Source organism: Drosophila virilis, chromosome X (genome assembly GCF_030788295.1).
Source record: "Drosophila virilis strain 15010-1051.87 chromosome X, Dvir_AGI_RSII-ME, whole genome shotgun sequence".
In the NCBI taxonomy this organism is placed as follows: Eukaryota; Metazoa; Arthropoda; class Insecta; order Diptera; family Drosophilidae; genus Drosophila; species Drosophila virilis.
In genome coordinates, this window is record NC_091543.1 from 26,454,994 (window position 1) to 26,599,172 (window position 144,179).

At 41.8% G+C, this 144,179-nt stretch overlaps 4 protein-coding genes across 8 annotated transcripts in view; 2 read left to right on the forward strand and 2 right to left on the reverse strand.

Moving 5' to 3' along the window:
- CHES-1-like (Checkpoint suppressor 1-like) overlaps positions 1-1,367 on the forward strand; it is an 18,284-nt gene extending 16,917 nt beyond the window's left edge. For both annotated transcript variants that reach the window (XM_002055115.4, XM_032439660.2), the window contains exon 6: positions 1-1,367. This exon is cut by the window's left edge and continues 572 nt beyond it. In XM_002055115.4, the coding sequence (XP_002055151.1) occupies positions 1-83 (83 nt within the window). In that variant the 3' untranslated portion in view covers positions 84-1,367.
- Positions 1,368-11,056: 9,689 nt separating this feature from the next.
- On the reverse strand, positions 11,057-97,857 carry ct (homeobox protein, cut). Of its 3 annotated transcripts, none has more exons than XM_070207283.1 (7): positions 96,372-97,857; positions 46,189-47,391; positions 27,641-28,188; positions 27,080-27,258; positions 24,560-26,083; positions 15,730-16,216; positions 11,057-15,507 (listed from the first exon to the last, which is right to left on the reverse strand). In XM_070207283.1, exons 1-7 carry the CDS (start codon positions 96,492-96,494, stop codon positions 12,345-12,347), a joined length of 7,227 nt encoding a protein of 2,408 aa, XP_070063384.1. In that variant the 5' UTR covers positions 96,495-97,857; the 3' UTR covers positions 11,057-12,344. The 3 variants fall into 3 exon arrangements, with proteins under 3 accessions (XP_070063384.1, XP_070063385.1, XP_070063389.1); XM_070207284.1 differs by having other exon boundaries at positions 11,058-15,507; positions 24,560-25,480; positions 96,372-97,856; XM_070207288.1 differs by lacking the exon at positions 24,560-26,083 and having other exon boundaries at positions 11,058-15,507; positions 96,372-97,856.
- LOC138911159 (RNA-directed DNA polymerase from mobile element jockey) lies at positions 96,578-106,533 on the reverse strand. The gene is made up of 4 exons (XM_070208692.1): positions 106,103-106,533; positions 104,862-105,937; positions 98,497-98,659; positions 96,578-96,656 (listed from the first exon to the last, which is right to left on the reverse strand). The coding sequence occupies exons 1-4, from the start codon at positions 106,531-106,533 to the stop codon at positions 96,578-96,580; spliced, it is 1,749 nt and encodes a 582-aa protein (XP_070064793.1).
- Positions 106,534-139,506: 32,973 nt separating this feature from the next.
- Positions 139,507-140,440, forward strand: LOC6631693 (uncharacterized). 2 transcript variants are annotated; one of them, XM_002055113.4, is made up of 2 exons: positions 139,507-140,254; positions 140,302-140,440. In XM_002055113.4, the coding sequence occupies exon 1, from the start codon at positions 139,676-139,678 to the stop codon at positions 140,234-140,236; it is 561 nt and encodes a 186-aa protein (XP_002055149.1). In that variant the 5' UTR covers positions 139,507-139,675; the 3' UTR covers positions 140,237-140,254; positions 140,302-140,440. The 2 variants fall into 2 exon arrangements, with proteins under 2 accessions (XP_002055149.1, XP_015026488.1); XM_015171002.3 differs by having other exon boundaries at positions 139,509-140,254; positions 140,315-140,440.
- The last annotated feature ends 3,739 nt before the right edge of the window (positions 140,441-144,179 follow it).

Here is a 144,179-nt window from a genome sequence, read left to right on the forward strand (position 1 = left end):
GCGCTGTGGCGACCAAGAGCAAAGTGAAGCCCTTGCGGGGATTGCGCACCAAGATCAAGAGGAAGGCCGCCTGGATGCGGTGAATATGGCGCAAAGCTGGCGGCAGACAGTAGACACTTGTAGGTCGGACTGTTTGTTGAACTGGCACACACACACACACACACACACTAGCACCCACAACCTCAGTCGCCATCCTGCTCGCACCACTTGTTGTCTCTTTCTAAAGCGAACTCTGTACAATGCGGCGCATTTAGTCAAATGTTTTGGTTTCCCTTCTTTTTCTTTTATATATATATATATATATATATATTTTATTTTTATTAATTCTCTGTGTTTTTGTTATCGAGCGACAATTTTCTTTATTATAATATACTATTTAATATTATTATTATTATTTTTTTTTATAACTATTTTTCATAGTTTAATTTTAGCTGTTAACTTTTTATTGGACTTGATTTAGTGGCAACCATACGTGCCTGTTAATTGTTGGCCATTATATATATAATTTTTTTTTAATAGTTGCAATTTTCTTTGTTAGCTTTTAATTTACAATTTGTGCATATATAATTTACAAAACATTTTAAAACATTTTTATCTCACTTAGAAAACAAAAGAAAAACAAAAACAAACAAACAACAACAACAACAAAAATCAACCAAAAACTAATAAACACAAAAATGTCCTAAGGTGCTAGCTGGGCACGATTTTTTAAAAAAATATAATTGTTTACATACGATTTATGAAGTAAGAAAAATGTACAAGAAACTTAAGAAGGAGAAGGCAAAAACTAAAAACAACAAAAAAAAAAAAAAAACAAAAAACAAATCAAAACAAATTGTGCTGACAAACAAAACAAAAGAAAACAAAAAAAAAATGGCAAAAATGTAGAAACAAGTGAAAGAGTAAAATGTTTAAAACAAAATAAGCAACAATTGCGTTATCAAAGCACTTTTATATGTTTGTTTGCTGTGAGTTGAAAACATATATAAGTCAAATGTGTAACACACACATAAATATATACACCTCTATACATATATGTATGTAAAGTACTAAAAAAAACAACATTTAGCGCCTTATTATTGAGTCCTTAGCAAAAAAGAGAAAAAAGAAAAACAAACAGATGCAGCAGATGCTGTTAAAAATTTGAATTGTTTAATTCGCTACATGTTATATACTATTTACTATATTATTATTACAATTATGATTACAACTATTATTACTATTACTATTATAATTATCATATGTTATATATTATTAACGTAAGTGCTAACAAAATCAACCAAAAGAAAAAAACAAACAACAAAACTAACACGGGCCAATAAAGCGTAGCATAGCAATCCGCATACCCTATACTAAAACAAACAAACCAACAAACAAACAAACAAACAAACCAACCAACAATAACACAACATGCGACACTCAAGTAAATGTTAAATCAAAGATACTTTTAGTAACATAAGCAAAAAAAAAAAAAAAAAAAAATTATAACAAACAACAACAACAATTAGTTTGTAGGCATTAAACTATTGTAGTTACAAATTTATGCAAAACTTGTTAACAGTTTCTTTGTTTCCTGGCTTCAGAAAGCACAACGCAATTTGTTTTTATTTTATTTTATATTATATGCAATTTTTTTTTTGTCAACTTACAAAACAAATAACAAATTTCGAAAAATTGTTAACAGTTGCTGACAGTTGACAGCAAAAGCAACAAAACGTAAAAATAATAAAACCTAAAAAAAAAAAGAGTAAAAAGAAGAAAACTTTAGTTAAATTAAAACTCAATTGTGTACATACAGAACGCTGTGCAAATTAAGCTGCAATTTATTTACACACACAAACACACACCCACACCCACATAGTTATATAGTTGCATTCATTAAAGATTCCCCTCCTCCCTAAGTGTATACACTTCAAGTACCTTTTTAGCAAAAAACATTAAAGTAATTTAATAACAAAAAAAAACAACAGATATATAATAGAAAAAAAATATGCAGAAATGTGCAGAACCTATTGCCAGTTGTTAAACTTTAATTTAAATGCAAATGTTGAACGTTTACTTTTTGTTTGTGTATATGTGCATTCTATATATGTCTATATATGTGTATGTACGTATATATACATATTCATACATATATATGTATGCATATGAGTTGTATGAAATAGTTTGGTAGCTTAACAATACGAACGCCTTTTTTTTTTTAAAGAAAAACAAATATGGTTAAGCAACAAATATGTAAAAAATATATATGTACATGAAATATTGTTGCATATATATTATAAACGTGTAAAATATATTATAATATATAGTATACACACACACATATATATATATATATATATATATATTGAAAAAGGAACGCACGACATTCTTTAACGCTGACAATCGCCGCCACGAGTTGTCGCTGCAAAGCTATTAACTAAATATTTCTATAAACAATACGACCACACATACACACACATCATATATACACAAATATATACGATATGTATATAATTTTAATATTGTTATAGTCAATGTACATCAAGTTATATAACTGAGCAAAGCTAAAATGCGCGACTTTCGCAGCCTGTCTTATTGTGAAAGGCCCCACTCCACTCTCTCACCATCCTTATACCTCTATTGCTTACATACATATTACGCATTAAGATACTAAAACATATGACGTACGATTTAATATGATATGATATATTATATCATCGCCTACTATGATCAGCAACCAGTTTGTTAATGTTTTTTTTTTTTTATTACTATTACAATTATCATATATATATATATGATTATGATTTCTTTGCGTACCAAATACACACAAAATGTGATTTCATTTCACTTGTATCTGTTTTTTTTATCTCTCTTCTATATATTTTATTTGGGTAACTGGGCATGTTGTTTCCGTTATATTAGAGCTATATGTACATTTAGATAGAATACCAAATGTTTTTTTTTTTTAAATATTGATACGATTCGATTCGTGAGATCTCCTTACAATGTTCTTGGTTGAAATACCTTAAAGTTTAACAATGCCAAATGAATTGTTATTTTTTGTTTTGTTATTTGAAGAAGATACTGGATTTAGGTTTATGATATAAGTTTACATGGATTTAAATCAGATATAAATTTATACATCTATCTTAAATCGATAAACACTACCAATTTTGTAGACGTATACTTGAAATGAATTCAGAAGATAAATATTAATCGGTTTAGCGTGCGGATTTCATATTAGTTTAACAAGAATGTTAGCCTCTATGTTAAGAGCAATGTATGCGAAATACTTGAAGTGCCTCTAAAATCAAATGTGTCCCTGTCTTTTCTATATTGTTTTGAATGTAAAATGTTAGCTTGAGATATGTCACGAGGTCATAGTTTGCTGAAGCTTTAGTCGGTACTTTAAGAGCCGCTATTTTGTTAAACTGTTAGCTTAAAGCTCACGTTAGTTGCTGTTATTTGCCTCGACTTGTGCTGGCTAACAAACCGATATCATTCGATTCGGTCCATAGAAACGTACACACAGTTACAGGGTATCCAAACATGTCTAACACGCCTGAAGTCTGAACCAGGGAAACACTTAAGACACACACACACACGCACACACACACACATTTATGCGTAAACGCGCCAGCCCGCCCTGTCCCGACCCAATTGACTTTGTAGATCGGAGGAATATAATATAATATCCACACAAATATATATGCAATGAAACTGATACACGAGTATATATTTATATACACCTACATACATGCACACATATGTACGTATGTATGTCATAACAATTGTAAATCTGTTGCCCTCCAAGGTTTCAACTAGCGCCTGTTTTTATGTCTAAGCCTGTACCAAAACAACAACAACAAAACAACAACACCAACAACAACAAGAAAAACAAGAACAAAAAACAAAAGTAAAGAAACACGCAAACACCTAAGAATTATAAGTATCTAAAATATATTTATATATATATACATATATGTATGCAATATATATGTATACATATATATAGCATATATTTAACGAACGAAAAGAGTTGCCCTGTATTTTTTAGAGCAATATTTTTCTACTTTTTCGAAAAGCAACAACAAATGCAGAAATTAAACATTTTACAGTAAGTTTTCGACTTCTGTTTGTCGCTGGTAGAACAAATATAATAAAAATAATAATAATACATATAAAAAATGAAAACGAAAAAGGAATTATTAACTGAATGTGCTAAAGTGCGCCGATTGTTTTCGACTGATTTCAGGTTTGATGAGCCGCAAACTGAGCGGACGCATTGACATGTGTGTCATATAAGAATGTGGATTGTATTTGAAACGCCTCTCGAATAGATAAATTGCATGTATTATACGATACATATACTTATACATATTCATATACATATACATATACATATACATATACACATGTATGTATATATATTAATAACTATTACATTAAAGCAAACTGAACAAATTTAAAACATGTTACGAGTAGAGTGCAAATAAAAGCAGAGAAAGTCAAATTTATCAATATTGTCAATATACAAATATTTCTTCAATTAAATGGGCAGCGTTAACAATCAAAAGAGTGTCTATAGGGTCAATCTTTAGACAGATTTATTGATTAATGTCATGCATTACACAGCTTACTTTTTGGTATATATATAAGTGTGAAAATACTGAAAAAATGTATGTGTGAAATTTTTTTGTATCATCTAATCTAACTCGTTTTCAAAGATTTTTGTTTTAAAAAAATGTAGAGGATTGTTGAGAAATCCACTCCTTCTTGGCGGAAATGGGCTTCAAAGATATGGTGGGTGAAGTGTTTGTGTGCTATTAATTTTCAAAGCTCTTTTAGACTTGCTTTAAATTTTTCGCAAAATCCACACCTCCTCAGTGGAAAATGCGAAGTTTTAAAGCCCTACAAAAGAATTTGATGAATCCCTTTGGTATATTGAGGGAAAACTGTTGTTTGAAAGAATTTTCCTTACCATCCAATTGGCATCAAAATAATTATCAAATTCTTCTGATGCGTTCTTAACATCTTTCGTCCAAATAGATTGGGTGAGGTTCTGGGCTTTAAAATATATTTGTAAAAATTTATTTTATACGCTTTGCAAAAATCCACGTTTCTTGGTTGCGGCTCACATATATGTATGTATGTAAATTAGTGTGCTTGTTTGTTTGTATGTATCTATGTATGTATGTATGTGTATATGTATGTATATATGTATGTATGTATGTATGTATGTATGTATTTATGTATTTATGTACGCTTGTATGTAAGAAGCTCTGCAAATTTAAAAAAAATCGCATTCATAACTAATGCCTTACTACGCGATTCTCATGAATTCATGTAGGCCTCATTTGCTTCGCTTCAATAGAGGAGACGGCGGCTTTCATATTGAAGGAAGCGGCTTCAACATTGAAGAAGACCGCGACTGCTTGAGCAAAGGAGGAGGCGGCGGCTTTAATATTTAAAGAGACGGCGGCTTGAGCAAAAGAGGAGGCGGGGTCCTCAACTAGGCGGAATTAACTATAAAGGAGTTAGTGGTTATAAAATATTGGTAAGTAATACTTATTTAATTTAAAATAAAGTAAGCAACTATTACAATCCCAGATCTTGGTATGTATTTGAATACATACATGTACATACATATGTATGTATTTAAGGATGTGTGTATGTTGATTCTCGCTAATTTCTGCTTTTTTGTTCTTTTAGTGATTTGTTTATATAAAATGATGGATGATGATAAAATAATCGTAGGAGTAAATTCACAGGTAAGTACGTTATTATATATATTTATATGAATATCTATCATATATGTCCAACAAAGTTATTATCATTTAGACTTAGTTGTGTATTTTTAAAGCCTAATATAAAGGTAAAGAGTCAACATAAAATATAGCATAGAAACAGACAGAAAGACATTGCTATATCGACTCGGCTGATGCTGATCTAGAATATATATTCTTTATCGAATCGGAATTATGTACATATCTATATTGATTGCAATTTCACTAGAGTTTTGGGAATATAGAAATAATATAATGAAAAATTAGATGGATGTGTTTATGGCAGACACATAAGTGAACATCTTGGGCTGTCAGGACCACAAGAGCGAGAAGATCGTAAGCAAATGGAGGCTGGTAAAATATAAGGCAAGGGTTATTACCAAGTGTGCAATGGTTAATGGCAATTTGGCTAAAAATTTTAGCTAGCTGACGCTAGATGGCGCTTGGCTAGTGAAGTGCATACATTTATGCCATAGATGGCGCCTGCTGGCCGAACGCCTGTAAGCTGGCAACACCCAATGTGAAATGTTTCAACTTTGGGGTTGTGGCCTTCAGTATTTACGCTTAATGCTCACTTGTATTGTGCTTGAAAAGCTTTTATGCTCAAGCTCTATTTTAGACTCTATGGGTAACTTTGCGAACCACGATGGTGTAAGCTCTTGCTGCAGTGTTGGAAAATTAAAGGGTATCATTATGTTGAGTGCAAAATGTGGAGAAAAGAGAGATACCCTAAGTTATATAAACATATATAGAGCAATGTTTTATGCGGCACTAAAGATGCATGTCTTAGACATTTTTTTCATTTATTTCATTCGAAAAATCGGTCAACAATCGTTTTTCAAAAATAATTGTTTTTTCTGGTATTCAATATAAAAATATATATCAAAATCAATGTATGGATATGTATAAATGGCTCTTGCTACGTCAATACCGAGAACAGAAGCAAGAAAACATTCACTATATTGATCCCAAGTTATTATTAGTATATTTACCCTTCCCAAAAAAATCAAGGTATGCAGCATTGTTTGGAATACAGTATATTCGTCTTTATTGAATTTGATTTCTCTGTTCAGTTTTACATGCTATATAAACTATTTATTATTTATATTATTTAAATATTTTATTTAAATATATTATTTTGAAGTATTTGCAATATTTTCTTGTTCTTGTTGTTGCTGTTGCTGTTGTTGGTTTTCTTTTCGATTTATTTAAATTTATTATTTATTTGTTTTTAATAAATGCCATTGCATTTTAGCGCAAACTCCTAAAAATCGCCTTTTGCATTGTTTTCTTTTCGCTTTTTCTGAATGAAAATGTTAATTTACAAATTAACATAATGTAGATATATTTATATATACATATATATATATATATATATATATATATATATATATATATATACATATATATATATATATATATAAAACAGGTTCTTAAGATAACAAAAAAAAATGGTTTATTATATAGGTGCAACAATTTTTACAAGAAATGCAAAAAAAATTGTTGCTTTTATCAATTACGTAATGAAATTGTTGTTGTTGTTTCTCGTTATGTATTTCTAGTTATTTATGTTTTTATTTTTATTTGTTTTTTTGAATTGCTTAAATTTAAAAAATTGTATCGAGTCGAATGTTTTCTCTTTTTGCCAAAGTGTCGAGTGCTTAAATTTAGGCCACTAAGTTAAGATGCCATTTCAATCAGTTATATATACACACATATATATACATCTATATATATGTATATGTATATGTATATGTATTTGTATATGTATATATGCATATATATATAGCTAAATTTTTGATATTTTTGCTGCATTATTAATGTATTCATTTAAATGGATTTTTCTTTTTATTTATCTGTTATTATTTTCTTTATTGGGCACATTTGCTGTGGTTAAGTTAGGTTCACCTAACCTAACATTTGCTTAATATTTTCTTTTTGTTTTTGGTTAATTGTTTTTTTGTATTTTTTTGTTTTTGTTTTTTTTTTTTTTTTTTTGCTGGGCGGATTTGAAACTGAAAACGGTGTTGGTTTCTTAGCTGCTATTGTATATCTGAAATATCTGAAAACTGAGGAGATTCGTTTTGTTACACTTACAAGTGCGCTTCTTGGTGTATGTGCGTGTGTGTGTGTGTGTGTGTGCGTGTGCGTGCGTGTTAACTGCGGCTTTTGGTTCAATTTGAATATTTCTGTTGGATTCAGACTCGTTTGTGTGTGCTACATATGCATGTATATATACTCTGCATGTGTGTGTGTGTGTAACTGCATTGTAAATCCATAATACTATATGTATGCGTGTGTCTGTATGTGTATAGCTAAAATAACTGTAAATAACTACACAATACCATTATATATATATGTATATAATGTTGATATGGTCTGTTTTAAGATGTGAACTTTTATGTATCTATATATATATATATATATATATATATATATATATATATATATATATATATATGTTAATTGTTTAATTTACTGTCATTTCCACTATTTTATGTACATTTTTATTTAATTTCTCTTCCTTAAAAAAAAAAATCTTGGCGGAATCTAAAAAACTTTTCTTTTGGTTTATTGTTAATAAATATGTGCGTCTGTGTGTGTGTGAGTGTGTGTGTGAGTGTGAGTGTGAGTGTGAATGTGTGCGTATGTGTATAAGACTGTATATCACCGTGGGCTTAAATTCATTTCTATTCATACAGCTATTCATATATGCATATTATATTATTAATTGATGCACATTCCGCAAAGTTGTCCAGTGACAACGAAAAAAAATTGTTTCTATGTATTTTTACTTAATTGTTTTTTGTTTTTTCATTTGTTTTTCTGTAATTGATATTGTTTAAGTACGTTGTATAAAAAAGCATATGTACTGACGTCTGCTTTTCGTCTTGAATTGGAAGGATAATTTGTTATGCAATTTGTATTTGATTTGGTTTTCGGTTTGCTTTGTTAAATACAAGTTCCTTATGTTTCATATTTACAGTTATCGATATAGATATATAGATATATTTTTGATTTTAAATTATATATATATATATATATATATATCGCTTGCAATTTTAAAATTAATTACGTATCATTTTTGTCTTTTCCATAATTTTTTTTTGTTCATGTATTTTATATTTCTTATTTTCATATCGATTACGTTTTGCATTGAAATTTTCGTATTATTTGCGTTATGTCTAGAAGTACTTCTATATGTCTCAATGCTACAGGATCTATGCAAAAAATTTCACTGCCTACTTAACTAGCTTTTTAACTAGTGTACTATAACTGTAACTGTATCCTTTAGCTTGTATCTGCATCTCGTGTCTCGTTTTCCGTTTTCCGTTTATTGTTTATGTAAACTTGGCTAGCACCGCATATTGTTATTATATACCGTTATGTAACTCTACAAATTACTTTTTCTTTGCGTCTGTGTGTGTGCGCTTGTGTATATACTACGTATAAAATTATAGATCATGCATGCATATATATATGTCCAATTCTCACAAATTCTAACGCTAGCTCATTTGCGTTATTGGATTCCTTTGGCCCATACACCGAACCTTTGGGTGTGCCCATGTGTGTGCGTGTGTGTGTGTGTGTGTGTGTGTGTGTGCCTGTGTGTGTGGGGGGGGGGGTGTGAGTTAAATTAGTTTGCGAGTACTTAGTTCCTCTGCAGCATTTCATTTGCATATCGCATGCTCCTCGTAGGGGGGGCATTGGGCACATCAGAACATGGAAATTATAAGGCCCTATATTATATATATATGTATATAATGTATATATATACATATTTGTATATATATACATATACGTGTGGAATGGTGCAAAATTAAAAAAGGAATTTCGATGGGGTGTTTTGTTTTTTTTTTTTTTGTTGTTTAAGAAAACATTTTTATTTGATAAAGTTTCATTTATGTTCATGTATTATTGGTATGTTTTTTGTTTGTTTTTTTATCGTTATTACAATAATAATCATAATATAATAATAATAATAAAAAAAAAAAATTGATCATAATTATTACAATACGAAAAAAAAAATAGTCGATCTAAAAAATAATTATAACTAAATGTTGCCATCATACGTTTTTCTTTTGTGAATTCCCCTCTTGCTCTTAACACTCTCAACTTAAACATAGCTCATTATTTCATATTTTGTATATATATTTATATATATATATATATATATATAATATATAATATAATATATATATATATATATATGTATGTAAATATTATGCATAAATATTCGTTTAATTATATATGTAATTATTATTTAGCTAAAGCGTATGAAAATGCAAAGTATTTAACACGTTAACTTTAAGAAACTAAATACATTTCAAATTAAAAAAAGTATATATATATATTTATGTTTATATTAAATTAAATTTAAATAATGTTTCAACAAACTGCTGACAGCGGCAAATATTCGTCTTGCATATTTTTCTTTTCTTTGAAAAAAATTTCTTTGTTTTCTCGTTACTATATTTTGTAAACTTTTTTTTTAAATTTTTTTTGTGTTTTTTATTTGAAGACGCAAATTGTATTTTTAAGGTATTGAAATTTGTTTGGTATATGTTTTTTTTTTATTTAAAATTTTGTTTAATATATTTTTTTTTTAATTTTATTATATATATAATAATAACGCGGCAAAGTTGGGGCCTATGCAAAAAAGTTTGATGTGTTATTTTTTTGTGGGTGTGTTGGGGATTTCTTCTTGTTCTTATTTTCGCGATTTTTTGTTTTTATTTTTTATAAAGATTTTGTTTAGCGTAAGCTTTAACCTAGCGAAAAAAAATGTGTATATTATTATTTAAATTTTAATTTTTTTTCATTTACTTTTTGTATATGTATAGGAAAACAGTTTATTTTTTTGAGTTTCTGTTACGATTTTAACTTATCTTTTAGGCAAAAAAATTGGCTCACTTAAATATAGTATTTTATTTTAATTTATTATTAGTTTTATGCTTTAATTTGTGAAATTTCTTTAGTACGATATGCGGTTGTCTACTTTTTATTTTCTTTTGTTTTCTTTTTTCTTTTTTCTTTCTGCTTTTTTGTTTTTGTATTTTCCAATATTTTAGTTCACAAAAAAATTATGCTATTTGTAATGCAAATTTAAATTACTTTTAGATTATGTTAATAAACGGCATAATGCTTACTGTATAATCTATATATTTATATATATATCTATATATATATATATATAAATATATAAATTGATGTATATATATATTTATATATGCATATATATATATTTTTTTTTAAATATATTTTTATTATTATTATAAATAATAATTTAGTGCATTTTGCATTTATTTTGCTATATTGTTTATAAAGTTTACATTGTGTTTTACATAATTTTTAATATGCATTATCATTTTTTTGTTTTACGTAAATTTAAAATTTACAAAATTTATTGTGTTTAGTTATTCATTGAATATTTGTTTTTTTTTTTTGTTTGTTTTTTTTTTTTGGAGGGTGGTTTGTTTCTTATGAAAAGGAAAACAAGAAAACAAAATTGATGCAAAAAAAACGCGCTTTTAGATTTTTTAAGGTTAATTTTTTAACTATCTTTTACTTTGGGTTCGCCTTGTTGTTGTTCGTTTCTTCAGTTTTCAGGTGTTTTGTTTAAAGTTATGTATTTTTGTTTTTACAGTTGTGTATGTGTGTGCGTGTGTGTATGTGTGAGTTGGTGCTGCTTGAGATCAAAAGATAGTTAAAACTTTTGTGTGCAACAAAAAAAAAAAAGAAGTAATATTATAATAATATAGTTTTCTTGCTATGTTTTTTTTTTTTTTTTTTTTTTTTTTTTTTTGGAAATTAAAAGAACTTTTGTCTTGCCGTCAACATCTACATTTTGCTATTTACAGAACGGCCACGAGCTTCTAGGTTTATATTGTATATTTATTGTTTATCTATTTACACTTAACAATGCGAAAAAAAATTGGTAATATTCATTATATCATAATAAGTTTAATAATAATCATAATAAAATTCTACCGCCATTTGCTTACAGTCTTCAAGTCGTAAAGAAATCAAAAAAATCTTTTCCAAATCTGCGCAACAACAGATTTAGCTTTTGGTAGAGTTTTTAGGTAGAGGTGTTGCTTGTGGCGAAGATTAAAGGGGGCGTGGATCGGGGGCATTATATTTTGTATGGGTCTCGAGGGAAATGTTGGGATCGTGGCTGGGGGAGGGGGGGGGGGGCAAGTTTAAAGCCAACAATTTAATACTTTTGCGCTGCTCTCAGTCGCACCTGCGCTTCGCATAGCGTCTCTAAACTTTTTTAGCTACAACTACGTAAAAAAAAAAAAAAAAATGTAGAGTTTTATCAACTAGTTATATATGATGTGTATATATATGTATGTTATGTGCTATGTATATATCGTTATATATAACGTTATATTTGTCTCTATATATATGTATATAAATATATATATATATGCATGGATATATATATATATATATATATCGAATTAGCCAGTGGCTAAACATTTTGTGGGGCCGCTGCCAAACTTAATCACAAGTAAACGTCGTCTGCATTGCACTCTCCGGAGCTGCTGGTTCCTCTGCCAGTTCGCTGGCTTAGTAGTTCCACGCGGCTGTTGCCGGCGCCGCTGCTGCTGCTGTTGCTGTCGCCTGCTGCACTGCGGCGCAGTGCTCGTCGGCGTCACCATTGCTGCTCAGCCGACGCACGCGCACCAGTCGCAGCTTTTCCTCGTTGATTACCTTCAGCTGCTTTTCCGCATCGCTGGCGAGGCGCAAGGCATCCTCGTCCGGCTGCTGCAGCTGCGCCAGCGACGACTGGTCGTCGTCGTCGTTCTCCTCCTGCTTGATGTGAACCTCGGGCTCCATAAAGCGCTGATCAATCTCCAGCTGCGCATGATCCTCGTGCTCCGCATCTGCATTGGAGTCGCCGCCCTTGACGCTGTCGGTCTCATCGCGACCGTAATCGGAGGCCTGCATGACGCAGACGCCGTTAATGATGCGCTCGCTGTTGCCGCTGCTGTCGCCGGCAGCGACGCCGCCAACAGCGGCGATAGCTGCGCCAGCTGCTGCGGGCGTGCCAGCGGCCGCCGGATTGACCCACTGTGGTGCCGCCGGCTTGCGACGCGAACTGCGCGCCGCATTGCTCATGTAGGCGGCAGCGGCGGCGGCTGAAGCGAGCGCGGACTTCTGCAGCGCCTTTTCATAGTCAGATATGGGCGTGCTCTCCGGCTCGTGGCTGCCCTCAATGGACTCGTTGTCGCTCATATTGTGAGCGCTGGCATCCAGCTCCAGTTCATCCTGATATTCATCGGTGCGCTCGCGCTTCAGCGTTGGCATCGACAAATCCAGTCCGCTCATCTGTTCCTTGAAGGCCTGATTCAGTGCCTGCAGCTCATCACCGCCGGCGGCGCCGACCGCAGCAGCCGCAGCTGCCGCCGCACCTGCAGCCGCTGCAGCGCCCGGTATGCCAGCCAGGCTGCGTCCAAGCAGCGCGGCGGCAGCAAAGTACGGTGGGTATGGTATGGGCGCACCACTCAGACCCATGCGCTCCTTGTGTAGCTCGACGAGACGCTGTTGCAGCAGTATGCGAAACTGGACGGGATCGAAGGGCGTGGCATTGGTGTTCTCGCGACTGGGTATGGGATTGTCCTGGCCAGGCTGGCCGTGGGGTACCTGCTGCTTGAGCCGCATGCGATGATTGTGGAACCAGTTGGTGATGGTGCGCGTGGCCAGGCTCAGCTCATTGGCCAGAAACTCGATGGTGCCCACATTTGGATACGGATCAAGGGCAAAGGCCAAGCGCAGCGCCTCCTTTTGCTCCTCGGAGAAGAGTACACGCTGCTTCTTGCTGGGCGGTGCACCGCCCACCGATGAACCCACCGAACCCGGACCCGGGCTGCTCGTATAGAAATCGTTCGTATCATTGCTCGACGTATCGCTGCTGTTGTCCTGTTGATTGGGCCCGGTGCTGCGTCGGCGCTTGCTCGCCTCCCGTCGCTCGTTCTTCAGCAGCTGCAGACGCTCCACATTGTTGGCATCGCTCAACCAAAGCTGCATGCGGATGAACGGCTCGCGACCCTTGATGGAAAGCATGTGCCAGGGTTTCGGTTTGCTAAGCAGCTCCGAAACGGAGCCCTGCGATAGCCCCAACACCGCTTCGCCAAAGATCTTCTGACCAATGTTGTTGGCGAGCAGCGCCTCCTTAATCTTGGTGGTTATATCGTGCGTATCCAGATCCTGTGTCAATGCGGCCATCTCATATACGGTTGGCGACATATGCTGATGCAGACTGCGCATGGCATTCGGCGCATGTGCCCCACCATGCACCGGCATCATCATCGGCTTCTTCTCACCGCTGACCGGCGTGGAGGCTGCAGCCGGATTACCAACGGTCTGGCCACCGGGCGTGCTGGCCGCTGGCAGACTGATTGCATGCTGTGGCGGCAAGCCCGGCGATGTCAGCAGCATATTCTGATGATGCAGTAACTGTGCCTGCTGCTGTGCCTGCTGCTGGGCTTGCTGCTGCTGCTGGCTCTGCTGTGCCTGGGCTTGGGCCTGAGCCTGCTGCACGGCGGCGGCTTGGGCAGCCGCTGCCTGTTGCTGCTGTTGCATGGCCGCTGACATCGCGGCCGCTGCGTGCATCTGTTGCATGATGTGCTGCGCTTGGGCTGGCTCCTGTAGCTTCAGTTCGTTCATCATCTTCTGCATGGGTAGCGTGGCTTGCATCTTATTGGCCAGTCCCTGTGGCATCTGAGGGCTGCCGCTGTAGCTGCCCGTGCGCATCAGCTTCTCGGGCGCTATCTTGTACTGACTGGCGACCAGTTTGTGCACCGCATTCTCATCCTCGAGAAACATTTTCATGCGTATGAATGGCTCGCGTCCCTTCTGGGTGAGCATGTGCCAGGGCTTGGGCCTGGCCAGCAGATCGGACACGGAACCCTGCGACAGACCCAACACGGATTCGCCGAATAGCCGCTGTGAAATGCTGTACTGAGACAGCGCCTCCTTGACGCGTCGCACAATGTCCTCTGTATTCAGATTGTTGAACATATCGAACTGCTGCTGGGTAATGGGTGGCAGCACCGCCTTTGTGGGCCGCTGTGGCTGTGCATGATGCGGCGTAACCGGCGGCTGTGTGATCAGCGAATTGGTTATGGATGCCATCCGTTGCAGGGGACTGGCTGTCGCCGCAAACTCCTCGCCCTGGCTACTCAGAGCCGGCGGCAGTATCGAGTTGCTCAATGGACTGGGAGCCGCCGAGTTGCTGCCATGGCCGCTGGCAACGACTGCGGCTGTCGCGGCATTCGGATTGCTGCTGCTGACTGCGGCGGGCGGTGCTGGTGGTGCTGGCGGTGCAGGCGTATTGCCACCTTCGGATTTGCGAACATGCGGCAGTGCTGGGAAACTGCGATCAGCATCGTCGCCGCGTTCGCCATCCTTGGAGCTGCTGCTGCCGCTGTGCTGCTCCAGAGACGAGCGCTGTCCGTTCAATTTAATATCCTTGCCGGCCAGCGACAAATCCTGCGCACCGTTCAGCACCTGCTGCTGCAGTGCTATCAAACTGGAAAAGTTGGGGAAACTGGCGGCCTGCGCCTGCTGTTGCTGCTGCTGCTGTTGCTGCTGCTGCTGTTGCAGCTTAACGATCTCACGCTCGAATGCATGACGCATATTCTCATCGGCGGCCATTGCCGCGGGGAATGGATTGCCGGCTGCTCCAGGCATAGCCGCGGCTCCGCCAAAGAACGGCGACAGCAAAAAGCTGCAACAAGCAACAAAAAAGATTAATACTTAAATCTGTAGATTCAAATTTTTATATGAGATGGACTCTGCACGTTCATGATGCGGACGCAGCAATTGAGTTTCCATACCAATTGTTCAATTTAAGCTCACATTGACTTTCGAACCAATTCATTATGTCTAGGCAACCGGTTCAGCTTGCCACTATGAACCGGTTCAGCCTTGAACTATAAGCGACACTCACCTAGGGAAGGCTGCTTCGCGTGGAGTACGCGCCATTAGCTCCTGATAGAGACGCGCCATTTTGTCCTGTGCCAGATCCTCGTGACGCAAACGCTGCTGCTGCTCACGCTGCGCGGCTTCACGCTGTTCGCGCTGCTCGCGTTGCTGCTGCTGCTGGTGCACGGCAACGGCGGCGGCGGCAGCGGCCGCTTCGCGCTGCTCACGCTGCGCATGCTCGGAGACATGCAGCTGCTGTTGCTGCTGCTGCTTGATCTGATGCTCCACTTTGAAGAAGGGCGAGCTGCAGCTCTGTGGCGGCGATTTGCTGTCCTCATTGCTGTGCGTATCGTCGCCGGCATGGCGACGCTGATGCTCCTGCTGCTGCTGGGCGGCAACCACGTTGCTCTTCATCAGGGACGAGGCCTCGCTGAGTATGTGTGCGAGTCGATCCTCAGACATGGAATCATCGCCGCCAGCGCCGCGACCAGCATACTGTGGCAGTCCGGAATCTGTGCGAAAAAAGCGACAGCAAGGTTAAGTTAGGAAATTGGAGTGAGTTAATGTTGTATGTGGTGTATTGATCGTAAAGTGGCATCGCCCATTAAACGTCATAAAGTTTATGCGCATTCGGTTTTTGCTCATTTATTGAAGCCCAATTGATAGCAGCTACGAGCCAAACCACACCAAACCGAAGTGGCCTGGCCAACGGGCCAATTAAGCCATAAAGCGTTCAAAAAGCCAGCGCAAATTTGTGGTCATAAAGCGGCGCAGCATTTGAAAAGCCACTCTGCTGCACTTTTGATTTCTGGCCACGCACTGAGCGAAAAAACCTTGACCAAAATATAAATACAAATGATATATTTTATAAGCCCAAAACTACAGAAGTATATAGAAAAAGTGATTGGTTTAGCTACAAATTATCAACCCAATTATATGCAAACCCGGCTCTGACTAGAATGCATTTTGGCCCAACTTTGTTGTGCAGTGTACATAAATTTGATAAACATTTTGTGCATTATAAATTCCAAGGCAGCCACAGCAAATCCATGCCACCAAGCCGCCACATGAGCTGCATGCAGCTATTCTCCAGCCACCCGTTGCACCCTAACCCCAAAGAGCTCAATTATAACACCATTTGATTTTCAATCAACAAAACCGCGACCACAGACAAAGCGAACCGTGAACCGGAGCAACAAAAACATCAATGGAACAAAAATATGAAATCTAGGAAAGAGTTCAGTCACAAAAACAGAACGAAAAACAGGAGCTGGATGGACCCTCAAATAGTTCAATGCAAGCGGCGCGCTAATTTGGCACGCGCCATGAAACCAAAAGGTGGACTGAGAAATGGCTGGCAGTTGGGGCTGGGGCGAACATGGAGCTGAGCAGGCTAAAGGCTCATCGAAGCGAGCGGGCAATGGTGTGTATGGACCAGGCTGAATAAACGAAACACGAGTCGAAATGAATAAATGAATGTGAATTCAATTGCAATTGAAAGAGTACATGGCGTACAACAACAACAACAACAACAACAACAAAAACCATAAAAAAAAAGAAGAAAATGCTTTGCACAAATTCAATTGAAATTAAGCTTTTTGGTTCCACTCGTTAAATGTCGCTGCAAGAGAACAAACGAAATAAAAATCGGGGAAAAAAAAAATCGGTAAAAAATCGAAAAAAGGAATCGGACAAAATAAAAACATCGACTGCTAAATTGTAAAATAATCGCACAAGTGGTTGAGCTATGTGCCGCGTGCTCTTTGTGTCCTGCGGTATTTTTGTGGCTGCGAGCCAACAAACATCAATCAGCGCAATTGGGCGCTGGGAGTTGGGGGGCGTGGCAGCGCAACGAAATAACTGAAAATCGCTTTACAATTGCCAAAAGCATAATCGATGCCCCAAAGGAGCAAACACTTGTCCAGCGCACACAGCTAGATCAGGATAGTGAGGTGGGCAAGGGGATGGGAAGACCAGCACAGGAAACGGAAATCAACACATGAATGACAAATGTTTGGTCGCCCGTTGTCAATTGAAGCGAACGATTTTGGGCGAATTGAAAAGTGTTTGCCATTGAAATACAATAAAGCTAGAAGAGCGACTGACTCGGAGATGGACAAAAGGCGATAAAAGGGCCAACTACAATAGATCGTAACGTTTCGCAGAGTGACGACACATGCCCCACCGCTTGCCGAATGCCACATGCCACATGCCACATGCCGCAGCCACAGCGTTTTGGATTTTACATTTCATCTATTTTTTTTTTTTTTTTTTTGGCAATTTTTTTCTTAATTTTTTTTCATTTTAGTGGGTTTTTTTTTTGTTACTTTAGCTCTTGGTCATCGTCATCGTCGTCGCTTCATTTGGGGATTACAAAGTGTTTTTGTGTTATAAAGTCGAAGATGACATTGATGACACCTGGCTGACCCCACGCCAGGACAGACACAGTGGCCACATAGGATATGGGATACAGACACAGACGGCTTAAGCGCTCTTTAGCCGGAGACGGAGATGGTCTATGGCAACTGGAACTGAAAATGAAACTGAAAAATGGAAATGGAAAACGGAAACGGATCTGGGCATGGAGTTGGAGTTGGAGTTGGAGATGGATACAGGGCAGGGCAATGCACTGTCAACTGCCACACATAACCTCAACAATCAATAAGCGGCTGGCTAGCACTTGGGCTTTAAGAAAGGTTTTAAAGAAGTATTCTTAAAGCACAAATTGAACTGACATTTTATTGGAATGAAATTCAACAATTAGACGAATAACAAGTTTGACAAATTCTGGCAGGGTCTTAGTGTTCGCATCATTTAAAATGTTTTCTTCTAGCTGAAACTCTATAACATTTCTTAGAAACTATTTAAAAATTTTTCAATTTTTTTTTATACCATTTAAAAGAGTCTTAAATTGTAGCTCAAATTTTAAACTCAATGAATGCCTATTGAAAGGTGAGTTTTTAAAATCTTTTAAGCAACTGACAAAAAAAAAAAACAACAACTTTTTAAGCAGCTCACGTGGGGTTTGCTGGATTTGCAGACAGACGCGACTTTTAAATAACGCAATGCCCCAACCTATAGATATATAAATATGTATATTTGAATATTTGTCGCTCATTTTTTTTTATGTGTTACCGTTGGCCATTTTTTTGTCTGGGTTTTTTATTTGTGTGTTTCCTCTATGTGTGTGTGTGTGTGTTGTTTGTAATTTATTAGAGAGGAACATGTTGACCAAATTGTCATTCAAAAGGATATGGATTTTACGCGAAAAAATATAGATATGAGCTATCATATGCCATATATATATTTATATATATATATATACATATATATATATATGTATATATATTTGTTGTAGCCCGCACCAGCATTAGCCACCACCTGTGCCACAATTTGCTTGATGAATATTTGCCTTTTATAACAAATCAGACGAATATTCTCGCCAGACACGATGAGTGCTCACAGCACTCCCCCCCCCAGCCCAGCTCAACACCCCGCAACGAGCTCTATCCCCGACCCTGCTCATTCGACTGTATATTTTGTCATTTTTTTCTTTTTAAATAATTTTTTTGTTTTGCTTTTGTTGAGTTTTTCCTGTGGAGTTTTTCCTAATACAATAAATATTTGCCAGCACACAAATATGTAATCATACTTCAGTCGCAAAAAAGGGTTTATAGTTGTCTGGTTGGGGGTGTGTGGGGGATAGGGGCGGGTTTGCTGCCACAATTGAACTGGCGCATTGAAATTGGCACACGCACGCAATTTGCATTAATTGCAAGAAAAATTTTCTAATTAAAATGCCAGTCAGCTGTGTGTGTGTGTGTTTGTTGTCCTGGCCGGATCAGGGGCAGGAGCAAGGCCGATGGCAGCTCTGTAGGGGGGGGGGGGGGGCGGTATTAGCAGAAGTGTCAATTAAAAACGAAGTCAGAATCGCAGACAGTGAGAGACACCTACTTGAGCGTGGATTGAGCTGCTTCAGCGGCTTTCTTCTAACTGAACTGTTGGCAAACGTAGCATACCAAATGAAGTGGCTGCTGTGGTAGGGGGCAGAAGCAAAGGGGTTGCCGCGGGGCCTTTAGAGCCTGGTAAGAGCTGCTTCATCAACAACAACGGCGAGCAACATCAAACGGCAAAGCGCCAATTTCTCAATTCCAATTGCTGGCAAATCAGTCAAGAGGGAGTTTAAATTGGATTTGGGACGCTTGGGTTGGGGCTTATGAGTATTTTTATTTGCAATTAAGCGCAGAAATATGACAAGAAATGTGCCCCTGCAATATGAGCTGGCTGGCTCAAGGTAATTTGCAAGTTTTATTTTCATTTTGATTTGCTTTGTTTTCATTATTATTTCATTTTTTTTTTTCATTGTATTATGTTGTCAAAGTTCATTACAAAGTAATTAGCCCAAGCAACACACGAAATTATAAATGAAAAACTGGCAAAATGGAAAGGGGAAATAAAAGTTCAGCAAGTGCAACACGAGCGCGCTAGACATGTGCAACATTTTGCGGCATAATGGCAAAATGTCGAAGACAAACTTTTGCCTTGTCTATCTACGCGGCGCAAAGGGCGTGGCATCAACTGGCTGCACATAACGTGTAGAAGCCACATTTGTGTACAAGCCTTTTTTTTGTTGATATCATATATATTTTATAAATTATTTAAATGTATATTTATCAATTTGTTGACTTGCTGCAGCTTATTCATTTGCCAATTGAATGATTAGTATGGGACGTTTATATTTATTCGTTATGCACCTTTGATTCACTTTATGAATACAACTAAGCACGCAGCCATTCAATGTCATTTTGATTTAATTCAAATGTATCACGAATTATTTATTTGCACTAACTGCTCTGACTCATTGACTGAGCTAACAACGAATTCGTATACCCTGCTTCTATATACTTTGGGCGAAATCAAAAAATTTGAATATTCATATAAATTTTTTGTACACATATTTAATAGCATTTATAAAAATTGTTGAACGAGCTTTATGCTAATTTATGTTTATTAGATTTTCTGTTGTCACCACCCCCAATCCGCCACCCCACGCATGTGAGCCACGCCCCATTGTTATGCTAAGCACATTCCGCGCAAAGCAGCCGCTACTGCTGCCCCGCCTCTCCCACCGAACAGTTCGCATAAAGCAATTTTCATAAAATCAAATAAAATAAATTACAATCAAAGCGAAAAATAGAAAATGTATAAAAGAAAAATACTTAAATTTGAGGCCAAAAAGCGCAGGAATTGATACGGCCCGTTGGCCACTTAGTCAGGCTGTGCATGTGTGTGCGAGTGTGTGTGAGGCACATATTTCGCTTTATGGCTGGTGACAAATAATTTGTGAAACGGCGGCAAATAAAAGTGCCAGGCAGCGTTTCGTCGTCTGTCTGTTTGGCACTTGGAATGCTTTTGTCTTTAGCTCCTCGATCCGTTAGAGGCCCACACTCGGGTCTGTCCCGTCCTCCTCCCCCCCGCACATACACAACAACTACTATTCATGCCCCCCTGCGCTTGCCACAATGCCGCTTGCTCTGTGCGCTAGCTGTTTTCTTTTGTCTTCTATGCCGCGTGCTTTTCTATTTTGGGCCACGCACTTTTCGCCCGACTTTTCGACTTTTCGGCTGCTGATGGTTGGCTAAAACAAATAGACGACGTCTGCTAAAATTATGTGTTAATATGCTAGTATTATTAGCTGCCATAACGAGTTGCCTCGGCCACATTTGCTGCTGCTGCTGCTGGCGACATATACAAATATTTGCCATTACGTATACGACTTGTCTGACGGGGTTAAAATGACGTCGGTCTTTTTTTTTGTTTTTTTTTATTAATTCCCTGCTCACTTTTAAATTGTTGCCACGCTTAATGCAGTTTGAATTAAGCACTCAAACGGCTCTATTGTAAACCCAACCTTTAGCGCTCTCTACCATCTCCTCTTAGTGCTACTTGTGTGCATAGCATTGTTTATTTTCCGGCAACTAGTGTACATTGCAACGCACTGAGTTGGCAAAGGATTGCCTATTGTGACTATTGATAACATACAATAGTTATGTTCCTTTAATCATAGATCAAGTTTATCGATAGTGCAATCATAAATCGATCACATCTATCGATATTATACACATAAATCGATCATATTTGTCAGTTATACGTTTTTTTTTCGCAACTAGCGTAAACTTTACTTGATTTTGCCTAATAAATGGCATTCCTAACTTTGTTTTATAACTTTTTCAATAGTTTTTTGCTCTTGAGCTTTTTTTGCTAAAATTTTCCACTCGCTTTGCCCGTGCGCCGTTTAATATGCAACAATTGTCGTCAAATGTTTAACAAAAACAAAACCAACAAAAAACAAGCAAAAAAACAAGAAAATATTTAACGGCAGAGCAAACCAAAAACGCGAAAACTTTTGCGTCAACCAGGCGGGCGGTGGTACCCCTGCCCTGGAGCTAACCCTACCACTACCCCAACCGCTAACCCTAGATGGGGCAACACTGGTTTACCAATCGTTAGGTAGCCGCCCTTGGCGTAACTCCGCATTGCAACTCGCAACTCGCAACTCGCAGCTCGCAACGCCCCCGCCACCCCTTTCCGGCCCCCGGCTGCCACTCAGCTGCTGCCGCACTTTGTCCAGCACAAAGACGACTTCAAACGCGCGGCACGTCAACGTTTTGCATGCCTCGTTGAAGGCAGCCGTTGCATTGCGTTTTTGTTGTTGTTGTTCTTGTTGTTGTTCTTGTTGTTGTTGTTTACATTTAATTCTACTTTTCGTTTGCTGTTGTTGTTGTTGTTGTTGTTGTTGTGTTTTTAATTGTTGTTTTTATTTTTATTTTTATTATTTTTTTTTTTTGAAATGTATTTTGTTTCAAGCCTTTCACAGACCAATTGTCACGGCAGTCGTCGCGTCGCCCCATTCCATTTCATTCCATTCCATTCCCACTCGTTCCACTGCACTCGCTGGCGCTTTAAACAATTACAATTCAAAAATCATTGACGCGCTGCGCTCGCTCAACTTTTCAGTCCACAAACTGACTTCAAAGTATTGCAGCTTGTTGATTCCAAGCATTATTATTATTATAAAAATAATAATTATTGTTATTTGATATTCTAACGATTTAACTCAAATTGTATGCAATTTGCGCCCTTATGCTAGGCAACAGTCTCATGCAACTGCAACTGCAACTGCAACTGCTTCAAGCCTCGACAGAGTATTGGCCTGTGGCATGCATCTAAATGTCTATTTGCTTATAATTAACTGACAGCAGTGGACTAGAGGGGCTTAGTATGGGGGGCTTCTAGGGGCACGGGGGTCACTAAACACATTCAATAGCTGAATGAAAAAAAAAAAGAGTATGCGGCTCCGGCATTCTATATGCATAAATATATAAACAGTTAGTTTAGCTGTCATGAGTAATCGTCATAAATTAATTGTCAACATTTGCATGCACTTAGACACACACACACTCACACACACGCACACACATGTGCATTGGGCAAATAGAGGGCCACAGGAAAAACTTTGATTAACTTTACCAAGCCGCAAGTCGCTTCGGTTAGAGAGGGGCTTGTGGCGGGCGGCTGTTTGGGGTAGGTGCGTGTTTGTGCCACACAGTTCGTACTTTAAAAATACTTTTGCATTGACATATTTGTAGCACCGCAACCCACGGCACTTCCCGCCCGCGGTTGCACGTCTGGCATAGTTTTGTTGTGCAGGCCCATAAAATTGATGACTAATCAATAAAACTTAACCAAGACAACTACAAACAAACAAATCGAAAGGAGAACGGACCCTAACAGCACACAGCCAGAGAGTTAGATATATGATTATACAGAAATTTATGGTACGTAATCGTTAAGCAAAGATCAGACTTCGCCATTCGATTGCTGGTTGCCCAGGTTCGCGGTTCGAGTTGTAAACAAAAAATGTTACGCCTAATGTGCAAATTTGCCAAAATTTATGGCGACAGGCGAAATGGTTGCATGAAATGCATCCAGTCGTCGCCATCGTTGTTGCCCGTTGGCACGTTGATTATACGCAAAAATCAAAAATAATTAAAATTTCACATTTTAATGTTTTGGCCGCAAGCCAAGAAAATTTAAATGAAAACAAAATAGCAAAAACACGCGCGAAATAAGCAAAAATGGCAGGAAAGGGGGGAATCAAATGCGCACTGTTTTAATTTAACTGCTTAAATTCCAAATTATTTACTTTAACTAAGCCAACCAAATTAAAAACATGAGCTTAGGGCAGTTGCTTAATTTCAATAAAGAAGAAACTCTATGGAAGAGCCAAGCAAAAGGTCATTCAAATGAAATGGAATAAAAGAATATCGAATTGTGTTTCAAGTCAATTGTTTCAAACTAATGGAACGAAGCGGAAATGAGTCATGGGAATTGGCCCAGCCGAATAGCTATTAAATGAAATAATGCAAAATAGTTAAGTGGAAAGTTGGAGGACAAAACCTTATATTAAGATTTGGTTTGATCTAATCCAGTTAAATATTCGAATTGAATATTTTATATATATTCAAAGAGGGAAGAATGGAGCTGACAATCAATCGTAAGAGATTGTCATGTATTCTTTCAATTTTCTCTGTCTCAACATGCAGTTTATATCAGCTCGCAACAAACGGAGCTCGTAGCAAGCAGCAACTGTCAGCTGTCAAAACTGTTTTGCAACAGTCTGGCCCCGCTGTGTGCGACAACCTGTCAACTAATTAAGTTGTGCTGTGTGTCCGCTGATAAAAGCTAAAAACTAACTAAATCTAGTAGCTGCGACTAATTAGCTAGGCAACACAAAAACAAAAAAAAAAAAAAAAAAAACAAAAAGAAAAAACTAAAAACGGTTTGACACTCACCTTTCTTGGGTATGAGGGATTTGAGCAGCATGACGGCATTATCATCACAGGCCCAGGCATGCATCTTGCGGTAGCTGTCACGACCCTTCTCGGTCAGCTTATCCCAGGGCTTTGGCTTGCTCAGCAGTTCGGAGACGGTGCCCTGGGACAGGCCCAATATGTATTTGGCAAACAGACGCTGCCCAATGTTGTGCACGGAGAGCAGCTCGCGTACGCGCCGCGATATGTGTAGCGTATCGAGCGCTTGGTTCGCATATTTGTCCATGTTGTAGCGCAGCATCTCCTGCAGCTTGGCCTCCATGGGATCACCTTTGGGTATCAGCGATTCACCCAGTCGACCGGCCATCGAGACGCCCGGCTGCAATTGCAGCTCAGCATCCGCAAACCGAAAATGCGCACGGGCATCCTGGCCAGCGGCTGCTGCGGCCGCAAACTGGAATGCCGGCAGGCTGGGCAGATTGGGCAGAAAATTGGGTGCACCCAGTGCGGCGGCGTGCTGTGCATGTGCAGCCATCGCCGCGGCGGCAACTGCCGCATTCGCGTTCGGCGTCAGACTGTTATTGTTGTCCTCGGCAACGGCAGCGGCGGCCACATTGGCAGCGGCCGCTGCCTGCAACAGCGACTTATTGCCGTTCAGCGTGCTAGCAATGCTGGCTGCCAGTTGGGCGGTGCTATTTGGCGTGCTGTTGGCGCTGGATGAGTTCGAGTCGGCGCCATGATGCAGATGGTGTCCCGCATGCAAAAGCTGTCCATGCGAATGGCCATGATGGTGGCCATGATGATGATGATTTAGTGGATCGCTGCCGGCTGCGCTGCTGTTGCTACTATTGCTGCTGTTGTGGAGATGTTGCTGTTGATGCAGTTGTGGCTGTTGCTGCTGCTGCTGCTGCTGCTGCTGGAGCTGGTGTTGTGATGCGGCATCTAGGCGTGCGGATTTGGAATTGGAACAAGAGGAGTGATTGGCATGTGAGAAAGTTGAGTTAACCAATTGACTGAGCAGCACAGTGGACGATGGTCCATGTTGTTGCTGTTGATAGTGTTGTTGTTGCTGTTGTTGTTGTTGTTGTTGTTGCTGTTGTTGTTGTTGCTGTTGTTGCTGCTGTGGTGGCGGAGGCGGCGGTGGCGGCGGCAACAGTTGCTGCTGCACCGCATTGGCATTTTGATAAATTGTTGGCGTTTTGCTCCCTGTTGCAGCTGCTGCTGTTGCTGAGTTCGTTTCAAAGCCACGCCTCCAATAGTTATTGACCAGCTGCTCTTCTAGCGTTCGGCCAGCTGCGGTCTCAGTAGCTCCCTCATCTGCGTCTAAGATTTCGATTTTGGGCTGTAAATTGGCCTCTGCCAATGTTTCATTCTGAGGCGTTTCCACAATGTTTTTGTTTGTTTCTGGATTGGCAGTAGCTGTAGCTGCTGCTCCTGTGGCTGCTGTTGCTGTTGTTGCTGCTGCTGCTGCTGCTGCTGCTTCTTCTTCTATTGCCACATGATCAGCTGTTGCTGCGTCTACGGCTTGTTGTTGTTGCGGCATTTCTGCGGGAAACAACAAAAAAGTTGTGCCTTTTGTTGTTGCTACTTATTTGCAATGATCTATCATAAAATACTTTTGTTTGTTTTTTTTTTGTTTTTTGGTTTTTTTGGTTTTTATTTTATTTTGTTTATTTTTTGTTTTTGATATTTAGTATTTGTTTGGTATACTGATTTCAACAACATCCATGGAACAAAACGCCAAAAATTAATCAAAAGTTTTTTTTTTTAGATTTTTTTTCAATATTTTTTTTGTTTGCCAACAACTTTTCGCTTGCCAATTCGTACAACAAAACAACAAAGAAACTGTATGCGTGTATGTGTAATTAGAGGCTCATAAATATATATTGATATATATGTGTGTATGTATGTAGTACAAGAGAGAGAGAGAAAGATATAGCACTGAAGCGTGTTGTTGTCGATAAACATAACAATAATAATAATAATAATAATAATAATTGTAATTATTATAATAATAATAACGCTGATTGTCAACTGTTGTGTCTGGCTTTCATATATGTCAATATGATCGATAAACATGCAGAGCAACTCAAAGTGTATAAAACAACGATTAACAACAACAAGAACGACAACAACGACAACAATGACAACATATGCAGACGTTTTGATGCAAATATTGTAAAAATTGTAAAAAAAATACAACAAAGAATATAAATGAAGTAAGAGGGAAAGGAAGAGACGAATGCGTCTGCCTCAACTGATCGTCGCTCAGTTTTGTTCGCTTGTTGACAGCCATAAAAATTGGCGCCGCACTCTGTTGGCGCCGATAAGAAAGTTACAAACGGTACGATGTCCCGTTAGTTAAATAACCAAGAGCAATAAAATGGCCCCCGCCTGGGCGCCGTTCGGCGGCAGAAATCAAAGTGAACGCTTGCAACAAGCGACAAAACGGCAGCGCGTATGTGAAACGCTGTGAAACGCGAACGAACGGAATGGAACTGTACCGTTTGCTGGTACAGTTATGGCGATTGTTATACTCACCATCGCTGGCTGGATCGCTGGTGCCATTCTTGAGCGCCTCGGCGGCCAGTGCCTTGGTGCGTTCCAGGAGCAGAGCTTGGAATTTGTTGGGATCGTTGGCGCAGGCAGCGGCTGCTGCGGCCGCCGCGGCTGTGGCAATGGCCGACTGTGGACTGAGTACATTCAGGTCCAGTGGACTGCTGCGAAAAAGAAATTCAAATGGAAATGAAACGTTAAATTGATTGCAAGCGTGCGCAGTTTGGGATTGGTTATCAAATGGATATGAAACAGTTATAGGTTAGTTATGCGTTGAAAATGAAATATCGTAGTTTGCTTTTTACGATTGTAATCGCAACTATACAAATTGAATTTTTTAGATTAGGTAAAGTTTTTAGGTTAGGAATGAGTTGGAAATAAAACGAGTTAGTTTGCTTTCATTCGCAGTTTGCTTAGAATGCGATTGTACTTGCTTAAGTTTGGGGTTAGGTATGAGTTGGAAATGAATCAGATTAGTTTAATTTTTAGGGTATGCTTGTCTTAGGGTATGCGCGACTTGAGTGTGTGCCTATGATGTTTACTTACTGCTGCTCTTTTTTGATTTTCAGCTCGTTGCTTTCCGCTGTGGCTGTGGCATTGGACATTTCAGCATCCTGCTCCTCGGCATCATCCTTATCGGTTGCATCGTCGAGCCGATTGTTTACCATGGCGGCATGTTGCTGCTCGCTGTTGTCCATATCCTCATCATCGTCCGCATCGCGCAGCTCATTATCATGATCATTGTCATCGTCATCGTCATCATCGTCGTTGTGCTGATGGGTCGATGTTAATTCTGTTTTGAATACGTTGTTATTGTCGCTGCTCTGGCTACTGTGATTGTTGTTATTGTTGCTGTTATTATTGTTGTTGCTGTTGCTATTGTTGTTATTATTTGTTGCGGCTGCATTAACAGCGGCAGCCAATGCAGTAGCCTCGGCGAGCGCCTCATTTATCTGTTGCTTATCCAAGCGCGCTTCCAAACGCATAATATGCTGTCGCTTCACCTCCAAATGCTCTTCGAGTCTCTGGATTTGTATCAGGTGAGTTTGTTCCAGAGCGCGCAGGCGTTGTAACTCATCCAAAAGTGCTTTAATCTGCAATAGATGAAAAGAAATTGAAACATTAGTCATTAGTCTGGGATCTTAAGTGGTGTGGGCATATCTAAAATTCATATTTCGCATCATTGTCTTTTTTTGCTCTACCGATCATAGCGCTGCCAGTGCATCGTTTAAGAATATCGCATAAAGCGGAATTAAAAAAGGGCATATATGGGGATAAATAATTGAGTAGGAAATTTTTATTCAGTTACGAGAGATTAAGACATTTGAACTTTGAGGCAAGGGAAAGATGCAAACTTTTTGCTTGCATATTTTGCGGCAACTCTGTCATTTTGGTTGCAAAGTTCTAATTGTATTTTTTTAAATGCATTTTTTTTTTGTTTTTTTTTTTTATTGCACACATCAATATTTATACAACAACAATGCGTGTGAGCTGCTAGAGGGCGGGGCGGGTCTGAAACAGAGGAAAGTCGCGTCGCGTCGCGTCGCATCGCATCGCAACGGAACGCAACGCAACGCGTCGTGTATGTGCAAAAGTTCGAGAGTTATAAAATAATTTTTAATAAAATTAACAACGAGTACGTCGACGGCGACGTCGCTGATTGCCTGTGACTCAAGTGAAGCTGCTGGCAACAGGCCACAGATACAGCCACAGGTGTACAGGTAAAGGGCGGCAGAGCGAGTTAAGGGGTAAAAGGGGGTGGTGGTGGCAAAGGTACACAAGTACATTGCAGACTGGGGGCTGGGTACGGGGGAATGCGCCTCCAGCGAGCGTTTGAGTTTTTGGAACTTTGTTTGTTTGATGAAAATATGATAATTGGCAAATTTGACAAGGGAATTTTTCTTAAGTGCGTCAACGACAGCAACGTGAGAGACGTGTGCGCGACGTGTGTTGTGCCAGGAGGGGCGTGTGTAACTGCAGGAGGCGTGGCGCCGCTACAAAGTTGACAAGATAAAGTTTTGCGCCGTGCGGTATGCAACAAAATTTTTTAATGACAGCCAGCTGGCTTGTGTGTATGCGTGCCTGTGTACACGCGCGTGTGTGTGTGTGTGTGTGTGTGTGTGTGTGTGTGTGTATTTCTTATTATGTGATTAAAATTAATTTAATGGCGCGGTTTTTAATTGACGCATATGCCAAAGGCAGCCCCAACACACAAACTTGTACAGCGACTTTTTGCGTTAACTGTACACCAGGAGTTCCGATACGAGAGAAGAAGAAGCCGCGGAAATAGCAGCAGACAGAACTCAAATCAACATAATGCCAATTGGTAATTTGCGTGTCATTGCGTTATTTGTGTGCCACATTAATTTATAGACATATGACAAAAAAGTTGATTGGCAAAACTTTTGCTTTATTTATGCATATATTTTATCAATAAAATAACGCAAATGTTCCACATTATGATTATTGACGGCAATTGAGGGCGGCCACCGAAACACATATGCAATAACACATAATTGGCATTAAAAACGCATCAGCATAAATATATATGTATATAGATATGCATGTTAATGCGCATCGAAACATGTGTCCTTTAGCTGGTTTTATAGAACATGACATGCCTAGAAATGCTAAGCAGTTAATTTCATTATCAATCAAAAGGCAGCTCTCTCTATCCCTCTATCCAACTAATTGCGGGGTCTGGGGTTGCGTGTTCGATTTTTCATTAGCATACAAGACATGTGAGAGCTGCTAAGGACAACAACCCCATTGTCAAAAGAGGAAGTAGCATATGACACAAGACGACAACGAGGACAACAACGGCAACGACGATGACAACGACGATGATGAAGACGACGGCGACGACGACAACTCAAATTAATTGCATAAAAATGTTGTATACCCCATATAGACCTATTCAAAAAATCCCTTCTGGCTGGCATCTAATTGCCAACTCAATTGAGTCGCCCCACCTTCAAAAACTGGGAAATGTAAAAAATTTGTTTTGTTAAATAAACGCAATTAGCATGCGACGCAAGTGTAGGGGTATGCCAAGGGTTGTGCGTGGGTGCGTGTGTGTGTCTCTGTCTTAGTGTGTCTTACACACACACACGAGTTCATTAATAATCAACTGCTATACACACACACTACAGTCTAAAAGATTTTAAAATTGAAATTTGGCAACAGCGCCTGCTGAAATGCGGCAACGCTGCACAGTACTTAGGTAAATATTAATAGATGAGTGCATCTACACATTTTTGTCATTTCGATTTGATTTTGTTTTATATTTTGAAGAGCAGCACGATACGGCGGCCAGCGGCAGGCGGCAGGCGGGCAAAGGCAGAAGCTGGAGTTTTCAGGCACTGTTGAAGAATTATTAAAACGATAAATCAACTTTTTGGGGATTTTCGACACAACTCAAAAATCATTTGCAACCCTTTGCGCCAAAAACTTTTGCCTGTCCAATTCGTTGGCTGCCTGTGGCTTTGGCTCTGCGGCTCACTGGATGCCCATATATACGAATCGAAAGTAGAAGTCGGTGGTGAAGAGGCGGTTGGGTGGGAGGGGTTGCAAAAACTACGTAGCAATCAAACAAAAACTATGAGATGAATGCTGTGAAGGGACGCAGCGCGGTGGGTTGCTATACACAAAGTATTGACTATAAAATTATGAAAATTTACATTTTTCCAACAATGGGAATAGTTGAATATTTTGGTAAGGGACTTTTGGACATTGACTGACAGTTCGGGCTGCTGCTGCCTGTATGCGTGTGCGTGTGCGTGCGTGTGCGTGCGTGTGTGTGAGTGCGAGAGTGTGTGGCCAGCTGTTAATTGGCGTTGGTTTGTTGCTAGCCCAAGAAGTGCATGTTGTGTGTAAAATAGACAGCGAAAAATTCAGCTGATAGTCTATAACTGTATACATATATGCATATATTTATGCATATATATATATATATATATTATATGTATAAAATATAATAGAACAACAACCCTTGTGTTGCTTTTTTTTTTTTTGCTGTGCAAAGGGTTGGGGCTTTTGCTGGCGGTGGGGGAGCTGTCAGAATTGTAAAAAGTTGCGTAAGTTATGCAAAAATAGACACAGACACACACACACACACACACACACATATGACAGTCAAGCGGGCCAAGTGGTTGGGGCGCGGGCTTGGGTTTGGGGCTGCGGATGGGACTGGGGGATTGGTGTCCCAGGCAGAGACATTAGCATAGAGCCAAAAGCAAACGATTTGTAATTAACAAAATTGCCAGGCAGCCAGCGCGACGACAAGCAGGCAGCCAGGCAGGCTGCCAGCAGCCCCAAACAATTGACAAAGCAGTCAATACACATACGCACACATACACGCACACGCACGCACATACACACAAATGCAGAAGACAACAGCAACAACAATAATAATAACAAACACTCGAAGGCAAAAGACGCTGATGGGCGAACACACACACATACTTGCACACAGTCATAGGCACAACAAAATGTGGCAGCAGGTGGGCGAATTGCTTGGGTCGATGCATAAAACGCCAAAAGGAATTAAGATGCTCTATGTATGTGCTGCGTGTCTGTGTGTGTGTGTGTGTGTGTGTGTTTGTATGTGTATGATTGCCACATTCATTCATATGGACTAGGGTAAAAAAGGGTTTAATCAGCGAACAGCAGCAGCAAAAACATCTCAGAGCTCACATATACAAGCGACCAATATACAAATACAAATTAACAATAAGCAATCAAAGACACAAGCACACACACATTCAGAGAAGAAGCTGCATGTGCGTGTATTATACATATATAAAAATTGTTGTAGCAGCCTTTTAGGCACGCCAGCTGCCAATGCCAAAAGCAACCGTCAAAGGAATTAAAACTCATTCGGGCATAAAAATTTAAAAATATATATGCATATATATATGTACATATATATATATACAATAATATGTATATATATGTATGTAAATAAAGCGAGGCATAGAGACAGCACACAACACAAAGAGCGTGCAAAAGAGAGAGAGAGAGAGAGAGAGAGAGAGAGAGAGAGAGACAGCGATGCGGAGCGAGTAAAGGAAGTTAGCTTGGGCGCTATAAAAAAGGGGTTACTTTTCAAGCAGTCAGCTAAAGAGGCTTCGACTGCTGCTGCGACAGACAGTGGGCGGAGGTGTATGTGTGTGTGTGTGTGTGAGGGTGGGGGGGCGGTGTGCTGTTAATTTCCAAAAAGCCAAAAGACAAATGAGTAAAGAGCAGCAGCAGCAGCCGCAGCGTCGTTTTTGCCATCTCAATGTCGTGTTTTTTCAGTGTTTTTTTTTTTCTGCTGTTCGTTTGTCATTGATTTTTGATTGTTTCAAGTGTTGCCAGCAAAAGGGGTAGGAAAGAGGCCGGTGGTTTTAGTGGGGGGTGGGGGGTGTGTTGGCTGGGTGCGAGCTGTTGCTGCGGCTTAAAGTCTGCCAAGTGCACCCCAGAGCTTTGACGCCAAAAGCTTTTGTCGTATTCTTTACGATTGTTGTTGCTGCTGGCAGCTGGCAATGCCCAAGTTGGCAATTTGCAACAAAAGACAACAATGCATCAAAAACAAAAAAAAAAAAAGAACGCGGAGTAAAAAGAAGAAGAGAGGCAAAGGCAGCTAGCATATGAATGTGTTTGAGTGTGTGTGTGTGACTGCATTCGTGCAATGTCTTGGCATTTGCATTTGGTTCGATTTGCGTTTGCGGTGTGCTAATCAGACAGCTTGAGATTCATGAGTGTATTCATGGGTGCATTCATGAATAAATGCAACGATTTTATATTATTAGCAGCGCTAACAAATGTATTTATAAGTACATTCACAGGTGCACTTATCAGTATTAATTGATGTCATTCACTGGCAGCTTTGTTAGATGTATTTGTGAGTATATTCAAGGGAATATGCATAGGTGTGTGCATTTATGAGTGTGTTTAATGTTTGCGCCTTAATTGCGTTATTATGTGTCACGAATCATTCACGACACTATTGAATAAATTTATATGTATATTCAATAGTGTATTTATGAGTATATGCCTACTTGTACTCATGAGTACATTGATCAATGTATGCATGCATGTTTTTTATGTTAACTATTAATATGTTAAACGCTCTGGAATGTATGTTTTCACGGGAGTACTCATGTGAGTATTCATAAATGTATTCATGAGTGTGTTTCTTTTAACAATTAGCATGTTTAACAATCAATCTGCATGGCTTCCACTTTACTCCACTTTATTCAAATGTAGCGGATATGCGTGCGATTGTTGGTATTCACACAACTTAAAGCCTCCTAAATGGCAGGTAATTTTGTATTTTTCATTATTTGTCAATTGCTCGCGGCATGAATATAGGGAGTCGCACAATGGGCCGGAGGGAAGCAAGTTACATTGCCATAGGAGGGGCGACAGCACCTTGCCAATTTATAACATTTCAAAGGTATAAATCAAACAATTTCGAACTGAACTTGGCACGAAACGACGCCAAAGCGCGTTTCATCAGTCAGTTAGACATTCAGATAGATAGACAGACAGACAGACTGGCAGGCTGGCAGCCTTTCAGGCAGACAGTTGTACAGTTTGTCATTCATTCAGTGATTCAGTGATTCAGTCAGTCAAACAGTCATTCATTTACGCACACACGCACATAACGGCACGGTTATTGAATTGATTTGGGAGCAAAACGACAGGAACAGTTGAACGATTCAATGGCAGGTGAGTGGGTGTTGCGAGCGGGGTGGCGGTAGTTAAGAAGGCGCCACCCACCCCCAAAAAACCTCCCACAGCGCAACGCACAGCGCGTTTGTGCGTCTTCAGCTTGTTGTTGTATTTTTTGGATTATAAAGTTTTGTAATTAAAATTTGACAGCTTTACAATTCCCAGGCGCAGGACGCAAACGAATACGTTCTTGCCGCAGAAAGCGCAGAGCGGCCGGCAGACAGTCGGTGTATTTGTGGCTAAACCCCTTTTTGGGGCAGCAAGTTCTTATACGAATTTTACAATTTTCGATTTATGTGTTTCGATTTTATTGTCAAAAATTTTGTGCGTGCTGCGTGCTGCCTGCGAACGGGGAGCGGGCAGTTTTAATTGAAGTATGGCTCTGGCCGAGACAGACTCACAGACGCACTCACACAAACGCACACACACACACGTTCTCACATTTATGTGTATGTAAGCCCAACATCAAGTTTTACATTTTAATCAAAGCTCTTCCTTTAACCCACTTCCGACTGATCCACTCACTCGACCGTTTTGTTTCTAATTCGTTAAACTTTTGCTTAATAATTGTCTGGCCAAGCCGAACCCAGTTCCTGTGTGTCCCCTTGCCCCACTTGCCCCACGCACACGCCCACATGCTCAAATACTCGCACCAGACCAACGCGAGCTTGACTTTTATTCATATTTCTGCCTCAATTTCATAAAAATATATATCACAAAAATAAAAAAACAAATGTGATTTTTTATTTTGCGACTACCCTCGATAAGCACTGAATGACGACTACAAAGTCGACCCAAAATTTAGCCCTTGAGTGGGCGGGTGCCTTATGAAGTGGGGGGGCGCAGCCAGGCAGCGACTGGTCCAGTCACATGTCTAATCCTTTTGCTTATTGATATGATATCTACACGCAGCAACCAGCAAACAAACCAAACCAACCTAAACAGAGGTGGGGGTGGGAGGGGAGAGGGAGGAGTCCAGCTAAAAAGGTTATGCCAGCGATTTTTATTTTATATATTGCGCTGTACAATAACCTTTTTTTTTGTGTGGCCCGTTAGAGACTGGGTCTCTACTTGTTTTTTGGCTTTCATAATCAAAAAACGTTAAAATCATAGTCTAGACAATAATTTATGAGTACAGCATTGCTCTTCTGCTGCTGCTGCTTGTTGTACTTGTTTTTGTTGTTGTTGCTGTTGTCTTTTTTGTCGGTTTTTGTCTCTTTGCCCGCATCATCAATATGAGAAAAGCAGACAACGGCCAGCAGACCGCACCCGTACACGGCCAACCCAACGGCCCCAGTGCCCTGCTCAAACGTAATGCCAATCAACATCTCTAGCAAACATTCGTAAGGCATCATATCCTCGTGCTCGTCCTTGTGCTTGTTGTCATTGTTGTTGTGCTGCCATTTTTGTTGTTCTTGTTGTCTTTTTTCGCCAATAGATATAAAAATATGAATATGCCGGCTTGTCGGTTGTGTTCATGGGGAGGGGATGGGTGGAGGGTGTGGGATAGAAAAAAAAAACCCAATGCCACAACACCTTAATATCAAGCTGGCTCACGTTAAGGACTTGCTGGCCGAGCTGTGGCAAGGGCGTGGGCAGGGGCGTGACGCGTGCTGCGGCAGGACGCGAACATCGTGCCACTTGCCTCATATGCTGGCTCGTTGTGGCTTTGTTTGTGCAATAGACGGGCCAGCTCGTTGGCATTTTCTAATGGTTTCAACTTCCTTCCTCTTGCAGTTGTCCTTTTCATATTTTTTTTACGACTCAACTGCTAGACCTGGCCCGGCAACAGACTGGCTTTTATGAAATGTTGCATTTGTTTTTTTTTTTTTTTTATAAATTTCTTTTTTTGGCACTTAAAGTCGTCACACGTGACGTATGCGCATTGATAATCGAGCTGAAGTATTTGCCTTGTCTCCCAGCGTATTGGCATGCACTTCCGGCATTCCCTTTATGCTCCCTTCCCCCGAGCACAGCTGCAGTTCATGGGCACAAACATTCACGAATCTTAAGCAAATAAAATATATGATTATAAAATATCAGTTTGTCATTTTTTTTATTGATTTGTGTCTCTGAAGATTGCCGACAAAGTGAAATGCCGACGAAATGAAATAGTTAAGGACAGATAGAGAGAGAGAGAGAGAGAGAGAGAGAGAGAGAGACCGACAGCTGAACAGATGTATTCTAATTTGATTTAAGCGTCAACTTCTAATTGGATTTGCTGCAGGCACTGCGTCTGCGGCTAAGCTCAATCTTCATTTGATGACAATTTCATTTTCTATTACCGAGAAATTGTAATGCCAATTGCTGGCCAAATGGGCAGGGATAGCGACTGGCAGCATGGGGCATGCATAAAAAACAGTTCTGTCACAAGCGCTGCTATTCGCAGCCAAAAATTTGGGGGCTGGGGGCTATCAACTATACCAAAAAATTATATATTCACATATATATATATATATATATATGTACATAAGTATGTACGTATATAGATTGCTAGCCGATTTTAATTGCCCGCCTGCTTGGCTTGCTGATTATGGACAGCCGCACAGTGGGCCGCAAATATTTTCTTGTAGTTGTAAGTGAAAGTAATTTGAATATATTATTTTTTAAGCATATTGATAAGTATATCGATAAGCCACTTATGCGGTTGTCATCAATATGTTTCTTCATTAGCATTTCGATAAGTATAACGATAAATGTCATATAAAGCTACTTTTGAAATATTGCCAGACCATCTGGCCCATAGTGCATCTGTGCGTAAGGACTGACCAACTGGCTGCATGGCTGCCTGCTTGGCTGGCTGGCTGGCCTAGGTTGATGGGGCTGACTGGTCGCATTTGAGCGACCCACGGCAATTATTTTGACGACGCGTAATTTGCGTTGACGATGCGGATGATGAAGAAGATGACGACGTGGACGAAGACGTCGCGGTTTTTTTCTGCGTCAAAATTGAAGCGACAGCGTAGCAAACTAATTAAAGCCAGCCAACCCAGCCCCCCACTTTTTACACACGCACACACACACATACACCACAAAATCGCAGACGCCCCAATTGCAGTTTGCGAGCCGAAAATGAACGATTTTAACGCTGAGCCTTTTTTAATTGTCCGAACGTTGGATTGAGAGACGCAGCCAGTGGGAGGGTTGGGAATGTGGGTGGCTAGAGGGAGAATGTACTGTAGCCTGATCTTGATGGTTACAGCCGCAACTTAAATGCATGGCGTCAATAATTATATCCATTTCCATTTCCTTTTTATTGGGCTTTTGTCTCTCAAAGCATTTCATCAAATTGCCCAGCAGTGGGTGGGGCGGTTGGGTTTTAATTAGAAATCAATTGTGTATGTAATTGCGTGAGGTTTTTTATTCAAATTTTATTATTCTTTAATGTGTGCCATATTCTTAGCTTGTGCTTTTCCCCCATTTCCCTGTTGGTTAACACACAAAGTTTGTGCATCACGTGATCACGATTATGTTGATAAAAACATTACGATAATCAGTCGGTTTGAGCTAATCGTGAGCTTGCATCGTTTTAAACGTGTCGCACGTAGAAGGTCGCCAAAGAGAGAAAAACGCTAATCAGACAAATGTGCAACTGCAACAACCAGCATGCTGCTGATTGCTGTTGCCAAGCTGGACCGCAGCAATAAATAAAAATGCATGTTTAATTAATTGTTTATGCATTTTCTTTAGGTTGTTAATAATGATGATTTGCCACATTCCGTGGGAGCCGCGCTTGCCGCATGCTGTTGCATGTGGCAACCACTGTGGCTGCCTACAGGCATTTTCTCAATTTAAAGCTAAATTAATTAATGCAATTTGATTTATTGACAGGCAAAAGTTGTCTTCGTTTTCTCAAATTAAAATCTTAAATTTCCGCTCGAGCTTGTAATTGACTTGAGTAGAAAAATGCAAAAATCAAGCTGCAAGTTGGCAGTGCTGGAAAACACCCTGTAATATGTTAAACAACTACTAAAGTATGAAAATTAGCAAAGTTTATTGCATTAAAGTTATGCAAAATAATTGTCACAGAAATTCGCAAATTAATTTTTAATTACATGGCACATAATACAGTTGCAAAAATTTTGGTAAATTTATGCTAATAAACTAGCCAGGTTGAGTTTTATTTATTTCAAAAACTAAACCATAAAATTATGTTTTTTAGCTCTGACTAAAACTTGTTGCTTAGCATTACACAGTTGATTATTATGTGCGCTTTTCAACTATGTGAATTGAGAACTCCCGACGAAACTCTGTTACAGGCAAATTTCTTGTGCAGGGTGCAAAAATCGAAATTGACAATTTTATATGTCTAACGACATCGCCTCATGTGCGTGTGTGTCTGTGTGTGTGTGTGTGTGTGCTTACTTGGCCAGCTGACAAGGCGTCCAAAATTGATGGTCACATGTTTTGGGACAGTGTTGTGTAATTATTCATATTCACCCACAACCCAGACAGGAGGTAAAAAGGGGCAAGCCGAAAAAAATGAGACAGAAAAATTGGTTGACAAGTTGGCTGCAAAGTTGCCAACTTATTTGTTAGCCATAAATCAGGCGTTGCCGTTTCGCTGGCAAAATCTTTGCCCGATTTGCAGTTGGGGGTTGCCACAAATTTAATGGCCTCCAATTAGACAAACGCAATTGCAGCCTACGGCAATTTATGAAGTGCCAAATGGATATTTAAGCAGCCAAATGAGATGCTGTGCTGCCAACTTGCGGCCAGTCATGGCAGCAAAAAAAAAAAAAAGAGTGTAGGGGCTATAAATAATGAAGGTTACTTAAGCTAGTCAGCAGAGGATATGGAATGCTTACCTGCAACTTAGACAGGGAATGGCAGAGGGCTAAAAACTGTTGGGCATATGAATTCTAGTTAATGCAAAGTGAAAGTCAATTGCAATTGCAGAGATCAACTAGCCGTAAACATGAGACCCATTATACACATATGTATGCATATATATGTGTGTATATAGACTGTTTTAGAGAATTGTATTAGCAAAGACAACAACCAATTGCTGATGACACAAATCAGCACACAAATTGCATGTAAATCACATGGTAAACAATCAAAACAAAGGCAAACCGAAACGAAACGAGCGAAGCAAACTAGCGCACGCCACAACAACAACTACAATAAGAACGACAGCAACTGCAACAACAGCAGCAGCAGCAGCAGCAGCAGCAATTGGTACACGAAAATAAGGAAATAATCAATTTAAAAAAATCAAAATCGCCATTTACCATACAAGCGAACAGCAGCTACTAAGCTATAGCTATATGCGCTGACAAATACTTAAAAAAAAAAAAAAGAACAGCACAAAAAAAAATAAATATTGTAAGCAATCAACAATCAGTCAATGTGTCCAGCGACAGCGCAGACAATAGACAAGAGCGTGCGCAAGTGAGATGGCTATGGCTAGCAGTGTGTGCGAGCGGGAGAGCCTGCGCCCACTATTGCCAGCCCGCTTGCGCTTGGCGTTGGTGTGCCTGGGTAGCGGGGTGTGCGGGAAGTGCTGCTGATCAAAATCCATATGCGATAAATAAATAGAATTTATCCGCAATTGGTCGAACAGCGAAGCGGCGACAACAGCAACAACTCAATGGACAGCACATGTGCATGTGTGTGTGTGTGTGTGTGTGCGTACTTGAGCATGATAATGACTGTTTTTTTTTTTACTTTAATCAGCAGCAAAACCAAAAGCAACAACAGCAGCAGCAGCTACGATAACGACTGCAAACAGCAGCAACTTAAATCATTGCAGGCAGTTTTAACTATGCTCAATGTGTGTGTGTGTGTGTGTGTGCGTGTTTGTGTGCTTGTGTGGTTGTGTGTGGGTGGGTGTGCGATTTGTTGCTGATTGATTTGAATTGAATAATTGCAATTGTGTGTGCTGCTGTCGCGATAGCGTATGCTATAACAACAACAGCAGCGTTAACAAAAAATTGTACATTTTGTGTTGAATTGAAATTCATAATAACTAAAGTTTGCCTGTTGCTTTGATTTGACGTGCAGCAGCCAGAGCTGGTTGCAGTGGCAGCCACAACAACAAGCAACAGCTTTAAGCTTTAAGCTTCTAGTGTGATTAAGGCTAGCTTTAAGTAGCTTTTAGCAAGCTGTAGTGTTGGCAAACAGTGTTGCGAAACAAACACAAAGTTGCAGTAGGAGGAGAAGAGATGAAGAAGCAAACTAGCAATAGGTCTGCATTGAAACAAACTTTAAGCAGCTTTCTGCCTGAAATGCGCCTATACTGTTGTAAAGCAGCATTCTAGTTAAGACTTAAAAAGTACACTAAAGAGCTTTCTATGCTTGTGCCCATTGAAAAGGATGTTGAGAATAGACGCTTACCCGCGATAACTGATACATTACTATACTATATAAACATATATATATATATATATATATATATTTTATTGTTATTTAACACACAAATGAATTGCTAGATTGTCGAATTGTCGAACTTTAGCTTAAATTGGAAAAAATCATACTAAATTATAATAATCGCCAATAATTTGAAAGAGCCCAAACACAAAAATTTGAAATCATTTAAGAGCTGGGGCAATCATTTCAAATTGTTTAGTACATAATTTGGTGTGCATGTGTGTGTGCGTATGGTGATTATGAATTATGAATTATGATGAATATTAATACAAATCAAATAGAAGAATATAACAACAATAAACAATTCGAATTGAGCTGCCTTGACACTGCCTAATCAAATTTATTTCGGCTGTCTCCTCCGTTGCTGCCACTTGTACTTATTATTAATATTGATGATTGCCACGCCTCTGCACGTGTATTAGTGCGTATTTGTGTGTGTGTGTGTGTGTGTGTGTGTGTGTGTGTGTGTGTGACCGAGTGCTGTATCTGGGCACAGATCAGTGACGTTACGGCCCCGACTTTGGCTTTGCTAGATTAGCGCCCAATTCTGACAAGTTTATTGATCAGTTGTTTGCACAGTTGCTGTCGATTTGGGGCTAATTTGGTTTAATTTTAGCCAACTGCCGTTGGCCTCGCTATGGGTTTTCCGCATGATCTTAAATTTGAATTTTTTAAAAATATACTCAATTGTCTCACAGCACACAGACAGACACACACAGACACACACGCACATATACACAACGCGTGCCCAAATATTTGCACTTTAAATAAGCTCTTACAGTGAATAGTCCAACCAACCGTTAATATCATATAATAGATTATAACAATGACGTTGGGTATTTCAAATTCGGCCCAAGTGCGTCAGAATTATTCACAAAAAAAAAAGAACTATTTATAAATGAAAAATGCAAACTCTACAAAAAAAAAATGTATCTGCGGGTCGCACAAGCGACATAGATATTCATATGCATACACATACGCCTCTGTGTGCTTAATTTCTAATTAGTTGAAAACCCATCCGTCAACTCGAGCAATATAATTTTGATAGCTCATCATTGAGCTCACCCCCAACAATCGCTGTTCGTTTCACAGTTCCTCAGCCCCCCAGTTCATCCGTTTCCAGAAGCTGTGCGGCACAACACAGTCGTTGCCTCGCCTGGCGTCGCGTCGCGTCACGCGATGATAAGCATAAATCGAATTTGTGCATGAAAATTATTGTTACGATTATCTATATACAATATATTCAGTACGCATTATGCTGGTCAGCTGGTGGTGGTAGGCGCAGGAGGAGGGGTTTGGTAGGGGTTTCGGTTAGTTCAAGTCCATGTCCGTGTCCGTGTTCAAGTCCGAGTCACAGTCAGAGTCAGTGTCAGTGGGCAGGCCAAATGCGGGAAGATTCGTTTGATTGATAGTGCAACAAACTTGAAATATTTGTATTGTATACAATTATCTTTTTGAGTATAAGCCGTTTTTGGAGCATAATGTGTTAATTTTTGGAATATGTCACACTCTTAGATAAGCAAAACTCTCATCTAGTAACGCTCACATACTAAACTCAAGACTCGATTAGGGTTCGAACCAAATCAAACAACAAATTGCCGTTGGTTCAAACCAACTTCTTGCCTTAAGGCTTGATTCGTGAAGTTGTTTTCAACATCCTTGTGCCCACATTTTTGGTTAAAGCCGACTTACTCAAAACGAACTTACAACATTTTATTGAAAATTGTAAGTTTTTGTCTAGAATTGGCCGAAGTATTGAAAATATTGAAAGTTGTAAATATTTGCATAAAGACGATGCGGGCTACATTTATGTTTTGCCCACAATTGGTATCTACCAAATATGTTTGGGTATCGTCCATGCGTGGGGCCAAAGTTATTTGTACTTTGGAGCTAGGCAAATCTTAAAAATGTTTCTAATTTAAACCAAGTTATATTTGCAATGAGTATAGTTCTTTTTGGGACCTTAGTTCTCACTTTTGAGGCTTCAATACACTTAGCTTAGCATCGAAGAGCTGTTCAGCTGCCACCTGCCATGTGGACAGATAAAACAGAACTTTTACCAGGCTGGGATCTGTGCGCATTCCACGCCATTTCCGATTTAATAACATGAATTTTCTCAGCTGATAGTCGAACACTGACGATATATATACATATATATATTTTTATGAATTTGTCTGTTGCTGTTTTGGTTGTTATTTTTAATACGCTTGTGCACGACAAGTGTTCGGATAAATATTACCAGCAATAACAACTGACCGACTAACCGCAGTAATAAAAAATTGATTTCGGTTTGTCGGCGACATAACAAATACAACATTCGTTGTTGTTTTTTGCTCGATAAACATTTTTTTCTGGCATTTTTATTTTTTATAATTTATCTATATAAATAAATATATATATATATATATATATATATTTTTTTTTTATTTATTTTTTTTTTGACCACCAGCGATAAAAAACGCGCGTTGCCGCGGAACAAACCAAATACACACATAATGTGGTTCCTTATATTTTGTGTGATTTTTTTATAGTTTCTGGGCCCTTGAAGAGGGTATTAAAGTTTTGTCAAGAAGAATTTTTTTTTTTTAAGATTAGCCATTAAATGAGAAGCTAAAATATATATATATGATTTAATAAATATATAGTATTAAATATATAAATATATATAATAGATAAAGATGCAGTTCGTAGTGTATTTAAATCTTCTGCGTGGCAAAAAAACACACAAAAGAGAATTCTTATTTTTTTGTGTTCTATATAAGTTATTATTATTATAATTTTTTTCGTTGCTTGGCTTAGCTATTTGTTTTTGTTGATAACAAAAAAAAAAAAAACGAACGTGTCATTTCTTTTTCTCTTTTATATATATCCATACGGCATATATAGATATAATATGAACTAAATCAAAACGGAAGTGTTTTAGATTTTATTATTTGTGGTTTGGCATATTTGTTTTTGTAGAGCTGCTAATTTGCTAGCAACTTTTATCGCATAAACATATATATCATTTTTTTTTCTTCTTCTTTTTTATAACATACATATTTTTGTTGTTGTTTGTGGCATGTTTAACCCATGGTTGGCCCGCTGCTATTTTTACACGCTCTTCTTGCACTTTGTCTATAAAAATGCACTTCTGCGAAAAAATAAACACGCGCTTCGCCAAGACAAACAAATGCGCTAAAGAAGAGCGAAGCCAAGTGCCTGGGCGGACGAAGTGCGCGTGGGGTGGTAGGGGGGCGGGGGGGGGGGGGGGGGGGGGCTGGAGGGTGGTTCTATTAGAAGTCCAGAGACCATAGACCAGATCAGAGCCAACAAGACACTCTCTAACAACAAACAACTGTTGCAATTCCATTTAACATAATTTTTGCACAACTGTCGATCACACTTGCTTGCTTTCTTCTATACGCTGTACAGAGGGTATTTTCAATTTGTTATGAGACTTGCAGATAAAAGAGCACATATCTTCGATACTAAGTATATACCAACATTTTGAATTCGGCTCCGACAGGTGGATCTTTATATAAACATATATATATATATATATATAAATACATTATAGAATCACATTATAGAACTGCTTGAAAATTGAGTTGCAATAGTAAAATTGTTGTTCGAACAATATCAGTAAGGGTATTCAATCTTCGACGTGTCTGAAATAACTATTCTTGCTGGTGTGTGTTTTTTTTTTCCTTTTTGTAGTTATTTTTTGTGTTGTTTTTTTGGGGCCTGTTGCCCGACGGCGTCTAAAAAATATTGTCGCATATTTATGAACATGTGTAACAGATAAATCTGAATCTTTGGGCGCACACGTAAGTGATTTAGTTGTCAGGCGAGTGCATTTATTACAGCTGTGCATGGGCTGTCTCCCTGGAGCTGCTCAGCATATGGCCGGTCGTCCATGAGTGTTAGCTGTGTGTGCCCGCCGCCAGGGGGCGCTAGTAATCAAACAAATGAGCTAAACAAAACTTCGGCGTAGAGAATTTGCGGGAAATCGCTTTTAGAGCTGCGTAGCATTTGGCGAAAATAGCATTTAATGGATTTCAAATAAAAAGAAAAAATGAAATGAAATGAAAATAAAAGAAAAGCAAATGTAAGCAAAAGCCTAGCTATAAGTGGCAGGTAAGCAAGCGAAAAACCAAGAGAGACCGAGACAGGGAAAAGGGCATGGGCTAAGAGATTGTGTCTGCTGTGTGCCAAGTGAAGTGATAACACATTAAAGAAATGCAACGAGGGGTGTGGTGCGGTGCGGTGCGGTGCGGTTCGCTTCAATTCTCTTTTTAATATTTGTGTTGCAGCGACACCTAGGGGTTGCTAATGGCAGTTACAAGCTGCGAAAGATGTCCCGAATCCCTGGCAAGATGGTGCGCTGCACTTAATGGCAAATGATAATGATTGATGCTTAAATGCAACCAGCCCCTAACCAACCAAACCCCTCCCAGTCAACGAATTCGCACCCAAAACTTGCAGCAGGTTTTTATGCTTGGGTTCCAGATTGGGGCTGCGGCTTTTGGGGGATTGGGGAATTGACGCTGGCAATAAGCAATCATTCAATGTGGGCACAATGGAGACGCGGTTAACGTGCGCGGCTTGCATTAAAGAAATTGGAAAAAAGGCAACGAAGGGGCAGAGGAGATGCATCGAGCGAAATGATGTGGAAGTGATCAAGAGTGTGAGGTAAAGAGAAATACAGAGATAAATGGCAACAGAGACAGAGAGAGAGAGAGAGAGAGTGAGGATAAAAAGAGAAAAAAAGAGCGCGATGGGGGGAGAGAGTGAGAAGGAGAGAGGGAAGAATAGAGAGCACACAAGGAAAGATAGACAGACACTATGATCACTTGAAATTAAGCACGAAAATCGCATTTTTTTGAGCTCCTCTTTGTATCGTATCCTTAAACGTTTGAGTAACAGCTCAGTAAATGTTGAATGAACGGCATTTATAGTTGGCGTAGATAAAAAGAACAAATAGAAAAATCACAAATACGATAGCAGCCACTTGAATAGCTAACAAATGCTGAAGCTTGTGTTTATGGAAGGGTCCTTTCCATTGGCAAGGCCTGCCTTTAAGGACAGCCAAAGACAAACGCAGATGATAGCAAATGTAAACAAAGGCAGACAACAAATTGTAGGCGTTAAAATTGTCATGTCAATATTTTAATGATATCACTTTACACCAAACCAACCGCTCGCCCGCCCGATGCCTCGCCTCAGCCAGTTAGTCTATAGTCTGCAGTTCAACTCCACCCAATCAAAGTGTCTTCCGCAAAGTTTCATTTTAACTTTTTCTACACAAAAAAAAAAAACATTTTTTTTCGAGCTCTTTTTATTTTGGGAACTTTCCTCGTGGCTTTCGAGTCAAATCCCTTGCATATTTTTTTTATCATATTTTTTTTTGTAGCTGCTGCGATGCCCTTTCTTGTAGCGCTCTGTAAAGAAGAAGTCAAAAGTCCTTTTATTTTTTCTGCCTTTTTTCGTTGTTGTTGTTTTGTGTGCCGGGACGCTCATTTGTTTGCCTTGTATTTCCTTCTGTTTTTTTTCTCTGTTATTTTTTTTGCACTTGTGTTTGGCTAGAAAATTACAAGAAAAGTGCGCTAAACTGGCTGCGAGGCTGGCCGGCTAGGCGGCTGGGGGCGTGGCGCTGTGGGTGTTTTGTTTACTTATGCAAGTGTTTTCTCAATTGTGCGTGCGGACAGTCAGGACATGCGCAAGGGGGCGTGTGGGGAAGGGCTGGTCAGTCGTGCGTCGACGTCGTCGCCATCGTCTGCGGTTGAAATTTTTTTCCTTTTTTGGAGGGGTTCAGGGTTGCAACTTAACTCCTTTATTTTATGCTTTGGGGTGGCAACATTTGTCTAATCTTAACGGTTTTACATTTCATTGCGCTGGGTAATTGTCTGGGGTCTGAGGGGCGGTACGTGGTGTGGTTTTCATAGACAGTTTATTAAATTAAGTGGAGGAATTTCTAAAAATAAGCAAACAAAACTCTAGGGCGGAGTATTCAAAAAACTTACCTCTTTGTCTTTGGCAGCTAATAGAACAGCGGGCTGGTTGTTGTTGTTGTTATTATTGTTGTTGCTGGTGTTGCGCTTTTTGCGCTTCTCATTGTTGTTGTTGTTGTTGTTTGTGTTAGTATTGTTATTGGTGCAATCGTCGTCCTCGGCGCTATGTGCCACATGTTGCTCATTTACATTATTATCACGCAGTGCAACATGTTGCGTTTCACTGTTGTTGTTGTTGTTGTTGTTCTTGTTCTTTCGACTGCAGCTATTGTTGCTATCAGTATTGGTGTTGTTGTTGTTGTTGTGATTTTTGCTAACATTTAAACTAGCTTCGACCTCATGCTCGTGCTCATCGGTAGCCACATCGTCATCATCACCAGCAGGATGATGCAGATGCGTTTCATTTGCATCGCCAATATTATCAGTTCGTACCAATGGGTCAGCGGCAGCAACACTGCTCGGATCAGCTACATGGTCCGGCTCCAGTTCCATATCATCGTCATCTAGATCACCATCGGCATGCGCCACATTCGATTGCATGGATGCATCCTCCTCGTCGTCGTCCTCGTCATCGTCGATGCAGTTGCTGCTGGCTGTTGCCTCGGCAACATCTCGTGCTGATTGCTGTTGTGTTGCTGCTACTGCTGCTGCTGCTGCTGCTGCTGATGCTGTTGTTGTGGTTGTTGCATTTGCTGCAATTGTGTTATTGGCTACAGCAACGGGTGAGTGCATGGGCGATTGTTGCTGTTGTTGCTGTTGGGCTGCCGCTGCCGCCGCTGCAGCAGCTGCTGCCGCTTCCATCATCATTTGCTTTGCGTGATTAAAGAAGAGCTTGGGATTTAAACAGGCGCCGCCGACGCCGTTCTGCAGGCTGCTCTGCAACTGTTGCTGCTGCTCAGCGCTCAGCAACGGCGGCGATGGCGACGGTGTGTTTGTGTTGGCCAGCAGATTGCCGCCGTTCTGTTGCAGCGTTATGGCCGCTGCAACAATCGAGCTATTCAGCAGCTTGTCGCTGTCGCTTTCGCTGTTGCCAGTGGCTTCCTCCTCGCCGCTGGCCAATGATGATGCTGCTGCTGCTGCTTCCGCTGCTGCTGATACTGCTGCTGATTCTGCTGTGTTGTTGTTGTCGCTATTGCTGTCGCTGTTGCTGCCGGGCGTGCCAGTCGAAAGTTGCTCCTTGAGGGTGTTCACTTCCTTTTCGGCTAGTGTAGCGCGCTGTAGAAAGAGATAGAGAAAGAGAGTCTGTGTGAGAGAGAGTGAAAGATCATAAACGCCTCAGCTTGCCCCATCACAATGTTTGGTTGCCCTTGTCAGGCGCATATGTTTTGGGCGCAAACTTTGCTGCCCCTACCCAAAGCCAAAAGGCAACTATCGACCCTCATTAATTTTACTTTTAAAGTCATTACGGGTTAAATTTAGCCAAATTAATACGTTGCAAAACTTTTGCTCCAGCCAACGCTCACACACACACACACACACACACACATACTCAGTCTCACAAAAAAGGCTTAAAAAACATAGGAATCGCTGGGGTTGGGCCTGCAGGGCCGTCTGCAATGCCCATTCGCATTAGCAACAGCAACAGCAAAAGCAACAGCAACCAACAGCAGCAACAAACAGCCGACAAATTTATAGTTTATCGTTGGTATCGATAAGCCAACTTGGAATTTTAGTGCTATTAGCGTTGACCTTCGCCAGGGGGTTGCCCGGGGGGTGGTGGGCCGCAGACAGACGACGACTTACTTGAAATCAAATGCCAAATGAGAAATTAAAACAACAACAGCAGCAGCAGCAGCGACAAAAAAGGTTACAAAAATATGCGGTGCAAACTTTTTTGGCAAATTAGTCTGGGCCCAGAACCGAGAGCCAGCCCCACAGCCAAAACCGAAGCCATCTAGAGCTCAGCCTGGCCTAAAACTCAAACCCAAACCCAAACCCAAACTCAAACCAACCAAACCCAAACCGTAACCCAACCCACATAGCTTAGTCCAGGTCCGGCGCAGTGCCGCAGTGTCCTCTCCTTAGTTCTAGTAAGCGATTCCTACGACTTCTCCTCGGCCTCGGATGGCAATGACTTTTGGGGCACTTTGGCTTCGATTTTCTGTTGATTTGTACTTGTTTTGGTTTTTGAGTTTTGTGCAATTTTATTTGTATAAATACCGGAAGCCAATGGTGCCGGCAGAGGGGTATTGGGCCAGAACAGCCGGGGCGTTGCAGGCAATAAAGAACTTTGGAAATTAGTCGATGGGCATATCGTTCTTTCTATTGCCAAAAGGACTTTCTGGTATGAGCTACAGTTTTCAGCCTTTGCAGCCTTCTTATACCAGTTTTTCCCTCAAATCGATGAGACGACGACGATGACGACGACGTCGGCGGCGGCCACCCCCTGCCTCAAAAAAAGTTAAGCAGGAAGTCGTTATAAGGGTCGGGTTAAGGCTGAATTGCAATGCAGTTGCCGTGGACTGGTGAAACGTAAACGATTAGGAAAAGTCCTTTAGGACTAAACTATTTTGGGCTGCGAAAACTTGGTAGGGTCATGAGAATAGTTTGGCTTTACCTAGTCAAGGCTTAGGTTCTCTCAGATAGCACAGCTCCAGAGGATGGAGAACCAACTAGATTGTTGAGAAAGTGACAAGAGTGCTCGATCAGGATCCCATGTGAAGCTTGCGAAGATTGGGCGATCTAGAGGCTCCAAGTGACATGGATGAGATGAGCCAAGGTGGTCAGAAATGAAGAGCTCTTATGACTAATAGCTCAAGTCTTAAAAACATGATACACTGAGGAATAAAGGGGTTGGTTCAGCTGGAGCATAGTTTTTTGTGACAATTGAAGAAAGTGAAGACCAAATAATCTAGATCACAGCCGCCAAGTGTTAAAGATTAGTCGAGTTTGTGTTATCCATTAAAGAAATCCACTAAATGAGTCAGACTTTATATTTTAAGTGAGCATGATATTGGCTGCAGCTCTAGCTAACTAGATAAAGGTGAAATTTAGCTTGATTCAGCCTTGAAGAGTTAGGCACCTAGTGTCTTGTGTATTGGTTTAAAATGCAGCTAAAAGACAAGAGACTGTTTAGTTGAGCCGCAGGAATTTACTGTATTTGTTGTTGTTGTTGTGTTTGTAGCTGCTGTTGTGTTTATCTTTTTTCTTGTAGATGAATGGCCCTCGAGGCATATTTGTCAACATCATCAGCAAACCAAGCGAGCCCAAACCCAAACCCAAAACCGAACCTGAACCCGCAGCCAAATGTAACGTAAGCAAAAGCCTGAGGCACGGGCGGAATTTGACGGGGACGCAGTCTCAGTCTCGGTCTCGGGCTCGACTCGTCGCATAGATATATATTTATGATATTTAAAAGCTCTTAAGTACAAACAACAGACAAGCGGCTGTTGTGCGCGGCAAGGGGGGCAAGGCAAGGGCTGGGGCATGAGCTCGGGTGGCAAAAGAAGCTGCAGTTTTGTCCTTGCCGCTTGCTGGGGACTTAAAATGCCAGACAGCCTTCAAAAGCGCGCTGGCTCTTAGAACTGGGCCCGGCTGCGGCTGGGGCTGGAGGCACTGTGATTTTCATGCTGACTGTTTGTGGCAATGTCTGTGGCACGTTGCTGTTGATGTTGCTGTTGTTGCTGCTCTGCTGAGCTGCTTAAGCCTGAAAATTGTTTTCATAATGCCAGGCAGTCGATACACAAAAAAAAAAACCCACACAACACAAAACAACGATGAATTTCTTGTTGACTTTTTGCTTGAAAATCAATCAGTGGCTGTCCAACTGTGCGCTGCTCAAACTGTGCGGGGGCGAGCAGCTACCAGGTTTTTGTTTCTTGGCGCGCTTGAAATGGAATCCCCGTGAGAATGGCGACACTTGCCAGCAAAACTAGTTTGGTCAGCAACAGAAACGAACTGCTCTGGCAACGTCAAAGCCTTCAGAGCAAATCAATTAATGTACCGAATGGCAACTGGGAATAGAATCAGAAGCTGGAGCTGGCAAGGACCTGTGTGTGTGTGTGCTCAGTACCCAGCCTTTTGTGGCCCAGTTCGAGCGGCTTAGCAGCAGTTGCCAACCAAATGAGTTAATTAACTAAAATGCGGGTGGCTTTGCTCGTATTTTACTTCTTTTTTATTTTTTTGGGTTCTTACTTACACACACATACACACATTAGTTGTAAAGTGTAGGTGTGGCAACGGGCAGTTCTATGGGCTCGTTCCACACTTCAAATGGTTCGGCGCCCGCTTTCCACTTCTCTGTGTGCGTGTGTGTGTGTGTGTGTGTGTGCCCCGTCTGTGTGTGTGGTCAGCTTATGGCAGAAAAGGCTTTAGTATTGAGCACCCTTTTAACGTTTTTTTTTTTTTTTAATTTTTTGGGTACTCTTTTTTTTGGTTTTATTTTTTGATGGGTTGCACAGCGAGTTTCATTTAATATTTTTGCATGTGCCGGCGCCACCACTTCAAAGGAGCTACCAAAAATAGCTAAAAAAAAAAGACAAAAATATAGAAAAAAAATGGTCAAAACAAAACGCAGTGCGCGCCAAAAATGTTAAGTGAAATGTTAACAGCTGGGCCAATGTGCGATGCTGTTAACATTTCTATTAGCCCAAAACGAGCGGGCGTCCAACTGTTTCAGGGAGATTTGGTGAGGAGGGGCTGCACATTTCACTTCTATTGAGCTGCATGGAAATAACAGAGTCAGCGTGCTAGGGGCGGGCCCCATCTTTTAAAGCGTCTACAAAAATTGAATTAAAAGCTCAAGCTAATGAAATATCTATTCAAGATTCAATTAATTAAAAATCAACGTTAAAAACTCTAATTGATTTATGCACTTAATTGGATGAAAAGCTCAAGCTCGTGTTATCCCTGTTCAAGATGCATAATATCTATGGCATTTTAAATAGTTTAATTGGGTTTACCAAGTGCAATCTCCTGAAAACACTAAACGTTCGCTATATTCTTGTCTAAGCTGTCTATATATTAAGCTAGCAGGAGGGATAAATTTTTGCTTCTGTTAGACTTAAGCTTACATGTTAACTGAAACAGCTTCAAAGCTATGAATTAAGCCAAGCTTTAGGCAGGCATTGGTTTTCCAAGGGCTTAAAAAGCTTCTGAAAGCTCACAATTTTCTTAATATATGATCAAGCTCGAATGAGGAGCTTGAAAGCCACGTTTTAAGCTAAGCTTAAAGCACGCAGTAGTTGGGTTAGCAAAGAGCTTGGCAAGCTCCTGAAAGCTTGCTTTATGTTAACGTCTATATCGAAAACTTTGTACGTAGCCAAGTCTGCAGCATTCCTTATTGGGTCTTAGCTATAGATTTCATATAAAATTTTAATTAATTTTAAATTTATTTTTCATTTTCAATGTGGGATCAGTTCTCAAAGGCTTTTTTCAAGGATCAGCCGTTGGCAATTGAACCCTTGTTTCTTTATTTTTATTTTATGCACGCTCTCTTCAGCAATTGTTGCAACTATCGCAGGTACATAAGCACTTCAGTGCTTTACAATGCACAACCAAGTCAAATACCACACTCCAGCTACCCCCAAGACCAGCTCCGCACCGCTCTAACCACACTGAGCAACGCTTTCCGTCGCTGTGTGTGCGAGTCGTGCGCGCGGCACATGTCAAAAAGCGCGCACTTTCGAACAGAAACAGATTCCAGCCCTGGGGCTGCAGGGTGTGTGTGTGTGTGTGTGTGTGTATTATAATGCATAAATACTCGTACTCCTTTGGTTGTCGTGAAGAATTTTTGCATGCGGCATTGTCTCAAGCTGTTTTCTGAAGTGAGTCGAACGGTCGACGCGTATTTTTTTGTCGCATGGCAGCTGTCTGCGAGAGAGAGAGAGAGAGAAAGAGAGAGCGTGAGGGGCAGCTGCTGAGCGGGGGGTCAGCAGTCAAAGCGGGGGGAAGGCAGCACTTTTTGTAATTAGTACGAAAGCAAAGTTATGAATTGTGCTTGAAGCTCAGCTCGAGTGCAAGTTATGTTGTTGTTGTTGCTGTTGTTGTAGGCAGCCGCAACCCCTCATCGGCAGCAGCAGCAACATCAGCTTGAGCCGGGTCTGGGGAACGTCGCTGCATTGTTTGGCGGTACAATAAATCAAAGCAAATCAATGCGACGTCCGCTGGCGCGTAAGTGGGAGTCGCAACAGGCACTGGGGGGGAGAAAATGTTGTTGGAGGGGGTTGCGAATTCGGTTGGGAACTTTGATTTAGGGGCGGCTGTCAGTTGTTGTCTTGACATTTTCTGTGGCACAGCTACGGGGCGAGGTGGAATGCAAAACCTCAGAGGCATCCGCTGCCGCCGTGCTGCCACTGCCACTTAAACGCCTACATGACATGACAAGCAGTGCGCGGGGGCAGGGGTAGCTGCTGCCGCTGGCGCTGCCGCTGCTGCTGTTGCTGCTTAGCTACACAAGAAAAATGTAGGCAAAGCGTTTTCACAATTACACACACATTAAACAGCAGGCAGCAGGCAAAATACTTGTAAAAAGTTAAAAAGTTCTGTGCGCAGGTGGGGGCACCAGGTGCAAGCAGCAAAGGGGTTGCCAGTGTGTGTGTGTGTGTGTGCTTATATCAATTGAAAGAAGCAGCAAAGCAGCATACAAAAAACTGTAGCGTGACATTAGGCGCAGACAAAGACGCAGCATCTTGACAGCTGTAAATGCAAGAGAAGGAAATGCCACACATGCACAGATGCTGCCTATCTATGTATATGTATATATATACTTATAACATGTGTGCGTATGTGTTTTGTACATAAGCCTGTCAATGTGCCAAGTGGTTTGTGGCCTGTGGCATTTGAATAAATGCATAGAATAAGCCAACAAAAAAGGCTGAGATTGAGGGAGAACAAGCTGGAAAGAGAATGAGCATTATATATAGAGCTATATAATAGAAGAATAAAGCACAAGCCTCTGTCTATTAAGCAACAATTATTAAACAAAAAATTATTCACTAGGTTCAAGCAAAATATAAGTGCAAATAAATAATAAATTACTTCAATTAGCTAAACTAAAGAATGATCGATTGTACGTTTATTATCTGAAATGCACCTGTGTTTCAATTGTTATTGTTTCCAGTGTGCCCGCAATTTTCACATATTGCGTTATTACAAACATTAAGTTAAGTAAGATAACAATTATCGATGTTAAAGTCTTCGAGTTGGCAATTTGAAACATTTTATGGTTACTTTTTCTACCTTACTTCTAGCTTTTAAGCTGCTTTTTAACCTTTACTTTACCATCCATTAACTTGGTATTGTACGATGCAGCTGCTTTTGTTTACATGCTACACTCCTTTTACAGTTATTTGAGTAACCCCGGCCCCCTACACCACAGCTCCATCCATTTGCTGCGTTTTTATTTTTGGGACATGCCTTTGCATTTGCTTTACAATTTCAAACATCATTAGCAACGCACACACACACACGTGCACACACACACACACACACACACACACGTGGGGAGAGAACAAACACAGAGCTTACAAACACAAATACATACTGACGCACATATCCCTTTTTGCTAATTATTTATTTAAATATTAAACAAAAAATACCCAAACACACACAAAAAGAAACACAGAAAGCACGCTCTAGAGTGAGGCAGTGAGAGGGAGAGAGAGACATAGAGCGATTGCTGGTGTGAGCGAGATGGCGCGCCTTAAAAACTGCAACAAAAAATTCCAAAAAAAAAAAAGCAAAAATAAACACATACAGGAACAAAAAACGAAGTGAAAAGAGTAGCATAAAATCAACACAAACACACACTGAGAGAAGACGAAAATGATGTATTGATGTTTTCGTGAGAGATTGAGGTAGGCTGGGGGGTTCGGGGGTACATACGTATGAATGTATGTGCTGTCTGTGCAGCAAAGACGCACGCAGCAAATGCGAAAAAAACAAAAACAAGAAGAGAGACAGAAAAAAAACATTAAACAAGCAACAAACATCGACGACGACGACGACGACGAAGAAAAAGTACAGTACGAGAGCAAGAGCAGGAGAGAAAAGGATGAACGGAAGCCAAAGAGATAGAGTGGGTTGACGTGGAGGAGGGGGCGGGGTGTATGCATTAGAGCAAGCGAGCAGGTGTGTATGTGTGAACGAGATGCACATATCCATATCAAATACCCGCACATAACTGTACACAGACTCTGCTCTGTCTGTTCAGTTATGTTCCGTCTGCCCAGCTAACTAATATTTTCTAATTTAAAATTCTGTTTCTTTTTTATTACTGACACACGCATGCACACACACGCACACACTCACACACACACACACACCATAAGCACACACAGACACACATGTGTATGTAAATTTATAAAATTTCTATTTACTTATCAAAAATCAGGCAGCGACGAGCCATTGAAAAAACAAAGAGTTGTATTTATTATTACCCCCCGTTCGAAATGGCATCCTCCGCCAGTCCCTGTGCAGTCCTCGCAATTGGCACAGCAGGCAATGAAAAACATGACGTTAAAACTGAAGAAGAAGCAAAAGATGATGAAGGAGCAGCTGCTGTAGAGACTTTGCGTTGGGGTGAGGCGAGTTGAACTGCTGCCGCTGCCTCTGCCGCTGTGCACGCCCAAATGTATGCTATACAAAATATAAATTAGCTTTGATATGCGAAGCCGCTGGGCGTTTGGGCGGGGATGGAGCTTGTCAGAGTGGGCTGGACTGTAAAAAAGGATTATATACACGCGTGCGTCATGTGTGTGTGTGTGTGTGTGTGTGTGCGTGTGTGAAAAGATGCTGAAAAAAGGATTAATGCGCGCGCCAAGCAAGAAGACAGCAACTGGGCAATGGGGCTGCGCGGGGAGTGGGCTGCGAGTGGAAGCCAGCTATATGCTTCGATTTTTAATGCGTCATATGACAAGGCAGCCAAAAGATATGTGTGCGTGTGTGTGCGAGCGGGTGTGGGTGTGGGTAATTGTCTGTCCCGGTCTGACAAGAGGCAAGCAAAATCCAAAGTTGCGAGTTCAGCGAACGAAAGGGGTATCGGGGGCTAGGGGTGTTTAGCTTTTGGGGGCTGTAAAGTGTCAAAGAAAAATGTGCGCCACTTTCTTTTCAATGGCTGCAGTTGTTTGTGTGTGTGCATGTGCGTGTGCGTGTGTGCGTGCATCAAATTAGACGATTTCTAATTGCTGTCTGTACAGAACGGAGCGACAGGGATTAAAAGTGACACATTTGAAGGCTCCAGGGGCTGGAGTAGGATATGAAATATGATAGATATGCGAGATCAAAGCGTAAATAAGGCTTTTAAAATCAAGTTGGTTTAAGCTTAGAGAGAGCAAAAACACACACGTCGGAAGAGAGCTTTAAAAATAAGAGTGGAAGTTAACAGAGGATGAATTGAGAGACACACACAATGAGAGAGAGAGAGAGAGAGAGAGAGAAAGAGAGTAAAAGAGAGGGAATTTTAAAAGCATAGCTGAAAATTGTATCTTGGTAGAATTGAGCACATGCTGATCACTCTCTTTGGTATTCTCGCCTGAGAGCGGCAACTGAGAGCGGGCACTTATCGCCGCAGCTAACTTCACGTCAGACTCTTTTTGTCAGTCAAATCGTAATGCTGCTTCCTTGCGGCTTATGCTCATTAACAATCAAAGCCCATGCGATTGCCAGTGTGTGCGTGTGTGGACAACCCTTTGGCAAATGCTGTATGGCCCTGAGCCTGTGTGTTACGGCAAATCCACACCTCCTGCACATGAAAAGTAATAATAATTTTTTGGCTTATCCTTATTATTACATAACGTATGCATACCTTTTTGTATCTTACTCACACACTGACCAATCGTACATCAAAAATTAACCCACACGCACACACATAAAGAGAAATGTGTGACCCTTTTTGTGTGTGTGTGTGTGTGTGTGTGTGTGTGTGTGTTCGAACCATTGTTATGGCCCCTACCCCACCACATCGTACGCTCCTTTGGTCACTTTGTTCGTAGGCCTTTTTTGGCAACATTTTTGAACACACAGCAACAACAAAAAAGTAAATAATTAAGCATTACACTGACCAAATAGCACACAAGCTTAAAAAAGGGCGGGTGTGGGTGTTGAGGGGTGGCGGGAGCTGGGAGCATGGGGCTGGGGGTGTCGGTCAGTTCAAGTCAAGGCACACACGGTCCAGACAAATACAAATAAATATATATAACTCATATATGTGGGAAGTGCGGGGCCGTACAAATAATGATTAGAAGTCCCTTCTCACACCCTCTACATAACCCCTCCCCATCCCGCCCCCTTGCGTAATTTGTGTGTGTGTTGGCTTTTACTTTGTTTTTTATGTTTATGTGTGTGTGTGTGTGTGTGTAATTTTTGACATTTTTATGCGGGCCTCAAACTAAAGGCAGGCCGCCCAAAAAATAAAAAGCTTCTCAAAGCTAATGTTCCTAAAAGGGTGACCGGGTATAAGGGCGGGGGTTGGACTGGCCTGCACTTGTGTGTGTTCGTGTGTTTGTTACATAAATTTGACACTGTAAAATTGTAAAATCTAACAGAAATTAATGATTTTTATTTAGCTGCAGGTACAGTTGTGCACAAAAATAGCAAATGCCATAATAACCAGTGTTAATAATGAGCCAAACCCCGAACGCCTCCCCCCACCCACTATAGTTCCGCCCGTAGATATGTGAATTCTTGTTGAGCCTTAACAAAAGGCACACAATGCATAAAATATACTTTATAGCTTAGCCCAAGGCGCCTTTTATTCTTTGGCCGTTTTAATTTTTGTGTGTTTTGCAGCACTGTAATGAGGCCTAATTAAATAAGCATGAAGAAATGCCAACATATTAGATGTCTGATTTTGGAAATGGCAAGATTAATGTTTAAGCAGTCACAATAACCAGAGGAAGGGGGCCAGCAAGGGGTAGGGCTAGGACCTGAAGAGGACGGTGGGGAACCTTGTGTTGTTGTACTATCTATCAAATCTTTAATTAAGCCGAAAATTAAGCAATTTATTTTGTTGCTTAGAAGCTGTAGACACACACAAGGACACGCACAGACACACAGAAGGAAGAAAGAGCCCTTTGGCGTTGCCATCCTTTAGCATTTTACAATTTCAATCAAAATTTCCAATCAATGTCAATTCATTATGCGCCCAGGCAGGCAGCAAGGAGCAGGGACAGCCGCAAAAGGTGGGCCCTACCCCCTAACCCCACCTACACCATCCCCAGAAGTACCACCACCTCCGCCGCAAAGGCACCAAGGCAACGGCGTCTGATGGAAACGCTTGAAAAGCAACCCTGAGCAAGCGATGGAAACACGGCGCTGGCATTTTTAATGAAAGCCACGCACAAAGTTCCCTGTCAAGTTTTGCCTAATCAAAATCGACAACATTTTATAGTTTGGCCGGAAAGACAGACAGGCAGAGCGACTGAGAGGCGGACGGCCCGACTGCCAGACAAACATTGAGACAGTCCGACTGTTCGAGAGATAGCTGCCTGTGGGCGTGGCAGCAAGTGTGTGACAAACAAATATTTGAAAACGTAAATCAGAAATCTTTCACTTTCATTTGGCAATCCTTTTATGCCCTTTTACTGATGTGGCTGTGGGTGGGGTGGAGGGTGGAGGATGGTGAATGGTGGGAGGCACTGTTTGGGGCGCAAGGGTTGGCAGATAGTAGCTTGTCTCGGGTCTGGGACAAAATCGAAAAACATTTCGTGTATTAAAACCGAAACGAATTAATTTAATTAATTACAATCATGTCTTATTAGAGACGTATGAAGATGACGACGACGTTGAAGACGATGCGGGGCCTGCCGGCTGAGGGCTGGGGGCTGAGGGGAAGCTTGTACAGCTGAAAGACAATTTTGTTGTTGCCAAAGAGTTGCGAGCTGTGAGCGACTTTGAGCGCAAAATGCTTTTGTTTCAAGTGCTGTTCTGGGCATAGCATTGGTTTTTGCCAGTGGGCCGGGCGGTTGCTGCCTTAGGGTTGGGCTCTCAGTAGTTGTGGGTGTTGGCAGGGGGGTTGGTGTGTGTTGCTGTCCTGGCTCGATGCGTAATAGCGTATATTTTATGCTCACATCATTTATAAATGCCTGATTTGTTATTTACAAAACGAGACAACTTGCGGCATTTTGGATTGTATGGGATTTCGCTTGGGGACTGAGCCAACTTTGTGTTGTCTAGCTGGGATCTGTGTGTGTGTGTGTGTGTGTGTGTGTGCGTGTGTATGTGTGTTGCCACTTAATTTGAATTTGAGTAATTGCCAAGATGCTGGCGTGTCTTGTGGTAAATAACATTGCTCTAACAGCCACGCGGCTTACATAGCTTGCCTGACAGTGGGCTAACATATGGCTAAGCATTTAGATTACAGCGAGATAACAGTGTCTTAAGCTGTTAAGTTGTAATCGTTATTTAGATTTAATTAACCACAATAGTTAAATATAACTGAATATATATTATCTAAAGAATTACTTGAGCATGAACAGCAACAGCAACAGCTTGTTAACATCATTTTAACTGCTCGTGAGCAGTGCTTAAAAGAGTGTTAAGCAGTTATTTGATTTGACAGTAAGCTAACTACTTCTTAACACTGTCTTAATAGTGTTGTTAGCTAGCATACGAAACTTTTATAGGCGCTTTCTATACTCGATTAAACAATCACAGTCCGCAGTGCGCAGCTCACATGACGCATACGCAATATTTATTGGCAACAGCAATAAATAGGGTATTTAAAAGAAGAGGCAAACAAAACTTCACATGAGTGCAGCGCCTGCAGTGTGCTTGTCTATATGTCAGACATGCTGCATACTTCTTATTACACTTTGTTGCCATTGTTTTTGCTGTAGTTGTTGTTGTTGTTGTTGTTGTTAATTAATTTCTGTAAAAATATTTATTATTATTAGTCGGCCAGCGACTGCAAAGCGGCAATGTACTCATCAGCACCCAGACAGACAAAGACAGAGCGAGAGAAAGAGAGCGAAAGAGAGACAGAGAGAGAAGTAGATTTTGCATGCCCGCGATCCATGCTCTTCGCCGCTCCTCATCACCCCCCTCAGCTCCATCACCTGCCGCGCTCCGCTCTCAACGACTTGACTGTCACTAAACGGCTCATCTAACTGCAATGCTTCATAGAAATTTCGTTTGTGTGGTGCTGCTCGGGAACGTGTATGGTAAGGGGATTGGGATTGGGAATGAGAATGGGATTGGGAATGGGGTCTGGCTGGCTGGCTGGCAGACTTATTTTTACAACAACAATGAGCGCTCAGACGGACGCAAATCACAAAATGAAAATCGAAAAGTGCATGGTTCTATATATTGTGCGATATATAGCTATATAAGTATGCAGATGCATATATATTTATATATACCACATATCTATATGAATATGCAGATATATATATATATACATATATATATATATATATATATAAATTTAAGCGTATATAGATTTGTATTTGGCTTATAGCAACAACAAATTTACACTCCAACAGACGTTGATGTCGTCGTTGTCGTTGTCGCTGTTGCTGTTGCTGTCGTTGTCGATGTTGTTGTCGTCGTCGTCGTCGTCGTCGTCGGCTTGCCCGTCAGTCAGTCAGCCGCGTCGGCCGCTGCCCCATGCCAGAGAGCAGCCCCCCGCCCCCCACACACACACGCCGTGTCACCCCTTTGTGCGACTATAAAAATAGGCAAATAATTATTTAAGAATTTCTTGATTAATTGGCAGCGTTGTTGTTCTTGTTGCTGTTGTTGTTGTTGCTGTTGTTGATGCATGCAAATTTTGCGTTGCCGTTGGCAGCAACAGAGCCATTTTAGCCAACACTTGATTGCATTTTCAATTGTTTGCCGTTATGCATTTTTGCCAATAATTTACATAAATGGCATCCTCGCATAGTTTTTGGCATACACAACATGGCCAGAAACAACAACAACAACAATTGCTACAAAAACAGCAACAACAATCGTAAGTGCAGCAGCAGCAACATTGTTGCCGTGAGTCATGGAAGCTGCAGCAATCAAAGTTGCAACAAATGAAGTGGAATTGAAAAATAGCTTTAAAAAATATAACCGAAATGCGACCCAAAATTCGGATGGAGTGACTTTAAGAAAACTATGCCTGTGAGAGCGAGAAAGAGAGATTTAGGGGCTTTGAATTAAATGTTAAGCTTCTAAGAAAGCAGAATCCAGCGCAATATCAAGCAAGAGCTTTAAGACAAAGCAAAGCTTTTGTTTTAATCACTTTGATGAGCATGAATGAAAGCTTAGCTGAAAGTCTGCCTAGAGTATAGCGATGGAGCTTTAAGTTTAATACAGGCAGTTTGAGCTGCGTTTCGAACGTTTTATTTAGAGCATTAAGTTCACGCAAACTTAAAGTGTGACTACTGATTCTCCACAAACAAATATTATCTTTAAGTAGAGCTTTTTAACTAAAAGAACTCGTGATTAAAAAATGTTTAAGGACAAACAAGTGTAGGCTTTCAGTTATGCTTTATTATTTTTGAGCAGAGACAATCTTAAACTTTCAGTTGTGACTAAGAGAGTTGTTGATTGCAGCTGAGCTTTTGTTCGAATTTCACTTTAGATGATCAGCAAGGGCTTGCGCACTTTCCAGCGCCTTGCAACACTGCTGAAGTAGAGTTGACTAACCTGTCGCATTCAGCAGCAGCACTCAACACTTCTCACTCCACACACACACACACACACACACACACACACATACCACACTACACTGCACTACACACACGCGGAGCAGTCCGCACTCCATAGTCTATGCACCAATTAGCATATTTTATATCAATTCCTGTCATACATTCCACACCTTGCCAACGCACGTTGTTGCCGCCCAAACAATTCGCAAGGCAACCGGCACAAAGGCTTCCACTCACATATTCTCCACCTCGTTTTCTCTCTCTCTCTCTCTCTGTGTCACTCTCTCTGTCGCTTTATGTATATGTACATATGTGCCTTGTTTATTTTTATCAACTTTAGTTTGGGTTTTTTGCGACACACACACACACACGCGCACACAATCAGCAATTGCCACAGTCACATCCACAGATTCATCTTGTCGTTCCGCATAAATAACTGTCGCAGTGTATTCCCCCAACTAACGCCCCTCCAATGTCTGGCAGTTTGTCTATATGTCTGCGTGCATGCATTATTTCATTAAAGTATTACAATATTAATTCGATTTTCACTAATTGACAAGAAGAAGCAGCAGCAACAGTCCCAGTATCCAGTTCTCAGTTCCAGTCTCTCCTCATCACATTGTCTGCCTGTCGCGTCTCTCTTTGTGTGTATGCATGTCTGTGTGTGTGTGTGTGTGTGTGTTGATCATCATCATGCTGCTCATCAACATTTGTCGCTGGCTTTTGCTTTTCTTTTTATTACTATTCCTTGCCTCATATTGAGCTTTGTTATCCGGAGCGTTTTGTTCTGGCCCGCGCCCAAGTAAGCTGTTGACCCGATTCCGGCCCTGTGCATGTGGCCCACTGAGTCGCCTTAACGGCTGCAAGCCTTTGCTGTAGGTGCATTGTGCCACCCAGTGGCTCAGCTGCCCTGCCCCGCCCATTCGCAGTGCTGCCCAGCCCCAGTCAGCCTACCCCTTTTTATTTTTGACGTAACAAAAACAAACACGCCCACACACAAAAAACTGGGCAACTGGCGAAAAACGCGCGCGCGAAAAATAATAATAACAATAAAAAAAAAAATAAAATAAAACAAAAACAAATATAACCAGCAACAACAATAAGAACAACAACGAAATTTTCGCGCGCCGCCAAATGGCGGGTCGCTGCTGCTGCTGCTGCATGGGCAGACAGTGGTGCGGCTTGGGGGCGTGCCGGGCGGTGGGTGAGCGCGTGAGAGTGTGTGAGTGTGTGAGCGTGTGTATGGGGGTTGGGGTTTGTGTCTGTTGCGGTTTTCATGTTGTGCGTAGCTGTCGTTCTCCCGGCAAACTGTTGCTGCGTTACCCAGTAGGACCCAAGTGCATGCCGGAAGTACATGCCACAAGATGTCTATACAACACTGGGTGCACGTTGTGTAAGTTTAACAGAATTAAACTTAGCTTAAACTATAATTTGCACTTGCAGAGAATTAAAGTAAAGATTCTGGCTGCCTGGCATGCCAGAAGCACTGCTCATGGATGTAAGAAACGCATGACATGTGCAGTCTTTGCTTACAATGTGGTGCTAGAGCCTGTGCAAAGCCCAAAGTACAATTGTGCTGCAATTGCCTCAAGCCCAAGTTGCCACAAAAGTCCAACTGGGTAGCTTTTGCTGCGACATGCCGAGGCATGTGCGTTGTTGGCATGTTTGGCATTCTGTTGCTGCTGCTGCTTGTTTTTGTTGTTGCTGGCTGACCCCAAAGTACAAATCAATTGCATATGTGTTTGTGTGTGGCCCGCGAGTGTATCATCATCATCATCATTATCATCATTATCATCATCATCATCTGCACATCACACACAGCGCCGGCCACGTGCGGCTTGGTCAATGCCAGCCGGCCGGCCTTGTCGTCTGTCTGAAAATTGTGTCAATTGCAGTGCCCAGTGGTCTGTCTGCGCCTGTATTTACCACCCCCAACAACAGCCAGCCATGCGAGTACCACCCCAAACGCCCCAGCCCCGCACCTGACAGTGTCAACAACATGCGCAGGCCGCGCAAAAATGTTGCACGCATTTTGATGGGCAACAAATGTAGCCAAACCTCAGGCCCCAAAAACTCTACCCCCCTCTGGACTTTGAGTTTTCAATATCATGTAGGAGTGACACACACTTATGCATCTTCGAGTACAGTTGCCCACAATAGCTGACAAGTTAAGTATAGGACTTATATAGTATATTATTATAGCTGCAAAAGGACTTGCCTTAGCTTCCTTCTGACAATTAAATCTACAGAACTTTGCAGCTCGACTTTTTCCTATACATGTATATAAAAATCTACTCTGAAGAAGTTACGATATGCGTTTCTCTATGCCTCTATACAGAAGTTTAATCTAAATAACTTAAGATCTGTTTCCATCTGTTTTAGATATTTTTTACCATACCTAATTCATAAGCTTTGTTAAACCTCTTATAATAGCACATATCCACATGTGTTGTTATATTTCCTCCCCTCCCCTCATTTGGACCTTGCCGCGTCGTTTTGTGCTTGTCATGCGCTGCCTTGTCATGGACGAACCACACGAAGCCCCTACCAAAAGTTTGTGTCAACAAAACTGTCATCAGTTGCAGCTAACCCACTGGGACACACACCTCAACCCCGGCCCCCTCAAGTCACTCAATTGTTGCTGTGAGGCGTTGCGATTGTTGCAATTTGTCAGCGTATGTGTGTGTGTGTGTGTGTGTGTGTGTGTGTATGCCAACTTCTAACAGCAAACTCTCTTTTGGAGGCACATGAGGCTTGCGGCTTCTGGTTCCGGCAGGCCAAGCAGCATTGCTGTTGCTGCCACTTTGCTGTCTGCAGCAGCGATTGCTGATGTATGCCTGTATATGTGTGTGTTTGTGTGTGTCTGTGTGTGTGTGTGTGTGTATTTGTATTTGTATGTGTGTGTGTGTCTTAGGCCACGCGTCGCCTCTGACCTTCAGCATAAATCAAATCAAAATCGATGCTCCCACGCATTCTGCCTGTTAATGCGGTTGATCAGCGAAACAATAAAAAAATACCACAGAAATAAAAGAGAAAGGAAAAAACAAAAAGCGAGACAAGCGCTTAATTTAATTTCCTCCCAACACACACACACACACACACAGAGCCAGAATCGGGGCCACAATTTTTGTGAAATTCGATCGAAAGAATTATGTCGAAAGCGAACAGCAATAACAACAACAACAACAACAACAACAAAGGCCACGAATCAGTCAAAGCTCTACGCTTTTTGCATATCGGCCGGCAACAGGAAATCCATGTTTATGTTTAAATTAATAATAAAAGAGCAAAAAAAAAAAGAACTAAAATTATATATGTATATACATATATATACATACACAAGCGACTTGTGTGTGTGTGTGTGTAAAAGTTTGAGTTGGTTTTCGGCTATTGGGATATCAATGAAATGAGAAATTGAAATGTAAGCAGCCGCTGCTGCTGCCGTTGCTGCTGATGCTGGCGTCGCTGTCGACGTCTTGACAACGCGTCGTGGCAATATTATGCGGGGCATGCGACGCATTAATACAATAAATTATATTATGGCTCTTCCTGTTTGCCCGATAAACGACGGCAGAGCCACAGAAAATTGAATTGAACGTTTGTCGTTTTGCCTGCTGATCGTCAATGGGGCAACTCGCGGGGCACGGGGCCAGGGGACAGGGGCACGGGCAATGCCATAATGAAGTCGATGATGATAATAATGCGTCGTTGTCGTCTTTGTCGTTGTCGTTGTCGTTGTTGTTGCCGTTGTTGGGTAGATCTTGTGCGTCTGATTTGTGCAAATAATTGAAATTTGCATATAATGAATGCAGGCTGGCAGCGCGGGGGCGTCTCAAAATGAGCGAGGAAGAAGAAGCAGCAGCAGCAGCAGCAGCAGCAGCAGCAGCGGCTGCGGCAGCATGTCCGCGTGTGCTGCACAGTAGCTGCAATCAGAGTTGCACGGAAAGGTAGCTGCTCGTCTATTGTCAACTGGCACATAAATTACATTTAAGGCGACGCTTGTGAGACGCCAAAAAAAAAGAGTTAAAGCGTTAAGTTCATTCACAAAAAAAAAAAAAAAAAAAAACCGAAAAAAAAAGAAGAAATCTTTTGCAGCAGCCTTGAAAATGCCTTAAACTTTAAGTCTGATGATCTTGATCATCAGCTTGGCATATTATCATAATCAAAATCATGATGATGTTGCGCCTACTTTGGCGTGGGCGTGCTGTCTGCCTGTTGTTGTCAAGGGCTGGCCGCAGTTGTTGTTGTCCTCGTTGCTGTTGTTGTTGTTGCTGCTAATGGCAGGCAGACGAGACAAGTTTTGACATATTTTTTGTGGTGCCTCTACGTGTGTGTGTGTGTGTGTGTGCCGCATTGATGAGGAGGACATGAATGAAACGCAAATGAATGAATGCACAGGCACAAGCATCACAGACAGAGACAGGTTCGGGGGCAGAGGCAGAGGCTGGCGCAGACAGTGCCTGGCTAACCGCTAACCAGGCACCGTGTAGTTATCATTATGTGCCACAAATAAAGCCCAAACAGACTCCAAGCTGACAAACATCTTTAGTAATATTTTGCCCGTGACTAAAAGCTACACACACAAATATAAGAAAAGCAACTTACGTGTCGCTAACCCAGTTGCCAAAAGCCCAAATTATGTGTTTGTTGTAATTACCTGCAAAGAGTCCAAAGAAGAAAAAACGCATTGCATTAATTTATAATATAATAATATAATATAATATGTCAGAAAAAAAACTGGCTACGAAAACAAAGCCTTGCAAAAATAGTTGCATAAAGACTAGTTTTAAGCTAAGGCGGCCCCAATTCAAGACCATATTAGTTCAATTCCCAGTCGAGCTTGAGCATCATTTAAGTCTTGGCGGTCTTAAATTAGGTTTATATTGTGCTTGTGCTTGGTTTAAATTGATAATGTAAGGTGCTCACATCCAGCACGAGCATGTGCTGGATTCGGCTGAAAAACATATCTAACAACAATTGATGAAAGTGTTTTCGTACTTAAAAAGCCTTACTTACAATAGGACTTACATAAATAATACTAGATTTGTGTAAGTAAATCTTATCTTAAGCATGAACTTTATTTAATTTGATGCGAACATTTCTCAATTGAACAAAAATTAAATGATACATAATAATGTATGGAATTTAAAGTATTATACAAATGGAATAATACTAGACTAAATTTAAAGCAAGAATTTCTTACTTGATTCAAGTTAAGTTTAAGTTTCTAGCTTATGTCTTGCTTAGCTACCCCGTCAGTACTTCAAAACAAGCTTATTTAAAGCTGCGAACTTACTACGACTAAAACACAGCAGAAAATACCTCGCATATACATTTATATATATACAAATATTTACATATATATATATATATTTACGTATATCTATATCGCATATAGCTGGCTTTGGCAATGGGATTTTCTGGCAAGGCTGTTGCTCTTTGTGAGTTTGCGGTAGCGCGCGTTTTGAATACCGAGCACGGGACACGTCGGTAGCCGATTAAAACGCGTCAAATAACAATTAACAACTGATGCAGATAATCAGTGTACAAAAAATTCTGAACGCAAAAACTTCTACACACACACACAGACAGAGGAAGAGAAATACATGCACACGCATGTCAGCAGCATTTGTGATAAACGACAAAATGGAATCAAATCTAAAGCTCCAAAAAAAAAAAAAAAAAAAAAGATTTATATACTTTATAAGTATATGTATAATATGTGTACATATAATAGCAGCAGCTACTGTCTCTAAGTGTGTGCGTCTGTGTGTGTGTGTGTGTCCGTGTGTGTGTGTAGATTTTAGTTAACACCATAGTGCTTTATACAATAACAAAAGAGAACAAATAACAAATACATCATCATCATCATAATTATAAAATTAAATGCTTCTTGCTCGAACATTTTTTTGCTCTTTTTATTTTTTATTTATTTTTTTCATTCTTGTTCTACACAAATTTTATCAATTTTATTTGTGGCAGCAGCCAAAGGGGCAATGGGCCAAGGGGGCCGGTTACCAGGGACTTAGCTGTGTCTTTGGTATGACTTGTCAGGTGTTATAAGCGCCATAAATTGTTTGGAGTCGACGTTTATACGTAGTATTACGCGTACTTAGTGCTGCATTTCGGCAGTGTGTGGCAACGCTTAAATATTGCTAAAGAGGGCGGGTGAGAGGAATAGAGAGGGAGAGCGGACAGAATACGGAATAATACAGAATACACAGTCGAATGTGTGCTTAAGATATCGCCCCAGAAAATAGCTGCCATATTTATATAGAGACGTAATCAAGTCAGTCAAGTCAAGTCAACCAACCAAACAAACCAAAGCCCAGTGATTACTGTCTATTGGTCGCCAAGAACGTCAGGCCGCGACGACATTTCAACAGATACAGCTACATATACAGCTACATATGCAGCTATAGATACAGATACAGATACAGATACAGCCACAGTTACAGATACAGTTGAGCATAGTATAGTATATATATAAAGATAAGATTCTGTTATCTCTATATGGAATGAGTGCTTAGTGTTCAAACAAATAGGTGTATAAATAAACGGACGATACAGATAAGGCGTTCCCCCCGAAAATACACCTCAGTATTTCAAGAAGTGGAAGTCATAGCATGCAGCTAGATATAGATACCCGGCTATAGACATATACACATAGATATATGGCCATAGGTATACCCAAAGCTATAGCTCGCTATAACAGTTAATCGCACACGCACACACACACACACACACATGATTGTCATAAATTGTTTAGTTGTTGTCTAAACATGTTGAAAGATTTATGTGCCATATAAAAGAGGCGCTGTGTGTATAATCATATAATGATTTGTAAGAAATCGGCCAGCTATATTAGTATATATATATATATATACTATACTATACTATATGTGTGTGTGTACACAGGCTATAGATACGGTTAGGCAATGGCGTCGGTTAGTTAGTTATTAAGTGCTGATGGGTGTGACAAACCTTGAGCTACTTTGCGGATATACTTACCAAAGTATCTGTATTTGTATCTGTCTACGCCATAGTGCGTAGTTTCTGTGTAGAGATTATTGTTTTATGGGGACGTGGGCAATTTGTGGATCAGTGCCATGATGCATTTATATGGTCAATGATTAAAGGTTATGTATGTGTGTGTGCGTGTGTGTGCGTATGTAGAAAACAAATGTAATTTTCTGGCATCCCAGGCGAGTGTAAAGTTTCTAGAAAGAAGACTCGCAGCTGAAGAGCTAGTACAAATACTTTTCCAGCAAAGCACAAACTGTACTCTTGATAGAGACGCGTGGAGACTAGTGGAGACTAGCAGAAAACTGATCGAATGTTATTTGCATATTCAAGCGTGCGTGCCTGCTGTGTAGAGAGGATCATTTTATTGAGACGAGAGTCACTTGTGTAGAATGGAGACAAGTCACACGCTCGACTATCAAAAGTGACAAGTGGAGACTGATGTAGACCTGTGGAGAGCAGCAGAAATGCAATGGCAATGCATATTAGCTGCAAATATAGACAGTTAGTTAGTGGAGAGTGCACTTGGTGCAGCATATAAAGTCGATTAAGCAATGGGAAACATTCCGTCACATTTGTAGTATGTAGCAGCTAACATAAGCTACACCAAAAAGCGCTCAATTTAGTAAAGCTCTAAACCAATACGAACTGACAGCTCTCGATACCACACACCCACACACACACTCACACACACACATACAGACACTTACTCACACAAGAAGGTAGCAGGGTTCGGGTTCGGGCACTGGCCAGCGCCCAATACCAAAAAACGAAGTGAAAAAAAAAAATGAAATGGAAGAAGAGAAGAAATACATATAATATATATATATATATATATATATGTGTATAAATGCGATAGGTACATATCTATACACACAATATATATTGAGCGCATGTTTATGTATAGCATGTGTATAGATACATATGTATTTATATACATATCTTTACATATATATATATATATATAAAGCAAAATCCCTACAATAAAACGGGGCGGAGCACAAGTGGCAGCAGCAGCAGCAGCAGTAAAAAAAAACATCAGTAAAATAAGCAGAAAGCACAAAAAAACGAAGCGAGAAATGAAAAGCAAAAGAAAAATCTGCCAAGTGAAAAGAAATTGGAGTCGCAGTCAGCAGCAGCAGCAGCAGCAGCAGAAGCAGAGGGGGTGGGCAACTGAATGGAAGGCAGCAGCAGCAGCAGCAGCAAATCCTGATGCTCCAAGCGTAGCTCTATCTCTCAATGTGTGTGTGTCTGTGTATGCGTGAGTATGTGTGTGTGTGTGTGTGTGTGTCTGTGAGTGTGCCAGCACTCGAATAAAATCGAATAAGCATAAAAACGCATGCCATAAGATATGTGTGTGTGTGTGTGTGGGTGTGTGTGATGCTCTCTGTCGCTTTAGCTGTAAGTATATAAGCTAAAGCTTTTGCTGCTGCCGGAACTCAACTGTGTGTGTGTGTGTGCACGTGTGAGTGTGTGTGTGTGTGTGTGTGTGTGTATCTTCGTATGGGATACACATGTCTAAGCTGTTGGCTTTGGCTCTGTTGGCATCTCTGGCTCTGGATTTGGGTTGGCTGCGCCTCGAACGCATATTCAATAATGACATAAATAACAGGAGACACACACACACACACACACACCCCCTTCCCGCTACCTCATACATAGTCCGACTGAGTTCAAGTCGCGAGTCCTTGCCCTGACGAGCAGCACCTAAAAGCAGACTACTATTTTGATACCCTACTCTTTTATTTGTAGTGTATATGCGTGCACTTGATAAGATTTTGTGCTATTTTTTTTTTTTGTTAGCTTTCTCGCATCCTTTTCCCCTCACTCATTTTTATTGTAATTTTATTCCCTCCACATGTACATAATATATATTGACGCCTGAACTACCACGCCGCTGCCCCGCTTTGCGCCCCCTGCTGTACGCCTGGTGCTACTCAACGCTGGTTGGGCGCAAAAAACTTGTCAACCTTTAGCCAAACCCGAATCGGGCCGCCGCTGCCGCTGCCGCAGCCGCCCTTCAATTCAAAGCCCCCCAAAAAACGCCAGAAAAAAAAGCAGCAGCAACAACAACAAAAAGGCAGTCAAAACTCGACGAAGGGCGCTGAGCGTATATATGTATGCATGTGAGCACAGGAGAGAGAGAGAGAGAGAGAGAGCGAGAGAGTGAGAGAAAGAGAGCGGCAGGCAACACGACGACATGACATGAAACGCACGAAGCGGCGCCTCAGTCCTAGAACTTTACTGTTGTTGTTGTTGTTGCTGTTGTTGTTGCTGCTGCTGCGGGGCGCTGTCGCTGTCACTGGCGCTGACGTTGGCGTTGGCGCTGCTGCCGTTGATGGCTTCCCAATCGAAATCGATGTTGGTATGTATTACGTCTCTGCTTCTTCTATTTTTTCGTAATTTCCTTTTGTTGTTGTTGTTTTTATTTATTTATTTTTTTTTTTGGCAACCACCCGTAGCAGAAAAAATTTGTTCGCTTTGGCGGTCGCGAGCACACTCTCACGCTCTCTTCTACTCACTCTCTCTTTAGTTGTGCTCAATAAGAACAACCGTAAAAAAATAACAGTTCCTTGACAGCTTTAAGACAACGCTTTAAGGCGCTGTCGACGCTGCTCTCAGCAACGACGACGGCGGCGGCGGCGGCGGCGGCGGCTGCTGCTGCCGTTGCTGCTGCATTGAGCCGAGTGAAAGTGGCGCTGGCGCTGGTTTTTATGGCAGTCTGGCTGCTGATTTTCTGTTCCCCACTCATTTTTATAAAAATTCAATACGTGTGCTCGCTCGGCTGCTGTCGCCGCTGAAGGGAGAAAAGGACGACAACTGCGCCCAGAGAGAGCGACGCGACGGCAAAAAAAAGTCAAGTAAAACGAAAAAAAAAAAAAAAAGAAATGTACACACATACATACATATATCAAATTGGATTGGATTGGTTTTGGGTTCGGTGGGGTAAAGTGGCGTCGATGATTATTGGGTGGTTCTTTCTTTTTTTGTTTTGCCGATTGGCTTGGCCGGGGGACAATGGGGGAGTGTGCTTCATTTAACATATTGGCAGCCATTGGGCGCAATTTTTCAGGTGACGGATGTTGTTGTTGTTGTTTTTCTTTTGCTTTTCCTCTTTGTTCTCAGCACATAAAAATTGAGCGTCAATTGAATTCGATTGGGCGAACGCATCGCACGAGTGAGCGTGCGTTTGTGAGCGTGTATGTGTGCCTGTGCCTGCGCCTGTGTCTCTATGTGTGTGTGTGTGCGTGTAGGGGGCCAATGCGAAAAAAAAGAAGCAGCAGCAGCAGTTGCTGTAGCTGTAGCTGTAGCTGTGACGGTGGGTAGAAAATGCTGTTAACCTTTAGCACATAGCCATACATAAGCACACACATACACATACACTTGCACGCACTTTGCTCGTATGTGCATGTATTTGCTATGTACTCAATGGAGTACATGTGTATGGATTGCTTTCAATATTATTGGCAACGCCTTTTCGCCTCGTTATGTACAGGCAGGCGAAAGGCAACAGGACGCACTTGTATTGGTATTATTGGAACGACTTGCGATTGGTTTTCGCTGCGTGTGCGTGTGTGCTCGTGTATGTGTGTGTGTGTGTGTGTGTGTGTGTGTGTGTGTGAGGTGTGGGTGTTCGGGCAATGAGTTGCCTTGTGACCATTGGCACGCATTCACCTGAAGTAACTCAGCTGCTGGTTAAGCTGCAACATTCAAAACAAATGTACGAGCTGCTTCAACTGTTCTAATCATAAATACAACAAATTTGCAATTAATATCTATTACATATTTTATATTTGATACGAGAAGCATCTGCAATGAGTTTCACAAACAATCTTGCATGACTCAACTGGCGCTATATGACATTCCGCTTATCTTAAGCAAGCGCAGAAATGATTCAGATATTTCCAAATGATTTATGCTTAGCTTGTGATTCATTGATTTCAGATTTTCCTAAGAGCCAAGCAATGCACAAAGCATAAAATATGATCAAAATATAATATAATATAAAGAATATATAGAATATGCATATATAATAAAAATATATAGAATACATATAGAAATATTGCCGGTAAGCAAGCGAGTCAATCAGAATTTATTTATGCTGCATTTCGACAACATTGAAGAAACTAGGAAAAGCACTTGAAAACTACTAAAAGTGTAGGTTTTTTTACAACGTTAATAATCGCAACATTACAATGAATATTACCATTTTAATCATTTATATGAACATGACCAATTGTGAACCTATAATTGATAACAAGGAACATCCCCAACCTCATCTTAAGCACACACAAATTATTACTTTTGACTTTGTATTCGTATTATATGAATGTAATTTAGTTAATTATTTCTGAAATTCATTTTATTAGCGAATAAGTTCTCAACGCTACTTAGCCCGAAATCCTGGCTAAAACTAAGAATATACAGACATGCACATATGTATACACATACATATTTGTATATATAAGCACGTGTTGTGTCCATTGGTGCCGCCCGAAACACTCCCCACAATCCCCTCCCCACACAATCTAACACACACACACACACACACACGCACACACCAAACGATCGACCACATTCCGTTCGGTCGTTTTGGTCGCGGGCTGCAAGTCAATATTTAACAGGCTAAGGCTGCCAATGTATGTTCCACACACACGCACACACACTCTGGTGCACGCAGCCACACAACTCTGACATACACATACAGACACGTACACACGTACACACTCACACACAAACGGGCACGCATGCATGTGTTTGGGCAGGCGAACGAATCAGCCAGTACAAGTGGTCGTGTGTGTGTGTGTGCGCCAGTCAATAACATCCAATCAGGTTTGTTAAAAATCTATCTATATATGATGTTCATGATGACGGCGACGCAGTCGATGTCCGCACACACACATACAGGCAAGCACTCAACACGCTCAGACACAAGAGAGAGCGTCGCTCATCGACATCGAGAACGGCAACGACGTCGACCCCTCGCCGAAGAACGGGCTCAGCGTGCTGAGCGCAGCTCAGAGTGCAGGGTACTGTCGAACCTGCAGCGCTGCTGGCAGCTATACTGTTAGCCACCCTGCCGCGCAACGCTCCGCCCCACCCCGCAACCAAGCGTCGAGTGTGCGTGTGTGTGTGTGTGCGCCTCTTTCATTCATTTGCTCTGGTTCTACGTATCGAACATACATTGAACGTACACACGCTTACACATGCACACACACACACATACACTCAGAGACGAATGTGTCTTATCAGCTGCAGCAACGCAGGGCCCGCTCTCTCACTCTCTTCGACACACACAGACTGTTGCCGCGAGAGCGCAACGCAATGCCTGCTCGCTCACTCACGTGCTTGCTGTGGCTCAACAGAGGCGCGCTCGTTTGCTCTCTCTCTCTCTCTTTCTCTCTCTCACTCTCACACACACACGCGCTCACCGCACATTCCACTCAATGGCCCGTTTTGTATTGAGCTTTATTTTCGAGTGCATTGCTCAGTAGCCACTAAAATTTTATTTTCTTTTATTTGGTGCTGTTTTTGTTGTTTTTGTTGTTGATGTTGTTTTTGTTTTTGTTTTTGTTGTCGGTTGCAGTTTCTTGGCCAAAACTTGCAAGCCAAGTGCAGTGCGAGCGAGAGACACAGTCAGAGCAGGCGCCTGAGAGCCGCAGCGTCGCAGCGTTGTCGCGGCAAGAGTTTGAGTTAGTTTTATTATTATTTTGTATTTTTACTTTTTTGCTTGTTGTTGTTGTTGTTGTTTTTATTGTTGCTGCTGATTGATTTTCCATAATGTGAGCGCGAGCGAGCGCCGAGAATGCTGCCAAGCCCCAAATGCAGCGCTCTCACGAGTGTATGTGCGCGTGTGTGTGTGTGTGTGTGTGTGTGTGTGTGTGAGTTGGCCGTGTGCATGGGTGTGAGCGTATCGAACGCACAGCCAATAGCAAAAATTTCCAATTGCGTGCGATTTTCCAATCAAAATGGCACAGGAAAAAAAAAGCAAACGACAGCTGCGACGTCGCTGTCAGCGTTGGCAGCGGCAGCAGCGCAAAGGGGCGTATAAGACAACGTACATGTGTGTTTGTGTGTGTGTGTGTGTGTGTGCGAGGGATGCAAGCTCACTCAAACACATGTGCGAATATAAAAATAAAATGTATAAAAAAGAAAATAGCAGAAACTCCAAGTTGCGTCCCAACACTCAAAAACGAATCGATGCGCACCGACCGTCGAACGAGCGGCCGACCAACGACCATGCCCTACCCTGTTAACCACCCAGCTGGCTCCTCCCGTCCCGCCAATGAGGCATAGACCCTGGAGCCGAGCTGTGGCACTGTGGCCATAGCTGTCAGGGCTACGGCTAGGGCGACGTTGGGTTAAGGGTTGGTGGAGGGGGCGCCGGTTAGAGCGGGGTCCGAGCGCAGCGACTGCCGGCGCCTTGTGCGCATCTCTGACATATTTCCAATATCATTGGTCGATAAATACCGAAGCAAACGAATCGAAACGAAACGAAACGTACGAAATGACAGCAGCAGGAGCATATAGACCCCTACACACATACGCTCGCACACATACACACATACAGACAAGGACATTGGGGCGCGTCAGTAAAGCAAAAAAAAAGATATAAAATAAAGGAAAAAGTCACATTGAGGTCTCCTACTGCTGCTGCTGCTTCTTCCCGCCCGTTCCACTTTATATGTGTATGTGTAAGTGTGTGTGTGTGTGTGGGGGGGGGGGGTTCTGGTTTTCTGGGCGTGTATGCGGAGGCTTGTGATCATGATTTTTCTTTTTGACGACCTCTCTATGCGATTCTCAATTGATTTTTATATTATGCAGCTGCTTAAATTAGGCTGCAACTCACGCAGTAGCTTGTGCAAAGTAAAGCAACTGAAGTTTAAAGGCATTTAAATTTTATATATAATTTAGAATATTGTTATGAATACCTCTTTATAAAACTATATTAAGCTATATTTTCGACTAAAATGGGTTCTCTAAGCACGGAAGTAAACGTATTTTCAGTTCTTTCGAAACCAAATTTAGCTGAAATATAACTATTAACTGATATTTAAACTAATTGATATTGTTCGACTTTTGACCTATGGCGTTCATTGAAAACCTTATCGATAAACGTAAGAGATATCGATAACTGTAAAAAATCGATTGACTGCAGCGTGCTGCACAAATGCTTTAAAAGTGCAGCCTGGCAAAGCTGCCTGACCTGAGGAGCTATGGAAAGGCAAGGGCAGGGCAGTGCAGGGCAGGGCAGTGCAGGACAGGACAGGGTTGGCCTGGGTAGGGCTTGGGTTCGGCTGCCAACAAGTTAGGAGCCGGTGTCGACGCACTCAGAGCGTCGAATGCGGTGGCAGCGCCAGCTAGCTGAGGTTTATACCTAGCATGAATGTAACTTCGTCGTCGTCGTCGTCGTCGTCGTCATAACGAGCAAAAGTCTGTAGCAGGACGAAGGATGACGATGACGACGACAATGTCCTTTCACATTTGTCGTTTTAGCCGAGACGATGGCGGCAGTAGCAACAGCAGCAGCAGCAGCAGCCACAGCCACAGCAGCAGCAGCTATCAGCCAACCCCTCCAGCGTGCGTCCCTCCATGCGCCTTAAGCCCCCCTTGCTGTCTGCTGTGTCTGTGTGTGTGTGTATGTGTGTGTGCGCCTCGGAGAGCGCCGAACGCTGGGCGGTACAGCAGGGCATGCTGGTCGTTTGTGGGCCTTGGGCGGGGGCTTTAGGGGCTGGGGACTGGGGGCTGGGGACGAGGGGTTTCGCTTGTCTGCTACGCTGTCTACCCAGGCCCGGGTACCCAAACTGCTGCCAATTTTTATGCGCTCCCTATTTTTATCCGAGTTTCGTTTCGTTCGGGTTTCCTTTTTGTTTGTGCCTCCACTTCGCTTCTTTATTTTCTTCTTTTTTTTTTTTTTTTTTTGTATGTCTTTGCTCCCTAGTGAAGGCCCCCATCTTCCCTCCCGGCCTGGCAGGGCCGCGCTGCTGGTCCTATCTGTGTGATTCCCATTCAGCTGCTGCTTTATTTTATTTCATCTTCACTTTCGGGTTTCGTCTCCTGTTTTTCTTTTATTTTTTATGACCGGCTGCTGTTTCTTTCTGACGCTCGTCGAATGTGTATAGATTTTCTGTGTGCTGGCGGAAAGGTTAGGCTGGCGGGTTGGTTGGTTGGCTGGTTGGCTGGTTGGGTGGTTGGGTGGTTGGGTGGTTGGGCAGTGGGAGGAGCCGTATATTTCGATTCAAGGATATTTCTCGATATGTGTAAAAAGAAACGGCAAAAAGATATATATATATATGAATATATATATATATATTTATATGTGTATATGTATGTGCATGTATAAAAATACCCAAGCGAAATGAAGAAGTGAAAGAAAAGACAGGAAAAATGGCGAAAAGCTCTCAAGAGCTGCTGGCCGGGTAGTTGGGTGGTTGGGTGGCATGCTTTAGGGGCACTGTTAGGGAGCTTCGAGCTGCTCTCCGTGTCTGTCTGTGTGTGAGTGTGTGTGTGTGTGTGTGTGTGGTTGGGCGGGCTGGGGGGCTGCTGCCTGTACTTGATTGCGCGCGTTAGCAAAAATGAAAATCGAGCAGCAGCAGCAACAGAAAAAGAAGAAAATCGCGGCATATAAGAAAAATTTATTTCTTTTTCGAGCGCGCAGGATTTCTACCATTTGTATATATAGAGAGGAGGCGGTCACACACACATACACACACATACACACACACACACACACATACACGATTGGGTGGGGGTTTCTATATGGATTGCTATGTGTATAGAATACCACTAGCAATAAATTGCCTTTGCTTCTTGCTGCTGCTTCTTCCTTTTCCATTTAATAAATGTTATCTGCTCTCCTTTACTATCCATACTATATTCGTCTCGCTTTAGACGCTTTTCCTTTTTGTCCGCAACGACATTCCCTTTTTCTACTCAATAGACCAGCTAGCATTTCCCATAAGCATATACGATTGACTTGCAATGCATTTGAAGTGTATCAAGTACACTGCGCGAAAAAGTGCACTGAAGGTAGTTGAAAATTCTTAAATGAATGCTTGGAAATGTGATTAAAAATATTGATTGAATTCAATTTAATTGCAATGCTTAAGTTTTCCTATGCTGCGCTGGGGCACTTTTGTTTTTGTCAGTGTCGTCTAGAGCTCAAAGAGAACACAATATGGGATAAATATTTCAATTGAAATGTAAATATTCTTTTTTGGCTTCATTTGTGGCATTTTCCACGGGCTAAGTTAGTTACATAACTGAAAGATCAGTTGTGTAGAGTGCCAACAAGGGGGGACGTGGTACTGGGGTATTTGATTTTTTAACTTTTGCCTTTGTGTGCTCATCTGTGATCTTAGCTAAACATCCGGTGTTTAACAATCGCACAATGAGAAGCTCACGAGCTAAGTTGACTTAAATCATCAAGATGCTCTCTCTCGCTCTCGCTCTGCCTTAGTCGTTAGTCAGCGTCGTTTCGGTCAGATAATAATCATTAGTATGATCAATTGCCTAGCCAAAAACAAGAAGAGTCACAGTCTGTGTCTGTGGCATGGTTGCTACGGAAGGGAGTGCGGCAGGGGAAGAGGCAGAAAAAGTGTTGCGTTTAACTGGTAAATCAGTTTGGGTAGTTAGCCGCAGCGGACGTGGCAGCGGAAAGCCACTTAATTGAATTCGATTTGTAGCCGCGATGAACGCGACTTTGGCATGTCAATGTAGAACAAACGGAAGTCCAAAATAAATTGAAAGCAATCCACAAGTCCGAGCCGAAGCCAGTGTCGAGAGTCGAGAGTCGCGAGTCGGAGACAGAGCCGGAGTCAAAGTCAGAGCCAAATCAAAGCAATCAACGCGATGGAAACAAAGGCAACAAACAGTCAGCTACAGCTATAGATACAGATACTTGCGTCTACAGATACAGATTTTTATAGTTGTTGTGTGTGGGTAGCCCCCGACGCCGACGACGACTACGACGACGACGACGTCGTCATCATCTCGTCTCGCTTCCTGTCTTCATCATAAAAAATCAAAGTAATAATGCGTGTACTTGCGTTTGCCACTTTATAGATTTATTAGGCACACACACACACACACACACTCGTTCACACACACACACACACACACACACACACAATGCCCGCCACATGAGATTTTTATGCTCAACGGAAATTCAAATTAAAAATGCTCCGTAGGGGGATCCTCCTCTATGTGGCATGGAGGCGGAAGGCAGAAGGCGACCGAGGCCAGGCCCAGTTCCAGGCCCAGGCCCAGGCCCAGGCCAGAACAGGCAGGGGGCTGGGATTTCACTTTATAAGGGCTGCCCCTGGCTGACAATGAAGCTGAGCATTGCAAATGATGCATTGACTTCTTTTTAATTTGATTTCTCAGTTCAGCTCAGTTTGAGAATTTGCATAAAGCACGCCGAGTTTTTAGGAAAAAACAACAAAAATAATAATAAAAATAAGAGAAACTGTACCAAATCGAAGACTTGAACAAAAAAGATGCGCGGGCGTGCATATAAATCAAAATGTGGACTTACTGCACAGCATTATGATACATGCCAGCCTGTGTGTGTGTGTGTGTGTGTGTGTGTATGTGTGTGTGTGTGTGTATCTGTGTTCGTTCTGCTCTCAGTCGATCGCGTTTCCCGATCGACTTCCTTTTCAGGGGTTGCACATTGCGCAGACGCGGCCGTTGCCTAATTAAATGCAGCATTTTGTGCTTCTTGTTGTTGTTGTTGCTGCTGTTGTTGTTGTTGTTGTTGTGACACGATCATCATCATCAACACAAACATGCAACTTCACAGCCAGCGACTTCTATTTTTGGTGGCAGCATCAGAAGTATTCGAATTTGTTTCATTTCTTTTCTTTATTTCGGTTTCGGTTTAGGTTTCGGTGATGTCAAAGGTGTGCGGAAATTGTATCTGTCAATAGACCCATGAGAACTCATGCGCAGGACGCATCTGTGGCCTATCGATAACCAGCAACTGGGAATCGATTAATTGCTTATAATTGACCGATATGCTTCTCAATGCTATGTTGGTTAACATTCGAATGTGAGTGATACACATTTTCATCGATCGATAATTATCGAAGCATTGTTAATCGAGAGCTCATCGAACTAATGTTAAAATTACAAAAATATAACGCTTTATCAGATAATCGTTAGACATATACTGGTCTAATCGATACATTTTCGATATCATAAAGGAAATATGTATATAAACTTTTACGGCTTCTACTTACGATTAAACGTGTCACATACGGAGTTAGTTAACATACCTGCAAAAATGAAAGGAAAGAGCGCATTAGATTTTGTTTAAACGCAGATTAATCGATTGTTAAATAAGCATATCAACGGATTTTTAAAGCGAAAGCAAGCCCGATCCGCGGCTGCACTTGAATTCCAACGCTTTTTCGCATATTTTGTGGCACATTTTTTTGGTCGGGTGCCGGACGCGCGCCTGACTTCAGCCCGTGTGTGCGTGTGTGTGTGTGTGCTGGCATTTTTGGTTTGGCTTGTGAAATTTAAGTCAACACAAGCACGGCGCGAAATTAACCCTCTAAGCCCCATGCAGCGCGATGCTCGAGCCTTAAACACAGGGGTTAGTCCTAAAAAGGCAGATGCCGCTAGACTTCCAATGCGATTATAAAAGCAGCAAGAGGGACGGGTTGGGGGAAGTTGTCGGGCCTTGAAGTTGTTTTATTTGGGTTAAAGCTGCCCAACTGTTGCCCCAAAAACAAGCAGCAGCAGCAGCAACAACAGCACAGACTGGCGCACAGACTGTCAGCAGTCAGTGTGCAAAATGTTCTAATTAAAGCCGGCAGTAAAAAGGCGGCGCACAGCCGAAGAATTGTGCCAAAAGGCGACGTTGGCGTCGGCGTCGGCGTCGGCGTCGGCGTTTGCGTCGGCATCGGCAGTAAAAAACTAACCTCAGACAACAAACAATAATGAAAATTCTAAGCAGCCGAGACAGCAAAGTGCGGGGAGTGAAAAGGAAAACTAGCAAAAAGAAATTAAATTTAAAGAAAAGCGACGTCAAGTTTTGTGTAGCAGAGCGTCAGGAGCGCGCGCACACACACACACACACACACACACACACACACACACACACAAACCAACACTCAGACACACATACTGAGAAGTAAATTAAGCACACAGCTGTGGGCGGCCAAAAACCCTTACAGCGCCCCGCCCAGCTGGCTACCCTCGCCTGTGCTGGCAGCAAAAGTAGCAAAATTAGTAGCAAAAACTGCCTGCCACAGAGTGGAGCAGCGAGCGTTGCAGGCTGCTTAGCTGCCAAGCTGGCAAAAAGTGCTGTTCACATACACACACACACACACACACACACACACACAAGCACACACATAGACAGTTGTGCTGTTTGTGCCACATTTAAACATATTTTTAAGGCATTTTGCGGCGTTGGCTTAAACTTAGCCAATGGCAGGCAGTTGGCCAAAAGACTGCCAACAAACGTGACCCACGTCCTTGAGCTTCAAAAATGGCGACAGACTCGAGTCGCTCTCGCTCACTAGCTCTGTCTCTCTCTCTCTCTCTCTCCCGCTCACTACGCCTACGCTGTTGGCCTGGCTGGCGGCTTTAAGACAACAAGCAACAGTTTAAAACGCGCCAGCTACAAATATTCATAGCATACATTTGGCCCAAGTATGTGTGTGTGGTCGTATGTGTGTGTGTGTGCATAGTTTAAAGACTTAAACAGCAGCTGTTGTCTAACACTAAAACACACACACACACACACACACACACATACGCACTTTTAATTACGCACGTTTTGCGGCGGCGACAAAACAAAAATCACAGCAGCAACTTAGGCGCAATGCGTCTCTCCCTTTCTCTCTCTCGCTCCGACTCTCACACTGTTGCTGTCTTGCTCTCGCTCTGTTTGTGCGTCTCAAAAAAGCCGCAAAACGCATGTGTTGGCTGTTGCGTGTGTGCTGCACATGTCCTTGAAAGTTTTTGGCATAGTTTTTGGCCAACAAAGCGGCAGCGGCAACAGCAGCAGCAGCCACAATGTTAATGTGCCTATAACTGTAACTGCCTGTGTATTAGTCTGTCTGTCTGCTCGCATGTGTGCGCGTGTGTGTGTCAGTGTGTGTGTGTGTGTGTGTGTGTGTGTGTGAGGGTTAATGACTTGTGCATAGTGTGGCTGCTGCAGCTGACAGTCTGGCAACGCTGTATCAAATTAAACACTTGAACTATGCGCCTTGACAGCCACTTAAGTGCCACTCGCTCCTTGCCTCTCTATTTGTATTTGTTGTTGTTTCTGTTGTTCTATGTTGTTGCTGTTTGATTCCTGTTAAAAACCAGGCCCGGCTTATCAACAGCCACCGATCGGCAGCGGGACGCGTCCGCAATGATATGACAGAAATTATGACTTCATAATGGTTGCGAGTTGCCCATCAGTTCGTTAAATGAGCCGAGCCCCCGCCTCCCTCGACAGACCTCCCCTCTACCACACAGCAGCGACCCTTGGCAAAGCGAAAATTCTATAGAAATCAGCTGCGATAACTAGCCAGAACAGGCCAAAAACTAACACACACACACACACACACACACGCACACACACACATGCCAAAAATTGTAGGCAATTAAAAGTGCGCAAAGTTTTGCTTTGACTGAGCGCAAAGTGTGGGTGCGGCAAGGGGGAAAGAAGGGTGGGGGGAGGTGGAGATGTGCTTAGGCGTTTAGACAACGTTTTTGACATTATTTCATAATTAAAGGGGAGTGCGCGGTGCCGTTGGCGGAGGGTTGCATTATCAGTGCTTGCAAATTATGATTGGGGCACATTAAGCACCCAGTCAAGAGGTGTTGCTGAGGCCTATAAATCTGTGTGTGTGCGTGCGTGTGTATGTGTGGGTACTGATAAAAGCCATTAATGTATTTGATGGCCTATTAAACGTTTAATGGAACTCAAATGACAATAGTAAGCAGTAAATATAAGTAGTTATGGCAAAAAAGAAGAAGCAAAATGCTTGGGCAGCTAATTGTGAGGCCATGTGGCAACCCTAGATAAATAAATGTATAAACTGAAATATACGCAGAATATATACAGCATATATGAATCTAAGATCTAATTATGATCTATCAATTATGAAAATGTTCACATTTGATTCACAAAGTGGCAACTCTAGCAGATAAAAACTATAAAATATATAGCTATATATGTAAGATATATATTCGACAATAGTAAAGATATTATCTACTTTGCATTTTTCCAATTATTCCAATTACAAATACATGCCCAACATCTTGAATATAACAATGTGGCAACGCTTGCCAACTAGTTCAGCACAAGAACAAAGCTTACAGCAATACGTGGCTGAGTTATAAATTTGACAAGATGTGGCAATATCTATATCTATATACGCGCGGGGATTACCGATTCAAAGACAATGAACGTCCACACATAAAATACAATCAAAGTTGCGGTGGGTGGTGAGGGATGGGCTGCACATTTGCCAATAGGCAATCGAAAGCAGCTGATAGCCAGCATCTATATATATATATATATATATATATATATATATATATATATATATATATATATATATATATATAGTCGGATTATTTATGTAGCACATAAACTGGGCAATTTGCTAGGGGCCAAAAGCAATACGAAATCGTGCATGCTTATAAAATTTTATGACAACGTTGCGTTCTTTTGTTTTGCGCCGCGTCTCATGGCAGATTTTCAATAAATTTTTATTTTCGGCCAAAAAAATAAATAAATAAATAAAAATTAAGAAAAAAGAATAAAATAAAACCAAATTTATGTGGTAAAATTTATTTTCTCGGTCGATCGAAATATTGTGAAATCAAAAAAACAAATAAATTAAAAGCCACACAATATAAGTATACATGAATATATTTATATTAGGCATGTCTCCCTCTGTGTGTGTGTGTGTGTCTTTTCACACACGCACACACACACACACACACAATGGCAGCAATGCGCTCTAGTTCCCAGCGCGACCGCAGCACAATACAATGGGGCCCTCCCCCCTACCAGGCCATCCGCCCGCAGTCCGCCGCCCGCCGCCCACCTAACCGAAACTATGCCAAATTGAACTGAGAACTTGGTTTCAAATTTATTTTCATTTTCAAATTCAAATTCTATCGATGTGTGTTGGATATTTTTGATCGAACTGTGGGATTGTCTTGCTTGCCTGTCGCACCAGTTCACTTTTTGTCAATCTATCTGTATCTCGCATTTTGTATCTCACTTGCCCGCGTCGAGACTGTTCCCTTTCCCTCTCCATCTTTCCCTCGCTCTCTCTCTCTCTCTCTCTCCTCCTTTCTCCGTTTATATATGTATATTTAGTACTATATAATACCTTTTAATTTAATATGCAGCTGACGTGCGCTCTATGATGTGGCAGTCGGCTATCGGGCGAGCTATCGAGCGATACACACACTCACACACACCTCACTCTCCCCCCCTCGCACCGCCCGTGATCCATAGTGCTTCTTTTGTCTCTGGCTCATTCGGGTTTTTGTGTGTGTCGTTGTTGTGTTCGAAAATAAAATAAAATAAATCGAAATGACAGATCATTAAAATTTACAACAACACCAAAAAGCAAAGCAAAACTCAGACAGACAGCAAGTTGTGGACATTATTTTGTGCCGCCCGGCAGCCCAAAAAAAAAAAAATAATAATAATAACACAAAAACAAAAATAATAAGAAAATAAGAGCCCCAAGCCCCCCGTCCCGCCCACTCTACCCCGTCGACGCTGTCGCCGAGTTATATTTGTCGTTGTCGATCAGTTTTTATGTCGTTCGATATGGCAGCAGCGAAAATTTTTATTAGCCTGCTGTTCCACAATGCCCCCAGTAGCAGTCGCAGTCGCAGTCGCAGTGGCTGTGGCAGTGGCAGTGGCAGTTGCAACAGTCCCAAGTGGACGCTGATGGCTGCCAAGCAAGTGCAATTTGTGGTTATGCATATTTACAGAGTATACACTTGTGTTGGAATTGTGCTTCAATGCACTTTGTTTTTCGCTAGTGTAGAGTTTATTGAAAGACTATGTAGAGTTTCCGACAGAAGTGCGTCTCTTCATTTACATAGTATTGTGTTACTTTGCAGTCCAAAACAACTGTAGAGTTTTGCGTAGACTTTGTAGACTTTGCAGAGTTGATAGAGATGATAGAAATGCCTTGCAGCGTTTAGCAGACTCAAAAATCGATTGTAACTGTTTTGAGGACTTTTGTAGAGTTTTGTGTAGAGTTTTGCAGACTTTGTAAAAGAAATGGTAAATACTCTTAAGCAAGTGCCTTGGAGCATGTAACAGACTAAGAAATCTACTGCAACTTCCTTGTGTAGAGTTTGTAGACTTTGTAAAATTATTATAAATACTCTGAAATACGAGGATTGAAGCATGTAACTGAACCAATCGACTGTGACTATTCTCAAGACTTGTGTAGACTTCTGTGTAGCGTTTGTAGCTTGTAGACTTCGTACAGTTAAGGTAACTCCCATCAAACAAGTAGTATCAGCTGCGACTCCTTTGTAGACTTGTGTAGACTTTGCAGTTAATCAAATGCATTTGAAGACTTTCAAATATGCCAGTCACAGATTGGCCAAATACTATTATTATTTAACTCTTGGATATGCGTATCTGTATTTAGATTTATGCATGTGCGCATTTGCCCCCAGCTCTCCGAGAATTGCCCGATTTTTCCCGCCTTGTCGAGCTCATAAATTAATAATGGAGGCGCTTGAGAGCCGCCTGTCGCACCAACACAAAACACATTAAAAGCAAATGTGTGAGTCTGTGTGATGCCTTCTTTTTTCTTCCAATGCGCTCCCCAACGAGAAAAACATACACACAGGCACACAAGCACAGAAAAAAATGCATAATATTTACGCCTATAATATTTTCTAATATTTTCAACAGCTGACATCAAGTAACACCAAAAACTCACTAACAGACTGGGTGGGTGCGGGTGTGAGTGTGTGTGTGTGTGTGCGTATAATTGACACTCAATTATTTTGGGGGTGGGGCGGAGGGGGAAATACGCGCTGCCATTATCTGAGCTACTTAGCGGCGTTCAACTGCCACTTGTTGGAGGACGCCCGCACACACCCGCAACCAAAAATTGAACTAGCTAATAATACAACAACAACAACAACAACAACAACAGCAACAACAACAATAACGAGAGGCACCACTTGAGCCACACACACAAAAGATTTCCGCTGACAAAACCAGCAGCAGCAGCAGCAGCCGCAGTTGAAGATGAAAACAACAAAAAAAATAAACCGAAACGACAAAACAGAAATACCAAGATCAAAAAAAAAAAAAAAAACAGATATATAAAAAGAAAAAACTTTTAAGAAACCCATCCACAAGAGCTCTGTGAGCAGCAGCAAGAAAAATTGAAGCGCGATTGATCACATTGATCGCTCGACAGTTGTTTGCCCGAGCAGCTAAACAGCAAAGTATTTAGTAAATGACAAGAGGCAGAGGCAGTGGCTGAGACGGAGGTGGAGCGCTGGGTAGGGAGGACAAGCGTTTTGTTCAAGTTGCCTCAAGTAGCTGCCACTGCCGCTGCCGCTGCCGCTGCCGCTGTCGCTGCTGATCTGTCGTCTATGCAGCTGATCTATATAATAATTCATATATGTTTTAAGCATCATTTTCGGAACGAAATGCCATTGAATACAAGAGCTGAGCGTCAAAGAACTTGTCGTCCATACTTCAAAAAGCAGCGTCAGCAGTTTATCATGATCACGATCGTGCTGATGATCAGCCGAGGGATCATCATCATCAGCATGATCATGATGATGAGCAACAACGAAAATTGTGTGGAAAGCAAAGCGATCCGTTTACTGGGCTTTTTCTGTTGCCTGCTGCTGCTTGGCATTGTGTGAGAATTTCTTGTTTTGTGCATACACATATGTAGGCGTTTTTATCAGAACTGCCCCTCAACCGATCCATTCCGATCCGATCCGAACCGAGCCGATCTGATCTAATCTGATCTGATCAATTCGGACTGCGCCAAAGAACGCTTCTGTAATGCGCTTCTAACTATTCTTTGCTCAGTTTTTCTTTACCTTAAATCGAACACTTCATATACTTGTAGTGCGATCACTTGAGAAGAGATCTTGAGTTGCCAAACGATCGATAGCTTGAGCTTTGTGAGTAGGCAGCATATTCAAAGTACTTTTGATTCTAAAGAGCTTTGGGCCTGCAGCTAGTGCTGATCATATGGAAGAGATTAGCTGCGATCAGCTTGAAGATCATTTGGGCATGGTGTTTGAGGCTGGGAATGAAACTCAATGTTAGAGAAGTTAATGGATCAGATGGAGGATCATTCAAGTGCAACTTTATAAATTATTCCTAGTTATTTAAAAGACCTCATTGGCGATCGAGTGACAATTACAATTTGCAAGTTTAGAGTCAATTCTAAAGTATACGGAAACTAAGACCATGCACAAGATCAATAGATCTTACGTACAGAAGATCACATGTCTCAGAATTGCTGATCATTTGAGAACTGCGAACAGTATGTTTACCAAGAATTCTATAAGTCTTAAGTGCAAATAACTGATGATACTTATAAGATCAATAGTGTTGCATGTCACACACACTCACACACATATGCACACACTTGTTCAAGACAGACAGTTGGAAATGGAGATGGGAGATGGGATGGATGCTGAAGACTGGATATGACATCGAGACATGGCGACTCCACACGAGTTCCGCACAAGTTGATGTTGATATGCGATGCAAAGTTGTGTTGTTGTCGTTTTTTAATGCATGTATATATACTAAGTATTGCTTGGGCTGCTTGTGAGCGCCTTTGTGAGTGTATGTGTGTGTGTGTGTGTGATTTTAGTCAAGCTGCCGCCAAATGCCGTACGGTAATAATTAAAAACATAAAAGGGGGAAAAATGCCACAACAACGGGAATGGGAATCGGAATGGTTATGGGAATGGGCACAGGGAGCAACAGAGAGAGGCTCTGCTCTGACAGAGAGAGAGAGAGAGAGAGATAGAGGCAGAAGTGTTGTGTGTAGGCGCGGGGTAAGTAGCGCATTTTGCCTACTTAATCATTGTCTGAGCGTTGCCGTCGAACGGCTGTGCGTGCAACATGCAGCAAGAGGCAAGAGGCAAGCGGCAAGCGGCAACTGTTGCTGTTGCCGCTGTCTTGGCTGCTGTTGCATTGCTACTTGATTTGATTTACGCCTGCCAATGCTTTATGATTGAGTGGGGCGCACACACACTCGCAGGCAGGCAGGCAGGCAGAGGCAGGAACAAACAGCACACATAAATATGTTTTTATTTTACATGCCCCCCTTCCCCCTCTCTGGCCTTGCTGCTGCCACCTCTCTATGTGCCCGCTCCCTGTCAATGATCGCGCATATGCCGCAGATATATTTTAGATTTATATAGTTTTTTTTTTGGTTATAGTTTGTTTGTTATTTATTTTTTCATTTCCACCCATTTTAATATTTTTACGTCTGTTGCCTCGCAATGAGCCGTGGCAGCGATTTGCTTTGTGGCATGCAGCAAGCGGCGACAAAAACCCCGCACTGTCGAATCCCTAAACGAAAAACTATCGAACATTTTAACGCCACCAGCTGTACAGATATATAGACATACATATATATATATATATACATATATATATCTAGACACCGGCTACAATTACCAGCAAAGAAAAAAAGGGTAGCAATTTTTGTAATTTTCCAAATAAAAAAGGGGCAGCAGCAAAAAAATTATAAAGTAAGAAAAAAATTAGATATATATACATATATAAATGCTGGGCTAATGGGCATAAAATAAAATTGTGCGCAGCTCATTGAATAAATCAAACTCATTTGCATACAACTGATAAATTATAGCGCACATCGGGCGCGCCCGACTGACAATTGACAAACTGGCTAGGCACAAAACTAAAGCCGTAACCAAAACCAATGCAACCCCAAACCAACAAAATTATAGAATAAAAATTAGGCGCAGGAAGAGTAGCAGAAACCCGTAAAGCGAACCCTTTGAAGCGTCCAGATCAACCCTAGACCGAGCATCAGCAACGACCCCTGGTCAATGAGCAGGATGCGTGTTCCTTTCTCTCGCTGCCCTTCGTCTTCTCCTGGCAGCAAATTAATAGTACCTGAAATCGAACGCGCTTTTTATGTGAGATTGACGAAACAGATAGAAACAAGTTTGTTTGTTTTGTTTTTACTTTTGTTGTTCTTTTCATTTTCATTTTTTAGCTGAGACATGAGATATTCTTCGGCAAACCAAAAATTTGACACTCGCCGCAATGATCACATTAAAGCCCAGGTGCCCAAATGGGCAACATCAACAAATTGCATGCCCCAAATGTGTGATATAGCCAGCTGCAAATTGGCTTAGTTTGCGCAAAGTTCTAAATTTGCTGCTTCTTTTCATTTTCAATGGCAACCAATTGAAACCCAAATAACGGTAGGAAAAACTACTTGAAATCAAGCTGAAAACTTCTATTACTTCAAGCAATTGTATAATATGCTAGCTACCTGTGATCGAGCAGTTCCACCTACCTGGCCCATATTAAAATAGGTAAACGACCTGCAAATTTTCTGAACATTTGTATGTGAACTGTATAATAGACAATATGCGGCTCCTAACTAAAGTCAAGCAGTTAAATACTATCTACATGCCATTCATTGGATAGAGAGGAATATGTAGACTGAAAGGAACATCAAATGTTTGAATAACATGAAATACAACATTAAAATGCTCGCAGCGCTTGGCCGCAAAGGCAACAAATTAGGGAAAACAAACAAACTGAAAACAAAAAAAAACAAAACTGAGAATAACAAAAAAATTGTATCTGAAGAAAAAACAACTATTGCAAATCGCAACAAGCACTCAAAGTCAAAGCAAATTAATTTCTAAACTAATTTTCATGTCGTGCCAAAAATAATAAAAACAACAACAACAACAGTCACAAAGTGTGAGAGCGAGAGCGAGAACAAGAGAGAGGGGGCGTGATGGTTGGGGGAGCCGGGCAAGGGGGAGCTGTAGGCTAGTGCTGAGGCTTGCATACAAAAATCAACACATTTACATGCAAGAAACATGAACATGCATTTACATACACACATATATATGTATACATATATGCAAGAGAGTATTGCACATTTTTTGGGGGCGTGTAGGTGTGGTATGTGGGATGCGGGAAAGGGGGAGGAGGAGGAGGGGCCTGAAAAGCCAACAACTTAATTAAAACATCAATAAAAAATTGTAAAAACACGACAACGCACAGAGGCGGCTGTAAAACTGTGCGCAAATAATTTTCATGCAAAATTGAAAACGAGAAAAACTGAAAATAGCTAAATTGCAAAAAGAAAAACAAGTTGAAGAAGAAGAAACGCATTTAAAAGAAAAATAATAAGCAAACGGAATGGTTTGGTATGATATGAAATGGAATGGAATGCAGAAACGGGCAGACACACAGACAGATAAGGAGACAGTGGGACGGACACCCGGACGGACGGACAGTCAGTGCGATATATTTGTGTAGAGTGTTGCCTTAATGGCTGCATATATATATATATATATATATGCATATAATCCTTGATCCCCCCACCGAACTGCCAATAATGATGATTCCTTTTTAATGTGCGCTCCTCAGGCGTTGGTCATTACTCAACGGGCTGCAGCAGCGCCAAAACGTTGGGGCACAGCGGCATTGGCGGTGGGTAGGGAACGGCGGAGTGGTGTGTGTGTATGGGGAGGGGGGGGGGAGAGAGGCGGTTGTCTGTGTGGCTGAAACTTTTGCATCGTGTATCGATCACAAAAGTTGCCAATACGCAACGCAACAACGTCTTGGCCCCAGCCAGCAGAGCTCAAAACTCATCATCATCAACTCAACAGCGACGTCTTGAGGTTCTTTATTTTTTATTTTTCTTTTTATTATTTTATTTTGTTTTTTTGTAGTTTTTTTCAGTGCTTCTCTTTAAAGGGGCGTGCACAAAATGATATTTTATTCAATATCCTCAGCCCGAGCTGAGTTGAACGATTTGTCCTTTTCAGGCAGCTGGAAAAACTGTGTAGGAAATCAAATTGATGGGCCAGCACGGTAATGCGGCGAGTACACGTACAGTCGCTGAGAGAGAGGGAGAGGCAGAGTAAGGGACAGTAGAGAGGAGAGGGGAAGGGGGGGGGAGAGTGGGAGAGCAGCCTGAAATTAAAAACTCATAAGATATCGACTGATATATTGAGCTGCACAAATTACTGACAACTGTAGATGAAAGACGTACGTAAGTTGTTCGTTTGGGGTCCCACTCTAAAGATCTGGACTCTGAAAAATTGTTAAGAATGGGGCACAGGCGGCAGCTAAAAAGATTTTCGAGACAGGTTTTGCAGTTGCACACAGACACACACACACACACACACACACAAACACACACATGGCATGCATATAAAAAGACAATTAGTAGTTATTAAGTTGTACACACAAAAGCCGTTGAATCTCCTTTTCATCTATACGACTATATGAGCATTGAGTCACTCTCACCCTCTTCTACATTTGGGGGCTGCCTTTGTGTGGCTTTTTTTTTTTTTTGGGAGGGAGGAGGGCTTTTAGTCACAGATGTGAAAATAATTATGGCCAGGCAATGACAATGAGCTGTTGCCAAACATTTGACTTGGGCTTAACTGGGCATCAGCTATGTGAATAGCTTGCAGCTATCGATAACATGTTGTTATCGATTGCAAGCGATATGCGAAATTTTTACATTTGATCTATTGATGAACGTACAATAAGAACAGCCCACCAACTCGATTTGAGTATTCATCGATATTTTATGTTTTCGAGGCATAAAAAGAGTTTGTATTAAAATGTATCGTAGTCAAATTATCTATTTTATTATAATACTAAGCGATTGAACTTTATTTTTAATCGTTTTGAATGAGCGATAATAATTGAATGATCTATGGAATCTATGGAATTAAACGACTAATTGATTGTTGCTTATGATCGATTAATCTTTGATCGATTTTTTGGATCGATAGTGTTTTCTTAATTAAATCGGTTTTTTTCGATAAATAAATCGATTGATATATAAAAACATTAGTCGACTAACCGATTGATCTACAAATATACATTACATATGTATATGTTGCTCATCATCGATGATCGATTTTTTGTTTTGTCTTTTTCACATACCAGATATATGCAGAGCCAGATATGATCACATCGAGCTGTCATAGAAAACATATCATATTGGATTGACCGGACAAGCAAATGCTTCAATTAGCCGGGGCAGCTATTAATAATTAATAGCAGAGCGTCTAGCTAACCGGAAAAGCAACAAATACAACACTGCACAATAATGGTAATAATCATAATAATAAAAATTGATCAAGAGTCAGGCAAGTTATCGCACACACACACACACACACACACCCGCACACACACATGCATACAGTTCATGAACTCAATTTTTAATAATAATTTTTTGTTCAAATGATTTTTTATTTCACATTATTAGTGGCATGCCAAAGTTTTTCCCTCGCCCCCGCGTTTCCCAGTTTAATTGTTCGATTTTCAGTTTTTGTGTCGTTTTCGTCGACATTTGTTGTTGTTGTTGCTGGGGCTGCCTGTTATAGATACACATACTTACTCGTTGTGTGAGGCTGCGTGGTTTTTAATTTCCGTGCTGACAAATTAATTTAATTATATTAACATATCTCCAGCGATCGAGCGATTGACTCGCACATTGGACCGTTTCGGAATATAAAAAGAACACACACACACACAGACAACAAAAACAAATTCAGCTTCGCTTCGTTTGGATTCGATTCGTGTCAGCTAATGTATGTATGTGTGTGTGTGTGTGTGTGTGGGTGGTTTTTTGTGATTTTTAACCCTTGGGCTGACTCATTAGCTGGTCGCCGGCTGCTTGGCCCGGCCCCAGTAAATTGCACTTAAAACGCTAAAAATTATATGACACACGCCGCCGTTGCTGATCTCTATCTGTATCTATGTATCTGTATCTATGTATCTGTATCTGTGTATCTGCAGCGCTTGCGGCGTGTGTGTATCTAACAGCTTAAGCATTCAGGACAACCCTCGTACCCAGGGGCTGCTGCTCATTTTGGGCATATGCAAATGGCTTTAGAAAACTTATCCAGAGAGCGACCGCCATATTTGAAATAAACTTTTAAACTATCAAACGCCGCTGCTGCCGCTGCTGCTGCTGTTGTTGGTGGTGCTGCTGCTGCTGGTGGTGGTGGCTGCCACAGGAACTCTCGAACCGGTTTCGATTTGATTAATGCCGCGAGTAGCCCAAAAACCAAAAAAAAAAAAAACTTAAATTTAAAAAAAAAAGGCAAAAAACAACAACGAAAAGTGAGCCGAAAATGTTCGTTTCTAGTATCTTTGACTCGAATGCATTTTGGCAATTAAAATGTTCTTGTTGTCGGTGGGTATCGAAAACCTTAAACCACTTTAAAGTGCACAAAAAAAGGTTTGTTCACGTGAGTAACAGACATTGGCAGACATATACGAACATATGGAGCATTTACCTGATCGAAAAAGTATTTCTGCATTCATATTCCCAGCTGTTTTTATCGAGCAATATCATATGCACACATAACTGAAGAACTATAGTGTATTTCGATTTTCGCATTTGGTACTCTAGGACCTTAGCAACTCCTTGCTCTAATTCCGAAATTTCGGCTTAATCGTTTAGTAAAGACCCGAGTTATGCCATGTGTAAGCTTTCTATTATCGCTTATCGATGTAGAAGCTGCCTACAGCGTATCTGTTAGTCGATCACACGCGGCCAGTGCATTTTTACAAGTCCGTCAGCAAAAATCAACAACAGTTTTTGCTTAGTCAAATGAGAGCAGCTTCTTTTTACCAAATTAATGGGTCAAGTTTATAGATTGCATTGCGACCGGGTTTTTGTTTAGTTTTGTCTCTATATATGTATAAAAATGTTTTTTTTTTTTTGTTTTTTTTTGTTTTTCTTTTGTTGCTTTGCAATCGAAAATACGGAAATAATTTTTGGTGCTTGAGCTTGCGCTAGTTCTATTTGGATGCACATATAACTATATGCTTGATTTTATATGAGTATATGGTATAATAATTTCTGTTAATCTGGCAATTTGCGGTCAGAGTTGTTGTTAAGAATTGGTGCCAATTTTTATATGGCGCACGTACTTGAAAGCCAAAACTGTGATGAAAAGAACAACACCACTTTAAAGAGAGAGAGAGAGAGAGAGAGAGAGAGGGAGCCAGTGTGAGACATAGAGAAAGGGTGGGGTAGCGTAATTTGGACAGCTGTCGATGTTGCTGTTGCTGTTGCTGTTGTTGCTGTTAACTTGGTTTTATTTGCTTTCGGCCGTCTGTTAATTATTTAATGAACTTCTATATTTGGCCTTACAAATGAATATGTTTAAATGATGTCTCTGGTTACTCGCGTTCAGCGCGTTATTTATGATTACACAATTTGGCTTGTCAATGGCATTTATGTGCCCAGATTTTCGTCTACTTTTGGCAACTTATCGCCGATAAGCCCAATTTATATAAAGATGGATCTCTTGAATACGCGATGAGATCACTTCACGGCGCACTTTAAATTCAATTTCGACTTCGACTCGAACTCGAACTCGGACTCGACATCATTATAGATCAGAGCTGAAATCGATCTGTGTCTAATTGCCATACACATCATAATTTGTTCTCTTTTCATTTTGTTTTTATTTTTTTTTGCTTTGGTTTTTTTTCAAAACGAAGACGCTTCAGACAATTTGCCAGGTTACTTAGTTGGCTTTGTTTTGTTGTTGTTTTGTTTTTTTTTTTGGAGTTTTTTTTTTACACTCGCCTCCCATTAATAACAAATCAAATGCTCGTTAAGAAAGAGCGCGCTTCGCTCCAAAATTCTGCGAATCGATCTCCAAACGAAAAACTAACGAAAACGCAAAAGTTTTCAAAAACTTGTGTATACTCTTCGAGCACTTTGCAGTTACAAAGTATTTTATTTGTTTAATATTTCGTTTTGTATTTTAACTTAATATCTTTTTTAATTTTTATCTATTTCTATATCTATGTATGTATCTTAACATATGGCTAACTTCTCTAAGATACATCAGACTGCTGCGAGTTCTGCTGATGAGAACTTTGAATTTTGCTTAAGCTCGTTTGCTTGTGCCTTAATACACATAATTACAATTGGAGAGTAACTGCCAGTCAATAGATGTACTAGTTTTATGTATCTGTGTTTTGCTCTTTCGAGATTGTGGCCATATTTGCTTGTGGCATGCCGCAAACGGGGCGTGGCCGCAGATTGGTTTTGCTTATTTAAGTTTTATTGATTGCCTCGCTGCTGGCTGCACTTTGCACTAATTGCAGATCCACAGATCAACAGATCTCTAAGACTCTAATCCCAGATGTAGCTGGCCACATACATACATACATCAGCTATGTGTGTGTGTGTGTGTGTGTGTGTGCATCTGTATTTACATAAATATTTTTGTTTGTATTGAATTTCATGCAAGCATGCAAAAAATGTTCCGACGGCAAAACCAAGAAAAACATCTAGGAATAAATTCTACTATATGGTATAAATATTTGTATTTATATATATATATATATATTTATAATAGATAACTAGACCGATCTACTAATTGCATATCCAATATGTACAAATAAATAAATATACATTTATATATTTAAATTTGTGGATTTAGTTGCCGTCAATGTTAATTAATTGCAAAGATATTTTCTAAGAATTTCTTTTGATGCTTCTTCTTGCACTCGTTTTTGTTTTTTTTTTTTATTTTTGTTATTGTTGCATTCTGCGAATGTTCTGTAGTAAGGGTTGTGTGTGGTGGGGGGGGGGGGGGGGGGGGAGCAACATTTGTGAGCTGCAGCTGGCTTAAGATTTTTATTCGATTTGTTGCTGCATCCAATTAGAAGGCAGACAAACTCCAATTAAGATATAGATATAGATATAGTTACAGTTATAGATAGATAGATATATAGATGGTTGGCTGGCTGGTTGGCTGGTTGGATGGATGGATGGATGGATGGATGGATGTATCCATAGATGTCTGCTGTGTCTGCTACTTGTTGTTGTTGGGCTAGCGAAGTTGCAAGTTTGGCATTTGGCCAAAATTGTCGTCTGGCTGTGGCGATTCATAATCATCATGCTGTTCTTGATGACGATGATGATGATGATGAAGTTGAGAAGAACTCTGGGCCAGAGTTGAGTGCAAATATGTATGTGTGCTGATCTGGTGTGCGTGCTGGCCATTAAGTTGGGGCACAACGATCAGCTAAAGTTCGACAAATGCTAAAATAGGCTAAAGACGCGGCCCAAAAGCGATTCTTCAAAACAATTTGAAAGCAATTCAAGCTTAAAATCGCACGGCTATTAGTTATTATTATGTTTGCAGTTGTTGTTGCAGTTGTTGTTGTTGTTGTTGTTACATTTTGTAAACAAATTTACAGAAATCAATAAAAACAATTGGCACAGACACGCAAACTCAATTAGTTGCAAATGAATTACACAAAAACACACAAAAACACACAAAAACCAACAACAACAACAACAAAATGAAGAAGAAGAAAAAAATTGCATTGCATATCATTTTCATATTGTTGTTTGTTTACAGTTAAGTGTGGGAGCTTTTTACGTGTTTTCCTTTTATTTTCATTTATTTAGCTTTTATTTTTGTATTTGGCCATTTTTAGCTGGGAAACTGCAGAAATTATGTCACAGCGAATTCAGGCGAAAGCAAAGCCAAATGCGACAAACTGCAGATTTGCATATCGGAAAAGTAGCTAATATTTCGCGAATAATATAATAATATAATTTAATTACATTTGAGATGCATTCTCAATAATAAATACGAAAAACCAAACGAGTTAATACTGTAAATGTCATGTAAATGATAAACAAACTAGATCTCGGATGCAAGAACCTTTCCAATTAACATGAATTGAGATGCAAATAGTTTTAAAATTTCACTTTGACAATTTGCTTATATTAAAAGTTCACAACGTTTTGATATGAAGATATCGTATACAAATACGATCCATGCCTTCTATTCTTGAGTTGTCAATCGAAATGGAAATAGCCTCAGGCTTGATTGCATTTTATATAGATATAGGCTCTATGTTCATGTTGGATTAATCCGAATAGTTATCTAGCAAGTGCCCAAGTGTATTCTGCGAAACTGGCATTAAATTGACTCAAATTAGTTCTAGGAAAATAAAATAGAATGCAAACCAGAATTTATCAAAAAAAGCACATATTTTATATAAATATATATGTGTGTTGCTTTCTCTCTCTCTTTCTCTCTCTCTCTCTCTCTCCTTGCATCTTCCTGATGCAAATAGGGAAATAAAAAAAAGCGCTGGCTCCATAAATATATAGAGGCACTTATATGACTTTTACAACACTCTCACACTGTGCACGTTTCTTAAAACGTTTTTCAACACTGCAGCAATCGCTTTGATATGAACCATAAATTTGTTGCTTTTCGATCTGAGCTTTGGCTGTTTTCCAGCATTCTTTTCAACGGAAATATTTGTTCGGTGAACTCTTGACACTTGTGTAGACTGATTGCGCTTACCTGTTGCCAAAATTGTGCCAATAAATAAATTTGCTCCTTTTTGAAAAACCAATCGTTGATTGATTGAACAGCCGTCAGATCCATATCGGCTGTCCCAGCGGCTTGTGGCAATGTTGGCTGCATTCGTGGGCTGTCTTTGGATTTGTGCAATTCTCTTGAGTTGTTTGTTGTTGTTGTCGTCGTCGTTGTTGTTGTTGTTGTTGTTGTTATCGCTGCTGCTGTTGTTGCTGCTGCTGCTGCTGTTGCGCCGTTTGCTGCGGCATTTGTTGAGGCATTGAGAACAGCCTCGCAACAACAAACAAAAACAATTGTTAGTAAAATTAACTTTATGCTTTTTTGTTAGTTTTTGTTAATTATTTGCAGCAATAAGCGAGCGGTCAGGAGAGAGACACACACACACAGACACTACTGTTAAACACACGGACACACAATGCAAACACTCTCTTCTTCTTCTTGTTGTTGTTGTTTTGTTGTTGTTTTGTTGCAATGCTGCTTCTTGATTTGCTTAGATGCTTTTTTACGTGCTCAAAAAAATTCATCAAATTTTCGAAAATTTTTCTTTTGATTTTTGTTTGGTTTTGGCCAATTTGTTATTGTTGTTGTTGTTGTTGTTGTTGTTGCTGTTAATATTTGTTGTATTTAACTGATTTATCACACACACAAGCACGCACACATTTTGATTATGTTTGTTGTCGTTGTTGTTGTTGTTGTTGTTGCTGTTGTTTTGGCTGCAACAATTGCGACGGCTTTGTAAACTGTTGCCATTTGTTGTGTGTGTGTATGTGTGTGTGTGTGTGTGCAAATGTTAAAGCCAAGTCAAATTCTGATTGGATTTGTTTCGGCCATGAGCCGCGCTTTTAAGCCATTTCTTTGCCTGCTTTTATTCTCTTGTTTTGATTATTGTTGCAAGTTGCTGTTGCCACTGTTGCCACTGCTGTTGTTGTTGTTGTTGTTGTTGCTGTTGTTGTGGTTGCTGCACGGCTTTTTTATCTTGTTTACACTGGACACACGCGCACACTTCGATATTTATTTTCATATATATATATATATATATATATATATATTAATATATTTTGTGTATATTTTTTTGTAGTTGTATTATTTTGTCAAAAAACAATTGTGAAAAAAAATAGCTCAAAAAAAATGTAGTAAAAACAACTGAAAGATAGTTAAATTGATGCTGATTGCATTTGTTGTTTATAAATAATTTAACTTGATTTGTAACTGTTTCGCTTGGTGCTGTTGTTGCTGTTGTGCTGTTGTTGTTGTTGTTGCTGCTGCTGTTGTTATTGTTGCTGTGGCTGATGTGTGATTCGTGATTCGCTATTCGTTCAATTGGTTCGATTCCAGCACGGAAGAGCGTAGACACAGTTCTGAGTTACAACAGTCAACAGTCAGTTCACAAACAACACACACACTCGGACACTGGCGGCGGCACACACAGGCGACGTTGCCAGTCACGAATTCAGTTGATGACTGAACAACACTGAACAAGTCGCAGCGTCGACAACCCCAAAAAAAACATACACCAAAACAACAAAAAACAATGCACGTCGTATGTCGGTACGCAACGAGCACGAACCGCACACGAACCGAACGAACGAGCAAACGAGCGAACGAGCGTACGAACGAGCGTGCTTGGCATTGCTTTGCACTCGAACAGACAGACAGAGAGAGAGAGAGAGAGTGAGCGAGGGAGCGAGGGAGCGAGGGAGTGAGAGAGCGAGACTGAGCGTGAGTGAGCGAGTGAGCGAGTGAACGAGCGTGAGAACGAGAGAGGGCGAGCGCAGAGAGTGAGAGAGTCACTCAATTGGTGACTGCCTCCCGCCTGGCAGTCTGCACGATTTTGATTCTTTCAATAGGTTTTTGATTTTCGTTTGTCTTGCTTGGTTGGGGCTGAGCATTTTTGTGCGCCGTCGCCGGCGTCGACGCTCACATACGACGTATTACAACAACTTGTGCTCAGCTTGTATTCGTTCTGTTTACTTTTTGCTTGGTATTTTTTTTCTTTATTTTTTTTTTTTTTTTTGCTGCTGCCTTCTGATAACTTCTGTCAGTTGCATGTATTGAAATTCATTCATTCAAACCAACGGCCCGTTTGTCTCACTCTCTCGCTCTCACTCACTCTCTCACGCTATCTCGCTCAGTCGCTCTAACGTGCTGCATATGTGGCTGTGGCTTGGCATTCAATTTGTAGCTGCGGCGTCGACGTCGCTGCCACTGCCGTTGGTGTTGCTGTTGCTGCTGCTGCTGCTGCTCCTGATGCTTGTACCTCTGTCGCCTTTTTTCTGATTGGGAAAAACTTATAGGAAAATGTTGCGCTCACATTTCGTTGCTCGTGCTTGTTTATTGAGCCGCAGATTGAGTGCAAACTCTTTCTGACCGAGTGAGTGTGTTCGAGCGAGCGAGAGCGCCAGTCAGGGGAAATCTCTGAAGCAGTTGCCGGCTTCGTTTATATTATTTTTCTTGTTCTTGTTCTTGTTCTTGTTTATGAATTAAGTTGCCATTTCTTTTCTTCAACATTTGTTATTATTTATTTCTCTTTGTGTATATTTTGTTCTTGTTTTCTCTTGTTGCAAACTTGTGTCCAAGCTGCTAGCAAGGAGTAGGTGCGCAGGCTGCTTAGGACGAGGTCGGGGTGGACTGCCTGAGCTGCGGATCCTGGCGGATTTTTAGTGTGGCTCATATAATTATTGTGTCTGGTCTTGGGTTTGCGTGTGTATGTGTGTGTGTGTGTGTGTGTGTGTGTGTGTGTGTGCGAGTGACTTTTCATGCCAAGCATTTTCGCTTCAAGTGGCCTGCCAAAGGTCAACCTGCTGCGTGGCCAGGGCTAACGATGGTGGGCGGCGGGGCAGGGAGTGGCTCTGCTAAGCTCGCCTTTGAGGCAAGCCTAAGCTGCCAGGTAAATACAGAGTGAGTCGGTTGAGCGGGGAGGGGGCAAAGCTTACTCAAGATAAAACTCGAGAAATCTCTCCGATTATTTAATGGGATTTACTAAGCAAAGCGAAGCAAAGAGGGTTAAATCTTCGTTATTTGTAATATTATATTATATTAAATATAATAACATTTAATTTCTATAAACAATTTCCAAGCGTATAAACCAATATAACACATATGCATATAATATATGTGTTTAAGGTCTCGTTATATCTCATGTGGTTTAAAGAAAGACCGAACCTTATCAAAAATAAATAAAATAATTAAATTGTCAATTGCAATTTTAAATTCTGTTTTAAAACAAGTAAATTCAAGGGTCCGTTAGTTACGAGCTCTTACTGTACCTGCGTGCTCAGACAATATTCAATATAATATTGCAAATATCAATGTGAGTTTCTTTATTTGAATATCGAAAGGTTTGAGCTTTGACCCGGCCCAATAAGACGCTCGAACTGGCCGTACTCAGCCCCATCGCCCGCCCACTCACAATGGCGCAATCCGTTAGGGTTTGAAGCGAACCGCTGCTCGGTTCGACTTGCACATAAAGAAAAAGTTCAAATTGTATCGAAGTGCAATGCAGCAGCAGAAGAAGCAGAAGAAGCAGCAGCCGAGCAGCCAACGACGACGATGGCAACCTTAACCCAGCGCTCAATGGATAGCGTTTGTGGAAGAGGGAGTAAGGGAGGAAGGGTGAATGCGCACCTAATGCAAAACAGAGAGCCAGAAGCAGAAGCAGAAGCAGAGGCAGCGGCAGCAGCAGCCGCAGCAGCCGCTAAGTGCGTTGCAGCGTACGAGAGACGCGTCGTGCACACAGGCTGAGCCGAGAGGCGCAAGCAGGCAGTCGGTCGAGCGCGGTTGATGAGGCTGCGGGCGAAAGAGTGCAAGAGAGAGCGAGAGAGAGAGAGAGAGAGAGCGAGAGACGGAGATTCAGGGCAGGCTGCAGCCACCTACACGAAAGCTTCGTACCCGCTGCTCGTGCTAGCGTTGGCGTCGCTGCCGCTGCTGCTGCTGCTGCTGCTGCCGAAACTCATTTCATTTCATTTCATTGCTGTTAGATTTTTTTCCCAACGCTTTGGTTTTTCTTGCTTTCAGCCAACCATTTCTTTTACAGTTGGTCATGTATGTGTGCGTGTGTGCGTGCGTGTGTGTGTCAGTGTGTGTGTGTGTGTGTGTGTGTGTGTGAGCATGTGTGGGTATAAAAAGCACACGCGATTGCCAGGCGCGCAGCTTTCTTTCTATTTGTCGTTCCCTCTCATTTGTGCACATAAGAGCCAAATGCTGATTGACAATCGATGGATGAATGGTTGGATGGGCTGAGCTGGGCTGGGCTGGGCTGGGCTGGGCTGAGCTGCAACCGAACTGACACCTACAGCCGCAGCAGCGACGGGGAAATGCCAATGCCACTACTTGCTTCTGCATGCCGCAAACGGCAAACAAAACAAACAAGTGTTTGTTGCAGCAACAGCAACTGCACCACACTCTCGCTCAACAGCGCGCAACTCACTCAAGAGTCGACACACTCAATGTTTGAGTCAATGCCGCTAGCTGGCTCACGCTTCCACTCGCACCGCGTCGGAGAAGTTTGAGTTGCAGTTGCAATCGAGCGCAGGGGTCCGCTTAGATGTTCGAAATGTTTTTCGAACTCATCCGAATTGAGTTAATATGTCAAGCCGTATTACCGTGAGAAAGTTGTTATATATTAATTTGATTGAAATTGATATATACATATATATATATATATATATATATATATATATATATATTCTTAGGTAAAAATAACTGGTGAAGAATATATGTTGTTTGAAATAATTGTCGATAATCCCGTTACCGGAAAATTGTTATCCACAAATACATTTACATATGCAAAGGACTCTGTAAATTCAAGTTCGAAAACAAAAAAGAAGCCCTATTTAATTAAATACCTGCCTATATAAAGTGCAATCATTTTTATAAGATAGATGTGTTTTTAAAAGGTTCTACTTGAAATACAAAAATTTACATTTTGATATTAAAAAATTGTATAATAGTTTTGATATGTTCAGCAGATCTGTTCGAATATACCAAAGAAGTTGAGTTGGAAGTTCGTAGACATTTAAGGATGTCGCGCCAAAAAGAATTAAAAGAGTGAGAGAGAGAGAGAGAGAGAGAATGAACGATTGGAAGAGCGCGGAATAGAGTGAGGCACGCAAGGGGCGTGCCAGAATAAGAAGTAGATTAGTATTAGGCTTACGATAGATCTTATGTAACAGCTGGAGCCTCAACTTGAGTTTCAGTTGAATATCGTAAAAACAACAAATTGATTGGGTACTCACGGTTCAGGGTTGGGCGTTTGAAGGTTATTTGAGGCAAATTGATTTGTTCGTAATTTGTGATTTTCTTTAAGATTTATTAGTTCGAACGATATAAAATTATCGATTGATTTCTCATCGACTACTTGTTGTTTATTATTTTCTCCATTATAACCATGAGTGAAATGTGAAATGTGCGAAGGGCAGGCGAGTTATTTATTTAATGTCACAATGTGACACGCGTTGCCGTTCTGCTTATTTCAAGTCCAACAAATTGCAGCTAGTTTTAATGCCAACTAGCCAGAAAGAAAGAAACAAACAAACAAAGTAGGAAAGGAAGGAAGAGTTACTCACTCAAGAAAGGTGAGTGGGATATGCAGCGACTCGAAAGTCTGCTCGCACACGTATGACGCGAACGTCGCTCAATTTTCGATAATTCGCATAATAAAAACCAAAACCAAACAAAAACCCACACACAGGCGCGCACATAAGCGAGCGACACTTACACAAGCGCAAGTGTCACACGGCAGCAGCAGCAGCAGCAGCAGCAGCGACAGCAGCAGCAGCGACAGCGACAGCGGCAGCAGCATCAGAAAAAAGAAGCAAACACACAAAAAAATGTATATGTACATATACATACATATATAGCATTTAAGCCCCGCCCCATTTGATTGGCGAGCTAAAGCAGACGACGACGACGACGTCAATGGACACACACGTGAGACATGTGTGCGTGTTCGTGTGTGCATGTGTGTGTGCGCTCGTTGCGCTGCGCAGGTAGCAGCGGGCAGCGGCAGCGCCAACATCATTCATCGAACGAAGACAACGACAACGACGACGACGACAACGACAACGACAACGGCAGCAGCAGCAGCAGCAGACGCAGCATCGCTGCGCCAACAAATTTGCCGTACTGTTGTTGTAATAAGTTAAGAAAGGAAAAAAGCAGCAGCAGCAGCAGCAGCAATGGGCAGCAGTGGCATTTTATTTTATGGCAGCTCACTCGCTCGCACCAAACGCCATTGAATTGAGCTTAAGTTGGCGCTCCGTCTCTCAGTATGTGTGCATGTGCGATGTCTCTCCAACATTTTGCATGTGTGTCTGTGTGTGTGTGTTGCTTTTTTTTCAACAGCTTTTGGCTTTGATTTCTTTTGCCTTCAAGTATTTTTTTTCTTTTTGGTTCTTTTTGGCTTTGACTTACTCTCTGCCAGCGTGTCTCTGGCCCGCTCTCCGCTGCGCACGCGCTCAGCCCACGGCTTGAGCTACGACTGAGACTGAGACTGCGACTGAGACCGAGACCGAGACCGAAGCTGTGGCTGAGCTCTGCTCGTTTTTGCCATTGAGTGCGGCGCTTGATTTCTGCTCAGTATTTATTTTTTGTTTTTATTTTTTTTTTGTTCCACTGCTGCTGCTGCCGCTGCTGTCCGCAGTGACGGCGGGCCGACTGAATGGCCCGACTGCCGACTGCCCGGCACCGATTGCATAGGTGTAAAAGAGCGCGCGCTATGCAGGTGCCGATGCGTAGTCGTCGTCGTCGTCTGCCGTTGCCGTTGCTGCTGCTGCTGCTGTCGCCTGTTTAGCTGCCTATTGCTGTTATTGTTGTTGCTGTTGCCTTTGATTGAAATTATGATTTTTTATTATTAGTTGTGCGTGTGTGTGTGTGTGTGTGTGCCAGTGTACTTGTGTGCGAGCCGAATCAAGTGTGAGTGAGTCGACTCGACTCGAGTCGTGTGTTATATGCCTGCCTGCGTGAGTGTGAGTATGTGTGTGTGTGTGTGTTGGCCTAACTGTTAAAGTGTCATATTAGTGTTGTTTTTTGGTTGGTTGATTCGATGTTGGCTCAGCAGTGTGTGTGTGTGTGTGTGTGCGTGTGTGCATGCAGCAAATTGATTTGATTTGTGTGGCATTTTTGCGCTGCTTGATGAGGCGGCAACAATAACAACAACAACAACAACCACAAAAAACAAAAACAAAAACAATTAGCAATAACAATCAACTGGCGGTAATTAAGTTATAACTATGATTTTTTTTTTTTTTTTTTTTTTTTTATATTTTGTTTATTAAGAAATCTGGTATCCTGTTACTCTATGTTAGCAACTTTTATCAGAGTGACATAATTACTTAGCTTAGCGATGATTGTGGTTTTACAATTAGTTATACAATTAGGTTAACAGATTACAGAAACATATTTTGGTGTAATTAACGAAGCTTGTCACCTATACATAACGATCGATTAGGTCGGTTGGGTAGGTCCTCTTCAGTCGCCTTCTTCTTCGCCTCCTTAGCAGGCTCCTCGCCAGGATGTTTGGGTGGTTGTGGAGCTTTGTTGAGTAGCTCGCTGCTTGCCTGTTGACTATGTCGCCCACCATTGGAACCTTGAGGTCCTTGGCGATGTCGCGTGTGCGAATATACCATTCGGCTCCAGTTATTTTGCGCAGGGTTTTGGCCTGAATGATGCGAATTTTGTTCAGGTGTGTTTTTGCAGCTATACCGTAAACTTGAAGCCCGTAACGCCACACTGGGGCAAGGATTACCTTGTAGATTAGGACCTTGTTTCGGAGCGAGAGTTTGTTTTTGGAGTTGAGGAGCCAGCTCATTCGCCTTATCTTAGATTTGATGTTGCTCGTTACTGCAGAGACGTGCTTACTAAATGTAAGTCGTCTGTCGAGAGTGACACCTAGGTACTTGTGTTGACGATATTGCTCTAGAAGCTCACCATGAAGAAAAAGTCCGGGGCATGAGTCCTTGCGTAGAGTGTGGGTAACCGTGGCGCACTTTCCAGGGTTCACTGCGATGTTCCATCTACAAGCCCAGTTTTCAAATCGCTTGAGGTATTCCTGCAAGAGGTCAGTTGCCACGTACACACATTTGTTTTTTGCAAGGATTGCCGTGTCGTCAGCAAACGTGGCCACCAGAAGGTCCTGCCGATCATTCCGTCTGCTTGCATTTGCTGTGGGCATGTCATGTGTAAACAGGCTATATAGCGTGGGACCCAAGACGCTGCCTTGTGGAACGCCCGCTTTTATGCGTTTGGTTTGAGAGGCTACTCCATCCTGCACCACTTGAAAGGTTCTCTCAGTTAGGAAGCTCGCAATGGTGCTAAATAGCTGCGGATTCAATTTGTCCTTTATCTTAGAGAGGAGTCCTGCGTGCCACACCCGGTCGAAGGCTTCTTGGATGTCAAGGTATGCTGCCACCACATACTCTTTCCTGTGAAAGCCGTCCAAAATATAATTTGTGACCCGATGTAGTTGCTCAGGGGTACCGTGTTTGAGTCGAAACCCAAACTGGAACTTCGGGATCAAGCGTTTTATTTCCGGGGTATCCAGGACCCTTCTGAGGATGCACCATTCCAGAATCTTACCAAAGGCAGGCAGGAGGCTGATGGGGCGATAGGATCCCAGTTGATTAGGGGGCTTTCCGCTCTTGTGCAACATGATTATATGTGCCTTCTTCCAAGCCACTGGAAAGTAACCTAGCCGAAGAGCTGCATTAAAAATGGCGACGAGAAAAAGCACCGCCTTGTATGGCAGTAGCTTGATTGTCTGGTTGTCCAACCGATCTTCCCCAGGGGCTTTGCTGCTTTTTAATCTCTTCATCTCCTGCTCTACTTCTTGGAAGGTGATTGGCGATACAGGGAGTGACATTTGGAGTGGCGCCTCCAGGATTTGCGCGACTCGCTGTATCCTTGCATGCGATGCGGTCTCAAACGGCTTGAAGCGCTCCTCCAAGTTGCAGGCAAAGGCTTCGGCTCTGTCCATTGGTGATCTGGCCCAGGTGTCATCGGGAAGTCGAACGGGGAACTTTGGCGCAGCTTGCCGCTTGTATCGACTGCTAAGTTTCCACAGCGCGAATTTGGAGCTCTCGTCTGCCGTTGCTTCCTCCAGCATGGTGTCTGTGGCATTTCTTTTCGAGATAATCAGCTCCTTCCTGACCCTGTTAGCAATACGACGATAGATCCTGTCAATCGTGGGGTCCTGGGTACGGACATACTCCCTCCTCAGTCGCTTTTTTAGGGCGAGAAGACCTTCCAATATGGGGGAAAACGTCCTTGGCCGCTGGCTTGTAGGGGCTGAGTAGATATGTGCGGGCGCAGCGTTGGCGGCTGCGGCATGTACTTGGTCCAACAGGGTTTGTACTGCAGCGTCGACGTCCTCAACTGACAGAATCTGCGTGTTTAGGTTGATCAAGCTATTTAGTTCGGCCTTAAATCGTTGGATGTTCGACCCAGGGAGGACAAGCCTGCGCTTTTTTGGGATCCTTTGTGCAGCCGTGTTGATCGTTGTGAGGAGTGGCAGATGGTCGGAAGATAGATCATACTCTTCGCGAACCGATAGTACGCTGTTGGGGATGCCCTTGAATATAAAAAAGTCGATACAGGAAGGCGTACTTTGCCGGTTGTACGGAAAGTGGGTAGGTCTACCGGTGGCCAGTACCTGGGCTGAGCAGGGAGTGAGCGCCTCATGGAGCGCAGTGCCTCTGCTGTCAGCTCTGTAGTTTCCCCACAGTCTGTGCTTAGCGTTGAAGTCGCCTCCAACGATGAATTTGGGGCCAAGCTGGCCAAACAGGGAATCAAATTCCGCTCGGTTCCAGGGGATGTTTGGTGGTAGGTATGCTGCCGCAACGAGGATTTCGCCCAAGGGAGTCTCCACCATGATAGCAGCCAGCTGTGTGTCGCTGGAGGTCACTGTGTGTAGATGGTAGTGTGCTAAATCCTGCTTTGCCAGCACTACAGCACCACCTCTGGCTCGTCCTGTAGGGTGATCCGCACGGTAGCAGACGTACCCCTCCATTGTTAGGTACAAGTTTGTGTGCAGATGTGTTTCTGAGATGAGCATGATGTCTACATCATGCTTTTTCAGAAAAAGCTTGAGCTCGTTAGCATTTTGGAGGATGCCACGAGCGTTCCACGATCCGAGACGTAACTGGGTAGCCATTATTTGCGGCTTTTTGGGAATCTAAGCTGCGGGGAACCTTGCGCATCCTTTAGCTCTTTAATGCTAACCAGAATGGTTGCAACTGCGGCATTCAGTGCTGCAATGGACTGCTGGAGGTTTTGAAGGATGCCTCCAAGGGAAGCGTCTTGCTCCTGAGGCCCTTGCAGTGGTTGTTGGAGCTGCATTGGATTGACGGTGGGCTGAAGAGTGCGCGCTGGGGGTTGGCGGACTTGTACATGATGGCCTGGCCGTAGCGCATCAGCATACGACAGGCCCTGTTGCACAATTCGGGAAGGTACGAACTGCTGAGTGGTTCTTCGTGTATTTTGAGGATGGCTATATCGTGTAGGAGGGGAGACATTGATGGCCGGCTGCCTGGCATTTAGTCTCACCTGATAGCTTTTGCATCCTTTATAGGAAGCAGCATGGTTTCCCTCGCAGTTGGAGCATCGCAGGTCTGCCACTGTTTTGGCCTGGCACTGCTCGGAGTTTGTCCAATGGGACTGACCGCACCTACCACACTTGGGCTGTTTGAGACAGTAGTTTTTGGTGTGGTCGAACTCGAAGCAGCGGAAACACTGCCTTATACTATTGTTCTTCCTCGGAAGCTCAATAGTGACCCGTTGGCGGCCAACCTTGTTGAGCCGCAGCGCTTCCCTGTTGTTAAGAGACTGCTTGAGATCGACAAACCAGAAGTTGCGACTTGGAAAGTCGTTGGTGGAGTCTGCATCACTTGTTGGCTGTCTGGCGCCCGGGTTGTAAAGGTTCGTCACAATATGGCCGTGCGATGTAAAGGCAGCTTCAATCTGGCTTCTGGGAGTGGAAGCGGCCAGATTTTTAACCACAACGCGGTATGGTCTGTCTTCCTTTAGGCAGAAGTGGGTAAATTGCACTCTCACTTCAGTGAGCTTGCGGACAATTGCTCTGTGGGTGTCGGCATCTTTGGCGTAAATTCTTAGATAGCCAGAGGGAGAGACCTTGAATTCATAGGCGTCTGCGCCCACTGCCTGATCTATGGTTCGCTCCATTGCGACAATATCGCTGACTCCAGGGACTGTTATCGGCCTGGGTTTGGAGATCTTTTTCGCTGATTGTTGTTGGTCTGTGACTGGAGGCGCTTCGTCGGCAGTGTCCATCTCGCCGTCATCGATTACAGAGGCGTCTTCCTGAGGCTCAAGGGAGGCATATCTGTTGCTAATTGCCGAAGCGGTACTGGGAGTTGCGGGCTTAGCTCCAGCGCGGCTGGTGTTGCGGTTATTTAGTTGCTTCCCTTTTTTTACGCCTTCGGATAATAATGTAGTCCCACGCCGTTTTTTTGCGGAAACCGTTTGCCAATCTACCAGTGGCTCTTCGAAGGCTGGCGTAGCACCTGCGTTCTTTATGGGAGGCAGAGGGGGGTTTGTGACACAAGAACCAGCTGCCTGGGTGCCATAAGGGGTGGACTGCAAGGTCGGATTGGCGGCTTTGGGGCGGGTCCCGATGGGCTCTAAAGCGGCGCGGCTTGTGCCTGTTGAGGCAGATGTCCTGCAGCCGCTGCTGGATGACGCTGTGGTTGTGGTGGTTGTTGCTGTCGTTGTGCTGACAGTGCCGTGCTGTTGCGGTTGCCAAGTCGAGCATTGCTGGGTACCGGCTGACAGCGAGGTGGAGGCGCCGTTCCGGTTTGCACTACTGGCGAGCACGTTGTTGTAATATTGGTAAAAATCTTCCAGTGGCCTGCTTCCGTCGAGGCGATCGACATTAGCGGCTATATTTGTAGGGGATATAATTGAGCTGTTCGGCAACAACCACAAAAAACAAAAACAAAAACAATTAGCAATAACAATCAACTGGCGGTAATTAAGTTATAACTATGAAGCTTTGAGTTATTTTAATGGCTCATGTGTGCACACACACATACACTCACACGCGGGCACACATACATGCATACAAGTGAGTAAGGCAATTGGCCAATCTTATGTATTGATTACATATGTATATAAGATTGTAGTAGTAGAATATGGTCACACCAAATGGACCTTGGATCGTACCCAATGTAAACGAGCCTCATTTTCTATTTGGTTATATATATAAAATTGTAAATGCCTGGAAATGATATTCAACAAGAGCATTCGATAGGTTTGCCCCGACTACATATATGTATCTAATTAATCGATAGGCATATTGGACAAGTCTGGCAACTCTGCTGTTCGCACTTTCACTTATGTACCTGCGACACTCGCGCACACGCCCCTTTAATGCGTTAATTACTGTTAATTAGACGTAAACATGAGAGCAAAAAAAAAAAAAAACGCACATGCACACATACCAGCATACACGCACATCAATTTTTGCTAGCCAAAAAAAATGGCTTTCCCTTTCAGAAAGACCTTCAACAACAACAACAACAACAACAACAAAAACAGCAGCAAAAAGATTGACAGCAATTACAGCAGCCGCCGCTGACGTCGCCACAGGACATCAGCAGGCAGCGTCCTGGCAGCGGCAGCGGCAGCAGCAGCAGCAGCAGCCGCCTTTTGACCTTTGCCGAAAAACGTTGTCAGCAACAACAACAGCAACAACAACAGCAAATTGCATAACAACAACAACAAAGCAACAGTTGAGAAACTCACACGCGCAACAAATTTGCCTTTGTTGTTGTTGGGCAACTGGACCTGCGTATTGTTGTTGTTGCTGCTGCTACCGTTACAATATTTGCATTGTTTTGCAATAAACGCGTGATAATTGCAGACACACACACACACACACACACACACACACACGCACGCACACACGGCAAAGGTGTTGCGCCAAGTGCAAGAGCCTGCTGCAGGCAGCGCCTGGTTGGCTGGAAGGGGGTTGCGGGCACAATGTACGCAGCCAGCCGAAGGGTTAAGGGTTGCTGGACGCATTGGCTAGGTGTAAGGGGGAGGGGGCAGAGGGTTGCGGCCAACGCGCAATGCGTGCCTTGCCAATTGTTGTACTCTTCTTTTTTTGCACAGGCGAAAAAGAATAAAAAAATTCGCTATTGTTGTTGTGGTGCAAATTTGAACAGCGCAGGGACTGTGAGTGGGGCGGGGAGGGATGAGATGGGAGGGAGGGAAGTGTGCGGCATGCAACAGGCGAATCAGTTGTGTGCGTGTGTGTGAGTGTCAGTAATTGCGTAATAGATTAATGATTCGAGTTTTAGAGTTGTTTACATGGCCACAGGCCAAAATGCAACTGAAAAGGGTTAGAACAGGAAAAGAGATAGGTGGAGCGAGCAGGGGGGAGATAGGGGGATTGGAAGAGGGGCTAGCTGCAAATAGGGATGGGGGCTAGGCCGACCTCAACAGTTAACAACTTAACGCTTGAATTAAAAAAGTATTTGCTGTGCCCTAATAAATAGTTCAGCAAGTTTTCAATATTGCAAGCACTATAAAAATAGCAAAAGAGTGTTGGAAAACGGCGCGAATGAGAGAAAGAGAAATATGGGATAAAAGAAACAAATTATTTAAAGAATTTAAAAGTATAATATTTAATAATAATAATAATAATTACCACAAAAAAAATAATAAAACTAATTTATAAAATATGAATAAATAAAAAATAGGCTTCTTAAAAATAATTTTATAAAAAGGAACTGAGCGAAAAAAGAGAGAGACAAATGCGATATTTTGCTATAAAATGGGAAACGATTTGTATATCAATTATTTGTATTCGTTATTTGTTTTCAATTTCTATAGAGTAAATGCATTGCCGTCTTATAACTCGTTTGTGCACTTTGAATACGGAATATATGCATCAATTATATTTCTTATCGCTCTGCCCACTTGCCGCGGCCGCGGCCGCGGCTGTGGCAGCTGCGCCTGCTGCTCGCAGCCCTCGGGAGGGAGCTGGGGCTGAAACTGAAACGAAACATGAACTCGAACAGTTCCTCAATAGCCGTTGGACAATTAAACACCTTTGCTCATTACCGAGCCTTGGAGAGGGTTGTCGATGTCGTTGTCCTGCTGCCTGCTGCCTGATGCCTGATGCCGGCTGCCATTCGGCTCGTGCTCATTTGCATATTGCACCAGGATCGATGCGAAAGGAAACTGAGCACTGGGTGCCGTCCCACTTCCCAACTACCCAACTACCCAACCATCCAACCATCCAACTTAGCAACTTCGCAGTGCCAAGGCGCAGGCGAAGCCGGCAAAGAAATTTCTTTACGTAAATTATTATAATCAAGCCCAGGCCAAGAAGGGGTGTAGCTAGCCTATAAGCTATATACATGCATATATATATATATATAAGAGTATGGGTGCATAAATATATATGTTTTGTTCGGCAGCTGTTGCCCAAGTTTCGATTGGAAGTGTGAAACTTGGCAACGCCGCCAAGACGTTCGATCCTTACCATGTAGGCGCCTACTTTCTTAAGGACGATAACATTCACAGGCCCAAAGATCCCATATATATATATATATACATTTTGCTGATCGGAACGAGGTTCCTTCGCCTGTCTATTTTTACAATGGAAATGTTTTTTATTTAACTGAAACTAGCTGGACACGTGCTTTAGTTTTAGATGAAGCGACCTAAAAAAACTAAATTTCGATTGAAAAAAATCGAATTTCGATTGATAATAGAAGAGAGGAGATACCCTTAATCCAGCTTCTTACAGATCTAAGAGCAAGGTTAAAAACCATGTCTGAAAATCGATATTTATCGATAGTTAAAACATGGGAGGAGATAACCGAACAAACTTATGAACGCATTCTGCGTATCTTACACAAGCGTATATATTTAAATTTCAAGGTTCTAGCTCTTGTAGTTTTCAAGATCCCATAGACGGACAGGGGGCGAGACGGACAGAAGGGTATGGCAAGAACGACTCAGCTCGTTATCCTGAACAGGAATACAAATGTACTTAATGGGATCAAAGATGTGTCCTCTTGCCTGTTACATAGATCTGCACAAAAACATGATGCACTCATTCTATACATTTTCAATGAGTACAGGATATAAAAATGAAGTGTGCTTAGCTCTCGGCATACCGCAGATGAACAACATTCATGTTGTTATTAAGTATTTTTTTTTTCAATTCACTCACATTTCGCTTTGGTAAACATATCCTTAACGGCTGGGTAAGCGCCGGACTTGTTGCAGTTTAATTGGAATTCAGCAGATGCATTTCAGTTGCATTTCAGTTGCCGGCGTTCTAATTACTCTCAATGTGCCACATATACCCGATACCTGTTAATATATATATATATATTATATTTATATGTATATTTTATATAAATGTGCTGTTGCTGCCATTGGGTTATTGGATAGCACCACGCCACAGCGCGCAACACAAAAGCCAGCTACAGCTACAGATACAGATACTCAGATACTCAGATACTTTTGATACTGTACAGATTTGTGGCTATAGCTAATGGCTGCTGCTGCTGCTGCTGCTGCTTCTGGTTTTTCTCGTCACAGACGTCAGCTTTTGGTTTTGGCTTTTGGTTTTAGTTTTGGTTTCGGTTTTGAATTACAGACTTGGCATTCGTTTCGATCGTGTTTTGGAATTGTAAGAAGAAACATGCGCGTGATCCATTGGACAATGGACAGATGGACGGATGGACGGAATATGCCTTGGACATGTCTTTGCATCGCATTTTGCATTTTGCATTTTGCATTTTGCATTTGCATTTCAATTAAAAGCCGGAGAACAACAACTCAGCTCAGCGATTTGCATAGAAAACTCATAGCTCATCATCAGCTCGAGTGTCGAATCTCGATGCCTGCTGGGCGAGAGAGAGAGAGCTGTGGGCAGGGGGCGCAGTCAGATTTATGGCCGTTGCATATGCCATCAGCGACAGGCAAAAGCGATACAATTACCAATAACAGCAACAGCTATAGATACAACAGCCTTAGATACATTTACCAACTCCAGATACTTTTCGCATTATGAATAATGCCCGTTTTGAAGTGCAATTACGATGCGCTGACTGCGCCCCGTGTGTCCTGCGGGACCACAAATGCCAAATGTTTGCTTTTGCCAGCTAGTTCTGACCTTTTATAATTATGTGCCACCCCAGCCAAAGCGTCTGATACTCTACAGATTGCCGTGGGTTGCGTGCATGTTTCCTTCGCTTCAAATGTGTTCCAATCGCACTTAAGCTCTCATTCTGTTGTCCTCCATGCTCACTTTATACGCTATGCAGAAAAGCACAAGGCTTTCAATTACTTCTCTATATATATGCTTAGTATTGATGTATTCAAGACAAGGTTATTATCTTCTTTTTCTCTCTATACGTTTAATTTGCGTGTTCTTCATGTTCTCCCAAGACAAGGCATACATTTGCTTCTCTATATACGTTTAATTTCGATGTCCACCACAATTCCTTGGCCCTTTTTGTAAGGGTATTTTTGGTTCGTTGCGAGAGCATGCTGTTTATGTGATTTGTGCTCTTGTCATATGCAAATGATTCGAGTTGGCGATCTATTGAAAACCTCCCTCATGGCCGTAGACAAGCTGTTAGCTTTTTTCTTCTAACGCAATTTTGTATTTCATTTTTGTCGTTTTGGTTTTTGTTTTTGTTTTGGTTTTTGTTTTTGCCAGAGACGGGCTTGAGATATTCCCACAGCTTTCTAAGTATATAGAGAGGCGCAGTTGGAAATTGTTATGGCTGAACTATAATTTCTGGGGCAGTGCTTGACTGCCTTTCACTGATTGAGGGGCTGTGTGCTTGGCGGGCTGCAGCGGGGGAAGGGGTTGGGGAGAGCGGCCTGGGGCATGGGCGTGTTACCGTTTGAAACAAAAAAATTGTAAACTGTGTCGTTTGCTACGCATTGACACGCCGCTGCATGCCAAAAGATACAAACGTATCTAATAGATACATGTGAAAATCACGCATTTGCCGTGCCTCGTCTGGGAAAGCCAATGAATTGTGCTATTGGCCCTGCGCTCGCATGTGCATCCATGAGATACAAAGCCGCAAATTCAACTCGACGCTACGTGTTATGACAATGGACAGCTCTGCCCCCGCCCTCGCTTACCTGGAAGGCTGCTGCTGCTGCTGCTGCTTGGCATTCTTTGTGTTCTGGTCTATTAAGCAATGCGCCGCGTATCTTAAAGATACAAGTTAACTAATAATTAGCTAGCTGGCAAAATTGCAAGCTCTTGTTTTTTTGTTTTTATATTTGTCGTTACGAAATGCGTGTGTGCTTGTGTGAGTGCGTGTGTGTGTGTGTGTGTGTGTGTGTGTGTGTGTAATTGTTGTTGTTGCCTGGGAACTTTTGCTATGCATTGAATTCGATTGTTCGGTTATATGGTCATAACTATAGGTAGATAACTACTATATAGTGGCTTGTGGAGTCACGAATACAACCCCTATACCCGTGCCCCTTGCCGTTCCTGCCCCTCAATCCAGTCTGCTGCTCCTCCGCGCTTGTCGCCAACTTTCAAACTTATTGTTTTCATTTGGCATTTTTTTTTTTTTTTGGTTTGGTTGTGTTGTTCGCTTTTCGTTTATGGTTGCTTTGTACTTTGAGTTTTTGAGTTTTGTTTTCGGCGTTTATTGCCGGCCTGTGATTTTTTCTGTCGGTTTTTGTATCTTTTTTTTTGTTACTTATAGCCATTCGTACTTATTACGAGTATCTCAACTTTTGGCCCCACTCGCAGCTCTATTAAATTACACGTTTGGCAATCGCTCGTCGTTGGTTTTTGTTTTTTTTTTTTTTTGGCTTTTCAGCTGCAATTTTCGGTAGTGTATAATGGACCACAATTTTATTGACATTATTTTAATTAGCAGTTTGTTCAGTTTGCCAGTTTGCCAGTTTGCCAGTTTGTCAGAGTGTGAGACTCGGAGAGTCGTCGCATTGTTCATACGCAAGTCACTAATTGAGGTTAATGGGGTTTCTTGAAATCGTTCAAGCCACGTTCGTTATATGGCCATGCCACAAGGCTCCTCTCCATAACGTGCCCGCTCTCGGCGTAATTTGTTAGCTAGACTTTGATACCAATAGGCAAAAGCAAAAAATTATTAAAAATAAAAATTACTTGTATACAATACATAATAGTCATATTTAATAATGCACAAACACAATGCCAATTACAATCATATCGTATTTATGCATATTTCTTCTTCTGTTTGTTTATTTGTTTTAGCTCAGTTTCAAGATTGTTGAAATCTCTCGGCAATATTCGGTATATATTTTTGTTTTTCTGAAAAAAAAAACTACATGCCATGTTATGTAACTGCTTTATATATATATATAATTGACTAACTGATTGGCTTCAGTTACCAAAGTTATTTGTTTACAAATTCATTTGAGAGGCTTTTGACGCCTTTCGCAAATTCTACTTTGCCTTGTTAAAAATGGCCCAAGACTTCATGAGCGAGGTTCTTTATGAGCATGTATTTGGGAGTTGTTTCCACTTCAAGGGCTTTTTGAGAATTCATTTGAGAAGTGTTCACACTCTTCCTGGGCGGAAAATGAAGCTCAAAAGTTGTTTAGTATTTGTAGAACATGTGAACATATAACATGTAGTCGTTAATATTAATAAAATCCTTATAGTCACTGCCTTCGAACTGAACTTATTCACAGTCCAAAGGTCAGGCGGCTTATGAGTAATTTCTTACAATTACAATAATTATAGTCAATAATAATTTTCTAATATTCTTCATTAGTTTAGATAAATGGAAAATTTTCAAAAAATACACAGAATATGTTTCAGATTTAGGCTTAAATGAAATAATGTGGCATGCAACATTTTCAAGATGAAATGGATTAAGTGCGCACACATTTTACTATGCGTTGTTTCTTGAATGGAATGAAAAACCCAAAAAGCATTAAAAAACTATTTGCCAGTTCTTGTTTTTTATACGAAAAAAGACAGAAATGGAGAGTGAGAGGGGGGGGGGGGGGAGAGGCAGTTGTATCTGTAGCCAGAGGCAAGCGGCTGCCTACTTCAGGCATCGTTGCCAGTTTGCATCATTAATTTGCATTAATTCCGAATCAAGAAATGTGCGCAACGCTTTTCATTTCGTTTCCTTGAATCGAATTACAACAATCGAGCATATGTGTGACAGACAGCAAGGGCAAAGCAACAGAAACCGGAACACGCACACACGCACACCCAAACACACACACACACACACACACAAACACAGCCTGGACCTGAAAGGAGCACGTCTTGTCAGGCGTTGCCTAATGACATTTTTGAGGTTGACAGCAAAGGGTTTTACTCTGTTTGGTTTTTATTTTGTTTTTTATACAATATACATTCATTGTGCATATGTATATAAATGTTGAGAAAACGCATATGACATTTGTTTATTTGCATCATTTACCTTTTTTTTGGGGAATAACTGGAACGAGTTGCAGACGCTGCAAAGTATGCTACGGAAAAGTAAAGGATTATTAATGATGCCGCTGACAAGTGAAGTGGCAAAGTCGCAGGCAACAAAACTTCAAAAAAAAAAAATAACAAAAATAAAAAACCAGCCTGCCACACAGTCCCATTTCCCAGCCACAGACTGTGTCCTTTGCCCCGCACCTCGCCTATGTCCAGCTCATGTTTTCCTTCGGCTGCGCATGTGATTTATTGGCATTTGAGGCATTTAGCGTGCGTTGCCCCGCTGCCACTGCCTCGTCTGCTGCCATGGTCTTCAGCTGGAGATTAGCATAAACCAAAGTCATTTCATTTGGCTACACAATTTGTTATATTGATTAATGCGTTGAGCGCAATCGGCGGGCGTCTGGGAAAATGTTGCAAGGTCCAACAAGTGCGTGAGACAACCAACGTGTTGGTGCCTATGGCATCCAATTTACCCTGCCTGCCGCTGCTCCTTCCAATTTCGTGCAACAGATACAAAACTAATGCGCACTCAATGCAGTTCATTGTGTGCCCCGTTTTGTGGCACATTTGCATATGTACTACATTCATAGAGCGCACCTTTCCGCAGCTATTCGGTGGCAAGCCTGGCCGGCGTGAGAAGCGCCGTGTCCTTGAAGCGCTCGATAATATCGCATTATGCGCGGCCCCTGCACTCGCCCCGTCCCGTGCGTTACGATACCGCACAGCAGTTCACATTCGGCCGGCTGTAGGGGCTGCTTATGCGCAGCTACGCATCGCCGTTGCCATCGATAGGGGCAACAAGTGCAAAGAGACGCAATCCTATGCAACGTGAAGGCAAACAAATGCCGAGCTCTGCGATTCGACTGGCATATACCACGTAAAAGTTCGATTATTCGAGATTCTTTTGCTCTTCATCTTTAGATAATTTCCAAATATTGTTGGGCTACAAAAATGTTGGGCAAAATATACTCAACTAACTTTGAGTTATAAGCGAAACTAATACAAAAGTTTCTAATCTATTAATAGGCTATCTATAAGATGTAAGAAAATCTCTATCTGTAATTGGAAGAAAAAATAATATATCTTTATATCCGATTTGCAACAATAATTTAATACCTAAGACATAAACGTATCTGAAAGATACAAAAGTAGCTGTAAAAGACAATAGTATATCTAACTTTCAAATGAAAATATTTTATAAAACGACAAAAAACTCTCAGTTGAAATTATTTGCAACATAAGTTAAATACTCGAGACATATTTACATCTGGGAAATAAAAGTGTATGTAAGATACAATCTCAAATGAATAAATTATCAACAAAAATTGAATTAATGTGGCATATTGAAAAAGAAAATAGTATTTTTATCTCTCAAATAATGTATTTTCAACACAAATTGAATACTTCAGACACAAATATATGTAAGAAATACAAATGTATCTCTTATAAGCAAAGCGTCTGTCAGTGCAATAAACCATTTTGGTTGCAATCAAAAATATCTTGGAAATCCTAGGTACGAATTAAAACTAAATTCAAATACTTGAAACACATAAATATACAAAGAGTCGGAGATAAATAAATAGCTAAAGATATTAGTAGACTGCCTTGCAGGTCATAAAGAATTTCGCAACCCTTTCGGAATGAAATACTTTGAAGATACCCGCTCGCGAAAAATTTCGGCTCTACGGCATTGGCAAAACAAACAACGGCAGGTTCAACATGCTCATTATTAACTACTAAATAACAGAGGCAAACAGAGCTCGAGCTGGGGTCGGAGTCGGAGTGGGAATCGGAGTTGGAGACGTCGTGGCTGCAGCCGAAGTTGTTGGCAACTGTTGCAAACGGCCGGCATATGCACACGCTTCAACATTTGTATCTCATAGATACGCAGCGGCAGCACACGTAGGCCAGCTAACTGGTTGTGGTGCGGGTGCGGTGGGCAGAGAATTGGTAGCTCGACTAACGGTGCATTTTGCTATGCAGCGCGCAAAACTTTTGCCCAACAACAACGTCGACGGCGACCTTTTCAAGCCCGAAGCGCCTCGTTTTATCAGCGCTTGGCAAATCTGCTGCGTCGCACCGAGTCCCAGTAACAGGCAGCCCCCGCTACCGACAGCTGCCTGCAACAGCTGCACTTTGCATTTTGCCATTGCACTTGCCGTTGGAAATTAATTTTCGTGCAACAGCCGGAGCTCTAGAACAATAGGCAAACAGCCGCGGCCAATGCTTCAACAACGACTACAACTTGTAGATAAATGCTCCCTCTCCAGCCCTAAGCGCTCCCTGCCCCACACAAGAGCCAGTGGCAAAGCAAACCAATGCATAGTTTTTGGGGCCTACTTGCAGATACACACACACACACACACACAGACTCGTAGAGTGCTCAATAAAACTCGATGCGAAATTCACACACGTATTAAAGTGCGCGTGCTCGTTGCTTGTGGTTTGCTTTTGTTGTTTTCTTTTGTTTTGTTTTTTTTTTTTTTTTTTTTTTGGGAATTTTTACTGGTTAGCCAAATAAAAGAGCCAACTAGTTGTGCATGGCTACAAGAGGTTGTCGGAGGTCTAGCTCTTATCTGGCTCGATCTTGATCTGAGTCTCGATCTATGGTTTCAGTTCCGTCTAACTGTAATTGGCTGGTCTTGCCTGATCTGTCTTTTTATACCCTGAACTCATTAAAAATGGGATAAGGGTATATTGTATTTGTGCAAAATCCAAATGTATGTAACAGGCAGAAGGAAGCATCTCCGACCCCATAAAGTATATATATTCTTGATCAGCATCAAAAGCCGAGTCGATCTAGCCATGTCCGTCTGTCCGTCCGTCCGTCCGTCTGTCCGTCCGTCCGTCGTTCAAAATCGAGATCGGTGCGAAAATCGAAACTTTTTCGTTGTTTTCTTTTTAATATCTCGGGAAATAGCTCCGCGCGGGAGATATGACGTTCCAAAACGACATAACTCCGCGCGGAGATATGACGTTCCAAAACGACATAACTCCGCGCGGAGATATGACGTTCCAAAACGACATAACTCCGCGAGGAGATATGACGTTCCAAAACGACATAACTCCGCGCGGAGATATGACGTTCCAAAACGACATAACTCCTTCCAAATCATCACGTTTTTTTTTCAAAATAGAGGTCGGTGCGAAAATCGAAACTTTTTCGATGATTTTTTTTAATATCTCGGGTAAATAATGTCTGATTTTAAAATGTTATACCTTTTTGAATGCGTCTGGATCCCTAACATCAATTGGCACTCAAACAAATTAAACATAGATGGGTTCAAAAATGTTGAAGTTCGTAAATTAGTTCGTAAATTCAACCTTTTTGATGATATTTAGGAATATTTCCGTCAAATAATGTCAGATTTTGCAATTTCAAACCATTTTTGACTCGTAAGGATCAGTTCTATCGATTGGCATCAAAAAAAAAGGAAATCCAAAATTTTGACCTAAATCGACATAATGGCAAGGCAAAGCATAATGCTTTTTTTCAAAATAGAGGTCGGTGCGAAAATCAAAACTTTTTCGATGATTTCTTTAAATATCTCGGGAAATAGCTCCGCGCGAGAGATATGACGTTCCAATACGACATAACTCCGCGCGGAGATATGACGTTCGAAAACGACATAACTCCGCGAGGAGATATGACGTTCCAAAACAGCATAACCTCCGCGCGGAGATATGACGTTCCAAAACGACATAACTCCGCGAGGAGATGTGACGTTCCAAAACAACATAACCTCCGCGCGGAGATATGACGTTCCAAAACGACATAACTCCGCGCGGAGATATGACGTTCCAAAACGACATAACTCCGCGCGGAGATATGACGTTCCAAAACGACATAACTCCGCGAGGAGATATGACGTTCCAAAACGACATAACCTCCGCGAGGAGATATGACGTTCCAAAACAACATAACCTCTGCGCGGAGATATGACGTTCCAAAACGACATAACTCCGCGAGGAGATATGACGTTCCAAAACAACATAACCTCCGCGCGGAGATATGACGTTCCAAAACGACATAACTCCGCGCGGAGATATGACGTTTGAAAACGACATAACTCCGCGAGGAGATATGACGTTCCAAAACAGCATAACCTCCGCGCGGAGATATGACGTTCCAAAACGACATAACTCCGCGAGGAGATATGACGTTCCAAAACAACATAACCTCCGCGCGGAGATATGACGTTCCAAAACGACATAACTCCGCGCGGAGATATGACGTTCCAAAACAACATAACCTCCGCGCGGAGATATGACGTTCCAAAACGACATAACTCCGCGAGGAGATATGACGTTCCAAAACAACATAACCTCCGCGCGGAGATATGACGTTCCAAAACGATAGAGCTCCGCGCGGAGATATGACGTTCCAAAACGACATAACCTCCGCGCGGAGATATGACCTTCGAAATCATCATGATTTTTTCAAAATCGTGGTCGGTGCGAAAATCGAAACTTTTTCGATGATTATATCCTGAACTCATTAAAAATGGGGTAAGGGTATATTGTATTTGTGCAAAATCCAAATACGATATCCTGTTTTTGGGTAATTTTGGTAAATAATAAGAGCTAGAGTCACCAAACTTGACATATAGCTTCTAAAATAGAATATATATATGCATTTGATGTTGGCAGAAGAGGGTTCAGGGTATCCCCTAGTCGGGAGCTCCCTACTAGAAACTCTTACTTTTTTGAATATCATTTTGGATGGCTGTGTGTGTTAGTAGAGATCATATTTTGATTATTTACGTATTATTTACGACTAATTGCCTTTTCAAATATGCTTTAGTCTTGTGATAAATGTATTACGTTGTCTCAAACAGCACATCTTTAGTTAATGTAATAAAAGGAGTTAGTTAGCATTTTCACAGTTTTGGTTGAGCATTGAGGAGCTACAATTGATTTCACATTCACAATCATAACAAGCAGTCTGTTGCTAAAGATGCAGGGCTTTGTTTTCGGCAAACAAATGGCAAGGACTTCAGCTGCCTTTGGCCAAGATTAACATATGAAAACGAGTTGATGAAACTGGTCCAAAACACAGGCTCGCCCATTACCCATTGCGCATTCGGTAGCTGAAGATCAATCAATAAAACCAGGCGTCGCTTCGGTTCGGCTTGGTATGTAAATGATGTGAGCTGAGAGCTGAGATCCTAGAATGCCAGCGATCGCAGACTCGATCTGTGCCTGTCAGTGCGTTATTGAGACTTTTGAGTTATGAAAAGTAACTCCACGGCGTGTCGCCCAGTGCCTGCATTTATAATTATGAGAAAATTGCTGGCCAGCAAAATTTCTGTGCAGTCGATCCATTGAATGAGGGCCAGACATCTGCACCCATTAGGCCAATGCTGCAGCTTTGCATGAAATTTTCGTTTCATTTGAAATGAACGAAAATAATGAAAATAAATAATATCCGTTGCATTGATATGCAAATGTATCGGTCGCGGCAAGGTGAAGACGCGCACCACGGAAATGAAATGTATTGAAACCAAGAGCGAAAGGTGGGACAAGGTAAGCAGCCATAGGTAAGAAAAAGGTAAATCAACCCTCAGGCAATTCAGATTATGATTATGCAAATTCGCTACAACTGGCGGCTGCAAGATCCTCAAATCGTCAGTTTGTCGCAGCGATCTCTACGGAACGCGGAAAGGGTTGCTTCAGTCAGACTGAAAGGGTTTTTCTTTAACACAAATTTGCCAAAAATTGAATCGATTGTGCGCTTTGTGCGATTTGCGACATTTGAAGTGGCATTTGCGGTAATTGATAGGAGTTGTGAATCTCTCTCCATCTCTCATCGATTTGCCAGCGATCGATTGCAGTGGCTCTAATAAAAGGCATTTTCGCCCATTGTCCTTGCCAGCGATTTGTGCGAAAATATGGCAGGCAAAATAATACAGAGTTGGCAAAACAACGAAATTCCAATACTCTCGCTTGGCGAAAGGGGTGAAAGTTGAGCCCTGTCGCGAGGTCAAATTGCAACTGCAAACTCGCACGTGCTTTACTTAAAGAAAGGATCAAAGAAAGTATTCAACTCTTCCATTCACATGCTTTGTTTGCATCTGTTAACGTTTCTTAAGCTTATTGTTCATATATTGTTCACAGCAAGAGATCGGGGCATATATGCAATACTTAGAGGTTGACCGCGACTAAGGGGTAGGGGTCTATTGTTAGACAACTATAAAATATTCGCTCAGCCTATATTATATTATATATATTATATTATTATATATTATACTATCTACATCTATATATATCTCTACATATATATCCATATCTATGTTTCCATATCTATTAAAAATTAATGGTATATTTAAATTTCCGAGTGTCCTATAATACTTGGGTTATATTTATTAATGCGAGCAGCCGATAAACTTATTTAAGTCACCCCAAAACGTAAGTCTGCATAAAAAACCGCCACCAAGTCATTTAGTTGCCACACTTGACCACGTCAAGTCAGCAGAAGGCTAATACAAACACACGCTAACACACACACGCACACACACCTCTGCTTATATAAAATGCTAATTTATAACTAAAACCGATCTATTAACTTGAATGTCAAAATAAACGCGAGCAACCCTCGAGAACGAAATTCATGGCCAGTTGCCAGTTGCCAGTTGCCAGTTGGTAGTTGGTAATAGCCAAGAGTCCAGTGAGAGTTCTAGGCAATTGGCGGGTTGGCTGTGTGTGTGTATTGGTGTGTATATGCCACCATTGGGTGTCATTTGATTAGCATAATGCAACTATAAACGTGCCATAGCTTGTTTTTACCAATAGCGAGCCTATGCGATAGGCATGGGGCAGGGGCTCGCGACTTCGGCTGGGGGGCAGCGGGTGGTTTAAGGCGACTCGCTTCAGTTGGCAGTTGACATTGCCTGATATACACATTAAGCGTATTTTATTAGTGTAAATGTTGACGTTCGGTTATTTGTTTGAGCCATGAACTGGCCGCTCGGCCGAGCCGAGCCAGAGCCAGAGCCAGGTGAAAATGCCAATAGAAATTGAAATGGAAATGGATATGGAAATGGAAATGGGCAATGGAAATGGCTGCCGGCGACGTCACTAGCGCGGCGCATAAAGAACTATAATTTGAATATTTATTACATTATTAGAGCACGTTCTGTTTTATTTTATATACACATATGTAGCATTAGGGCGGATTTTCATTAATGTAAAAACCTGCGAGCCCAAAAACCAATCCCAATTCCTTGTAGACATGGTCAGGCCCATTGGCTTTATTGAGCCCCGTATTAGGCGCTGGTCATTAAGGCCAAAAACAACTTGGCCGTTAATTGCGGCCCGGGGCTTGGCTTGACTGTGTGCCCCCCCTTCCCACATACACATACCCCAGGCAGCCCCTCAGTTACCCTCAGCTGCCTACCCCCGCTGACTGGCTTATCACTCGCCTTGCATCTTTGTCATCTTTTCAGCTGCGTCTGCGCCAGTTGCTGCTGTTGTTAAAGTTGGTGTTGTTGTTGTTTTTGTCATCAGATCATTTGTTGTGCTCTTCTAGAGAAATTTATTGGCTGCTCGACTGCTCGACTGGCTTGTTCGCCAGCTACGTGATCACCCATAAAGGTGTAATAATTTTTATTAAGTTCACTTTACTGCCCTCTCTCCTCTCTCTCTCTCTCTATCTCTCTTTCTCTCCCTCTCTCTCTCTCTCTCTCTCTCCCTCTCTCTCGAATACTATGCCACATTCAGTCCCAGCTCAGGCCCCTTATGACTTATACGTGCGCTGCATTCGTTCAGATGACGATGGGAATCTTTACGCAGAATTTCTGTATTTTCTGGCTTTAGCTTCAACTTCAATTTCAGCTTTAGCTGATGCTGCTGCTGCTGCTGCTGTTGGTGGTTCACGAGCTTTGGCGATGATACAAGTCAAGACGTTGGCACGTGTCGGCATTTTGTTGGCCTTTGTCAACGTCTCGATCCACACAATTGTTTGGCTATCGATTTGACTCCATGTGCCCAGCCAAGTTGCGATCAACGTGCCGCCGATAACGTCAGCTTGCTCAACTTTTGCTCCACAAGCAACACAATAATAATTTGTTTACTCTGTAATGCCTTGAGTAACAGGGCATTTTCGTTGTAAGCACTAAAGTTAGCTCAGCGTATGTCCGCGACTCGGATAGTTATTAAATAATCTTGACACGCCTATTACGCCCTAAATATATTTATCTTTTCTAACACAATAATAAAGTAAAGCCCACTTGGGGGCCGCCAGAGACAGAAAGATATCTCTCAAATTCTTCAAGCGAGAGTCTCCAAAGTTGGCGAGTAAGCGACTCTTGATCACAGGTAAAAATCGAGCCAAGTATATGCCACGCCCCGCATGTAGGCCTCGAAAGTGAAAATTGCATATATAAGATTTTGAAATCGTACACATATTTTAGACTGTCTGTCTAACTATTTAAGATACCCAATGTATTCTATTTGTCATGTATTCTTTTTTATGCCCGGCTTTTCTTGTGTTTATATCAAATATAACCCCTTGCACCTCTGCACGCATTCAAGGCACTTAATAGATAAAGTTAACTGGCATTCAAAATTCTTGACATGAGTCGAACAGCAACAGCAACAACAATAAACACCAATTGGCAACATGAACAGCGCACCTTTAAGTTAACCCCATTTAACACTTGTGGCCAGCACACAGCGCACCCCGCCCGTCGGGCCCGTCGGCCTGGGCAAAAGGGGGTTGCTTGTTATCACCTTTCAATAGCAAAAGGCACATTACCAATTGGTGGTAACGGCCAGCGTGGAGTTGGCCAAGTCAAGTAGATGGCCAAACGAGCGCTAGAAAAATGACTTCAATTAACTGTTCGGCTGACCAGTGACTAACCAAAATGGTTGGCAGCTCAAACGGGACACGGGACACGGGACACGCACACTGAGGTCGCCGGTCGCCGGTCGCCGGTCGTGACCGGGGGTTGAAGGGTTGATCGCTTGAAGGGTTGACACACGGGGCGAAATCGAAGCTATGGCGCCATCTAGCGGCCGCTCTAGTAACTAGGGTGTACTAAAACTAAATGCTCACACCACAAGCGCTATGTGTGTGCGTGTGTGTGAGTGTGTGTGAGAGTGTGTGTGAGGCCTTATCGATTCGCATAAATTAATTTTCATTTAAAACGAATACGAATGCGAATACAACGAATAAAGTCAACGACGGTTGTGCCGCATTTTTATACTAACAATAACAACAACAAATGCTAACGATAATGGGCAGGTACATAGCTACACACACACACACACACACACACACACACACACACACACACACACACACACACACACACACATATGTTTGCATATAGCGCCAATATATGACGAAAGAGCCGCCGTCGCCGCTGCCCGTCGCACATTGCATGTGAAAACTCATTCGTTACCTTTGTTAAAAAGGCCAAATTTAGCGGCGACGGGCAACGACAACGACAACAACAAGAAGAAGAACGGCAACAACAACAACGACAACAACCACAGCGGCAACTTAAGCGAAGCTGCTTGCCACAGTGGCGCATCCGTTGACAACAAACCGCAGAAAAACAATGTTGAAATTACGTCAAGTAGAAACTGAGCAACGGTTAACAGTGTTATCGATACGACTATCGATTTTATCGGTTGCTGTGCTGTCAATCGATAAAGCGGAGATGAACATAAATAAAGTAATCGGTTATATTGTGATAATTATCAATGATATCGATAATAGCTCTCAAATAACGCATTTGAAAGATGGGTGGAATTGTCCATATAAAATTGAATAATATCCCATGGTCGATCAATAATATTATCGATTGTATAAATATGATAAGTAAGCGATTAAAATCTAAAGTTAATCGGTTGAACTATTTATGGCAGGCATCGTTGTTATATGAGTATTTTCTCTAAAACTCTCATGAATGATTATCATTTCATTTACCGATTGAGGCTGATTTTTTTCTATTGATAAACATCGAAATTTGCCCACAGTGCGACGCTGGGCAACGGCATGTGAAACGCATACAATTCATATGCAAAGCTACACAGACACTCATGGGACACACATATACATATGAACATTTATATGTATGTATAACTTTGTATATGGTATAAACTTGACTAAAAGGACTCGAGGGAGATATTAATCTACTTTTTTTTTTCTTCGGTACGCGCCAGCAAACAGCCAACGCCAAAGCCAAAGCCAAAGCCAAAAACGTTTCATTCGCTTCGTTCATTATTATTACCAACTATTCGCGGTTTTTGTTGTTGTCGTTTTAACCTGATACCGAAACCGAAAACTGAACGGAACCCAAACCCACACACACACACCGACACACACACACACACACACACACACACACATACCAGTAGCCAGCCGTCGTCATTTTCACTAGTTTTCAGCTGCTTTTCATTTTCATGGCACGAGCTTTTCTCAGTTTTGCCTTTTGTTTTCAGGCAGCGCTCTTAACTTTTATTGTTAACATGCAATTCATTTATTAATAATATTCATATGTCAGTGGTGCATGTGTACAGCCACTGCGACCACCACCAGCACCACCCGACCCAACATCTCCCTACTTTTTCGTGTGTGCATTCTAGGGGTTGCCGTTGACCACCTTTGTAAGAAGTTAGAGGAAAAATGCCATGGCTTAATAAGTACAATACTATGTGCATATAATAAGTAGGAAACAGGCACAATCTTTGTCATGCGAACATGTTTTTACATCGTTTCTTTGCTTTATGATATATGTATAAGATTCAGCTTCGAGCATGCGTACCCAAGAAACTCATCACCCAGCCGTAGGCCATGTGAAATGCATTTTTAGAATAACTTCGATTTGATGCGAGTATCCACTTGCACCCACATTTAGAGTGGCTCATATAATTCTCGAGAATCGAGATCGATATGATTATTGTTTATATTGTGGCAGTTGAGGAAGTTATTAAATGAAATACAAGGTCTAAAGGTCTTTGGCTCCTTTAGTGCCTGAGATCATATAGACTGGCAGGCAAACTAACATAGTAAGATCAACTTGACTGATCAAGAATATATATATAAGCCTCAACAATATTTCTGTATGAACACATCTTCTAATTTTTTCGTTGTGCCAAAAAATCAGACAAATGCCATTTAAACTTTTTGTTAAGGTTTTTAAGATTTGCTTATAAGTACAAAGTTTCGGTCTCTTGGTCCGTGTGAACAAATATAATATTTTGTAATAAACGTGTACTAAGATTTAATTAACTTCACACGTTATATATGCAATGGCCCCAAAAAAGCGCAGGCCCTATACAGAAGCCAGTCCCCACACCCCCCGCAGTGCTGGCCATAGCTGTGAACGGTGCTTGGGCTGTCGCCGTCCCGCTTCAACACACAACATTAATAATTTAACGAGTTTAATTTGAAAAACCTTTAAAGGTAATTAACGTATATTTTTGGCAGTTTTATTGCATGTATTGTTGTTTTTCCTTTTTTTGTTATTTTTGTATTTGCCGTCTCTCTCTCTCTCTCTCTCTCTCTCTCTCTCTCTCTCGCTAACTCTCTTCCTCTCTGTGTTTTCTTGCCTTGCATTGGTTGAGTAATAAGACAGGTAAGTACATACAGGTACACGTGTGTGTGTGTGTCTGTGTGTGTATGGTATATAGACGTGTACATAAGATTCATATTTAGCGGCTGTATTTGCTTTATTTCGTGTGTTGCCAAGCATTAGTCAGTCAGCTCGGAGAGTATTTAAAAAATTACTTAATTGTTGTCATAAACTGTCAACGACGACGACGACGACGACGAGCAAGTTAAAGCTAAGGCGGCTAAGCGCATTTACTACAGTCAGCACGAAAAGTAAGCAGCCAGTGAACATAAATGCATATAAAAATAAATCCAACAAAAGTTCGTTCAAATTCAATTCCCATGTGGTGAAAATTGCAAACCCAGAAGAAACCCCCCCCCCCAAAAAAAAAAAAAAAAACCACCAGTATTCCATCATATCATATCTTACAATGAAAATCCAGATAAAGTCTTAGAAAATATATGAATATATTCACATATTTCTTTATAAAAATAGAAAACTTGTATGAAATCTTCTGGCAGAGACTGTAATTTTTAGATTATACATTTTAGTTCAAATCTCTGGCGCAAAGAGAAAGAAACATAAACAGAGAAGAAGAAGAAAAAGAAGAAGAAGAAGGAAAAAAACAAACAACATCAACTCCAAAGTTGACAGCTAACAAAACAGTAATCATAATAATAACTGAAAACTGGTTGTTAATAATAATATTTTATTATTATTGCATTACTTGGTAATGATTAATTTTAAGACTTGCTTTAGTTTCACACACTCATACAGAGCGCCAGACAAGGGGTCCAAGAGGAAATGAGAAGACGCAGCTTATCGTTTATATATTAAAACTAGGCACTAAAAATTTCGAGATGATAAATATGTGTACTTACTTAGATGGATGTACACACAAGCTTTCTCAATATCTCCCTTCGACCATAAGAGCTTGTGCATGGCTTTAGGCAAAAGAAAGTAACTGGTTCAAATTTAAATGCTTTAAAGAGAGCCCCTTTTGTATATGTATATAGATTTGTATCTTATATTACATTGATTTTTTTTTAATTCTTGTTTATATTTGCTTTGATTATCTTTCAATTCATTTTCGTATATCACAGATCATTTTAGAGTTTCTGATTTCTATTCATTTGGCTTGTGGCTTGGGTTTAGTTACGCTTCATTTGATCAAGTCTTAAGCTAGTTTCTTTTTATACCCTGAACCCATTAAAAATGGGTATAAGGGTATATTGTATGTATGTAACAGGCAGAAGGAAGCATCTCCGACCCCATAAAGTATATATATTCTTGATCAGCATCAATAGCCGAGTCGATCTAGCCATGTCCGTCTGTCCGTCCGTCCGTCCGTATGTATGGTTATTGCGACTTTTTTCTGTAATGCTATTTAAGTTCCTCTTTTATCATACGTGCTTAATTCAAAATTTTGACCCAAGTCGACAAAATGGCAAGGGGTTACATCACGTTTTTTTCCAAAATCGAGGTCGGTGCGAAAATCGAAACTTTTTCGATGATTTTTTTAATATCTCTTTAAAAAGTAGCTCCGCGCGGAGATATGACGTTCCAAAACGACATAACTCCGCGCGGAGATATGACGTTCCAAAACGACATTACTCCGCGCGGAGATATGACGTTCCAAAACGACATAACTCCGCGAGGAGATATGACGTTCCAAAACGACATAACTCCGCGCGGAGATATGACGTTCCAATACGACATAACTCCGCGCGTAGATATGACGTTCCAAAACGACATAACTCCGCGCGGAGATATGACGTTCCAAAACGACATTACTCCGCGCGGAGATATGACGTTCCAAAACGACATAACTCCGCGAGGAGATATGACGTTCCAAAACGACATAACTCCGCGAGGAGATATGACGTTCCAAAACGACATAACTCCGCGAGGAGATATGACGTTCCAAAACGACATAACTCCGCGAGGAGATATGACGTTCCAAAACGACATAACTCCGCGAGGAGATATGACGTTCCAAAACGACATAACTCTGCGCGGAGATATGACGTTCCAAAACGACATAACTCCGCGCGGAGATATGACGTTCCAAAACAACATAACCTCCGCGAGGAGATATGACGTTCCAAAACAACATAACCTCCGCGCGGAGATATGACGTTCCAAAACGACATAACTCCGCGAGGAGATATGACGTTCCAAAACGACATAACTCCGCGCGGAGATATGACGTTCCAAAACGACATAACTCCGCGAGGAGATATGACGTTCCAAAACGACATAACTCTGCGCGGAGATATGACGTTCCAAAACGACATAACTCCGCGCGGAGATATGACGTTCCAAAACGACATAACCTCCGCGAGGAGATATGACGTTCCAAAACGACATAACCTCCGCGCTGAGATATGACGTTCCAAAACGACATAACTCCGCGTGGAGATATGACGTTCCAAAACGACATAACTCTGCGCGGAGATATGACGTTCCAAAACGACATAACTCCGCGAGGAGATATGACGTTCCAAAACGACATAACTCCGCGCGGAGATATGACGTTCCAAAACGACATAACTCCGCGAGGAGATATGACGTTCCAAAACGACATAACTCCGCGCGGAGATATGACGTTCCAAAACGACATAACTCCGCGAGGAGATATGACGTTCCGAAACGACATAACTCCGCGCGGAGATATGACGTTCCAAAACGACATAACTCCGCGAGGAGATATGACGTTCCAAAACGACATAACTCCGCGAGGAGATATGACGTTCCAAAACGACATAACTCCGCGAGGAGATATGACGTTCCAAAACGACATAACTCCGCGAGGAGATATGACGTTCCAAAACGACATAACCTCCGCGAGGAGATATGACGTTCCAAAACGACATAACTCCGCGCGGAGATATGACGTTCCAAAAAGACATAACTCCGCGCGGAGATATGACGTTCCAAAACGACATAACCTCCGCGCGGAGATATGACGTTAAAAAACGACATAACTCTGCGCGGAGATATGACGTTCCAAAACGACATAACTCCGCGCGGAGATATGACGTTCCAAAACGACATAACCTCCGCGAGGAGATATGACGTTCGAAAATTTCATAACTCCGCGAGGAGATATGACGTTCCAATACGACATTACTCCGCGCGGAGATATGACGTTTTTTTTTTCAAAATCGAAGTCGGTGCGAATATCTAAACTTTTTCGATGATTTTTTTTTTTAATATCTCGGGTAATAGCACCGCGCGGAGATATGACGTTAAAAAGCGACATAACTTCGCGCGGAGATATGACGTTCCAAAACGACATAACTCCGCGCGGAGATATGACGTTCCAAACGACATAACTCCGCGAGGAGATATGACGTTCCAAAACGACATAACCTCCGCGCGGAGATATGACGTTCCAAAACGACATAACCTCCGCGAGGAGATATGACGTTCCAAAACGACATAACCTCCGCGCTGAGATATGACGTTCCAAAACGACATTACTCCGCGCGGAGATATGACGTTCCAAAACGACATAACTCCGCGAGGAGATATGACGTTCCAAAACGACATAACTCCGCGCGGAGATATGACGTTCCAAAACGACATAACTCCGCGAGGAGATATGACGTTCCAAAACGACATAACTCCGCGCGGAGATATGACGTTCCAAAACGACATAACCTCCGCGCTGAGATATGACGTTCCAAAACGACATAACTCCGCGAGGAGATATGACGTTCCAAAACGACATAACTCCGCGAGGAGATATGACGTTCCAAAACGACATAACTCCGCGCGGAGATATGACGTTCCAAAACGACATAACTCCGCGAGGAGCTATGACGTTCCAAAACGACATAACTCCGCGCGGAGATATGACGTTCCAAAAAGACATAACTCCGCGCGGAGATATGACGTTCCAAAACGACATAACCTCCGCGCGGAGATATGACGTTCCAAAACGACATAACCTCCGCGCGGAGATATGACGTTCCAAAACGACATAACTCCGCGAGGAGATATGACGTTCCAAAACGACATAACTCCGCGAGGAGATATGACGTTCCAAAACGACATAACTCCGCGAGGAGATATGACGTTCCAAAACGACATAACTCCGCGCGGAGATATGACGTTCCAAAACGACATAACTCCGCGCGGAGATATGACGTTCCAAAACGACTTAACTCCACGCGGAGATATGACGTTCCAAAACGACATAACTCCACGCGGAGATATGACGTTCCAATACGACATAACTCCGCGCGGAGATATGACGTTCCAAAACGACATAACCTCCGCGAGGAGATATGACGTTCCAAAACGACATAACCTCCGCGCGGAGATATGACGTTCCAAAACGACATAACTCCGCGAGGAGATATGACGTTCCAAAACGACATAACTCCGCGAGGAGATATGACGTTCCAAAACGACATAACTCCGCGAGGAGATATGACGTTCCAAAACGACATAACTCCGCGCGGAGATATGACGTTCCAAAACGACATAACTCCGCGCGGAGATATGACGTTCCAAAACGACATAACTCCACGCGGAGATATGACGTTCCAAAACGACATAACTCCACGCGGAGATATGACGTTCCAATACGACATAACTCCGCGCGGAGATATGACGTTCCAAAACGACATAACCTCCGCGAGGAGATATGACGTTCCAAAACGACATAACCTCCGCGCGGAGATATGACGTTCCAAAACGACATAACTCCGCGAGGAGATATGACGTTCCAAAACGACATAACTCCGCGCGGAGATATGACGTTCCAAAACGACATAACTCCGCGAGGAGATATGACGTTCCAAAACAACATAACTCCGCGCGGAGATATGACGTTCCAAAACGACATAACCTCCGCGAGGAGATATGACGTTCCAAAACGACATAACTCCGCGCGGAGATATGACGTTCCAAAACGACATAACTCCGCGCGGAGATATGACGTTCCAAAACGACATAACCTTCGCGCGGAGATATGACGTTAAAAAACGACATAACTCCGCGCGGAGATATGACGTTCCAAAACGACATAACTCCGCGAGGAGATATGACGTTCCAAAACGACATAGCTCCGCGAGGAGATATAACGTTCCAAAACGACATAACCTCCGCGCGGAGATATGGCGTTCCAAAACGACATAACTCCGTGAGGAGATATGACGTTCCAAAACGACATAGCCTCCGCGCGGAGATATGACGTTCCAAAACGACATAACTCCGCGAGGAGATATGACGTTCCAAAACGACATAACCTCCGCGCGGAGATATGACGTTCCAAAACGACATAACTCCGCGAGGAGATATGACATTCCAAAACGACATAACCTCCGCGCGGAGATATGACGTTCCAAAACGACATAACCTCCGCGCGGAGATATGACGTTCCAAAACGACATTACTCCGCGCGGAGATATGACGTTCCAAAACGACATTACTCCGCGCGGAGATATGACGTTCCAAAACGACATAACTCCGCGCGGAGATATGACGTTCCAAAACGACATAACTCCGCGAGGAGATATGACATTCCAAAACGACATAACCTCCGCGCGGAGATATGACGTTCCAAAACGACATAACCTCCGCGCGGAGATATGACGTTCCAAAACGACATTACTCCGCGCGGAGATATGACGTTCCAAAACGACATAACTCCGCGCGGAGATATGACGTTCCAAAACGACATAACTCCTTCCAAGTCATCACGTTTTTTTTTTCAAAATCGAGGTCGGTGCGAAAATCGAAACTTTTCGATGATTTTTTTTAATATCTCGGGTAAATAATGTCTGATTTTAAAATGTTATCCCTTTTTGAATGCGTACGGATCCCTACCATCAATTGGCATTCAGCATTATATATGCATTTGATGTTGGAAGAAGAGGGTTCAGGGTATCCCCTAGTCGGGAGCTTTCGACTAGAACCTCTTACTTGTTATGGATGTTTTATCCGATAATAATCATCATGCGACATTGTTCATTTATCGTAGTTTCAATTGGTTGCTGCCGTTGCAGGAATGCGGGATTCTGGATGCAGTTAGTGGCGTTATTTTTGTGTCGTTTTATTGTAAGTATATTTATATATTTTCTGTTAAGTAGGGGGCAGGGACAGGGACAGGAACAGGGATGGGGACAGGGGGTGGGCTGGGCACTTTAAATTGCATCATAAATTCAATTCAAATGAAGTTGAATACACATACACTTACACTTACTCAGCCAGCTGGTCGAGTCGTGCTTGGGCTGATCTTAATTGAAATTTTGTGATCTTGCCTTTCAAAAATGATTATCGTATGTGTATTCGACACAATTCCGTGCGGTTCGGTTCTGTTTGTTTTGCGTTTTAATCAGGAAGTTTTTAATTGCGTCGTATATTTCAACTGGCAGCTAACCATATCATCAAGACTACAATCCGCCCCGTTGCCCCTCCACCCGTGGCGAAACCCCCAACCCACCCCACCATCGACACAAATGGCAAAACCCGAAACCCGAGAGGCAACCCATTCCGTTTCGTTCCGACCTCTGCGTGTGGCGTCATTTAATTGAATTATTTCGAACGACTATAATAATAACGACAACAACAACAACAACAACAACAACAACAAAAGGCAATGGAAAAAAGTCGTCAAAAAATCAAAAGATTTTTTGCTCAGTGTTTGTTTTTGTTGTATTGTGTTGCTGCCTGTCGTGTATATAATTAATTTTTAATTTGACTCGCAGAAATTGGGTAATAAAAATTGTAAATTGTAGCAGCAGCCCACGCCTCCACCCCCCTCCCCTCGTCCCATGCCCACCAGACCTACCCCTCCACCAAGTCGACTCCCTGGTCAGCCACAAGGCAAAGAAAGCACACTCACACAAGCAAAAAGAAAAAGTGAAAAAAGCAAAAAAAAAAAAAAAAAAAGCAGTTGCCGTCTTTGTTTGATTTGTCTTTTGCACCCTTTTCTCCTTCTCCTGCTGCATTGTTGCGCTCTCACTCGCACACACACGTATTGTAACTCCTTCTGTTCAATTTTACCGTTTCGCCTTCTTCGATTTCTTTGCCTTGGCAATTTTTCTTTTGTCGCCCGTTTTGCATTATTAAAAAAAGTAAACAAGGCAATGCCCCGCCTTCCGCCTTTAGAGCTTTGGACAAACGCCAGCTGCTGCTGTCCAGCACGCAAAAATGATTATAATTTCCCTTTGGCTGTTCGAATCCGGGCTCGGCTTCTGCTTCGTTTTTATTTACACACACATATATATATATATACATGTATATATATATATGTATTTTTTTCGCGCTCGGCTCGTCTTGTTGCTTACGCCTTTGACTTTGCTGGGTAATCGCCTTCGATATGCCTCGACATCGACTTCGACTTCGACTTCGACTTTGGCGGAAACGGAAACGTAGCCGAAATGCGACGCCCTGCAGCCGTCATCGCCGCCGTTGACTGCGTCTAGCCCTGCCTGCCACCGCCTCTGGGCCGGACCTGTCTCTGCGCCCGTCCTCAAGCTGTTGTTATTTTTCTGGTGTAACAATAAAATTTTTGTATCCTTTTTTTTCTCTCAGTTTTTCTTTTCTGCAAGACGTAACGAAAATCAAAGGCTGCAACATGCCGCCCAACAATGTTGACGCCGTCGTCCGATACACCCGTTCCCCCCTCCCCCGCCACTACGACTGCTCTGCGACTGTTGCTGTTGTTAAAAACTGCGGCCGCAGCCAAACACCGGCAACCATTTACTGTAATTCCTTTTATTGTTGCTGGCTCGTGTTTTTATTTTCATAAACTTTCAATAATTTTGTACGTTTACCCATTGGCTGTGGCGCTACACTATTTAACGCACGGCATATGCGTTCGCATGAAAGAATCTCTGTGAGCCTCTTTGCTTTTGCTTTTGATTACTTGTGCTCATGGAGATTTTAGTCACTGTTCGACAATAGGAAAATATTAATAATAGGAACGCTTATCTATTAGATTTGCAAAAGTATGGCACTTTTCTATAGCCAAGCCAAGGTCTGGGAAAATATTGAAAAGATTTGATCGATTTCTGGACTCAAAATTAGTATACAAAATTGATATATTTCAAACCGATTATACATTTTTTCCACTTATCGATCTTACCTTCTGATTGTAGGGCTCTACGAAGTCGCCCTAATCTGTGTTCAATATTGTCTTAGATTTTCTTACTCACGTCTTTGCATTTTTTTCTTTATTAATTTTGGTGCAATTTTCCGCCCCTTTCGCTTGCTTTCTTTGGGACTTTTGCTGCTATTGCCACCACTTGCCCCTTGGTCCCAACCAACTGACGCCATTGTGGTTCGCCTTTGCTGTTGTTGTTGTTGTTGTTGTTGTTGTTGTTGTTGTTGTTGTTGTTGTTGTTGTTGTTGTTGTTGTTGTTGTTGTTTATTACTGTTGCTGCCTGCAGCTTATCGTAATTCATTTGGCGTTTTTCCTTTCTTATTTGATTTTTCCTTTGCATATCTGTGGGGCCTGCATTAATTTCTATATTGAATCCTTTCATAGACTGTGCGGAGTTGCCATCTGCTGGCCGAAGCTTCGCTTGAGAAGATACATTAAAAGAAATTACCCGGCGTCGCTGGGGTCAAATGAATAATGTTGAAATTGCATGTGGTATCGCAATTGTTTGCCATGCGTTCTTACCAAAATTGTATAAAAATATGTTGTCTTCCCTTTTCTTGGACTCTTAAGCCCGAAACTTTATGTTAGCTGTGTCTCTGCTGGAAGCACCGCCCTACTTGAGAGACACCTTGAAGTCTGCTGAAGAATATCTATGACAGCACTTTATTTGAAAAAACAAACAAATCAACAAAAATCTTAATTATTACTAAAACATTTTGTTAAAAATGTTGATTTTGAACTGGCAACTTGCAGCTGGTTAGTTCGAAGCTTTGTCTGCATTGTTCTTCCGTCTGATTTTTGATCCAATGGGAAGCTTTAACAAACATGCCAGCGTCGTAGCTCTTCGTCACCAAACTGTCATATTTGATATATTTGATATATCTACCTCTAAATCTACAAGTATTAATTCATTTTGTTTTCTGCGATGTCAGGTTGGATTAGGAGGGGGGGTGAGGCGGTGGTAGAGGAAGAAGTCATTGCAACTTGAAGCCGGCTGCATTGCGTGCTGGCTTTTTAGCTTTGTTTTCTTTAAGTGTTTTCCGCTGCTGGTTCCTCTAAAATTGTCAGTTAAGCAACATACGAATTACTCGCACAATACAAAAACGAGCTTCCCAGAAACAAATTGCAACTTAAAAAACAAACAAACAAAAAAATGCTGAAAAGTAATTATATGCCACGCATATTGAATCTTTCTATCGTGCCCTTTTCTTCAAATCCCCAGCCATAGCATATATTGAACAAATCACAGATCCGTAGGCTACAGAAAGAAAGAAAGAAGTGCTCCGGAAGTTGACTTTAAACGGAGTGAAAAACTGAAAAGAAAAACCAAAAAGAAAACAATGCTCGACAAACAAACGGCAAGAGGCGGTCAAAGTGGCGAGAAAATAAATTAAATACATGAAAATTACAACAGCAGCAACAAATAAATAAATAAAATTAAATAAATTAAACAAATTGAGTAAAATGAGAAAGCAATGCCATGAAGATGCAGAAGCAACAAGACAAATGTGACAAAGATAAAATGCTCTCACAGGAACAAGCCAAATATATAATGTATATGAATATAATCTGTAACTATATAATAATAAATAGTATATATGCATATACGAAATACATATACATATACGAAAAACTTTCACATGCTCTGAAAGAGTATCACAAATAAATATCGCATTCATTGCATCATCGCAAGAGTATAATATTCTGTGTGGAGCCCATGTCAAACTCGGCATGACAAACCATATCGGAGCAGAGCTCACGCCTTTTTAATTGTGATACAAATAGTGTTATGATGGGCCAAGTTTGGATACCTAAAACCCAGTTGTCCATGTTGGCTTCGGCTGCGTTTACCACATTGGGCATTCGGAAGTGGGCATTTTATACTTAGTATTTTATGCTATTATTGTTATTATTTTAGTGCTGTCGCCGCTGCGGCGGCGGTCTTAAACAAACAGAAAGTTGCACGTTTGTACAGTAATGGGGCAAGCGGCGAGGGGAAGGCACGTAAGACTTCTGTGGGCATGCCAAAGGTAGCTTGGGGCCACCTTTCTACGCAACCACATCCGGCATTTGTGTGAGTGCAAGATTTACGCTCCCACACACGAAAATGCTTCAAAAAAAAAAATAAAAAAAAAATAGTAGCAGCCTTTGACTCTGACTAGGGCCGAGGCTGAGAGAGCGCGAGAAAGTTCAGTGGGTCAACTTGGTAGCTGTGGCTGTGGCTGTGGGCTCGGCCCGGCTCCAGCTCCGGCTCCGGCTCCAGCTCCAGCTCCGGCTGTCCTGTGCTTGCGTTGATGTTCATCTGTCAAAAGCTGAAAAGGTTCCAGCTCAAGTAGCTGAAAATAATAACGAAACTTGCAACATTCACTTGCCACTTACCGCTGCGTGGGCTGCACATAATTTGTATTAAAATACCATTGGCTACATAGACCTTTTCTTGGGTCTCCAACTCTTCTCATCTGTGTTCACCTGTCATAGTCATCCAGCGACGATTGCTCTACTCACGTGTTTTTCATTTGACTTTTTCTGCGATTTGCGTACCACGAATCAATGCCGTCGTCCTCCATGACCATTTTTTTGTATTCCTGCCGCAAGACACACATGTCTGCATTTTTTCTACTGGGGTAGCTTTCACCTTTCCTCACCCAATTTCTGTTGTTACTATTAAAATTTGCATGTCGTCGAATTTGACGTACGCCTGTCAGGTCCTGGAAATTACTTTTTCTTTAATTTTTTTTTCATATGGCTCTTAGTTGAATTAGTCGGTCCTAATAATAATACAACACATTTTTATGCGCCTTGCTTGCATAACATTTACGTATCAGTTCTTTTCAGAACTTTTCCTTTTTGGCTGCGTTTTTTTTAAATATTTTTTTGTGTTGGCACCTTGGCGAAAGAGAGTTCGAGGGTCACGCTGGCTGCCCACCGGAGCAGGGTACATTGAACAGGGCAGGGCGGCGAGCGTTGAGGGAGCAACTGTGACTTGGTCTTAAGACCATCAATCATCAGTCACATTCTGAGCAGCGCTGCCAGCGTTGCGCACTCAACGTAACATTCAAATCAATCAAAATGACGACGAGCCAGCGACGACGACTTCTAACTGCTAAAACGAATTGGCAGCCCAACCAGCCGATGGGACTGCCCATTCCACGTATGCAAAGCAAAAACAACAGAAAAACATAGAAAAAAAAAAAAAAAACAAAACGTATAAATAATTTTTCATCGAATATGTGAAAATAGCAAAAATGTGGTGCATGCTGATGAAGTTGTTCGGGCTCAAGCTTCCCCCTCTGCAGCTCTCCGCCCAGCTGTTGTATGATGAATAATGTGCAGGATCGCTGCCGCTCGCAGGGGGTGGGCAGTGGGGAATGGGGCTGGTGGAATAATGTTCATATGGCGTGCCAGCAGGCACGAACAATTCCGCACTGACCCACATGGCTGAAACTCCACTAAATGATCAATAATAAATTTCGGAATCTCGTTTAATTGGTTTATATAGAGAGCATAACAAACATATGGAATATGCAGAACAAGCGCAAATTTAATGGGTCTGTCTTGGCTAATTGTTTTCATACAAATTAGGCACATTTTCTAAGACCTCAAACTGTTCCCTATGGAAAGCCAATCAGGGGTATCAAGTTACTTTTGACCTTACAATCCTATACGTTTATCCTTATTCTTACACCTACTTTCTGGACAGAAAGCTTTCATATGATATCTTTTACCTCTTTTTCCTTCCAATGAATTTACTTTAGATCTAGATTTTTGCCTCAATAATACGGATTTTTTTGTTTTCCACCCCTGCTGATGTCTTGACATCTACATCTTTCTGTTAATCAATCAATCAGCAGTAGCCCATGCGATTCTCCAAATATTATTTACAAATTGCACTTTCAATTGAATGCAGCAGGCCTTGGATTTCGATTATAGCAGGCCATGGAATTCGAAAAGTTTTCCTTTTGAGTAGACCCAGACACATTTTCAGTTCGTCGGCTACACTTAGTATGAATCGTAACTCCGCATTTCAACGTATATAAAATATTTATTAGTTTTTTGTGTTTGTGTTTGTGTTTTTTTTTTTTTGTTTTCTTTCGAAATTTGATGTGCATACTTTTTATTCATTGATCGTGTTAAGTTGAGCTACAAAATTTCACTTAGTTTCAAGATGATATCGGTCATGAAATTTCTGCAGTCCTGGGTGCAACCAATGCGTCTCACTTACAAGGCCGCGACCCGTGTCTCCGTGCGTCGGTACAGTGATCGCGAAGATGATGCACCGTCCAGAAAGCCAAAGACCTCGGCATCAGCACAGCTGGCCCAGGCCATGGAGTGTGACACCAAGCTGGAGTCGCCGGAACCAGTGCAGCGCATGGTCGAACTGGAGAATGTGCGCTCGAGGATCAACGAGTTGGATCAACGTAAGCTGCGCCACAAAGAATATGTACAGATGCTGAAGCAGCTGATCATCAAGCCGACGAACTATGCCCTCGAGCCGAAGTTGCCCTTCAAGCAGCCAATGCCAGCCAATAACATGCGCCAGTCACTCCGCAATTGCTCCAGCATGGAGGAGGTACTGCAGCTGACAAACAATCCCGAGCAGCTGGCCAGCGAGCTTGTCCGTCTGTCCTGGGAGCTGGCCACCGAGAAGCGCAAGAACGATGTCGTTTTGGAAAGCTATCTGGAATTGAAGCAGGAAATGCTAAACACCAAGACCAAGGCCAACTAGGGGTTGTGCCCGCCCGGGGTATTATATACTGATCCATACTAGAGCCAATCTATATATTAACCCAGTCGCACTTGACAGGTGTAAGTTGGCGAATTTGACGGGCTGGCGACTTGTAACATATTCCCATTCCCGGCGATTATCTGTTCAAATGTTATATATTATATTATTTATTTGGAAAATATGTGAGTTATATGGAAATTAGAATTGAGATTGTTTTCTTTGCCAAGTGGGAATAGAGCGCGAAATTGGAATGCGGCTCTTAATACTTCTTCTATAGCTGCAGGTTTCCGGGAAAGGCCTCGAATAGTTGAAATTTCTATTATTTATTTTCACTCGGCCTTGCCAATCAGCGCATATTCAATTCTAGACCAATCTGTGAGTAGCCTCCAGCTGGACTTTACTTGTAACAGGATGTCATCAATAAGGCATAAGATCAGCACAATAACAAGCTCTACTGCATTCTCATCATTATCACGATCATCATGATCATTATTATGATAGAGCGCCGTGTGCGTTTTTTTTTTTATTTTATTTTTTATTCTGTGTAAGCAATAAAATTTAGTTTTATTAAAGAAAAACGAAACAGATTCAAAAGAATTTTTCGCGAGTTGTTTCGGTGTCGGCGACAACGACGACATAAATTTAAAACCACCTACACATAAATTTTTGTACGAGCAACAACAAAAAAAAAAAAACAAAATACAAAAAATGAACTGCAATAATCACAACAACCACAAGAGCAACAGCAACAAGCAGCAAGTGCAACTGTCAACTATTAAATGACATTTAACATGCCTACGAGGGAGCTGCATGGTCTGAAGGAGGCGTAGGACGCCAGAGGGGGCACATGGCAGCATCGTCTGTCGTCGAGCTATGGCTGCATTAGTTTCTTAAAATATCATTTCAAATTTCAAATCAAGTCATCAGCAGTGCGCCAGGCGGCAACGGATCCAGCCCAAGACACCAGATCGTCGGACCAAGAGACCGGCAGATCGGGAGATCGGGAGATCGGCAGACCGAGTGACTAGAGGAGAACATTCTCTCTGTGTCTCTGACGGAATTTTATTTATCAGTTGTTGTTGTTTTTGTTTTTGTTGTTGTCGCCGAGATTGCATGCACAAGTACACATATATAGATATTTTCAATTATAATTTATATGCGATCATATTCGTATTTTTAGACAAATTAAATCTGTTGTGAGCTCGTCTTGACTATACTTAAGAGCAGCTAGTGCTGCCAAGTGCCAAGTGACTGCAACTAGCTCGAATCGATATAGATATATAAATATATATATAATAATATGAAATACATAAAAATATATTTAAAAAGTTTATTCTAGCATTAATATTGCTTGTTTTATAAACATTTTACAGACGTCGCTATATATTCCCTTAACTTGTTGTAAGCTGAGTTGGTAACACGCAGTTGCCACGCTGCTGGTCACACTGTTTTCTGGCCTTTTTTCTGAACTGGCAGCGCCTGCGCATGCAAATGACTTTGCGAATTTTCCATTTTGCTGGGAGCTCTTGAACTCGATCTTTGACTTTTGGCTTTCTGCTGTGGCGCTCTTTAGAAAGTTTTGGCAAATCATAAACGCGACTATCAAAAATGGCGCCAGCAACGCCAGAGGCACCGCCACCACCGCCGCTACCGCATCATGGTCATGGATCACAGCACAACCCAGCGCACAGTTCGGCTTACTTGGGCTGAAGTGAGTTTGGCTTCGAATTTAAATATGCCAAACGAAGTCGTCGTACAGTTGCCTCGATGTCGGATAAGCTGACTCAGTCAGACATTCAGTCAGTCAGTCAGCCAGCCAAGCGCGTAGGGCTTTACACCCGCTCCCCCTTGCTCTGGATTGTGTGTCCCGGGCACGCATTAGGTGCGCACAAGTCTTGGGTTTTTGGGTCTTATCTAGGTGCCGATGGTGCGGCTCGCAAGTCTCCAGCCCGGGTGCCGCATTCCACCTGCTTTTGGGCACCAGACTGTGCGCCATTTTGGAATTTCGTTTTCTGGACGAATGCCCCTAATATGAATTAACAAAAATATATATCTATGCGTATAAAAATAAGCATAAAAATTTTAAATTTCAAATGTTATGCTCATTGTTAAATTTTAGGTGTACGCAAGTTATTCGAATGCTTTTAGGTGTTTTTTTTTGTATTTGGCTAATTAGCGTAGCTCATGGGAAACACATGGGGAAATGGGTCTTGGTTCAGGCCCGTTTCCACCCGCGACCCATAACCCAAATTTCATTTGAAGCATTTATAATGCGAACTTGCTTATTCATATTAGGTTTTTTATTCGTTTAATTTCTGTTTTTGATTATTACTATTCTTTTCTTTTTTATACCCTGAACCCATTAAAACTGGGAATAAGGGTATATTGTATGCGCGTCTGCTTCGCATTTTAACAGCATGGTTATGGCGACTTTTTTCTGTAATGTTATTTAAGTTCCTTTTTTTATCATAGGTGCTTAATTCAAAATTTTGACCGAAATCGACATAATGGCAGGTTACATCACGTTTTTTTCTGCGCGGACAGAACGACAGAACTCCCCGCAGATATGACCTTCCAAATCGCGCGAAGATATGACGTTCCAAAACGACAGAACTCCGCGCGGAGATATGACGTTCCAAAACGACATAACTCCGCGCGGAAATATGACGTTCCAAAAAGATATAGCTCCTTCCAAATCCTCACTTTTTTTGGTTTTTCAAAATTGAGGTCGGTGCGAAAATAGAAACTTTTTCGATGATTTTTTGAATATCTCGGGTTCCAAAACGACAGAACTCCCCGCGGATATGACCTTCCAAATCGCGCGGAGATATGACGTTCCAAAACGACATAACTCCGCGCGGAGCTATGACGTTCCAAAACGATATAACTCCGCGCGGAGATATGACGTTCCAAAACGGCAGAACTCCCCGCGGATATGACCTTCCAAATCGGGCGGAGATATGACGTTCTAAAACGACATAGCTCCGCGCGGCGATATGACGTTCCAAAACGACATAACTCCTTCCAAATCATCACGTTTTTTTTTTCAGAATCGAGGTCGGTGGGAAAATCGAAACTTTTTCGATGATTTTTTTAATATCTCGGGTAATAGCTCCGCGTGGAGATATGACGTTCCAAAACGACATAACTCCGCGCGGAGATATGACGTTCCAAAACGACATAACTCCTTCCAAATCATCACGTTTTTTTTCCAAAATCGAGGTCGGCGCGAAAATCGAAACTTTTTCGATGATTTTTTTAATATCTCGGGTAATAGCTCCGCGCGGAGATATGACGTTCCAAAACGACAGAGCTCCCCGCGGATATGACCTTCCAAATCGCGCGGAGATATGACGTTCCAAAACGACATAACTCCGCGCGGAGCTATGACGTTCCAAAACGACATAACTCCGCGCGGAGCTATGACGTTCCAAAACGACATAACTCCGCGCGGAGATATGACGTTCCAAAACGACATAACTCCGCGTGGAGATATGACGTTCCAAAACGACATAGCTCCGCGCGGAGATATGACGTTCCAAAACGACATAACTCCGCGCGGAAATATGACGTTCCGAAAAGATATAGCTCCTTCCAAATCCTCACTTTTTTTTGTTTTTCAAAATCGAGGTCGGTGCGAAAATCGAAACTTTTTCGATGATTTTTTTAATATCTCGGGTAATAGCTCCGCGCGGAGATATGACGTTCCAAAACGACATAACTCCCCGCGGATATGACCTTCCGAATCGCTCGGAGATATGACGTTCCAAAACGACATAACTCCACGCGGAGATATGACGTTCCAAAACGACATAACTCCTTCCAAATCATCACGTTTTTTTTTTCAAAATCGAGGTCGGCGCGAAAATCGAAACTTTTTCGATGATTTTTTTAATATCTCGGGTAATAGCTCCGCGCGGAGATATGACGTTCCAAAACGACA

Bases quoted from the DNA above. Each gene is read 5' to 3' on its own strand.
- LOC6631693 (XM_002055113.4), top strand. From the start codon at position 139,676: ATGATATCGGTCATGAAATTTCTGCAGTCCTGGGTGCAACCAATGCGT.
- LOC138911159 (XM_070208692.1), bottom strand. From the start codon at position 106,533: ATGGCTACCCAGTTACGTCTCGGATCGTGGAACGCTCGTGGCATCCTC. The intron at 105,938-106,102 runs GTGGGGAAACTA...CATCCCCAACAG, and splicing joins TTCAACGCTAAGCACAGACT to CGTACTATCGGTTCGCGAAG. The intron at 96,657-98,496 runs GTGAGTGAGAGC...TGTTGTTGCGAG, and splicing joins GAGCGAGATAGCGTGAGAGA to GCTGTTCTCAATGCCTCAAC.
- ct (XM_070207283.1), bottom strand. From the start codon at position 96,494: ATGCAGCCAACATTGCCACAAGCCGCTGGGACAGCCGATATGGATCTG. The intron at 47,392-96,371 runs GTAAGCGCAATC...CTCTTTCTACAG, and splicing joins TGGCACAATTTTGGCAACAG to CGCGCTACACTAGCCGAAAA. The intron at 26,084-27,079 runs GTGAGTATAACA...TGTTTCCCGCAG, and splicing joins CAGCGATCCAGCCAGCGATG to AAATGCCGCAACAACAACAA.